Below are 141064 nucleotides of genomic sequence, written 5' to 3' on the forward strand. Positions count from 1 at the left end.
ATAGTGTCTTGCGGTCAGATGCCAAGCAGTTGCCATACCAAGCGGTGATGCAGCCAGGCAAGATGCTGTCAATGGCGCAGCTATAGAGCTTTTTCAGGATCTGAGCCCATGCCAAATCTTTTCAGCCTTATGAGGGGAAGAGGCGTGGTCGTGCCCTCTTCACAACTGTGTTGACGTGTGTGGACCATGATAGTTCCTTAGTGATGTGGACACCGAGGAACTTGAAACTCACAACCTGCTCCACAACAGCCCCATTGATGTGGATCAGGCCTTCCTGTAGTCCACGATCAGCCCAGTGTTGAGAATGAGCATGGCGGATGTTTTGTTGCCTACCCCTCACCACCTGGGGGCAGCTGGTCAGGAAGTCCAGGATCCAGTTGCAGAGGGAGGTTTTAATCCCAGGGTCCTTAGCATAGTGATGGTGGGCACAATGGTGTTGAAAGCTGAGCTATAGTCAAATTGATGTATAATCTTTGCATGACGACAACAGTCACACCATTGGAAGACATAGCTTGGACTGTAGCCTACAAAGCCTATTCCTGCTCTTTTCCCACAATCTATAAAATGCATTTGGTGAGTCATCATGGTGGTCTCTGACTTGTGGTCAGACTCGCTCAGGCGGAACCAAACTTAATTTTGCACCTTTTTTCAATGCTGATTTGAGTATCATCGAGAAAACAGAAAGGTGTCATAATGTATGTTTTCAGAGACATCGTTTCTGAATTTTAAAGTAATCCTAGAAGAAATCTTTTAGTTTTTCAAAGATATTTGTAATCTGATTACAATAATTTAGCTGATAACGTGCCAGATTACAGTTACAGTTTTTCTGTAATCTGTTACATGTAATATGTGCTTACAGTGCATTCAGAAAATATTCAGACCCTTTGACTTTTTACACATTTTGTTACATTACAGCCTTTTTCTAAAATAGATTAAATAAAAACATTTCCTCATCAATCTACACACAATAACCCATAATGACAAAAGAAAACAGGTTTTTAGAAATACCTTATTTACGTAATCATTCAGACCCTTTGCTATGAGACTTGAAATTGAGCTCAGGTGCATCCTGTTTCCATTGATCATTCTTGAGATGTTTCTACAACTTGATTGGAGTACACCTGTGGTAAAGTCAATTGATTTGACATGATTTGGAAAGGCACACTGTCTATATAAGGTCCCACAGTTGACTGTGCATGTCAGAGCAAAACACAAGCCGTGAGGCCAAAGGAATTATTCGTAGAGCTCCGAGACAGGATTGTGTCGAGATCTGGGGAAGGGTATGAAAAATGTATGCAGCATTGAAGGTCCCCAAGAAAACAGTCTCCTCCATCATTCTTAAATGGAAGAGGTTTGGAACCACCAAGACTCTTCCTAGAGCTGGACGCCCGGCCAAACTGAGCAATCGGGGAGAAGGGCCTTGGTCAGGAGATGACCAAGAACACAATGGTTACTCTGACAGAGCTCCAGAGTTCCTCTGTGGTGATGGGAGAACCTTCCAGAAGGACAACCATCTCTGCAGCATTCCACCAATCAGGCCTTAATGGTAGAGTGGCCAGACGGAAGCCACTCCTTAGTAAAAGGCAAATGTCAGCCCGCTTGAAGTTTGTCAAAAGGCACCTAAAGGACTCTAGGACCATGAGAAACAAGATTTTCTGGTCTGATAAAACCAAGATTGAACTCTTTGGCCTGAATGCCAAGCGTCACGCTTGGCAGCATCATGGTGTGGGGATGTTTTTCAGCGCCAGGGACTGGGAAAATAGTCAGGATCGAGGGAAAGATGAACGGAGCAAAGTACAGAGAGATCCTTGATGAAAACCTGCTCCAGTGCGCTCAGGACTGGGGCAAAGGTTCACCTTCCAACAAGACAATGACCCACACAGCCAAGACAAGGCAGGAGTGGCTTCGGGACAATCTCTGAATGTCCTTGAGTGGCCCTGCCAGAGCCCGGACTTGAAACCGATTGAACATCTCTGGAGAGACCTGATAATAGCTGTTCAGCTTGAGAGGATCTGCAGAGAAGAATGGGAGAAACTCGCCAAATACAGGTGTGCCAAGCTTCAGGAAGGCGTCATACTCAAGAAGACTTGAGGCTGTAATTGCTGCCAAAGGTGCTTCAACAAAGTACTGAGTAAAAGGTCTGAATACTTATGATAACGGTGATATTTACGTTTTTTAAATACATATATGTAATGTTGCAAAAATATTTTACCTGTTTTTGCTTTGTCATTATGGGGTATTGTGTGTAGATTGATGAGGGGAAACAATTTAATCAATTTTAGAATAAGGCTGTAACGTAACAAAATGTAGAAAAGTGAAGGGGTCTGAATACTTTCCTGCACTGTATGTACATATGGGATTATATGTAACAGATTACATGTAATCCATTACTCCCCAACCTTGATTATGCTGGACAGGTTCACTCAGAACACACAGGCAGCAAGGGACAGTCAGTTTTCTCTCAACCTATGACCGACCTCCTTTGTGTCCAAAGGTTCAGGCAACTCCCTTACCCATGTAAAATGCCCCAGCATAAGTCCATCCCTGCACACCAAGGGCTGCCCTGAAAAGCCTTCTATCTACATTTTTGTTCATTTGGATTATTTTACATACATTGAAAGTAGTCATTGCCATGCATATGTTGTAAATGTTTTATGGCTCAAGGATCAATTAAAACATCCAAAACACTGTGTCAACTTCCAAGACTCAATGGTATTAGATCTGAAAAACAACTGCAAAAAATGGACTTTTTGGAGATACTAGGTTTTTTCTTTGCACACCTGCCTCCCCCACACCCAATGTCCCAGACAGACAAAGAGAATTTCGGACACAAAGCTGATTTATTGGCATCAACCTGGTCCCATGGAGGTATCAGAGCTGCTGTTCACAGTGTCATGTATACATGAATCAAAGTTTCCATTGACAAGTGTGCTCAGGACCAAAGAGGAGCGAAATGACAAACCAAAGAGGAGAGAAAAGAGGAGAGAAAGGACAGACTGAAGAGGAAAGAAAGGACAGACCGAAGAGGAAAGAAAGGACAGACCAAAGAGGAGAGAAAGGACAGACCAAAGAGGAGAGAAAGGACAGACCAAAGAGGAGAGAAAGGACAGACCAAAGAGGAGAGAAAGGACAGACCAAAGAGGAGAGAAAGGACAGACCGAAGAGGAGAGAAAGGACAGACCAAAGAGGAAAGAAAGGACAGACCGGAAAGGAGAGAAAGGACAGACCAAAGAGGAGAAGGAGAGAAAGGACAGACCAAAGAGGAGAAGGAGAGAAAGGACAGACCAAAGAGGAGAAGGAGAGAAAGGACAGACCAAAGAGGAGAGAAAGGACAGACGAAGAGGAGAGAAAGGACAGACCAAAGAGGAGAGAAAGGACAGACCGAAGAGGAAAGAAAGGACAGACCGGAAAGGAGAGAAAGGACAGACCAAAGAGGAGAAGGAGAGAAAGGACAGACCAAAGAGGAGAAGGAGAGAAAGGACAGACCAAAGAGGAGAGAAAGGACAGACCAAAGAGGAGAGAAAGGACAGACCAAAGAGGAGAGAAAGGACAGATCAAAGAGGAGAGAAAGGACAGATCACAGAGGAGAGGACAGACCGAAGAGGGAGAGAAAGGACAGACCAAAGAGGAGAGAAAGGACAGACCAAAGAGGAGAGAAAGGACAGATCAAAGAGGAGAGAAAGGACAGACCAAAGAGGAGAGAAAGGACAGACCGAAGAGGAGAGAAAAGACAGACCGGAAAGGAGAGAAAGGACAGACCAAAAGAGGAAAGAGAGGCCAGAGGAAATATGGCACCACATTTAGTTTCAATTTCTTTCTTGAAATAGCCTGCAGGCAGGTCTGATTTATATGATATCATCATTTATTGGCTGCCACTGACCCTTGGTCCTTGGCTGCAGGCACAGTTGTTTGACTGTCATGTATTGTGAACTTGATCGCATTTCTAAAGAAATAGATCTGTAAAAAATGTCTTTTTTTTTCCAGCCAGACAGAAGGATTCTGTGAACATTTTCTTTGAAAAACGTTCAACTTTATTTGCACATCTGATGTCCAATTATGCACCTTGAAAGTGCGTCCATAGTTATGAGAAATGAAGTGTATCCATAAATCATAAGTCTTTAGTCCCAACTTAAGTACCTCATAGTTTTGCTAACTTTTTACTTCCTAGGACTATTACCTGCTCTTTGTCATTCGGAGTAGCCTTCTGTAGAAATTATCCACGGTAGAGTCCGGTCAGTCACATTATGCACAAACCACAAAACCTCACTTCCCCAACATTTTGCATGTAAACTAACTGTAGCGGCTCAAACACAGCAACAACAGAAAACAACTCAGTCTTTGTCGATTCAGAAGAACAACAATAGCTGACAGGAGAGCTTGCAAGCATTTCACTGAATCCTGTGCATATGACAAATCATTTTTTATTTGACAATAGACAATGCTGCAAGGACAAGCCCTTTTCTCTCTAATGACATATATTCAAAATCTATCTTCGCTCCAGACTGGTTTATACATCAAACTTAATGAAACTTTTCAGAAGTACAATGAGAGTCTGATTTTTTTATTCTCAGTCATGTGATTGAGCCAGTATTTAGCTCACGCTTCAGCTGACAGAAGTTACAACTGTGAAATCTGTCACTTCTTTTTTTATTGAGCAAAATACAGTATCACTTCTGCTATTTTCAAGTTGGTTATGTTTATCAGTAGGTCTATTGTTATTGAGTCATAAACTACAAATGGCAACACAGCCTAGCAACCCACATCAACACAACCTTTGGGTAATGATTAACATGATCACACCAGGGAGTGTAACGAATGACGTGAACCAGTAGGACTGTTGCAGATAGACAATGACAAGAACTGACATGATTCCCTTTTCTTAATGATACATTTTACACAATCTATATATATCTAAACATTTGTTTGAGTTCCACAGCCCTTGTCCCACACTCTCTGGTTCAATCATACAGTGAGCTGAGAGGGAACAAAGGTTCATGTGTGTCATTAATCATTCACACATCTCTATTGTTAGCATGTTGCAGTAGATTTTGGTTGTCAATCATTGATATACGCTATGCAAGTATTTTGTAAATTGTTTTACATTTTTGCCTAAAATGACATACCCAAATCTAACTGCCTGTAGCTCAGGACCTGAAGCAAGGATATGCATATTTGAAAGGAAACACTTTGAAGTTTGTGGTAATGTGAAATTAATTTAGGAGAATATAACACATTAGATCTGGTAAAAGATAATACAAAGAAAAAACATGAGTTTTCAATTATTATTTTTTGTCCCATCAACTTTGAAATGCAATAGAAAGGCCATCATATCACGTAGGAGTCCAGGCGCACTTTAGATTTTGGCCACTAGACAGCAGCAGTGTATGTGCAAAGTTTTATACTGATCCAATGAACCATTGCATTACTGTTCAAAATGTTGTGTCAAGTCTGCCCAAATGTGCCCCAAATGTGCCTAACTGGTTTATTGATACATTTTTAGTAGTACATAACTGTTACTAAGTACATAACTGTGCACTCAAACAATAGCATGGTATTATTTCACTGTAATAGCTACTGTAAATTGACAGTGCAGTTAGATTAACAATAATTTAAGCTTTCAGCCCATATAAGATATGTCTATGTCCTGGGAAATGTTCTTATTACTTACAATGTCATGCTAATCACATTAGCGCACGTTTACTCAACCATCCTGAGGGTGGGTCACCGATCCCATAGAGGTTAATGAAAAGCATCTAACAGAAGTAAATTAATCCACAAACACGAATATCAGTTTTTATATATCTTACATGACTGTGTTTTCATGAATTTGAGGATATAATCGTCAAGCCCATTCAAAAGCAGACAGAATGAAGTGTCTATGGATGCTTCCGAAATGGCACCCTATTCCCTATATAGTGCACTACTGGACATTTTGAATGCACCCTATGTCTGCATCTGAAAGATGGTACACTTCAATGGAGAAGGACCCCTGTCCTGTACACAAACTTTTCTCTGATTACCTCTCCCTATTCTATGGGCTTGTAAGAAAAGGTCAACATCATAATGAAAGATCAGTTCTTGAGTTGAGTCCCCTTCCAACTCCAGTCTTTTAAAAATACCTAAACCAGCAGTTCTCAATTCTCTCCTCAGAGAACCCCAGCTGTTCCAGAGCTACCACACCTGATTCAACAACACCTATGGAATTTTAACAGTATATGTCTAACCAGAATAAATATCTCTTTCTGGTTCTTCAAAGGGTACTTTGTACAACCTTTGAGATTGAGAAAGGTTCTTAGTTTAATATAACCATTCGCCATAAAGGTTCTATAAATAACCATTAAAAGGGGTCTTTATAGCACCGAAAAGGGTTTTAATGATAGCGGAACCCTTTTTGGTGCTATGTAGAACTTTTTTAAAGTTATTTTTAGAACCTTAGGAAAGGTTTCTTTATAGTACCATAATAGTTCCATTTATAACCGTGTGAACATGGTTCTTTATAGAACCTTCAAAAAGGGTTCTATATAGTACCAAAATAGGATACACTATTGTTATGAGCCAAATAACTATTAATTGGCATTATATACTGTAGAACCATTTGTTTTTAGTGTGCAGTCCACATAGCACTTCAGCAGGTAATCAACTATTTGGCAGTTAGTGAGCCAACTAGCAGTACAACAAGAGAACGTCTAACAACCAAGAAAGAAGTGGTCAACATGAATATAAGATCACAGTCCTTTGCAATTGGCAGAATATAAAGTGCTGCTAGTGCCTTTGGCCCAACGGAATTAGACATTCATATTGTATTTGCATCAGGATCCAAAGTTTTGTCGTTTTTAATTTCTATGAAATCGATACGATCAATCATTAACTCAGCTTCCTACTGCACACTTTAATAGCTACAAGTGATAAACAGTGTGTCCTTGCCTGTAGAATCCTCATCTGCAATAAGAGTTCATTTACAGTGTTATAGGAATAACTAAATATCTTCCACATGTCTGAAGCAAAAGACAACAACAAATGTCCTTTCAACGTTCTGCAAATGTTCTTCTTCCAAGCTCTCAGTCATTGATTTGAAAATAAACTCTTCATTCTCTAGAAATGAAATGGATATTTTCAACCATATGTGGAGAATCAAGATGACCAACGTGCTGGAGTGTCTTATTCAGTAAACAGTATTTTCTCCTCTGCAATATGATAGTGTGTCAGTCATTGACCGGTTCTGGAAAAGTTGGAGTGAAGGTTCCTGAGAATCTGGCCTATTCCTCATCCAATGTGAAGAAGACCACCTTTATCGAGTAGATCGTATCCAAAATATAGATGACTAGGTTGATCACGGTCATGAACGTCACCACAACCAGATTGTCCCAGGGACAGGGGGAACACGGAACGGGCCGGGGGTTGTTCTCGAAACTATACAGCGGCCAGATGACCGTGGCAGTCATGTACATCATGGTGGCCAGGATATTATAGACCGTGAGCAGTTTGTCAAACGAGAAGGGGAAGAGCGACAGCAGCTGACCGACGGTGAGGAAGATGATGACGAGTGAGAAGATGAAGCAGAGGGAATAAACCGCCACGCACCACTGCAGTCCCGGATGAAACAGAAACCTTGCCGGATCCAGCGACGTGAAGATAATACAGGCCAGCAGAGTCTCCAGGATCTTGAGGAGGCCCGGGACAGTGGACAGGAAGCCACTGATCTCACCACTGGGCCGGAGGCGGGCCAGCACCACCTCGCCGACGTACACTCCGAAACAGAGTAGGGAGCTGACGGTGGCGGCAATCTGGCGGTAGCAGGTGGGGCAGGTGAAGAAGGTGGGGTAGATGACGGAGGAGGTGAAACACATTAGTGCGGCCAGCACGGCGAAGGCCGTGGTGAAGTCATCCCAGGAGATGGGCACCTTGAGATGATGAGGAGGGGAGATGTGAGGAAAGGTTATGTCTAGGGCCAAGAGTTTTCCTGAAAAATATGTTTTCCTGAAAAACGTGCAACTGCTACTACTGCTTTACAATAGAAATAGACATTAGAAATATATAAGACAGATACACATAAGCTACGATACACGTGAGCCACAAATTCCCCTCCCACCAATCTATTCCATCAAATCCAGACAGTAAACATCCCCCACCTTGGCGCTGAAGCGGGTGAACTCCATGATGAGGATGAAGAGGGAGAAGAAGCAGCAGAAGCACCAGGTGAACATGCACCAGTCCCAGTGTGTGGAGAGCACATGGCCTGCCGAGGCCACCAGACTGAAGGTGATACAGGTGAGGACCACCTCCAACATACGGATGATGCCCACCGGCAGGGTGAGAGACCTCAGGTCCAGGTTCACCATGATGAGATACTGTTGAAGGATCTATCTAGGGACTGGGTGACTGTTCACTCACCAAGGGTTCCTTGACTTTTGTTTTCCTCTCTCTTTCTTCTGGCTAATGTTCTTCTTTCTGTCTCTCTCCTTTGCTCTCTTTTACCAAATGCACATTTTTCACAATTGAATGAATCACTGATTCAATTAACTGTGTTCATTTACTGTTGCCTCTTAAAGACTTACATTCTCCTCTTCATGGAAGCTCACCCAGTAATTTTCTGCTGTGTCACTTTCGTTTCTCCAATGTGTCACATTGACATCTCCACTCCCCCTCCCTCTCCTACCGTCTTTGTCTCTCTGTGCATTCCCCTGCCGACTAAGGACCTTCCAGTAAAGCACTACAATTCCAAGGGAGGTAAGACCTTCTCTCATTCCTGCCTTATCCAAGTCTCCTTCCCCATGCTGTGGAGACCAGAGCATGCCTGTGTCGAGCCAAACTCCTCCTGTGTTTATGATGGTGTGTAGCCCATAGAAATAGAGTGAATAGAACGGGCTTCCTCATTCATGTCAATGATTGCGGCCATTGCGAGTGTACCCATAGGCTAGGTTGAAGATAACAGAGGTTAGAATAGCTTAATAATTAAATGCAAAAGCATTCTAAAATAAACAAATTCATTGCACCAGCGCCTGAATGAAAATGACTGGGGAGAGAATGGTAGCAGTACAGAAAGTTCACCATCAAAGGAGAAAATAAATACAACGGAGGTGAATTTCAGACTATTACTCAGCAAACAAATAGATTAACTGTTTTACTGTCATTTTATTCATTTAAACGTTTTTAAAGTTGTCTACAGCCACTTTATAACATGATTTCCTGACCGCTGGTCATGTTTTCAATGCTAAACCTATAACCGAAAGGTTGGTAGATCAAATTCCCGAGGTGACAAGGTAAAAATCTGTCGTTCTGCCCCTGAACAAGGCAGTTAACCCACTGTTCCTAGGCCGTCATTGTGAATTTGTTCTTAACTGACTTGCCTGGTTAAATAAAGGTTCAATAAAAAAAACATTTCAATGAACATTCTTGGAAATAATTACCTTGGAAATAATTACCTTGGAAATAATTACCTTGGAAATAATTACCTTGGAAATAATTACATCACAATACCAGGCAGCCTTTGCGAGTGTACCCATGAGTTTAGAGGTTCCAAGCCCGTTCCGTTCATTCTATTTCTATGGTGTATCCTGCCCTCTTTTGGCTTAATTGCACGTTTTACGACCCAGACTCAAGGCACTCATTGGAAGCCGGTCCAGTCTTATCTGGCTCCCCCACGCCACACATGATGGACTCTGGTCTCTGTCAAAGGTAAACTTCAATACTGACCTAATCCCTGGAAGTGGGACCATATCAGACCTGGGTTCAAGTAAGATTTGAAATCTTTAAAATACTTTGAGCATTTGATTGAGTCTACTTGGAAAGACAGTGGGGTTTGCACCTTTGAGACTATTCTATTGGATCCATTGTGTCAGGTAAGCTCAATCAAGCACAACTACAGCATTTGAAAGATTTCTGATACTATTTGCACCCAGCTCTGGTCCAAGTGCACATCCCCCAACCAGGGAAACCCATTCTTGCGAAGTAACCTCACGTTTGTTCAGTTTAATGTTCCTAACTTGACTTAAGCTCTTTTTTGACACTTGATGGCTATTGACTAATATCCTCATCCATGTTCTTGAGAAAGGGAGAGAAAGAGATGGAGGGAAGGGGGAGGAGTGGTAGGCAAAGGATTTGTAGAGGAACTATTCTGTTTCCACTGAAAATGGAAATCGAATAATGTTCTGGTTGATAAAGATAATATGATATCAAATCAAACTTTATTTGTCACATGAGCCGAATACAACAAGTGTAGACCTTACTGTGAAATGCTTACTTACTTATATGCATACTACTGACCCAGTTCAGAGTGTACCATACCAACTTTGAATGTAACACTCTAGATTTTTGGAATCATTTACAAAATGTATTACATTTGGATTCACTGGTGCCACTAGGGCAGTTTAACACAATAATGAAAAATGACCGAGATGTACAATTGTTTTGATTAATTGACTCTACTGCCAATGTTTGTCTATGGAGATTGCATGGTTGTGTCAACAGCAGCAGCTGTCTCAGCTGAAAGACAATGATCCCTTTAAATATTGTCAGTGCATTGCCTAACTCCCTCTCACTGTTATACACCCTCATATTCTTCCTCCTTCTCCTCTCTCTATATACTTCTCCTTCTATCTCACTCTCCCTCCTCTCTCTCTCTCCCACTCTCACTTCTCCCTCTCTCTATATCTGCCTCATCCATTTTTCACTTTTACCTCCCTCTTGATCTGTGCCAAGGAGACAGCAACAACATAACTTCATTTCTCTTTTGAACAAATCAATAATCCCTGTCAAAGGTTGCAAGACAGAAGAAAAGATGTGGACATAAAAGACCTTGACTTCATTACCATAATCAGATCAGGAACCTCCATCATTCTGTTGGCTTCTGTTTTGGAACATTGATTCTTCATTCGTCACTTAACTTAATTTCTCTCATGAAGAAAGGAATAACCCCTGCCATATGTATCACAAAACAAAGTGTGGGCATGAGAGACCTTGACATCATTACCATAAACAGATCACCAACCACAATTATTCTGCTGTCTTTTTAGAAATTATAATTCGTTTAGCAGCCTCAGAATGGCCCAATATGTTCCCTATCAAATCGAATCTGTGGTAAGCCAGTCCGTGAGGGATTCAGATGCTGCCTGTGTAAGAGAGTGATGTCATCCAGGTGGGACGGAGCGGAGTGTGGTTGAGACTTATCTCGCTGTCGGCTTCCCCGCCGCACTCAGAAAGAGACATGAAAGCAAAGCCCTGGGCTGGACTTCGACATCCCATGCCATTTCATCCAATGGGCCTCTCATAGCAGACACACCCTAGCAAATAGGGAGAGGGAGGGAGCGTTGCTCAATGTCCTTTAACAGTGTTGTAGAAAGAGAATAGGTGTTAAGCAAATGTTTTCTTTATTTTATTGTTATATAACATTATTAAAACAATTTGGACACGTCAGCTAAATGTCAATAGTTGTGTTTTACTTATTTACTTATTTAACTGAATTCTGTCATATCTGTCTGGATTGCATGTTTGTCAGGATTAGAGAGAGAGAGAGAGAGAGAGAGAGAGAGAGAGAGAGAGAGAGAGAGAGAGAGAGAGAGAGAGAGAGAGAGAGAGAGAGAGAGAGAGAGAGAGAGAGAGAGAGAGAGAGATGTGATAGCCGACAACTGCATAGCAGATCTGTTTTTATTTGGGCCATGACAAAGGTGTAACATCGTTGGAGCTGTGAAATCAGTAAAACCAATGATCTGCTATGCAGTTGTGGGTTATCGGGGGTTAACGCTGAACTGATTGAATCAAGGCCAGAGAGACAGAGATGAAATGGAGAACAGAATATGAGAATAAAATGAACATATCAAGAACAGCTCTTTGATCTTTCTATTCACTTTGATTACAGCCCATGTGGACTGCGTAGGGCGCACTGCAGAGTTCCTTGTGTATTTTAAAGACGGGAAGACAAAATATACATTGAATCTACGCACGGATCCAAGCATTCAGAACATTCTTATCCACCTCATGGTTTGTGAATTGCTAGCAGTACTATAACCCCATTTTTTCAATGAAGAAGCATTATCATTCACAATGTAATCTTTCCCAGTAAAACGGTTATTATCCACCATACAGAGACGTTCTCCCAATACCAATTAGTGTTCCAAAAAAACAGCATGGTTACATTTTGCTGTATTCATACAAAAGCAAAGTTCAGTCTATTGTTTAAGATCCGGCAAGGTGTTTCGGGGACAGTTCTCAGGTTGGGTAAGGTGGGTGACCTTTGACCTTTGTCCTAAGCCGGGGTGACGAAGAACACCAGCCTGAAAGAGTAGACCGTGTCCACAATGTAAACCACAAGGTTGAAACAGGTCATGAACGCCACTACAACCTGGTTATCCCAGTAGCAGTTGCGGCCACACCCGTTGGGTCTGCTGTGGTTGTTCTGGAAGCTATAGAGAGGCCATATCACCACGCACGTCATGTACATCAGCACGGCCAGCACGTTGTAGCCCGTCAGCACCTTGTCGAACGGGAACGGGAAGAGCGACAGCAGGCGGCAGATAGTAAAGAGGATGATGATGAGGGCGAAGATGAAACATAGCGAATAGACCGCCACGCACCACTGGAGCCCTGGGAACCGCGAGTAGGAACCATGGTCCAGAGAGATGAAGATGATGCAGGCCACGAAGGCCTCGAGGACCTTGAGGAGGCCCGGGACGGTGGAGAGGAAGCCGCTGATCTCGCCGGGTTTGGCCCGGATCAGGCCCACCTCCGTGGCGTACAAGAGGAAGGCCAGACAGGAAATGACGGTGGCGGCGATCTGCTTCCCGCAGGAGACACACGTGAAGAAGGTGGGGTAGATGATGGAGGCAGCCAGCACCTGTTAAAGCCCAAGACAATAGATGATGATGGTGGATGAATAACAGCAATGGAATTGAATAAACAACATCAAAGTTTGAAGACAATAACATGGAATGTCAGTGGACTTAATTGACTCATTAAAGTTGTCAAAGTTCTATGCGTATCACCTGATACTTCTACTTAATCTACTACCAATGTAGCTCCTACTCAATAAACCATTCCAAAATATTGGCAAAGCTACAGGAACTCCAACGCACACCTTATTAATGGTTAAAGCCTTTCCTTTAATTGCATTTATCCAATTTTCTCACTGATCTGACTAGAGGTGATATATGGAGTACACTAGAGAAAAAGATAGATTAGCTGCCTTGCTGTTGTGACATACTGAAGATGAGATCATCACTTTGATCAATAACTTGTTCTAGTTCAGTGGAATTAGCAATTAGAAATGACTATTACTACATCAGTATCTGCTGGCGTCTATGTCTCAGTATAAGTTCATTCGCAATTAGTGTGAGAGTAAATGTATGCACACGACTAGCGATTGCTGCCATTGTTGGATCGACCAACAACTCTAAGTGGTACTAAAATATTGTATGTTTCATTTAACCACTTCATGTACCGTATGATAACAACAACTGTCTGATCAAGGTCCAGGGCTGATACTCACTATATAAGGGCTAAATATATTTAGAAAAAAGTAAGTAGCCTTATCTCGGCCAGAACGGCCCGTAGGTGCTGGAACCTAACTCCTGTTTCGGAAGCATGAAGCAGTGTGATGTACAAGTACACCTCCTCGAACAGAAGTCTAATCTATGGCAGGGAAGATTGATGGGTAATTTCCCAAAAATCGCCTTTTAAATTGATTTACAATTTACACAAAAGTAAACTACACACATCCATCTCTAATCTAGTTTTCAATGCTTATTTTGTCTCAAATGTAACTGTCACACATTGACACTAATATGTAGGTATGTTATCTGGATTCTACCCCTTATAGTCTAACCCAAAGACAAAAGACGCCGTGGACGTTACCCACCATGAGCGTGGACAGCATGGCAAAGGCGGTGGTGAAGTCGTCCCAGGAGATGGGCACCCGGGCATGGAGGGTGGTGAACTCCATTATGAGGATGAGGAGGGTGACTAAGCAACAGAAGACCCAGGTGAACATGCACCAGGCCCAGTAGGATGAGCCGAAGTGACCCACCGAGGCCACCAGGCTGAAGGAGATACAGGTGAGGACCACCTCCAGCATTCTCACGATGCCCACGGGCACCGTCAGGGTCCGCGTGTCCAGGGTCACCATGGCGATGCTAGTTCTGGTCAAATCCGGCTGTCGAGTACAGTACTGTACGGAGGTTGTACCTTTTAACCTACTCAAACTGATTGTAGATGTCTTGTAGATTTTTTGTTTTCTCACCAAGTTTTTTTTCACTGTTGATCTCTTGGCAGTTTGATCTCTCTTCCACTTCTTTGGACAGCTCTCTCTCTCTGAGCTCCCCCTGCCTCCTCTCCTTGACTTGACTCAAAAACAAGTTTTTCTCTACTTGTCACACCTCTCTCTGACACTCTCTGTCAGTCTCTTCAGGCTTCTGGCTTCTTCTCTTCCTCTCCTCTTCCTGTATGCGATCCTCCTGTATCTGATACTCCTGTATGTGATCCCCTGTAAAGTCTGGACTGCTCTGACAGGGCCACGGTACTGTAGGAATGCAGAGAAGGGTGTAGACTGTTTGCCACTTCCTCTGCTACCTTATCAGGCCTTCCTCAAATGGTACTCAGGTGAATGTTTGATTATAGGCTGTGTGTGTGTGTGTGTGTGTGTGTGTGTGTGTGTGTGTGTGTGTGTGTGTGTGTGTGTGTGTGTGTGTGTGTGTGTGTGTGTGTGTGTGTGTGTGTGTGCGTGCGTGCGTGCGTGCGTGCGTGCGTGCGTGCGTGCGTGCGTGCGTGCGTGTGTCAAGCCCCGGATGTCAATGCTGTGTGATTATGAAATAGGGTGTAGTTGGTCACCCTTTTCTTATCAGTAAAAGTGAATGATACCTCAGTTATTTAAGAAGTACATATACTGAGCTGATCTTGCTGTGTATTATACCATAGCATAGTGTATAATGTATACGATACGATATACTTCATTGTCCAGTTACATTCATTTCATGACGTCAGCATACAAATACACTAACACAACACAATATATTACATGCAGTACAGAAACACTGGAAAGCACACAAGTCACACATTTACGTTTTCACATATTCAGTCTCTGCAGGCTACTGTCCGACCATGTATTGTGCCGACGTCTGTCCTCTGTCTCACTGTTCAGCATCCTACATCTGTCCTATGTCCCACTGTTCAGCATCCTACGTCTGTCCTATGTCCCACTGTTCAGCATCCTACATCTGTCTTATGTCCCACTGTTCAGCAGCCTACATCTGTCCTATGTCTCACTGTTCAGCATCCCACTGATTCTATGTCCCACTGTTCAGCATCCTACATCTGTCCTATGTCTCACTGTTCAGCATCCTACATCTGACCTATGTCCCACTGTTCAGCATCCACGTCTGTCCATGTCCCACTGTTCAGCATCCTACATCTGTCCTATGTCCCACTGTTCAGCATCCTACATCTGTCCTTTGTCTCACTGTTCAGAATCCCACATCTGTCCTATGTCTCACTATTCAGCATCCTACATCTGTCCTTTGTCTACCTGTTCAGCATCCTACATCTGTCCACGTCTCACTGTTCAGCATCCTACATATTTCCTATGTCTCACTGTTCAGCATCCTACATCTGTCTTTGTCTACCTGTTGTCTCCTATGTCTCACTGTTCAGCATCCTACATATTTCTGTCTCCTGTTCAGCATCCCATCTGTCCTTTGTCTACCTGTTCAGCATCCTACATCTGTCCTATGTCTCACTGTTCAGAATCTTACATCTGTCCTATGTCCCACTGTTCAGCATCCTACATCTGTCCTATGTCTCACTATTCAGCATCCTACCTCTGTCCTATGTCCCACTGTTCAGTACCACCTGTCTCACTGTTTCCTACATCTGTCCTCTGTCTCACTGTTCAGCATCCTACCTGTCCTTGTCCCACTGTCCAGCATCCTACATCTGTCTATGTCTCACTGTTCAGTATCCTACATCTGTCCTCTGTCTCACTGTTCAGCATCCTACATCTGTCCTATGTCCCACTGCCAGCATCCTACATCTGCCCTATGTCTCACTGTTCAGCAACATCTGTCCTATGTCTCACTGTTCAGCAGATCTGTTGTCCCACTGTTCAGCAGCCTTCATCTGGGTCCATTGTCTCACTTTTCAACATCCTACATCTGATTCTATGTCCCACTGTTCAGCATCCTGCATCTGTCCTTGTACCTGTTCAGCATCATATCTGTCCTATGTCTCACTGTTCAGCATCCATATTTCCTGTCTCACTGTTCAGCATCCTACAGATCTTGGCATCCTACATCTGTCCTATGTCTCACTGTTATACAGTCCTATGTCCCCTGTTCAGCATCCTACATCTGTCCTATGTCTCACTATTCAGCATCCTACCTCTGTCCTATGTCCACTGTTCAGCATCCTACATCTGACCTATGTCTCACTGTTCAGCATCCTACATCTGTCCTCTGTCTCACTGTTCAGCATCCTAATCTGTCCTATGTCCCACTAGTCCAGCATCCTACATCTGTCCTATGTCTCACTGTTCAGACAGTCTCACTGTTCAGCATCCTACATCTGTCCTCTGTCTCACTGTTTTACATCTTCTATATTCTGGCAGCCTATATCTGTTGTCCCACTGTTAAGCCTAATCTGTCCTATGTCCCACTGTGTCCTATATCTGGGATGTCTCATGTTCAGTTCTGTCCTAGTCCCACTGTTCAGCATTCTACATCTGTCCTATGTCTCACTTTTCAACATCCTACATCTGACCTATGTCCCCTGTTCAGCAGCCTTCATATGTCCTATGTCCCACTGTTCAGCATCCTACATCTGTCCTATGTCTCACTGTTCAGCATCCTACATCTGTCCTATGTCCCACTGTTCAGCATCCTACATGTGTCCTATGTCTCACTGTTCAGCATCCTACATCTGTCCTATGTCCCACTGTTGGCCATCATCTGTCCTATGTCCCACTGTTCAGCAGCCAACTTCTGTCCTATGTCCCACTGTTCATTTTCCTACATCTGTCCTATGTCTCACTGTTCAGCAGCCTACATCTGTGGATATGGGATCTGTCCTATGTCTCACTGTTCAGCAGCCTGATGGCTGATGGAATTAAACTTGTCCTGTTCCTATTCTTGCTGAACCTATTATTCCTGCTAGGGCATCAGAACATTGGGTAGGATGGGGTCATTTATGACGTGCTTGTCCTGTCTATCATAGAGGGAGCCCATTGTGCAATACACAGAGCTTGGACCCCAGTTATACAGTCTTCCTGAGGATACCCATATTAGCCACTGACAGTCCAGCGTACCAGGCCAGAAACATAAAGTCAACACACTCTCTACATGACAGATGTTGTTGGTATTTTTATTCATGTTCTGGGTGTTGGCATTAAAATATAGTGTGCTGTGCTAGGACATTGTGGATAGAGATGGGGATGGTGTAAGTTATGCTTGGACATTGTGGATAGGGATGGGGATAGTGTAAGTTCTGCAAGGACATTGTGGATAGAGATGGTGTAAATTCTGCTAGGACATTGTGGATAGGGATGGGGATAGTGTAAGTTCTGCTAGGACATTGTGGATAGAGATGGGAGATGGTGTAAGTTCTGCTAGGACATTGTGGATAGGGATGGTGTAAGTTCTGCAAGGACATTGTGGATAGGGATGGTGTAAGTTCTGCTAGGACATTGTGGATAGGGATGGTGTAAGTTCTGCTAGGACATTGTGGATAGGGATGGTGTAAGTTCTGCTAGGACATTGTGGATAGGGATGGTGTAAGTTATGCTAGGACATTGTGGATAGAGATGGGGATGGTGTAAGTTCTGCTAGGACATTGTGGATAGGGATGGTGTAAGTTCTGCTAGGACATTGTGGATAGGGATGGTGTAAGTTCTGCTAGGACATTGTGGATAGAGATGGGGATGGTGTAAGTTCTGCTAGGACATTGTGGATAGGGATGGTGTACGTTATGCTAGGACATTGTGGATAGAGATGGGGATGGTGTAAGTTCTGCTAGGGCATTGTGGATAGGGATGGTGTAAGTTCTGCTAGGGCATTGTGGATAGGGATATGGATGGTGTAAGTTCTGCTAGGACATTGTGGATATGGATGGTGTAAGTTCTGCTAGGACATTGTGGATATGGATGGTGTAAGTTATGCTAGGACATTGTGGATAGAGATGGGGATGGTGTAAGTTCTGCTAGGACATTGTGTATAGAGATGGTGTAAGTTCTGCTAGGACATTGTGGATAGGGATGGTGTAAGTTCTGCTAGGACATTGTGGATAGGGATGGTGTAAGTTCTGCTGAGGACATTGTGGATAGGGATGTGTAAGTTCTGAGGACATTGTGGATAGGGATGGTGTAAGTTCTGCTAGGACATTTGAATGGATAGGGATGGTGTAAGTTCTGCTAGGACATTTGAATGGATAGGGATGGTGTAAGTTCTGCTAGGACATTGTGAATAGGGATAGGGATGGTGTAAGTTCTGCTAGGACATTGAATAGGGATAGGGATGGTGTAAGTTCTGCTAGGACATTTGAATGGATAGGGATGGTGTAAGTTCTGCTAGGACATTGTGGATAGAGATGGGGATGGTGTAAGTTCTGCTAGGACATTGTGGATAGGGATGGTGTAAGTTCTGCTAGGGCATTGTGGTGGATATGGATGGTGTAAGTTCTGCTAGGACATTGTGGATAGGGATAGTGTAAGTTCTGCTAGGACATTGGGATATGGATGGTGTAAGTTATGCTAGGACATTGTGGATAGAGATGGGGATGGTGTAAGTTCTGCTAGGACATTGTGGATAGAGATGGGATGACATTGTGGATAGGGATGGTGTAAGTTCTGCTAGGACATTGTGGATAGGGATGGTGTAAGTTCTGCTAGGACATTGTGGATAGAGATGGGGATGGTGTAAGTTCTGCTAGGACATTGTGGATAGAGATGGTGTAAGTTATGCTAGGACATTGTGGATAGAGATGGGGATGGTGTAAGTTCTGCTAGGACATTGTGGATAGAGATGGTGTAAGTTCTGCTAGGACATTGTGGGGGATGGTGTAAGTTCTGCTAGGACATTGTGGATAGGGATGGTGTAAGTTCTGCTAGGACATTGTGGATAGGGATGGTGTAAGTTCTGCTAGGACATTGTGGATAGGGATGGTGTAAGTTCTGCTAGGACATTTGAATGGATAGGGATGGTGTAAGTTCTGCTAGGACATTGTGGATAGAGATGGGGATGGTGTAAGTTCTGCTAGGACATTGTGGATAGGGATGGTGTAAGTTCTGCTAGGACATTGTGGATAGGGATATGGATGGTGTAAGTTATGCTAGGACATTGTGGATAGGGATGGTGTAAGTTCTGCTAGGACATTGTGGATAGGGATGGTGTAAGTTCTGCTAGGACATTGTGGATAGGGATGGTGTAAGTTCTGCTAGGACATTGTGAATAGGGAGGGATGGTGTAAGTTCTGCTAGGACATTGAATGGATAGGGATGGTGTAAGTTCTGCTAGGACATTGAATAGGGATAGGGATGGTGTAAGTTCTGCTAGGACATTGTGGATAGAGATGGGGATGGTGTAAGTTCTGCTAGGACATTGTGGATAGGGATGGTGTAAGTTCTGCTAGGGCATTGTGGATAGGGATGGGGATGGTGTAAGTTCTGCTAGGACATTGTGGATAGGGATGGTGTACGTTCTGCTAGGGCATTGTGGATAGGGGGATGGTGTAAGTTCTGCTAGGACATTGTGGATAGGGATGGTGTAAGTTCTGCTAGGACATTGTGGATAGGGATGGTGTAAGTTCTGCTAGGACATTGTGGATAGAGATGGGGATGGTGTAAGTTCTGCTAGGACATTATGAATGGATAGGGATGGTGTAAGTTCTGCTAGGACATTTGAATGGATAGGGATGGTGTAAGTTCTGCTAGGACATTGTGGATAGGGATGGTGTAAGTTCTGCTAGGACATTGTGGATAGAGAGGGATGGTGTAAGTTCTGCTAGGACATTGTGGATAGGGATGGTGTAAGTTCTGCTAGGACATTGTGGATAGAGATGGGGATGGTGTAAGTTCTGCTAGGACATTGTGGATAGGGATGGTGTAAGTTCTGCTAGGACATTGTGGATAGGGATGGTGTAAGTTCTGCTAGGACATATGTGGATAGGGATGGTGTAAGTTCTGCTAGGACATTGTGGATAGGGATGGTGTAAGTTCTGCTAGGACATTGTGGATAGGGATGGTGTAAGTTCTGCTAGGACATTGTGGATAGGGATGGTGTAAGTTCTGCTAGGACATTGTGGATAGGGAAGTTCTGCTAGGACATTATGAATAGGGATAGGGATGATGTAAGTTCTGCTAGGACATTGTGGATAGGGATGGTGTAAGTTCTGCTAGGACATTTTGGATAGGGATGATGTAAGTTATGCTAGGACATTTTGGATAGGGATGGGGATGGTGTAAGTTCTGCTAGGACATTGTGGATAGGGATGGTGTAAGTTCTGCTAGGACATTGCGGATAGGGATGATGTAAGTTATGCTAGGACATTTTGGATAGGGATGATGTAAGTTATGCTAGGACATTTTGGATAGGGATGGTGTAAGTTCTGCTAGGACATTGTGAATAGGGATAGGGATGGTGTAAGTTCTGCTAGGACATTGTGGATAGAGATGGGGATGGTGTAAGTTCTGCTAGGGCATTGTGGATAGAGATGGGGATGGTGTAAGATAGGGATGTAAGATAGGGATGATGTAACGTGACAGCCCCCTGTTCAGCAGGAAGTCCAGCATCCACAAGGTAAGGCTAGGGTCCACCAGGTGGTGGTCCACCCACCTGGGTGGTAAGGTTGGGGTCCACCAGGTGGTGAACCACCCCCCTGGGTGGCAAGGTTGGGGTCCACCTGCCTGGGTGGTAAGGCTGGGGTCCACCAGGTGGTGGTCCACCCACCTGGGTGGTAAGGCTCGGATCTTACCTTGTGGGGTCCACCTGCCTGGGCGGTAAGGCTGGGGTCCACCAGGTGGTGGTCCACCCGCCTGGGTGGTAAGGTTGGGGTCCACCAGGTGGTGGTCCACCTGCCTGGGTGGTAGGGTTGGGGTCCACCAGGTGGTGATCCACCCACCTGGGTGGTACGGTTGCGGTCCACCAGGTGGTGGTCCACCTGCCTGGGTGGTAAGGCTAGGGTCCACCAGGTGGTGGTCCACCTGCCTGGGTGGTAAGGCTGGGGTCCACCTACCTGGGTGGTAAGGTTGGGGTCCACCAGGTGGTGGTCCACCTGCCTGGGTGGTAAGGCTAGGGTCTTACCTTGTGGGGTCCACCCACCTGGGTGGTAAAGGCTAGGGTCTTACCTTGTGGGGTCCACCTGCCTGGGTGGTAAAGGCTAGGGTCTTACCTTGTGGGGTCCACCTGCCTGTTGGGAGAGTTTGTCACAGACAAGGTGAGGCTGCATGCAGTTAAAAGCAAAGGAGAAGTCCAGGAAAAGGATGTGCATATAAGAGTGAGGCCTCTCCAGGTGTGTCACGGCACTGTGCAACACCGTCAGGATTTCATTCTCCACTGGTCTGTTCTTCCTGAATGCAAACTGCATTGGGTCAAGGGCTCTGTCTTTATGAGACCTGAGACGTGTGACTATCAAATGCTCACAACGACTGATGTTAACGCCACAGGACGATAGTAATTCAGCTCCGCCTTTGGAACTGGTTGCATCTCAGATGTCTTCCAGAGTGACACACTAAGTATGACAGTAGATTGACACACTAAGTACACAGTTGGTTTCTCATTTAGTGACATTACTCAATCCTGTGTTTGCTGACATCTGGCATTCTGGTCTCTAACACTCCCGGGTGAAGTTACAGATCTAGGATCAGCTTCCCCTCCACCAAACATAACTGTAAACGAAAATCCACTCCAAATCTACATTTTGGTATTTGTTTCATTAGTCCACTTTTGATACAGTCCCAAAATGTTTTGCATGTCAGCAGTCAAGTTTAAGATGTTGGACTTTCAACATGAAAGACTGTCACCGGTCACATCATGATAATGCAAAATGGAAAATCACCATGATGATGAAAAAATAAATACCAGAAGATACTAAAGATCAGTGTCTAGGGGCAACTTGACCCTACTCTTGGTCTCGAACAGGGCCAAAACACCTGTGGATCTGTCCAAGTACAAATATTCTTCAAAGAAGCAGGTCAACGGTGTGTTACAGGTGATCCAGAGAAAGTGCTGGGGAACGGGAAACTACGGTAACATAGCAAGTAGAGAGAAAGAGAAAAAGAAAGAAGGAAATGCATAGAGAGGAGAGAAAGAAAGAAAAGAGAGAGAGAGGTAGGTAGGTAGGTAAGTAGGTAGGTAGGTAGGTAGGTAGGTAGGTAGGTGGGCAGGTAGGTGGGCAGGCAGGTAGGCAGGCAGGCAGGCAGGTGGGCAGGCAGGCAGGTGGGCAGGCAGGCAGGCAGGCAGGCAGGCAGGCAGTGGCAGGGTGGCAGGCAGGTGGGCAGGGTGGGCAGGCAGGCAGGCAGGCAGGCAGGCAGGCAGGCAGGCAGGCAGGCAGGCAGGCAGGCAGGTGGGCAGGCAGGCAGGCAGGCAGGCAGGCAGGTAGGTGGGTAGGTAGGTGGGCGGAAAGAGAGGGAGACAGAGAACATGAGTGATCAAATGCTAATCCTTTACCCACAGAGAAAAATGTATCCTTCTCTCTCTGTTTCTCTTTCCCTCTCATTACATGTATTCTCTATTCTAAGAAAATAAAGAACATTCCTTCCTTCACAAGGTTTTTCAATAGTTTTAATATGTTGAAATACCCTCTTGGTATGTTTGGACCAACCAAGCATTATAAAAACATATTGTGTCCATTAAACATGACCAGTATGGCTATGAGAAGATATACAACAACCACATTGCTCTGCGGGATGTTAATAATTTTTTTCTGTGTGTGTACACACCAAAACAGTCATAACTGATGCACAAACTGCACAACACATACACACCAAAACAGTCAATACTGATGCACAAACTGAACAACATACACACACTGAAACAGACACAACTGATGCACAAACTGCACAACATACACACACTGAAACAGTCAATACTGATGCACAAACTGCACAACATACACAACATAAACATTCACATACACACATGAAAATGTATTCGGTCACTGAAGCGCTAACACAGGCACACATAAACACCCACACCAACACACACACACGCACGCACGCACGCACGCACGCACGCACGCACGCACGCACGCACGCACGCACGCACGCACGCACGCACGCACACACACACACACACACACACACACACACACACACACACACACACACACACACACACACACACACACACACACACACGCGTGAGGCAGTACTCTCCACTTTACCCCACACTATACCCCACACTACACAGCCACCTACAGGCATACTGGCTGGGGTTGTAGACTATGTTACAGAGTCCTACAGGCATACTGGCTGGGTTTGTAGACTATGTTATAGAGTCCTGCAGGCATACTGGCTGGGGTTGTAGACTATGTTACAGAGTCCTACAGGCATACTGGCTGGGTTTGTATACTATGTTATAGAGTCCTGCAGGCATACTGGCTGGGTTTGTAGACTATGTTATAGAGTTCTACAGGCATACTGGCTGGGTTTGTAGACTATGTTATAGAGTCCTGCAGGCATACTGGCTGGGTTTGTAGACTATGTTACAGAGTCCTACAGGCATACTGGCTGGGTTTGTAGACTATGTTACAGAGTCCTGCAGGCATACTGGCTGGGTTTGTAGACTATGTTATATAGTCATGCAGGCATACTGGCTGGGTTTGTAGACTATGTTATAGAGTCCTGTAGGCATACTGGCTGGGTTTGTAGACTATGTTATAGAGTCCTGCAGGCATACTGGCTGGGTTTGTAGACTATGTTACAGAGTCCTACAGGCATACTGGCTGGGTTTGTAGACTATGTTATAGAGTCCTGTAGGCATACTGGCTGGGTTTGTATACTATGTTACAGAGTCCTGCAGGCATACTGGCTGAGTTTGTAGACTATGTTATAGAGTCCTGCAGGCATACAGGCTGAGTTTGTAGACTATGTTACAGAGTCCTGCAGGCATACTGGCTGAGTTTGTAGACTATGTTATAGAGTCCTGCAGGCATACTGGCTGAGTTTGTAGACTATGTTATAGAGTCCTACAGGCATACTGGCTGGGTTTGTAGACTATGTTATAGAGTCCTGTAGGCATACTGGCTGGGTTTGTATACTATGTTACAGAGTCCTGCAGGCATACTGGCTGGGTTTGTAGACTATGTTACAGAGTCCTGCAGGCATACTGGCTGAGTTTGTAGACTATGTTATAGAGTCCTGTAGGCATACAGGCTGAGTTTGTAGACTATGTTACAGAGTCCTGCAGGCATACAGGCTGAGTTTGTAGACTATGTTACAGAGTCCTGCAGGCATACTGGCTGGGTTTGTAGACTGTGTTATAGAGTCCTGCAGGCATACAGGCTGAGTTTGTAGACTATGTTACAGAGTCCTGCAGGCATACTGGCTGGGTTTGTAGACTATGTTATAGAGTCCTGCAGGCATACAGGCTGAGTTTGTAGACTATGTTACAGAGTCCTGCAGGCATACTGGCTGAGTTTGTAGACTATGTTATAGAGTCCTGTAGGCATACTGTCTGGGTTTGTAGACTATGTTATAGAGTCCTACAGGCATACTGGCTGGGTTTGTAGACTATGCTATAGAGTTCTGCATGCATACTGGCTGGGTTTGTAGACTATGTTATAGAGTCCTGCAGGCATACTGGCTGGGTTTGTAGACTATGTTATAGAGTCCTGTAGGCATACTGGCTGGGTTTGTAGACTATTTTACAGAGTTCTACAGGCATACTGGCTGGGTTTGTAGACTATGTTACAGAGTTCTACAGGCATACTGGCTGGGTTTGTAGACTATGTTATAGAGTCCTGCAGGCATACTGGCTAGGTTTGTAGACTATGTTACAGAGTTCTACAGGCATACTGGCTGAGTTTGTAGACTATGTTATAGAGTCCTGCAGGCATACTGGCTGGGTTTGTAGACTATGTTACAGAGTCCTACAGGCATACTGGCTGGGTTTGTAGACTATGTTATAGAGTCCTGTAGGCATACTGGCTGGGTTTGTATACTATGTTACAGAGTCCTGCAGGCATACAGGCTGAGTTTGTAGACTATGTTACAGAGTCCTGCAGGCATACTGGCTGAGTTTGTAGACTATGTTATAGAGTCCTGTAGGCATACTGTCTGGGTTTGTAGACTATGTTATAGAGTCCTACAGGCATACTGGCTGGGTTTGTAGACTATGCTATAGAGTTCTGCAGGCATACTGGCTGGGTTTGTAGACTATGTTACAGAGTTCTACAGGCATACTGGCTGGGTTTGTAGACTATGTTATAGAGTCCTGTAGGCATACTGGCTGGGTTTGTAGACTATTTTACAGAGTTCTACAGGCATACTGGCTGGGTTTGTAGACTATGTTACAGAGTTCTACAGGCATACTGGCTGGGTTTGTAGACTATGTTATAGAGTCCTGCAGGCATACTGGCTGGGTTTGTAGACTATGTTACAGAGTTCTACAGGCATACTGGCTGAGTTTGTAGGCTATGTTACAGAGTCCTGTAGGCATACTGGCTGGGTTTGTAGACTATTTTACAGAGTTCTACAGGCATACTGGCTGGGTTTGTAGACTATGTTACAGAGTTCTACAGGCATACTGGCTGGGTTTGTAGACTATGTTACAGAGTCCTGCAGGCATACAGGCTGAGTTTGTAGACTATGTTACAGAGTCCTGCAGGCATACTGGCTGAGTTTGTAGACTATGTTATAGAGTCCTGTAGGCATACTGTCTGGGTTTGTAGACTATGTTATAGAGTCCTACAGGCATACTGGCTGGGTTTGTAGACTATGCTATAGAGTTCTGCATGCATACTGGCTGGGTTTGTAGACTATGTTATAGAGTCCTGCAGGCATACTGGCTGGGTTTGTAGACTATGTTATAGAGTCCTGTAGGCATACTGGCTGGGTTTGTAGACTATTTTACAGAGTTCTACAGGCATACTGGCTGGGTTTGTAGACTATGTTACAGAGTTCTACAGGCATACTGGCTGGGTTTGTAGACTATGTTATAGAGTCCTGCAGGCATACTGGCTAGGTTTGTAGACTATGTTACAGAGTTCTACAGGCATACTGGCTGAGTTTGTAGACTATGTTATAGAGTCCTGCAGGCATACTGGCTGGGTTTGTAGACTATGTTACAGAGTCCTACAGGCATACTGGCTGGGTTTGTAGACTATGTTATAGAGTCCTGTAGGCATACTGGCTGGGTTTGTATACTATGTTACAGAGTCCTGCAGGCATACAGGCTGAGTTTGTAGACTATGTTACAGAGTCCTGCAGGCATACTGGCTGAGTTTGTAGACTATGTTATAGAGTCCTGTAGGCATACTGTCTGGGTTTGTAGACTATGTTATAGAGTCCTACAGGCATACTGGCTGGGTTTGTAGACTATGCTATAGAGTTCTGCAGGCATACTGGCTGGGTTTGTAGACTATGTTACAGAGTTCTACAGGCATACTGGCTGGGTTTGTAGACTATGTTATAGAGTCCTGTAGGCATACTGGCTGGGTTTGTAGACTATTTTACAGAGTTCTACAGGCATACTGGCTGGGTTTGTAGACTATGTTACAGAGTTCTACAGGCATACTGGCTGGGTTTGTAGACTATGTTATAGAGTCCTGCAGGCATACTGGCTGGGTTTGTAGACTATGTTACAGAGTTCTACAGGCATACTGGCTGGGTTTGTAGGCTATGTTACAGAGTCCTGCAGGCATACTGGCTGGGTTTGTAGACTATGTTATAGAGTCCTGTAGGCATACTGGCTGGGTTTGTATACTATGTTACAGAGTCCTGCAGGCATACTGGCTGAGTTTGTAGACTATGTTACAGAGTCCTGCAGGCATACTGGCTGAGTTTGTAGACTATGTTATAGAGTCCTGTAGGCATACTGTCTGGGTTTGTAGACTATGTTATAGAGTCCTGCAGGCATACTGGCTGGGTTTGTACACTATGTTATAGAGTTCTGCAGGCATACTGGCTGGGTTTGTAGACTATGTTATAGAGTCCTGCAGGCATACTGGCTGGGTTTGTATACTATGTTATAGAGTCCTGCAGGCATACTGGCTGGGTTTGTAGACTATGTTATAGAGTCCTGCAGGCATACTGGCTGGGTTTGTAGACTATGTTATAGAGTCCTGCAGGCATACTGGCTGGGTTTGTAGACTATGTTATAGAGTCCTGCAGGCATACTGGCTGGATTTGTATAATATGTTATAGAGTCCTGCAGGCATACTGGCTGGGTTTGTAGACTATGTTATAGTGTCCTGCATGCATACTGGCTGGATTTGTATAATATGTTATAGAGTCCTGCAGGCATACTGGCTGGGTTTGTAGACTATGTTATAGAGTCTTGCAGGCATACTGGCTGGGTTTGTAGACTATGTTATAGAGTCCTGCGGGCATACTGGCTGGGTTTGTAGACTATGTTATAGAGTCATGCAGGCATACTGGCTGGGTTTGTATAATATGTTATAGAGTCTTGCAGGCATACTGGCTGGGTTTGTAGGCTATGTTATAGAGTCCTGCAGGCATACTGGCTGGGTTTGTATACTATGTTATAGAGTCTTGCAGGCATACTGGCTGGGTTTGTAGACTATGTTATAGAGTCCTGCGGGCATACTGGCTGGGTTTGTAGACTATGTTATAGAGTCATGCAGGCATACTGGCTGGGTTTGTATACTATGTTATAGAGTCCTGCAGGCATACTGGCTGGGTTTGTATACTATGTTATAGAGTCCTGCATGCATACTGGCTGGGTTTGTAGGCTATGTTATAGAGTCCGGCATGCATACTGGCTGGGTTTGTATACTATGTTATAGAGTCCTGCATGCATACTGGCTGGGTTTGTAGGCTATGTTATAGAGTCATGCAGGCATACTGGCTGGGTTTGTATACTATGTTATAGAGTCCTGCATGCATACTGGCTGGGTTTGTATACTATGTTATAGAGTCCTGCAGGCATACTGGCTGGGTTTGTATACTATGTTATAGAGTCTTGCAGGCATACTGGCTGGGTTTGTATACTATGTTATAGAGTCCTGCGGGCATACTGGCTGGGTTTGTAGACTATGTTATAGAGTCCTGCAGGCATACTGGCTGGGTTTGTATACTGTGTTATAGAGTCCTGTAGGCATACTGGCTGGATTTGTATACTATGTTATAGAGTCCTGCAGGCATACTGGCTGCGTTTGTATACTATGTTATAGAGTCCTACAGGCATACTGGCTGGGTTTGTAGACTATGTTATAGAGTCCTGCAGGCATACTGGCTGGGTTTGTATACTATGTTATAGAGTCCTGCAGGCATACTGGCTGGGTTTGTATACTATGTTATAGAGTCCTGCAGGCATACTGACTGGGTTTGTATACTATGTTATAGAGTCTTGCAGGCATACTGGCTGGGTTTGTATACTATGTTATAGAGTCCTGCAGGCATACTGGCTGGGTTTGTATACTATGTTATAGAGTCTTGCAGGCATACTGGCTGGGTTTGTGTACTATGTTATAGAGTCCTGCAGGCATACTGGCTGGGTTTGTATACTATGTTATATAGTCCTGCAGGCATACTGACTGGGTTTGTATACTATGTTATAGAGTCTTGCAGGCATACTGGCTGGGTTTGTATACTATGTTATAGAGTCCTGCAGGCATACTGGCTGGGTTTGTAGACTATGTTATAGAGTCCTGCAGGCATACTGGCTGAGTTTGTAGACTATGTTATAGAGTCCTGCAGGCATACTGGCTGAGTTTGTATACTATGTTATAGAGTCCTGCAGGCATACTGGCTGAGTTTGTAGACTATGTTATAGAGTCCTGCAGGCATACTGGCTGGGTTTGTAGACTATGTTATAGAGTCCTGCAGGCATACTGGCTGAGTTTGTAGACTATGTTATAGAGTCCTGCAGGCATACTGGCTGAGTTTGTATACTATGTTATAGAGTCCTGCAGGCATACTGGCTGAGTTTGTAGACTATGTTATAGAGTCCTGCAGGCATACTGGCTGGGTTTGTAGACTATGTTACAGAGTCCTACAGGCATACTGGCTGGGTTTGTAGACTATGTTACAGAGTCCTGCAGGCATACTGGCTGGGTTTGTAGACTATGTTACAGAGTCCTGCAGGCATACTGGCTGGGTTTGTAGACTATGTTATATAGTCATGCAGGCATACTGGCTGGGTTTGTAGACTATGTTATAGAGTCCTGTAGGCATACTGGCTGGGTTTGTAGACTATGTTATAGAGTCCTGCAGGCATACTGGCTGGGTTTGTAGACTATGTTACAGAGTTCTACAGGCATACTGGCTGGGTTTGTAGACTATGTTATAGAGTCCTGTAGGCATACTGGCTGGGTTTGTAGACTATTTTACAGAGTTCTACAGGCATACTGGCTGGGTTTGTAGACTATGTTACAGAGTTCTACAGGCATACTGGCTGGGTTTGTAGACTATGTTATAGAGTCCTGCAGGCATACTGGCTGGGTTTGTAGAGTATGTTACAGAGTTCTACAGGCATACTGGCTGGGTTTGTAGGCTATGTTACAGAGTCCTGCAGGCATACTGGCTGGGTTTGTAGACTATGTTATAGAGTCCTGTAGGCATACTGGCTGGGTTTGTATACTATGTTACAGAGTCCTGCAGGCATACTGGCTGAGTTTGTAGACTATGTTACAGAGTCCTGCAGGCATACTGGCTGAGTTTGTAGACTATGTTATAGAGTCCTGTAGGCATACTGTCTGGGTTTGTAGACTATGTTATAGAGTCCTGCAGGCATACTGGCTGGGTTTGTACACTATGTTATAGAGTTCTGCAGGCATACTGGCTGGGTTTGTAGACTATGTTATAGAGTCCTGCAGGCATACTGGCTGGGTTTGTATACTATGTTATAGAGTCCTGCAGGCATACTGGCTGGGTTTGTAGACTATGTTATAGAGTCCTGCAGGCATACTGGCTGGGTTTGTAGACTATGTTATAGAGTCCTGCAGGCATACTGGCTGGGTTTGTAGACTATGTTATAGAGTCCTGCAGGCATACTGGCTGGATTTGTATAATATGTTATAGAGTCCTGCAGGCATACTGGCTGGGTTTGTAGACTATGTTATAGTGTCCTGCATGCATACTGGCTGGATTTGTATAATATGTTATAGAGTCCTGCAGGCATACTGGCTGGGTTTGTAGACTATGTTATAGAGTCTTGCAGGCATACTGGCTGGGTTTGTAGACTATGTTATAGAGTCCTGCGGGCATACTGGCTGGGTTTGTAGACTATGTTATAGAGTCCTGCAGGCATACTGGCTGGGTTTGTATAATATGTTATAGAGTCTTGCAGGCATACTGGCTGGGTTTGTAGACTATGTTATAGAGTCCTGCAGGCATACTGGCTGGGTTTGTATACTATGTTATAGAGTCTTGCAGGCATACTGGCTGGGTTTGTAGACTATGTTATAGAGTCCTGCGGGCATACTGGCTGGGTTTGTAGACTATGTTATAGAGTCATGCAGGCATACTGGCTGGGTTTGTATACTATGTTATAGAGTCCTGCAGGCATACTGGCTGGGTTTGTATACTATGTTATAGAGTTCTGCATGCATACTGGCTGGGTTTGTAGGCTATGTTATAGAGTCCGGCATGCATACTGGCTGGGTTTGTATACTATGTTATAGAGTCCTGCATGCATACTGGCTGGGTTTGTAGGCTATGTTATAGAGTCATGCAGGCATACTGGCTGGGTTTGTATACTATGTTATAGAGTCCTGCATGCATACTGGCTGGGTTTGTATACTATGTTATAGAGTCCTGCAGGCATACTGGCTGGGTTTGTATACTATGTTATAGAGTCTTGCAGGCATACTGGCTGGGTTTGTATACTATGTTATAGAGTCCTGCGGGCATACTGGCTGGGTTTGTAGACTATGTTATAGAGTCCTGCAGGCATACTGGCTGGGTTTGTATACTGTGTTATAGAGTCCTGTAGGCATACTGGCTGGGTTTGTATACTATGTTATAGAGTCCTGCAGGCATACTGGCTGCGTTTGTATACTATGTTATAGAGTCCTACAGGCATACTGGCTGGGTTTGTAGACTATGTTATAGAGTCCTGCGGGCATACTGGCTGGGTTTGTATACTATGTTATAGAGTCCTGCAGGCATACTGGCTGGGTTTGTATACTATGTTATAGAGTCCTGCAGGCATACTGGCTGGGTTTGTATACTATGTTATAGAGTCTTGCAGGCATACTGGCTGGGTTTGTATACTATGTTATAGAGTCCTGCAGGCATACTGGCTGGGTTTGTATACTATGTTATAGAGTCTTGCAGGCATACTGGCTGGGTTTGTTACTATGTTATAGAGTCCTGCAGGCATACTGGCTGGGTTTGTATACTATGTTATATAGTCCTGCAGGCATACTGACTGGGTTTGTATACTATGTTATAGAGTCTTGCAGGCATACTGGCTGGGTTTGTATACTATGTTATAGAGTCCTGCAGGCATACTGGCTGGGTTTGTAGACTATGTTATAGAGTCCTGCAGGCATACTGGCTGAGTTTGTAGACTATGTTATAGAGTCCTGCAGGCATACTGGCTGAGTTTGTATACTATGTTATAGAGTCCTGCAGGCATACTGGCTGAGTTTGTAGACTATGTTATAGAGTCCTGCAGGCATACTGGCTGGGTTTGTAGACTATGTTATAGAGTCCTGCAGGCATACTGGCTGAGTTTGTAGACTATGTTATAGAGTCCTGCAGGCATACTGGCTGAGTTTGTATACTATGTTATAGAGTCCTGCAGGCATACTGGCTGAGTTTGTAGACTATGTTATAGAGTCCTGCAGGCATACTGGCTGGGTTTGTAGACTATGTTACAGAGTCCTACAGGCATACTGGCTGGGTTTGTAGACTATGTTACAGAGTCCTGCAGGCATACTGGCTGGGTTTGTAGACTATGTTACAGAGTCCTGCAGGCATACTGGCTGGGTTTGTAGACTATGTTATATAGTCATGCAGGCATACTGGCTGGGTTTGTAGACTATGTTATAGAGTCCTGTAGGCATACTGGCTGGGTTTGTAGACTATGTTATAGAGTCCTGCAGGCATACTGGCTGGGTTTGTAGACTATGTTACAGAGTCCTACAGGCATACTGGCTGGGTTTGTAGACTATGTTATAGAGTCCTGTAGGCATACTGGCTGGGTTTGTAGACTATGTTATAGAGTCCTGCAGGCATACTGGCTGGGTTTGTAGACTATGTTACAGAGTCCTACAGGCATACTGGCTGGGTTTGTAGACTATGTTATAGAGTCCTGTAGGCATACAGGCTGAGTTTGTAGACTATGTTACAGAGTCCTGCAGGCATACTGGCTGGGTTTGTATACTATGTTATAGAGTCCTGCAGGCATACTGGCTGGGTTTGTATACTATGTTATAGAGTCCTGCAGGCATACTGGCTGGGTTTGTATACTATGTTATAGAGTCTTGCAGGCATACTGGCTGGGTTTGTATACTATGTTATAGAGTCCTGCGGGCATACTGGCTGGGTTTGTAGACTATGTTATAGAGTCCTGCAGGCATACTGGCTGGGTTTGTATACTGTGTTATAGAGTCCTGCAGGCATACTGGCTGGGTTTGTATACTATGTTATAGAGTCCTGCAGGCATACTGGCTGCGTTTGTATACTATGTTATAGAGTCCTACAGGCATACTGGCTGGGTTTGTAGACTATGTTATAGAGTCCTGCGGGCATACTGGCTGGGTTTGTATACTATGTTATAGAGTCCTGCAGGCATACTGGCTGGGTTTGTATACTATGTTATAGAGTCCTGCAGGCATACTGACTGGGTTTGTATACTATGTTATAGAGTCTTGCAGGCATACTGGCTGGGTTTGTATACTATGTTATAGAGTCCTGCAGGCATACTGGCTGGGTTTGTATACTATGTTATAGAGTCTTGCAGGCATACTGGCTGGGTTTGTATACTATGTTATAGAGTCCTGCAGGCATACTGGCTGGGTTTGTATACTATGTTATATAGTCCTGCAGGCATACTGACTGGGTTTGTATACTATGTTATAGAGTCTTGCAGGCATACTGGCTGGGTTTGTATACTATGTTATAGAGTCCTGCAGGCATACTGGCTGGGTTTGTAGACTATGTTATAGAGTCCTGCAGGCATACTGGCTGAGTTTGTAGACTATGTTATAGAGTCCTGCAGGCATACTGGCTGAGTTTGTAGACTATGTTATAGAGTCCTGCAGGCATACTGGCTGAGTTTGTAGACTATGTTATAGAGTCCTGCAGGCATACTGGCTGGGTTTGTATACTATGTTATAGAGTCTTGCAGGCATACTGGCTGGGTTTGTATACTATGTTATAGAGTCCTGCGGGCATACTGGCTGGGTTTGTAGACTATGTTATAGAGTCCTGCAGGCATACTGGCTGGGTTTGTATACTGTGTTATAGAGTCCTGTAGGCATACTGGCTGGATTTGTATACTATGTTATAGAGTCCTGCAGGCATACTGGCTGCGTTTGTATACTATGTTATAGAGTCCTACAGGCATACTGGCTGGGTTTGTAGACTATGTTATAGAGTCCTGCGGGCATACTGGCTGGGTTTGTATACTATGTTATAGAGTCCTGCAGGCATACTGGCTGGGTTTGTATACTATGTTATAGAGTCCTGCAGGCATACTGACTGGGTTTGTATACTATGTTATAGAGTCTTGCAGGCATACTGGCTGGGTTTGTATACTATGTTATAGAGTCCTGCAGGCATACTGGCTGGGTTTGTATACTATGTTATAGAGTCTTGCAGGCATACTGGCTGGGTTTGTGTACTATGTTATAGAGTCCTGCAGGCATACTGGCTGGGTTTGTATACTATGTTATATAGTCCTGCAGGCATACTGACTGGGTTTGTATACTATGTTATAGAGTCTTGCAGGCATACTGGCTGGGTTTGTATACTATGTTATAGAGTCCTGCAGGCATACTGGCTGGGTTTGTAGACTATGTTATAGAGTCCTGCAGGCATACTGGCTGAGTTTGTAGACTATGTTATAGAGTCCTGCAGGCATACTGGCTGGGTTTGTATACTATGTTATAGAGTCCTGCAGGCATACTGGCTGAGTTTGTAGACTATGTTATAGAGTCCTGCAGGCATACTGGCTGGGTTTGTAGACTATGTTATAGAGTCCTGCAGGCATACTGGCTGAGTTTGTAGACTATGTTATAGAGTCCTGCAGGCATACTGGCTGAGTTTGTATACTATGTTATAGAGTCCTGCAGGCATACTGGCTGAGTTTGTAGACTATGTTATAGAGTCCTGCAGGCATACTGGCTGGGTTTGTAGACTATGTTACAGAGTCCTACAGGCATACTGGCTGGGTTTGTAGACTATGTTACAGAGTCCTGCAGGCATACTGGCTGGGTTTGTAGACTATGTTACAGAGTCCTGCAGGCATACTGGCTGGGTTTGTAGACTATGTTATATAGTCATGCAGGCATACTGGCTGGGTTTGTAGACTATGTTATAGAGTCCTGTAGGCATACTGGCTGGGTTTGTAGACTATGTTATAGAGTCCTGCAGGCATACTGGCTGGGTTTGTAGACTATGTTACAGAGTTCTACAGGCATACTGGCTGGGTTTGTAGACTATGTTATAGAGTCCTGTAGGCATACTGGCTGGGTTTGTAGACTATTTTACAGAGTTCTACAGGCATACTGGCTGGGTTTGTAGACTATGTTACAGAGTTCTACAGGCATACTGGCTGGGTTTGTAGACTATGTTATAGAGTCCTGCAGGCATACTGGCTGGGTTTGTAGACTATGTTACAGAGTTCTACAGGCATACTGGCTGGGTTTGTAGGCTATGTTACAGAGTCCTGCAGGCATACTGGCTGGGTTTGTAGACTATGTTATAGAGTCCTGCAGGCATACTGGCTGGGTTTGTATACTATGTTACAGAGTCCTGCAGGCATACTGGCTGGGTTTGTAGACTATGTTACAGAGTCCTGCAGGCATACTGGCTGAGTTTGTAGACTATGTTATAGAGTCCTGTAGGCATACTGTCTGGGTTTGTAGACTATGTTATAGAGTCCTGCAGGCATACTGGCTGGGTTTGTACACTATGTTATAGAGTTCTGCAGGCATACTGGCTGGGTTTGTAGACTATGTTATAGAGTCCTGCAGGCATACTGGCTGGGTTTGTATACTATGTTATAGAGTCCTGCAGGCATACTGGCTGGGTTTGTAGACTATGTTATAGAGTCCTGCAGGCATACTGGCTGGGTTTGTAGACTATGTTATAGAGTCCTGCAGGCATACTGGCTGGGTTTGTAGACTATGTTATAGAGTCCTGCAGGCATACTGGCTGGATTTGTATAATATGTTATAGAGTCCTGCAGGCATACTGGCTGGGTTTGTAGACTATGTTATAGTGTCCTGCATGCATACTGGCTGGATTTGTATAATATGTTATAGAGTCCTGCAGGCATACTGGCTGGGTTTGTAGACTATGTTATAGAGTCTTGCAGGCATACTGGCTGGGTTTGTAGACTATGTTATAGAGTCCTGCAGGCATACTGGCTGGGTTTGTAGACTATGTTATAGAGTCATGCAGGCATACTGGCTGGGTTTGTATAATATGTTATAGAGTCTTGCAGGCATACTGGCTGGGTTTGTAGACTATGTTATAGAGTCCTGCAGGCATACTGGCTGGGTTTGTATACTATGTTATAGAGTCCTGCAGGCATACTGGCTGGGTTTGTAGACTATGTTATAGAGTCCTGCAGGCATACTGGCTGGGTTTGTAGACTATGTTATAGAGTCATGCAGGCATACTGGCTGGGTTTGTATACTATGTTATAGAGTCCTGCAGGCATACTGGCTGGGTTTGTATACTATGTTATAGAGTCCTGCATGCATACTGGCTGGGTTTGTAGGCTATGTTATAGAGTCCGGCATGCATACTGGCTGGGTTTGTATACTATGTTATAGAGTCCTGCAGGCATACTGGCTGGGTTTGTAGGCTATGTTATAGAGTCCTGCAGGCATACTGGCTGGGTTTGTATACTATGTTATAGAGTCCTGCATGCATACTGGCTGGGTTTGTATACTATGTTATAGAGTCCTGCAGGCATACTGGCTGGGTTTGTATACTATGTTATAGAGTCTGCAGGCATACTGGCTGGGTTTGTATACTATGTTATAGAGTCCTGCGGGCATACTGGCTGGGTTTGTAGACTATGTTATAGAGTCCTGCAGGCATACTGGCTGGGTTTGTATACTATGTTATAGAGTCCTGTAGGCATACTGGCTGGGTTTGTATACTATGTTATAGAGTCCTGCAGGCATACTGGCTGGGTTTGTATACTATGTTATAGAGTCCTACAGGCATACTGGCTGGGTTTGTAGACTATGTTATAGAGTCCTGCAGGCATACTGGCTGGGTTTGTATACTATGTTATAGAGTCCTGCAGGCATACTGGCTGGGTTTGTATACTATGTTATAGAGTCCTGCAGGCATACTGACTGGGTTTGTATACTATGTTATAGAGTCTTGCAGGCATACTGGCTGGGTTTGTATACTATGTTATAGAGTCCTGCAGGCATACTGGCTGGGTTTGTATACTATGTTATAGAGTCTTGCAGGCATACTGGCTGGGTTTGTGTACTATGTTATAGAGTCCTGCAGGCATACTGGCTGGGTTTGTATACTATGTTATATAGTCCTGCAGGCATACTGGCTGGGTTTGTATACTATGTTATAGAGTCTTGCAGGCATACTGGCTGGGTTTGTATACTATGTTATAGAGTCCTGCAGGCATACTGGCTGGGTTTGTAGACTATGTTATAGAGTCCTGCAGGCATACTGGCTGAGTTTGTAGACTATGTTATAGAGTCCTGCAGGCATACTGGCTGAGTTTGTATACTATGTTATAGAGTCCTGCAGGCATACTGGCTGAGTTTGTAGACTATGTTATAGAGTCCTGCAGGCATACTGGCTGGGTTTGTAGACTATGTTATAGAGTCCTGCAGGCATACTGGCTGAGTTTGTAGACTATGTTATAGAGTCCTGCAGGCATACTGGCTGAGTTTGTATACTATGTTATAGAGTCCTGCAGGCATACTGGCTGAGTTTGTAGACTATGTTATAGAGTCCTGCAGGCATACTGGCTGGGTTTGTAGACTATGTTACAGAGTCCTACAGGCATACTGGCTGGGTTTGTAGACTATGTTACAGAGTCCTGCAGGCATACTGGCTGGGTTTGTAGACTATGTTACAGAGTCCTGCAGGCATACTGGCTGGGTTTGTAGACTATGTTATAGAGTCATGCAGGCATACTGGCTGGGTTTGTAGACTATGTTATAGAGTCCTGTAGGCATACTGGCTGGGTTTGTAGACTATGTTATAGAGTCCTGCAGGCATACTGGCTGGGTTTGTAGACTATGTTACAGAGTCCTACAGGCATACTGGCTGGGTTTGTAGACTATGTTATAGAGTCCTGTAGGCATACTGGCTGGGTTTGTAGACTATGTTATAGAGTCCTGCAGGCATACTGGCTGGGTTTGTAGACTATGTTACAGAGTCCTACAGGCATACTGGCTGGGTTTGTAGACTATGTTATAGAGTCCTGTAGGCATACTGGCTGAGTTTGTAGACTATGTTACAGAGTCCTGCAGGCATACTGGCTGGGTTTGTATACTATGTTATAGAGTCCTGCATGCATACTGGCTGGGTTTGTATACTATGTTATAGAGTCCTGCAGGCATACTGGCTGGGTTTGTATACTATGTTATAGAGTCCTGCAGGCATACTGGCTGGGTTTGTATACTATGTTATAGAGTCCTGCAGGCATACTGGCTGGGTTTGTAGACTATGTTATAGAGTCCTGCAGGCATACTGGCTGGGTTTGTATACTGTGTTATAGAGTCCTGTAGGCATACTGGCTGGGTTTGTATACTATGTTATAGAGTCCTGCAGGCATACTGGCTGCGTTTGTATACTATGTTATAGAGTCCTACAGGCATACTGGCTGGGTTTGTAGACTATGTTATAGAGTCCTGCAGGCATACTGGCTGGGTTTGTATACTATGTTATAGAGTCCTGCAGGCATACTGGCTGGGTTTGTATACTATGTTATAGAGTCCTGCAGGCATACTGACTGGGTTTGTATACTATGTTATAGAGTCTTGCAGGCATACTGGCTGGGTTTGTATACTATGTTATAGAGTCCTGCAGGCATACTGGCTGGGTTTGTATACTATGTTATAGAGTCCTGCAGGCATACTGGCTGGGTTTGTATACTATGTTATAGAGTCCTGCAGGCATACTGGCTGGGTTTGTATACTATGTTATATAGTCCTGCAGGCATACTGACTGGGTTTGTATACTATGTTATAGAGTCTTGCAGGCATACTGGCTGGGTTTGTATACTATGTTATAGAGTCCTGCAGGCATACTGGCTGGGTTTGTAGACTATGTTATAGAGTCCTGCAGGCATACTGGCTGAGTTTGTAGACTATGTTATAGAGTCCTGCAGGCATACTGGCTGAGTTTGTAGACTATGTTATAGAGTCCTGCAGGCATACTGGCTGAGTTTGTAGACTATGTTATAGAGTCCTGCAGGCATACTGGCTGGGTTTGTAGACTATGTTATAGAGTCCTGCAGGCATACTGGCTGAGTTTGTAGACTATGTTATAGAGTCCTGCAGGCATACTGGCTGAGTTTGTATACTATGTTATAGAGTCCTGCAGGCATACTGGCTGAGTTTGTAGACTATGTTATAGAGTCCTGCAGGCATACTGGCTGGGTTTGTAGACTATGTTATAGAGTCCTGCAGGCATACTGGCTGAGTTTGTAGACTATGTTATAGAGTCCTGCAGGCATACTGGCTGAGTTTGTAGACTATGTTATAGAGTCCTGCAGGCATACTGGCTGGGTTTGTAGACTATGTTATAGAGTCATGCAGGCATACTGGCTGGGTTTGTATAATATGTTAGTGGTTATCTGTTTGAATGGGGTTTTGCATTAAACATAGCAGTTTCTCTATTTTGGACCCCTGACTCCAAGACACCTCTGTATTTGTGAAATAATTGGAGCACATTCTTCTTGTTACCAGTTCTCTCTCTCTCTCTCTGTCAGTTTCTTTTAAAATGTATATTTTTCATACTGCAGTTGGGAGATGGCACCTACATTGTCAACTTTGACAGTGCTTCTCCTACCTTCTTGACGGTCTTGGATGTCAAAGATTTTAGAAATGGACAGATTTGATAACAACTGTGAGAGGAGGGAAGGGGAGGGAAACTTGTCTCCCACAGACTGTGAGGAGGATAAGGTGAGGGATGACGCTGTGGAGGTGGAGGGAGGGAACGAGGAAGGACTCTGTGAAGGTGGAGGGAAGGAACGAGGAAGGACTCTGTGAAGGTGGAGGGAGGGAACGAGGAAGGAATCTGTGGAGGTGGAAGGAGGGAAGGAAGGATGATGCTGTGGAGGTGGAGGTAGGGAACGAGGGATGAAGCTGTGGAGGTGGAGGTAGGGAACGAGGGATGATGCTGTGGAGGTGGAGGTAGGGAACGAGGGATGAAGCTGTGGAGGTGGAGGTAGGGAACGAGGGATGATGCTGTGGAGGTGGAGGTAGGGAACGAGGGATGATGCTGTGGAGGTGGAGGTAGGGAACGAGGGATGATGCTGTGGAGGTGGAGGTAGGGAATGAGGGATGATGCTGTGGAGGTGGAGGTAGGGAACGAGGGATGAAGCTGTGGAGGTGGAGGTAGGGAACGAGGGATGATGCTGTGGAGGTGGAGGTAGGGAATGAGGGATGATGCTGTGGAGGTGGAGGTAGGGAATGAGGGATGATGCTGTGGAGGTGGAGGTAGGGAATGAGGGATGATGCTGTGGAGGTGGAGGTAGGGAACGAGGGATGATGCTGTGGAGGTGGAGGTAGGGAACGAGGGATGATGCTGTGGAGGTGGAGGTAGGGAACGAGGGATGATGCTGTGGAGGTGGAGTGGAGGTAGGGAACGAGGGATGAAGCTGTGGAGGTGGAGGTAGGGATGATGCTGTGGAGGGATGATGCTGTGGAGGTGGAGGTAGGGAATGAGGGATGATGCTGTGGAGGTGGAGGTAGGGAATGAGGGATGATGCTGTGGAGGTGGAGGTAGGGAACGAGGGATGATGCTGTGGAGGTGGAGGTAGGGAACGAGGGATGATGCTGTGGAGGTGGAGGTAGGGAACGAGGGATGATGCTGTGGAGGTGGAGGTAGGGAACGAGGGATGATGCTGTGGAGGTGGAGGTAGGGACGAGGGATGATGCTGTGGAGGTGGAGGTAGGGAACGAGGGATGATGCTGTGGAGGTGGAGGTAGGGAACGAGGGGATGCTGTGGAGGTGGAGGTAGGAACGAGGGATGAGCTGTGGAGGTGGAAGTAGGGAACGAGGGATGATGCTGTGGAGGTGGAGGTAGGGAACGAGGGATGATGCTGTGGAGGTGGAGGTAGGGAACGAGGGATGATGCTGTGGAGGTGGAGGTAGGGAACGAGGGATGATGCTGTGGAGGTGGAGGTAGGGAACGAGGGATGATGCTGTGGAGGTGGAGGTAGGGAACGAGGGATGATGCTGTGGAGGTGGAGGTAGGGACCGAGGGATGATGCTGTGGAGGTGGAGGTAGGGAATGAGGGATGATGCTGTGGAGGTGGAGGTAGGGAACGAGGGATGATGCTGTGGAGGTGGAGGTAGGGAATGAGGGATGATGCTGTGGAGGTGGAGGTAGGGAACGAGGGATGATGCTGTGGAGGTGGAGGTAGGGAATGAGGGATGATGCTGTGGAGGTGGAGGTAGGGAACGAGGGATGATGCTGTGGAGGTGGAGGTAGGGAACGAGGGATGATGCTGTGGAGGTGGAGGTAGGATGATGCTGTGGAGGTGGAGGTAGGGAACGAGGGATGATGCTGTGGAGGTGGAGGTAGGGAACGAGGGATGATGCTGTGGAGGTGGAGGTAGGGAACGAGGGATGATGCTGTGGAGGTGGAGGTAGGGAGGGATGATGCTGTGGGAGGTAGGGAACGAGGGATGATGCTGTGGAGGTGGAGGTAGGGAACGAGGGATGATGCTGTGGAGGTGGAGGTAGGGAACGAGGGATGATGCTGTGGAGGTGGAGGTAGGGAACGAGGGATGATGCTGTGGAGGTGGAGGTAGGGAACGAGGGATGATGCTGTGGAGGTGGAGGGATGATGCTGGGAGGTGGAGGTAGGGGATGATGCTGTGGAGGTGGAGGTAGGGCGAGGGATGATGCTGTGGAGGTGGAGGTAGGGAACGAGGGATGATGCTGTGGAGGTGGAGGTAGGGAATGAGGGATGATGCTGTGGAGGTGGAGGTAGGGAACGAGGGATGATGCTGTGGAGGTGGAGGTAGGGTGAGGGATGATGCTGTGGAGGTGGAGGTAGGGAATGAGGGATGATGCTGTGGAGGTGGAGGTAGGGAACGAGGGATGATGCTGTGGAGGTGGAGGTAGGGAATGAGGGATGATGCTGTGGTAGGGAACGAGGGATGATGCTGTGGAGGTGGAGGGGAACGAGGGATGATGCTGTGGAGGTGGTAGGTAGGGAATGCTGTGGAGGTGGAGGTAGGAATGAGGGATGATGCTGTGGAGGTGGAGGTAGGGAAACAGGGATGCTGTGGAGGTGGAGGTAGGGAACGAGGGATGATGCTGTGGAGGTGGAGGTAGGGAACGAGGGATGATGCTGTGGAGGTGGAGGTGGAGGTAGAGGAACAGGGATGATGCTGTGGAGGTGGAGGTAGGGAACAGGGATGATGCTGTGGAGGTGGAGGTAGGGAACGAGGGATGATGCTGTGGAGGTGGAGGTAGGGAACGAGGGATGATGCTGTGGAGGTAGGAACGAGGGATGAGGTAGGTGGGGAACAGGGATGATGCTGTGGAGGTGGAGGTAGGGAACGAGGGATGATGCTGTGGAGGTGGAGGTAGGGAACGAGGGATGATGCTGTGGAGGTGGAGGTAGGGAACGAGGGATGATGCTGTGGAGGTGGAGGTAGGGAACGAGGGATGATGCTGTGGAGGTGGAGGTAGGGAACGAGGGATGATGCTGTGGAGGTGGAGGTAGGGAACGAGGGATGATGCTGTGGAGGTGGAGGTAGGGAACGAGGGATGATGCTGTGGAGGTGGAGGTAGGGAACGAGGGATGATGCTGTGGAGGTGGAGGTAGGGAACGAGGGATGATGCTGTGGAGGTGGAGGTAGGGAACGAGGGATGATGCTGTGGATGGTGGAGGTGGAGTAGGAACGAGGGATGATGCTGTGGAGGTGGAGGTAGGGAACGAGGGATGATGCTGTGGAGGTGGAGGTAGGGATGATGCTGTGGAGGTGGAGGTAGGGAACGAGGGATGATGCTGTGGAGGTGGAGGTAGGGAACGAGGGATGATGCTGTGGAGGTGGAGGTAGGGAACGAGGGATGATGCTGTGGAGGTGGAGGTAGGGAACGAGGGATGATGCTGTGGAGGTGGAGGTAGGGAACGAGGGATGATGCTGTGGAGGTGGAGGTAGGGAACCTGAGGGATGATGCTGTGGAGGTGGAGGTAGGGAACGAGGGATGATGCTGTGGAGGTGGAGGTAGGGAACGAGGGATGATGCTGTGGAGGTGGAGGTAGGGAACGAGGGATGATGCTGTGGAGGTGGAGGTAGGGAACGAGGGATGATGCTGTGGAGGTGGAGGTAGGGAACGAGGGATGATGCTGTGGAGGTGGAGGGTGGGAACGAGGGATGATGCTATGGAGGTGAAGGACAGAGGTTGCTCTCCGGTTTTGTGATGAAACAAATGTGTGGTTGAATTTATTCTGCCACTGTGTCTTCTTATAGTCTCGGCCTGTAGATCACAGTGTCAAGGCACATGAACTAACAGGTTATAGAGCAAACAACGCAATTATCACAACACACATGTTGTAACGTGGCATGTTTTGGGGACTTGGCTTCCCCAGGGATTTTCCCCACACTGTCACATTCTTCAAAATGAGCGGACCAAGGCGCAGCATTGAGTTACACATTTTTTTAATACAGAGTGAAACTAGAAATAAAACCACAAAACTTACAAAGAACGTGAAGACGTAGTGCCCAAACACACTAACACAAACAATATCCCACAAAGCAGGTGGGAGAAAGGGCTTCCTAAATATGATCCCCAATTAGAGGCAACGATTACCAGCTGCCTCTAATTGGGAACCATACAAAACCACCAACATAGAAATACACATTTTAGAACACCCCCCTAGTCACACCCTGACCTACACCACTATAGAGAATCCAAGGGCTCTCTATGGTCAGGGCGTGACAGTACCCCCCCCTAATGGTGCGGACTCCGGACGCAAAACCTCCGGTGGGTTGGACACTGTACTGGGCACCGGTACATAGGAAAGCTCTGGGCCATGGAGCTGGGTTGGACACTGTACCCGGACTGGGCACCGGTACAGAGGAAAGCTCTGGGCCATGGAGCTGGGTTGGACACTGTACCCGGACTGGGCACCGGTACAGAGGAGACCTCCGGCCATGGAACTGAGTTGGAGGAAGCAGAGGAAGGCTCCAGCCATGGAACTGAGTTGGACACTGTACCCGGACTGGGCACCAGCGCAGTAGACGGCTCCTGCCATGGAGCGGGACTGGGGAGGCGCACTGGAGGCCTGGGCGTGGAGCCGGCACAGGTGGTACCGGACTGGTGACACGCACTTCAGGGAGAGTGAGGGGTGCAGGCACATGACGTACCGGGCTGGGGAGGTGCACTGGAGTCCAGATGTGTGGAGCCGGCACAGGTTTCACCAGACTGCTAAACGGATCCTCTGGTCGAATGTTGAGCAGAACACATTTGCACAACATCTCTCTCACCCAGGTGGGAACAATAGGCTCCATTATGGTTAATGTAGGAAGAGGGATGAGGTGGCAAATTGGGACATCCATTATGTTTAATGTAGGAAGAGGGATGAGGTGGCAAACTGGGACATCCATTATGGTTAATGTAGGAAGAGAGATGAGGTGGACAACTGGGACAGGAAGTGGTCATTTCCTGTTTAGTGAATAATTCCATTTGAGGAAAAGGTGGATAAACCAGTTAGTTAGTTAGTTAGTTAGTTAGTTAGTTAGTTAGTTAGTTAGTTAGTTCGTTAGTTCGTTAGTTCGTTAGTTAGTTCATTTGTTACTTAGTTTGTTACTTAGTTAGTTAGATATAAGTGATTTATATCAACTTTATACCAACTACAAACACAGTGTATATGGTATGTATATATACCTTCAAGTCCACATGGACTAGTGCAGTACACAGGGAAGAGGGTTTGATTTGGACCAGGCCTTTAGAATCATTATCTCTTGTGCAGCCAGTAGATCTAAAGAACACACTTGCACAACATCTCTCTCATCTCTTTCTTTCCCAACTTCTCCATTGCCTCCCTGACGGTCTCTGGCTCTTGCCTCGGCTCGACCGGCCACCCCTTGTGCCCCCCCCCCAAAAAAAAATATTGGGGTTGTCCTTGGGCTTTCTGTGGCCGCGCAGGAAGGGTTTCACATCCACCCATCACTTCTTTCCATGTCCAAAACATCTTTCCCTTTTGGGCACGCTGCTTGGTCCTGGTTTGTTGAGATATTCTGTCACGTTTGTTGAAATGAGTGGACCAAGGAGCAGCGTGTGTAGAGTTCCACATTACCTTTAATAGTGAAACTTACAACAAAACAACAAAGACTAACAATCGTGCAGTCACGGAGCACAACAAAGCACTAACCTAAACAATATCTCACAACCTAGGTGGGAACAATAGGCTTCCTAAATATGATCCCCAATTAGAGGCAACGATTACCAGCTGCCTCTAATTGGGAACCATACAAAACCACCAACATAGAAATACACATTCTAGAACACCCCCCTGGACACACCCTGACCTAAACCACTATAGAGAATCCAAGGGCTCTCTATGGTCAGGGCGTGACACACACACTGCTACTTTGCATATCCCAACTCTCTCTGAGACACCCTCGGAGAGTGGGGTCACGGCCAAGGTCTGCCATTATCTGGAGAAATTAAGGTGAAGTGCCTTTCTCAAGGGCACATCAACAGATTTTTCACCTTCTCAGCTCAGGATTCGAACTAGAGACCTTTCTACCTGGATGCATGTTTTGACATGTGTGTGTAAATACTGTAACTGAGCCACATGCAATACCTCCAGAGTTTCACTAGACTCTACAATAATATGTATTCATCTCTCTTCAACCAAAAGATTACAGGAGACAGGATGGAATAATCATTTCATAGTCCTTTCCAAAAACCCAGCATCTCACCAGTCAGAATCTTAAACCAAAAAGATAATTTCATGGATGCCCTGCTTTCAGAATTACAGGCCGCTTTCCAAAATGTCAAGCTGCCTCTCTGATTTTCCTTGGTCACGCAGAGGTGTATAGACGGTTCCTGCCAGGAATTGGTAGGGGGGGGGGGAGTCACCAGTGCTAAGCAAATGCTTCATTCTGACATGTGTTTATGGCATTTTGAATGCAGTGTTACATTTTGAAGGAGATGTGAGGAATTTTGTGTGTGCAGTTTTGGGAATTGTATGTAGAGTTTGAAAAAAGGAGAAACTGTAATAATTTTATCTTAGACAAGCTGTCTTGTTGTCTAGTGCATTAGGCATAGAACTCTCTACCTGTTACACACAATGTGCATGACCTCAGCTCAGAGGAAATGATGATACAAAATGTAAAACGGAACAGAACAGAAGGATTCTCGCCAAAGGTGTGTTTGCATTGTGAGAAGACAAAAAAAGTCATTTAATCATGAATAAGACAGAAAGGAAAACAATGGTGGAATTGCAGACGTATCTATTTACGCCCTCACCACAACGCTGGCCTGAGTGGCAATTGCCTGGAAATTGCTATTTTATTTGAAAGGTCTGCCGGAACAATTCTCTGGGTGTAATAGTTTATTGTGTTCCGATGCCCTGCTTTCAGAATTACAGGCCGCTTTCCAAAATGTCAAGCTGCCTCTCTGATTTTCCTTGGTCACGCAGAGGTGTATAGACTGTTCCTGCCGCCCCCAATGCAAATAATATGTGTTTATTTATTTCAGAATTATGTAAAAATGTATTAATAAGCATTTCTGAGTTATCTTAGACAGGCTGTCTTGTTTGTAGGTTGGTAAAAGACAACTGAGACTAAATGATAGTTATTATTGATTCTCACAAACTTTTTCTTATCATATGTTTCTAGTTTCATGTTTGAATATCACGTGCACAAGTACAATGAAATGCCTGTCTTGCAAGCTCCAAACCCAACAATGCAGTAATCAATAACAATTAACACTACAAATAACATAAGGTAGAACAAAAACACACAAGAAATGAAAATAAGAAGAACACAAGATAGTAAGAAGTTATATACAGGGTCAGTTCCAATACCATATTTACATTGTGCAGAGATACTGGAGTGAAAGAGGTAGATATGTATATATGAGTGTGTGTGCTTGTGTGTAGAGTCACTATAAATGTGTGTGTGTGTCCAACAAGCTGTTCTCACCATACAGTAGAGCTATACTAGGCCTATACTTTTCCATTTGGAGAGTGAGAAGGCAGTGTTTCCAGCATGTGAATATGCATGACGCAGGGTCTGGCTCTGAATAGCCATGTGTTCACAGAGATACAGATAATATTTTACAGATCAAACCACAGCTGTTTGTTTCTGTGGTCAGGATAAAGTCATGGCCTGAATCATGGTACAGTATATGGATATCAGCTGCTATTGGTTTTAACTCAATGGATTTGCTACATTGTGGCGAGGGGCGTAGATCCTCCACTAGCCAAGTGGCTGACTGTGATTTACAGCACATGGTAATCCCTATCCTGTCAATTCCCAGGAGCACAATTCACAGACTGCCTTACTCCCACCATCACTTCTCTTCTACCATCCCTATCGACCTGCTTGCCTCTATAAAAGTCCGCCAACGTCACTAAAAAAGACAGAGATCTTCAGGAAAACATATTTTCAATGGTGTGGTAAAACTGAAAGCTCCATTTCATATCCACTAATAATAAAGGTAAGGTTTACTGTTGCTCGCTCTCTCAATCTTTATTTTTCATGAGAGGGTTTACGGCTTTTCAGACTTGATGTAGTCTGGCCTGGGTGGCTGGAGTCTTCCTTTCACACTGCCTGGTATAGAGGTCCTTGTCGTGAGGAAGCAGAGAGAGCAGTCTGTGGCCTGGGTGGCTGGAGTCTTTCTTTCACACCGCCTGGTATAGAGGTCCTTGTCGTGAGGAAGCAGAGAGAGCAGTCTGTGGCCTGGGTGGCTGGAGTCTTCCTTTCACACCGCCTGGTATAGAGGTCCTGGATGGCAGGGAGCTCGGCCCCAGTGATGCACTGGCCTGCCCGCACCACTGTCTGTAGCGCCATGCGATCGAGGGCGGTGCTGTTGCCATAACAAGCAGTGATGTACTGGCCTGTCCGCACCACTGTCTGTAGCGCCATGCGATCGAGGGCGGTGCTGTTGCCATAACAAGCAGTGATGTACTGGCCTGTCCGCACCACTGTCTGTAGCGCCATGCGATCGAGGGCGGTGCTGTTGCCATAACAAGCAGTGATGTACTGGCCTGTCCGCACCACTGTCTGTAGCGCCATGCGATCGAGGGCGGTGCTGTTGCCATAACAAGCAGTGATGCACTGGCCTGTCCGCACCACTGTCTGTAGCGCCATGCGATCGAGGGCGGTGCTGTTGCCATAACAAGCAGTGATGCAGCCAGTCAAGATGCTCTCAAATAGTGCAGCTGAAGAACTTTTCAGCCTCCTGAGAGGGAAGAGGCGCTTTCGCACATTCTTCACAACTGTGCGTGTGTGGACCTTTTCAAGTCCTTGGTGACATTGACACAGAGGAACTTGAAGCTACAGCCCCGTCGATGTGAACGGGGACGTGCCCACCTGTTGCCACAAGAAAAGGGCAACCAGTGAAGAACAAACACCCTTGTAAATACAACCCATATTTATGTTTATTTATTTTCCCTTGTGTTCTTTAACCATGTGCACATCTTTACAACACTGTATTCAGACATAATATGACATTTGAATTGTCTTTATTCTTTTGGAACTTCTGTGAGTGTAATGTTTACTGTTCATTTGTATTGTTTATTTCACTTTTGTTTATTATCTACTTCACTTACATTGGCAATGTTAGCATATGTTTCCCATGCCAATAAAGCCCTTACATTGAAATTGAATTGAATTGAGACAGAAGCAGAAAGCGAGTGAGAGTGACAGTGAGACGGAGATTAGGAGATGAGTGGAGGGGATGTAGACAGAGAAAGCAGAAAGCAGAAAGCGAGTGAGAGTGAGAGTGACAGAGAGACAGAGATTAGGAGATGAGTGGAGGGGATGTAGACAGAGAAAGCAGAAAGCGAGAGTGAGAGTGAGAGTGACAGAGACACAGAGATTAGGAGATGAGTGGAGGGGATGTAGACAGAGAAAGCAGAAAGCGAGAGTGAGAGTGAGAGTGAGAGTGACAGAGAGACGGAGATTAGGAGATGAGTGGGGGGATGTAGACAGAGAAAGCAGAAAGCGAGAGTGAGAGTGAGAGTGAGAGTGACAGAGAGACAGAAATTAGGAGATGAGTGGAGGGGATGTAGACAGAGAAAGCAGAAAGAGAGAGTGAGAGTGACAGAGAGACAGAAATTAGGAGATGAGTGGAGGGGATGTAGACAGAGAAAGCAGAAAATCAAATCGAATCAAATCAAATCAAATGTTATTTGTCACATACACATGGTTAGCAGATGTTAATGCGAGTGTAGCGAAATGCTTGTGCTTCTAGTTCCGACAATGCAGTGATAACCAACAAGTAATCTAACTAACAATTCCAAAACTACTGTCTTATACACAGTGTAAGGGGATAAAGAATATGTACATAAGGATATATGAATGAGTGATGGTACAGAGCAGCATACAGTAGATGGTATCGAGTACAGTATATACATATGAGATGAGTATGTAGACAAAGTAAACAAAGTGGCATAGTTAAAGTGGCTAGTGATACATGTATTACATAAGGATGCAGTCGATGATGTAGAGTACAGTATATACGTATGCATATGAGATGAATAATGTAGGGTAAGTAACATTATATAAGGTAGCATTGTTTAAAGTGGCTAGTGATATATTTACATCATTTCCCATCAATTCCCATTATTAAAGTGGCTGGAGTTGGGTCAGTGTCAATGACAGTGTGTTGGCAGCAGCCACTCAATGTTAGTGGTGGCTGTTTAACAGTCTGTTGGCCTTGAGATAGAAGCTGTTTTTCAGTCTCTCGGTCCCAGCTTTGATGCACTTGTACTGACCTCGCCTTCTGGATGATAGCGGGGTGAACAGGCAGTGGTTCGGGTGGTTGATGTCCTTGATGATCTTTATGGCCTTCCTGTAACATCGGGTGGTGTAGGTGTCCTGGAGGGCAGGTAGTTTGCCCCCGGTGATGCGTTGTGCAGACCTCACTACCCTCTGGAGAGCCTTACGGTTGAGGGCGGAGCAGTTGCCGTACCAGGCGGTGATACAGCCCGCCAGGATGCTCTCGATTGTGCATCTGTAGAAGTTTGTGAGTGCTTTTGGTGACAAGCCGAATTTCTTCAGCCTCCTGAGGTTGAAGAGGCGCTGCTGCGCCTTCTTCACGACGCTGTCAGTGTGAGTGGACCAATTCAGTTTGTCTGTGATGTGTATGCCGAGGAACTTAAAACTTGCTACCCTCTCCACTACTGTTCCATCGATGTGGATAGGGGGGTGTTCCCTCTGCTGTTTCCTGAAGTCCACAATCATCTCCTTAGCGAGAGTGAGAGTGAGAGTGACAGAGAGACAGAGATTAGGAGATGAGTGGAGGGGATGTAGACAGAGAAAGCAGAAAGAGAGTGAGAGTGAGACTGACAGAGAGACAGAGATTAGGAGATGAGTGGAGGAGATGTAGACAGAGAAAGCAGAAAGCGAGAGTGAGAGTGAGAGTGACAGAGAGACAGAGATTAGGAGATGAGTGGAGGGGATGTAGACAGAGAAAGCAGAAAGAGAGAGTGAGAGTGAGAGTGAGAGTGACAGAGAGACAGAGATTAGGAGATGAGTGGAGGGGATGTAGACAGAGAAAGCAGAAAGAGAGAGTGAGAGTGACAGAGAGACAGAGATTAGGAGATGAGTGGAGGGGATATAGACAGAGAAAGCAGAAAGGAGAGTGAGAGTGAGAGTGACAGAGAGACAGAAATTAGGAGATGAGTGGAGGGGATGTAGACAGAGAAAGCAGAAAGAGAGAGTGAGAGTGAGAGTGAGAGTGAGAGTAACAGAGAGACGGAGATTAGGAGATGAGTGGAGGGGATGTAGACAGAGAAAGCAGAAAGAGAGAGTGAGAGTGAGAGTGAGAGTGACAGAGAGACGGAGATTAGGAGATGAGTGGAGGGGATGTAGACAGAGAAAGCAGAAAGTCAGACAGGAGAGTAAAAGAGAAAGGGAGAGATAAAATGTTAAGAGACAAATAAAGGGTGATTAGAGCCGACTCATCACTCCCCCTTCTCTCTTGATCTCCCTTTTTCTTTTTCCTCATTCTCTCTCACCTCTCTCATTTTTCTTTCTCCCTCCCACCTCTCTCCCTCCCTCCCTCCAGTCCTCTAAAGCTGCAGTGTCTACGGATCCTCAGTATTTCCCAGCTGAATTCATTAATGTGTTTTGGTCTTGTCTGCAGCCCTTGAGCTCTGCACTTCGTTTATAGTCATCAGCTGTCTAGTGCATTAGGCATAGAACTCTCTACCTGTTACACACAATGTGCATGACCTCAGCTCAGAGGGAATTATGATACAAAATGTAAAATGGAACAGAACAGAAGGATTCTCGCCAAAGGTGTGTTTGCATTGTGAGAAGACAAAAAAAGTAATTTAATCATGAATAAGACAGAAAGGAAAACAATGGTGGACTTGCAGACGTATCTATTGACGCCCTCACCACAACGCTGGCCTGAGTGGCAATTGCCTGGAAATTGCTATTTTATTTGAAAGGTCTGCCGGAACAATTCTCTGGGTGTAATAGTTTATTGTGTTCCGATGAAATAAAGTGGATTTGATTTGTGTGCCCTTTTTAGACTGGGACATCCATTATGGTTAATGTAGGAAGAGGGATGAGGTGGCAAACTGGGACATCCATTATGGTTAATGTAGGAAGAGGGATGAGGTGGCAAACTGGGACATCCATTATGGTTAATGTAGGAAGAGGGATGAGGTGGCAAACTGGGACACCCATTATGGTTAATGTAGGAAGAGGGATGAGGTGGCAAACTGGGACATCCATTATGGTTAATGTAGGAAGAGGGATGAGGTGGCAAACTGGGACATACATTATGGTTAATGTAGAAAGAGGGATGAGGTGGAAAACTGGGACATCCATTATGGTTAATGTAGGAAGAGGGATGAGGTGGCAAACTGGGACACCCATTATGGTTAATGTAGGAAGAGGGATGAGGTGGCAAACTGGGACATCCATTATGGTTAATGTAGGAAGAGGGATGAGGTGGCAAACTGGGACATCCATTATGGTTAATGTAGGAAGAGGGATGAGGTGGCAAACTGGGACATCCATTATGGTTAATGTAGGAAGAGGGATGAGGTGGCAAACTGGGACATCCATTATGGTTAATGTAGGAAGAGGGATGAGGTGGCAAACTGGGACATCCATTATGGTTAATGTAGGAAGAGGGATGAGGTGGCAAACTGGGACATCCATTATGGTTAATGTAGGAAGAGGGATGAGGTGGCAAACTGGGACATCCATTATGGTTAATGTAGGAAGAGGGATGAGGTGGCAAACTGGGACATCCATTATGGTTAATGTAGGAAGAGGGATGAGGTGGCAAACTGGGACATCCATTATGGTTAATGTAGGAAGAGGGATGAGGTGGCAAACTGGGACATACATTATGGTTAATGTAGAAAGAGGGATGAGGTGGAAAACTGGGACAGGAAGTGGTCATTTCCTGTTTAGTGAATAATTCCATTTGAGGAAAAGGTGGATAAACCAGTTAGTTAGTTAGTTAGTTAGTTCGTTCGTTCATTTTTACTTAGTTTGTTACTTAGTTAGCTAGATATAAGTGATTTATATCAACATTATACCAACTACAAACACAGTGTATATGGTATGTATATATACCTTCAAGTCCACATGGACTAGTGCAGTACACAGGGAAGAGGGTTTGATTTGGACCAGGCCTTTAGAATCATTATCTCTTGTGCAGCCAGTAGATCCAAAAAGAAGGCAGAAACAACCATCATTACATTTCACTTCACAACTTCCTGCTACTTACAACTTAACACTGACAGCACTCATTAAAGGTTTTGTTAGCTTAAAACTTTGATTCACCTCTTACTCCCCTCTCCTCTTTCTTCCATTCTCTCTCCCTTATCCACCCCCAGGACTGCAACTAAAGCAGAATAACTAATGACAGAGAATGATAGATGAGAGGAGGAGTGAGAAAATGAAAGAGAGAGATATACAACTCAATGCATCGCCGAAAGGCCTGTTTCTCTCCTCTCTTTCCTTTCTTTCTTACTTCCCTTTTCTCTCACTCACTATCTTTTTGGAGGAACTGAAAAATTCAGAGAAAGTACATTTAGATTTACTTAGATTTAGATTAAAATGTTAAATGATTGATGGAGAGAGAGAGAAAGACAGATAGAGAAAGAGAGAGACAGACAGATACAGAGAGAGACAGAGAGACAGACAGATACAGAGAGAGACAGACAGATACAGAGAGAGACAGACAGATACAGATAGAGAAAGAGAGAAACAGACAAATAAAGAGAGAGAAAGAGAGACAGACAGGTACAGAGAGAGAAAAAGAGACAGACAGGTACAGAGGGAGAGAAAGAGAGAAACAGACAAATAAAGAGAGAGAAAGAGAGACAGACAGGTACAGAGAGAGAAAAAGAGACAGACAGGTACAGAGGGAGAGAAAGAGAGAAACAGACAAATAACGAGAGAGAAAGAGAGAAACAGACAAATAAAGAGAGAGAAAGAGAGACAGACAGATACAGAGAACAGAGAGACAGACAGACAGACAGACAGACAGACAGACAGACAGACAGACAGACAGACAGACAGACAGACAGACAGACAGACAGACAGACAGACAGACAGACAGACAGAGAGAGAGAAAGAGAGAGAAAGAGAGAAGAGAGACAGAGACTCCTCCAAGAAGAGACACTAATATCCTGGGATGACACTAAAGACAGGACTGCTCCTCCAAGAAGAGACACTAATATCCTGGGATGACACTAAAGACAGGACTGCTCCTCCAAGAAGAGACACTAATATCCTGGGATGACACTAAAGACAGGACTGCTCCTCCAAGAAGAGACTAATATCCTGGGATGACACTAAAGACAGGACTGCTCCTCCAAGAAGAGACACTAATATCCTGGGATGACACTAAAGACAGGACAGCTTCTCCAAGAAGAGACTAATATCCTGGGATGACACTAAAGACAGGACTGCTCCTCCAAGAAGAGACTCATATCCTGGGATGACACTAAAGACAGGACTGCTCCTCCTAGAAGAGACTAATATCCTGGGATGACACTAAAGACAGGACTGCTCCTCCAAGAAGAGACACTAATATCCTGGGATGACACTAAAGACAGGACTGCTCCTCCAAGAAGAGACACTAATATCCTGGGATGACACTAAAGACAGGACTGCTCCTCCAAGAAGAGACACTAATATCCTGGGATGACACTAAAGACAGGACTGCTCCTCCAAGAAGAGACTAATATCCTGGGATGACACTAAAGACAGGACTGCTCCTCCAAGAAGAGACTAATATCCTGGGATGACACTAAAGACAGGACTGCTCCTCCAAGAAGAGACTAATATCCTGGGATGACACTAAAGACAGGACTGCTCCTCCAAGAAGAGACTAATATCCTGGGATGACACTAAAGACAGGACTGCTCCTCCAAGAAGAGACACTAATATCCTGGGATGACACTAAAGACAGGACAGCTCCTCCAAGAAGAGACTAATATCCTGGGATGACACTAAAGACAGGACTGCTCCTCCAAGAAGAGACTAATATCCTGGGATGACACTAAAGACAGGACTGCTCCTCCAAGAAGAGACTAATATCCTGGGATGACACTAAAGACAGGACAGCTCCTCCAAGAAGAGACTAATATCCTGGGATGACACTAAAGACAGGACTGCTCCTCCAAGAAGAGACACTAATATCCTGGGATGACACTAAAGACAGGACTGCTCCTCCAAGAAGAGACACTAATATCCTGGGATGACACTAAAGACAGGACTGCTCCTCCAAGAAGAGACTAATATCCTGGGATGACACTAAAGACAGGACAGCTCCTCCAAGAAGAGACTAATATCCTGGGATGACACTAAAGACAGGACTGCTCCTCCAAGAAGAGACACTAATATCCTGGGATGACACTAAAGACAGGACTGCTCCTCCAAGAAGAGACTAATATCCTGGGATGACACTAAAGACAGGACTGCTCCTCCAAGAAGAGACACTAATATCCTGGGATGACACTAAAGACAGGACTGCTCCTCCAAGAAGAGACTAATATCCTGGGATGACACTAAAGACAGGACTGCTCCTCCAAGAAGAGACACTAATATCCTGGGATGACACTAAAGACAGGACTGCTCCTCCAAGAAGAGACACTAATATCCTGGGATGACACTAAAGACAGGACTGCTCCTCCTAGAAGAGACACTAATATCCTGGGATGACACTAAAGACAGGACTGCTCCTCCAAGAAGAGACTAATATCCTGGGATGACACTAAAGACAGGACTGCTCCTCCAAGAAGAGACACTAATATCCTGGGATGACACTAAAGACAGGACTGCTCCTCCAAGAAGAGACTAATATCCTGGGATGACACTAAAGACAGGACTGCTCCTCCAAGAAGAGACTAATATCCTGGGATGACACTAAAGACAGGACTGCTCCTCCAAGAAGAGACACTAATATCCTGGGATGACACTAAAGACAGGACTGCTCCTCCAAGAAGAGACACTAATATCCTGGGATGACACTAAAGACAGGACTGCTCCTCCAAGAAGAGACACTAATATCCTGGGATGACACTAAAGACAGGACTGCTCCTCCAAGAAGAGACTAATATCCTGGGATGACACTAAAGACAGGACTGCTCCTCCAAGAAGAGACTAATATCCTGGGATGACACTAAAGACAGGACAGCTTCTCCAAGAAGAGACTAATATCCTGGGATGACACTAAAGACAGGACTGCTCCTCCAAGAAGAGACTAATATCCTGGGATGACACTAAAGACAGGACTGCTCCTCCAAGAAGAGACTAATATCCTGGGATGACACTAAAGACAGGACAGCTCCTCCAAGAAGAGACTAATATCCTGGGATGACACTAAAGACAGGACTGCTCCTCCAAGAAGAGACTAATATCCTGGGATGACACTAAAGACAGGACTGCTCCTCCAAGAAGAGACTAATATCCTGGGATGACACTAAAGACAGGACTGCTCCTCCAAGAAGAGACTAATATCCTGGGATGACACTAAAGACAGGACTGCTCCTCCTAGAAGAGACTAATATCCTGGGATGACACTAAAGACAGGACTGCTCCTCCAAGAAGAGACTAATATCCTGGGATGACACTAAAGACAGGACTGCTCCTCCTAGAAGAGACTAATATCCTGGGATGACACTAAAGACAGGACTGCTCCTCCTAGAAGAGACTAATATCCTGGGATGACACTAAAGACAGGACAGCTCCTCCAAGAAGAGACTAATATCCTGGGATGACACTAAAGACAGGACTGCTCCTCCAAGAAGAGACTAATATCCTGGGATGACACTAAAGACAGGACTGCTCCTCCTCAGTTTCTCTCTGTTGTTGTGTTTAATCCACAGTTTGAAAAGTATGAGAAATAGTGCTGTCTGCAAGTTACAAATAATAAAAAAAAATATGAGCTGGCGCACACCCAGAACAATTATTTTGTGTGGAGGTGCTGACTATCACCAACGTTTCGGCTTAAGGACACAGAGATGCCGAAACGTTGGTGATTTACCCAATAAATGACTGGGAGTTTATATGTGGAGTGTGTGACGCTCCAGAGAGACAATAACGTAAACATATACTGTAAATACAGTATGTGAATATACTGTATCAGAATGGTTAAAAAAACTAACATTTTGTGTTATTCTCGACAGTGGTTAAATGCATTGTATCCACATTTGTGGTCGTATTGTGTTTTTGAATTGTCAAATAAATCAAACACAAACAAAATAAAGTAGGCTAAATATAAATAGAATTGCTAGAACCGGCATCCCCATTCAAGTCAATGAGACATACTGGTGCACTGGACATAGAATCAGGAATTCTATTTCTACCTCTTGATCATGTATCATACCTGTATTGTAGAGTAACATACGGTCAGTACATGTACAGTCTACGTGGCCTCTGCAAATACATCCCTCTGCTACCACCTGCTGTTTCTATGTATAGACAGCAACAGCATATTATATCCATATATACAACCTCCTTGGCCTTAGAAAAGACAGAGTAGGGTATCAGCTGACCCTACCCCAATCCTAACCTTAACCATAGTGGGGAAAATGCAAAACTGACCCAAGATCAGTGTCCAGAGGAAACTTCCCACCAGAGCTGTAAAGACTCTGCTGCCCCCTCTGTGTTCATGTATTAGTGCTCCTCTCACTAGTTTCACTGTGACAATGCAGGCCAGACGGGCTCCCCCTTCTGTTGCAGTTCAGCTTGTGCTACTCAGTGTAGGATAGGGTGCGTATATGCCAATAACATCTCCCTTCTCCCTTCTCCTGAAGTGTACACTTGTACACTAGTTCCCACAAATCCCCCCCACCACCACCACACACAAAAACATTGATACTACTATCACTTTCCATACCCTTTTTACATGTATTTCGTGATTTGACCACTTAGGGGCACCATTGTAACATTAACGGTATGCGTAATTGTATGCCATGCGTAATGGTGCTAGAGGGTCATGTTACAAATACATCGTTATTTACCTGAATTTAATGACAATGAATCATTGTGTTGTCAACATTATACAATTGAGTCCTTTCCGACACAACAAAACAACCTCCTAACTATTTTTGGTTAGGTCGCCATTTTGGACACTTGAGACACCCAGCGAGCACACTGATTGGTCGATTACATGCGGAGTCCTCATACCTGGACACCCATCCCGTGCTAAACGGCAATATTTCCACAGCATGCGCTTGATTAGGATACTCAGTGAGAAAGGACCCCTTCTTAGACCACTCTTCAAGAGCCGCGCTCTTATGATGACAGCCCCAGAAAAACTCGTTGATTTCTAGCGAGGGTGGTGCTATTACGCACCAAACGAGTGTCCTATCCAATTATCTGTAAACCCGGCTTGTGTTATAATTGAATCCTTATTCCCCAACCGGTTGTTATGGATGGAGGTCGAGAGAGGGGTTAGTTAGTGCCTGTTGGTCTCTCGGGGTCTCTCGCTTTATCAGTCCTCAGGATGGGCAAATTGGAGGGATTGAGGACGCTGCGCCGCCAACAAGAATAATTCACTCGTTTTCGGAGAGACGACACGACTAGCGGATATCTTGGCTCCACTATGCAATACGTTCGCCTGGGTCGATAATTTACGCTATTTTTAGGAGCAGTTTGCATTTATTACATGTGAAGTTCAATGCTGGAATATAATTTTTAGTACGGAATGTTTTCTTGTGTTTGGAGCGTTTTTGTGTGTGAAGAACCTGCAGAGCAACTTTTGGAGCAAATTACGCATACGCAGAGGATGGTGTTTTACATGTAGAGTGAAAGTTTCGCTCTGCGCTCTGTTGGGTCATTATTGTATTACATTTTTGTATGTTTTCTGCTTTGCTAACTATATTCAAGAACAAAATAGGTTTAAAGTCCTGGACTGCAGGAGAAATGGCCAGCGAACTGAAACCACGGCTTTGTATCATGACAAAGAGTGAGAACGGGTATGGGTTTCACTTGCACGGTGAGAAGGGGAAGAACGGCCAGTTCATTCGCAAAGTTGAGCCCGCGTCGTCCGCCGAAGCTTCGGGGCTGCGCCTGGGGGACCGTGTCATTGAGGTGAACGGGGAAATGTGGAGAAAGATACGCACCATCAAGTGAGTATAGCACATCACGAACTGTCCAACTCCATCCGGTTTTCTCTGTCAGTGGTCTACATCGACATGTTTAATATGCGCCAGCAGCACACCACCCTGCATAACACTGCTGGCTTTAACCAGCAGCACACCACCCTGCATAACACTGCTGGCTTTAACCAGCAGCACACCACCCTGCATAACACTGCTGGCTTTAACCAGCAGCACACCACCCTGCATAACACTGCTGGCTTTAACCAGCAGCACACCACCCTGCATACCACTGCTGGCTGGCTTCTGAAGCTAAGTAGTGTTGGTCCTGGTCAGTCGCTGGATGGGAGACCAGATGCTGCTGGAAGTGGTGTTGGAGGGCCAGTAGGAGGCACCCTTTCCTCTGGTCTAAAAATAATGCCCCAGGGCAGTCATTGGGGACATTGCCCTGTGTAGGGTGCTGTCTTTTGGATGGGATGTTAAACGGGTGTCCTGACTCTCTGTGGTCACTAAAGATCCCATGACACTTATTGTCAGAGTAGAGGTGTTAATCCTAGTGTCCTGGCTAAATTCCCAATCTAACCCTCATACCATCATTGCCACCTAACCATCCCCAGTTTACAATTTGCTCGTTCATCCCCCCGCCTTTGCCCTGTAATTATTCCCCAGGTCGTTGCTGTAAATGAGAATGTGTTCCCAAACCCTTCCTCCCTAGTCCTTTACCCCGCGCCGCTCAGCAGTAAGTCATCACTGGCGGAGACAGACGTCTACTGGGAGGCCTGGGACAAGGGAGACCCACTTTAGACACTTCAACAAAGAGTCTGACATGATGTAGGGTCCAGCTACTGTAGAGAGTGTTGGTGTTTCTGTCTCCCATCACCCCCTATTCCCTGTGGTTCACTACTTCATTATCATGTCAATTATCATGTTATTACTCTCATTCTCTTTCTCTCCCTATCTTATGCTTTCATCCTCTCCTTTGTTCCATTCCATTCAAAGGGCTTTATTGGCATGGGAAACATATGTTTATATTGCCAAAGCAAGTGAACTAGATAATAAACAACAGAGTAATATATACAATTTAAAAATGAACAGTAACACTCACAAGTTTCAAATATACACATTTCAAATGTCATATTATGGCTATGTACAGTGTTATAATGATGTGCAATAATGATCTCCCTCTCCCCACAGGTGGTGCAGAGGATCAAGGCGGTGGAGCATGAGACCAGGCTGCTGGTGGTAGACCGGGAGACGGACGAGTACCTCCGCAGCCTGCGCCTCGTCTGCACCGAAGAGATGGCTGTCCATCTGGGGGGACCCACCTCGGTGTCCCCTGCCTCACCCCCAGCCTCACCACCCCCCTCCTCGCCCCCGGCCTCCTCGCACACAGCCAAGAGAGAGAACGGCTCTGTGTCCAAGCTGCCCACTACCCTGACCAGAGAGGTACCCAAGCCCACGCGAAGGTCTCCGTCGCGGGCCGCCAAGAAGGTGCGTACCCCCTCGGTTGAGACTCAATGGATGTTTACTTTGTGGGGGTGTTGTGGTGGTGGGTTAGTGCTGGACTGGAACAAAAGCTTCCACATGCACAAGCACACACCAGAGACCCCCAGCTGACATAGATACATGCTTTTTACACTGGAGTAGGGCTGTGTTCTTGTGTTCTTGGCTGGAACAAAATCCTGCACTCATATCTGCACATCAGAGATGGACTGAAGGCTCCAGGATCAGGGGATGGTATTTCGGGGATTATGGCTGAAGTTAGGGGATGTTTGAGAGAACATACAGTACTTACTTAGGCCTTTGAATTCCTTATGGAATTCCACACTTCATATCTCTTCCAAACCCTTCTGTCCTGCACCATTCCTTATGGAACTCCACACTTCCTATCTCTTCCAAACCCTTCTGTCCTGCACCATTCCTTATGGAACTACACACTTCATATCTCTTCCAAACCCTTCTGTCCTGCACCATTCCTTATGGAACTCCACACTTCCTATCTCTTCCAAACCCTTCTGTCCTGCACCATTCCTTATGGAACTCCACACTTCCTATCTCTTCCAAACCCTTCTGTCCTGCACCATTCCTTATGGAATTCCACACTTCCTATCTCTTCCAAACCCTTCTGTCCTGCACCATTCCTTATGGAACTACACACTTCCTATCTCTTCCAAACCCTTCTGTCCTGCACCATTCCTTATGGAATTCCACACTTCCTATCTCTTCCAAACCCTTCTGTCCTGCACCATTCCTTATGGAACTCCACACTTCCTATCTCTTCCAAACCCTTCTGTCCTGCACCATTCCTTATGGAATTCAACACTTCCTATCTCTTCCAAACCCTTCTGTCCTGCACCATTCCTTATGGAGTTCCACACTTCCTATCTCTTCCAAACCCTTCTGTCCTGCACCATTCCTTATGGAACTCCACACTTCCTATCTCTTCCAAACCCTTCTGTCCTGCACCATTCCTTATGGAATTCCACACTTCCTATCTCTTCCAAACCCTTCTGTCCTGCACCATTCCTTATGGAATTCAACACTTCCTATCTTTTCCAAACCCTTCTGTCCTGCACCATTCCTTATGGAACTCCACACTTCCTATCTCTTCCAAACCCTTCTGTCCTGCACCATTCCTTATGGAATTCAACACTTCCTATCTTTTCCAAACCCTTCTGTCCTGCACCATTCCTTATGGAACTCCACACTTCCTATCTCTTCCAAACCCTTCTGTCCTGCACCATTCCTTATGGAATTCCACACTTCCTATCTCTTCCAAACCCTTCTGTCCTGCACCATTCCTTATGGAATTCCACACTTCCTATCTCTTCCAAACCCTTCTGTCCTGCACCATTCCTTATGGAACTCCACACTTCCTATCTCTTCCAAACCCTTCTGTCCTGCACCATTCCTTATGGAACTCCACACTTCCTATCTCTTCCAAACCCTTCTGTCCTGCACCATTCCTTATGGAACTCCACACTTCCTATCTCTTCCAAACCCTTCTGTCCTGCACCATTCCTTATGGAACTCCACACTTCCTATCTCTTCCAAACCCTTCTGTCCTGCACCATTCCTTATGGAATTCCACACTTCCTATCTCTTCCAAACCCTTCTGTCCTGCACCATTCCTTATGGAACTCCACACTTCCTATCTCTTCCAAACCCTTCTGTCCTGCACCATTCCTTATGGAACTCCACACTTCCTATCTCTTCCAAACCCTTCTGTCCTGCACCATTCCTTATGGAATTCTTCCTACAAACCCTTCTGTCCTGCACCATCTCTATCTCCAAACCCTTCTGTCCTGCACCATTCCTTATGGAATTCCACACTTCCTATCTCTTCCAAACCCTTCTGTCCTGCACCATTCCTTATGGAATTCCACACTTCCTATCTCTTCCAAACCCTTCTGTCCTGCACCATTCCTTATGGAATTCCACACTTCCTATCTCTTCCAAACCCTTCTGTCCTGCACCATTCTTATGGAATTCCTTATGGAATTCCACACTTCCTATCTCTTCCAAACCCTTCTGTCCTGCACCATTCCTTATGGAATTCCACACTTCCTATCTCTTCCAAACCCTTCTGTCCTGCACCATTCCTTATGGAATTCAACACTTCCTATCTTTTCCAAACCCTTCTGTCCTGCACCATTCCTTATGGAACTCCACACTTCCTATCTCTTCCAAACCCTTCTGTCCTGCACCATTCCTTATGGAATTCCACACTTCCTATCTCTTCCAAACCCTTCTGTCCTGCACCATTCCTTATGGAATTCACACTTCCTATCTCTTCCAAACCCTTCTGTCCTGCACCATTCCTTATGGAATTCCACACTTCCTATCTCTTCCAAACCCTTCTGTCCTGCACCATTCCTTATGGAACTACACACTTCATATCTCTTCCAAACCCTTATGTCCTGCACCATTCCTTATGGAATTCCACACTTCCTATCTCTTCCAAACCCTTCTGTCCTGCACCATTCCTTATGGAACTACACACTTCATATCTCTTCCAAACCCTTCTGTCCTGCACCATTCCTTCAAGGTGTTGATACGTCACCCCCACTTTCTTCATGTCTTGTTCTGTGTCACCACTCAAGGTGTTCTTGGGTCTTCCTCTCTTGCTTTCACCCTGTGGGTTCCAGGTAAGATTGAGTTCAAGGGTAGCTAAACCCAATATGCTATCTGCTATCTGCACAGTACCATGCTGTCACCGTGTGCTGGTATTTGAATGTGGGTCAGCATTCTCTCGCTGTAGCAGCCAGAGAAGCCAATGTATAACATCTGATTGCCTTTAGTCACAGATCTAGGGTCAGTCTATCTTCCCCAAATCATAACCTACACTTTTATGGGGAGACATACAAATTGACCTTAGATCTGTGTCTAAGGGTGACTCCATCCTATACCCGCTGAGATCTGATTACCTGGGTCTTGTTTTTGAGCTGGCTGACTGAGCTCCAACCTGTACTGATGGCCTAGATTAGATTAGACCTGTCCTCTATTTGAAGGAGCCCTGTCCAAGACCTGTCAACACACAGTAGTAATTGTGTGTGTGTGTGTGTGTGTGTGTGTGTGTGTGTGTGTGTGTGTGTGTGTGTGTGTGTGTGTGTGTGTGTGTGTGTGTGTGTGTGTGTGTGTGTGTGTGTGTGTGTGTGTGTGGTGTGGATTGGTTCCAGACTTCTTGTAGTTTCAATGGTCAGAAAGGCACTCAAAGGTCAAGGGTCATTACATCACAGTGGTTAGGATTCTGACCTAATGGACAATGCAGCAATTCTCCCTGTGCTTGCCAAGTACCTCAGTGACATCCTGTGGCTGAAGAAACTACTATCCACACAGTATTACAGTAGACCTCAGTGTAGAAGTGCTGGGCTAGGATCAGTTTAGTGTTTTAGATCATAATAAATAAATAACAATAAATAAGATGGATGGACAGGGGACCTGATCCTAGATCAGCCCTCCTACTCTGTAAAGCTTTATGAATAGGGACCCTTGGGTGAACATGTTCTGGTGAATGGTTGTATGTGCAGATGTCTGAAATATGATAGCCCTGGCTTATGGGCTGCAAACTTCAATATGGTTCAAGTATTGCATGTTGATTTGTAAAACATTTCCGTTGGGTCCCTGTCTTCCTGACAATCTACTCTGCTGTTGATTTCATCTGCAAGAGGAGGCTCCTCTGCTTCTGTTTCATGCATTCAACAGAACATGTGTTTTCACTTACGCTCGTCTTGCCAATTGGTGCACGATGCAGAACTCTTATTTCTACAAAAGCACTGACAAGGCCAATCAGTGTGTGTGTGTGTGTGTGGGGGGGGGTGTATGTGTGCATGCGTGCATGCAGTGTGTGTGTGTGTGTGTTTAGCCTTTGCTCTGCTGCGATCGCTTTGTGAGCCGTGGAGAGAAATCCCAGCAGCCTGAGGGGCCAGAAGGCCTAACTAAGCTCAGGAAATGTATCCCCCCCCACACTCCTCCCTCTCTCTCTCAATCTCTCTCTGCCCAAGCTTGCCTGAAGAGAACATAAAATACACAGAGACCCCAGAAAGAAATCCTTTCCAAGTGGAGAGGAGGAAAGGAGAGGAAAGTAAAGGAGAGGAAAGGACCGAGTTTGGGAAACCCTGCACAACAGCCAGTCAGTGGGCCAGTGTAGGGTAGTGTGGATGTCTGGAGGACACGCACACTCACACTCTCATGTATGCACGGCACACATACACACACTCACACACTCACACTCTCATGTATGCACGGCACACTCACACACTGATGTATGCATGCACACATACACACACACTCATGTATGCACAACAGAACATGTGCACACTCACACTCTCATGTATGCATTGGGCACACTCACACTCTCATGTATGCACGGCACACACACACACTCTCATGTATGCACGGCACGCACACACTCACACTCTCATGTATGTGCACACTCACACACTCATGTACACACACACTCACTCATGTATGCACATGGCACGCACACACTCACACTCTCATGTATGCACGGCACACACACACACTCATGTATGCACGGCACACACACTCACACTCTCATGTATGCACGGCACGCACACACACACACACACACACACTCATGTATGCACCGAGTTTGGGCACGCACACACACACACACTCATGTATGCACGGCACGCACACACACACTCTCATGTATGCATGCACATACACACACACTCATGTATGCACGGCACACACACTCTCATGTATGCACGGCACGCACACACACACACTCTCATGTATGCATGCACATACACACACACTCATGTATGCACGGCACACACACTCTCATGTATGCACGGCACGCACACACACACACTCTCATGTATGCACGGCACACACACACACTCTCATGTATGCACGGCACACACACACACACACACTCTCATGTATGCACGGCACACACACACACACACTCATGTATGCACGGCACACACACACACACTCTCATGTATGCACGGCACACACACACACTCTTATGTGTGCACGGCACCCACACACACACACACACACTCTCATGTATGCACGGCACACACACACACACACTCTCATGTATGCACGGCACGCACACACACACACACACACACTCTTATGTGTGCACGGCACGCACACACACACATACTCTCATGTATGCACGGCACGCACACACACACTCTCACGTAGGACTAGGGTCCTGCAGCTGGACATGTCTATGGTAATGTGTAACAAGCAGTGGGTGGACGAGGAGGTGATATTTCCTGTTTCATCACAAAGGGATCAAAGTGTGTTTGTGAGATATGTGCATGCATGCTTGTGTGTCCACTCTAATCCACAGAGCTAAAATAATGTATTTATTTGTTGATATAGATTAGTTGGTGGCCAGGACTCATTATAAAATAATAAGGGGACAGTATCCGGTCTGCAGCCTTCAGCTGACCCCAATGCCTTTACTCTGTCAGTGTCCCAACTGAGAGTCCATGTTTTATAAGAGATGGATTTCAGTCTAGATATGTAATATAAAACATGGACCATGCATCTGTAACTTCCATTGTAGACTCTAGAGGCTGATGTAGAGAGTGGGGGGGTACGACTGGAACGTCCCTCCTAGGTGTCAGTACCAGCCGTCTGTTTTCCCTCCTTGGCCTCCGCTGTGGTCCATAAAACAGACATAGAAACGTCTGACCAGCTGGATGGACGGGGGAACAGGGAGGGAGGGGCTCTGTAGCAGGGCAGCAGTCTTTCACAGGATGGCTGCTTAACCACAGAGCAGTTCTGATCAGTTTTAGATGTGACTGTTTAGTCTACTCAGTTATCTAGAACTCTCTTTTTTTCTCATCTCTACTGTGTATGCAGTGAGCCCAGTTTGCTACAGTAAGTGTTGTCAGGGCAGCCAGACTCCTAGGGTTACCTTGAATTCCAGGACTTCCTGGGGGGAGGAGTCGAGGGAGGAGCTGAGGGATTAGGCTCCAGTCTGCAGCCCAGTCTGTTCTGGGGCTGGGAAGTAGTGCAGGCAGCGCCTCTACAGAGCTCCACAGACCCCCTGTCACCAACCATAATCACTAACACATTCGCCTAATGTGTGTGTGTGTATGTTCATGTGTGCACGCGTGTGTGTCTGCATATGTGCATGTGTGCATTACTGCCTGCGTACGTGGGTGTATGCATGCTTGTCTGTATGTCCACATGCCACCTTTTGCATCAGTGCATCTGTGTGTGTAGAAGTCATACGATTCTCCCTGGGGTTTCCTGGGTTTGATCTCTCTTCATCTTCTGGTTTCCTTTTCCCTGCATTCCTCTACTGTTTACACGCCTGTGGATTTGAGAGACAGCTAAGAGAGTCCAGAAGAAGAGATGAACTCAGAACCAACTGATTTCAGGCTGTACTGACTATGTGACTGTACTCTAGCTGTACTGACTGAGTGACTGTAGCTGTTCTGACTGAGTGACTGTACTGGCTGTGGGACTGTACTGTAGCTGTACTGACTATGTGACTGTACTGTAGCTGTACTGACTATGTGACTATACTGTAGCTGTACTGACTGAGTGACTGTAGCTGTACTGACTATGTGACTATACTGTAGCTGTACTGACTGAGTGACTGTAGCTGTACTGGCTGTGGTACTGGCTGTGGGACTGTAGCTGTACTGACTGTGTGACTGTACTGTAGCTGTACTGACTTAGTGACTGTAACTGTACTGGCTGTGGGACTGTAGCTGTACTGACTGTGGGACTGTACTGGCTGTGGGACTCTAGCTCTGCTGACTGTACTGGCTGTGAGACTGTATCTGTTCTGACTGTGACTGTACAGTCTGTGGGACTGTATCTGTTCTGACTGTGTGACTGTACTGGCTGTGGGAATCTAGCTGTGCTGACTGTACTGGCTGTGGGACTCTAGCTCTGCTGACTGTGTGAGACTGTATCTGTACTGACTGTGTGACTGTACTGGCTGTGGGACTGTATCTGTTCTGACTGTGTGACTGTACTGGCTGTGGGACTGTAGCTGTGCTGACTGTGACTGTACTGACTGTGTGACTGTACTGGCTGTGGGACTGTAGCTGTGCTGACTGTGGGTGACTGTACTGACTGTACTGCTGTGGGACTGTATCTGTAATGACTGTGTGACTGTACTGACTGTGACTGTACTGGCTGTTGGACTGTATCTGTACTGACTGTGTGACTGTACTGGCTGTGGGACTGTATCTGTTCTGGCTGTGGGACTGTAGCTGTACTGGCTGTGACTGTACTGACTGTGTGACTGTACTGGCTGTGGGACTGTAGCTGTACTGACTGTGTGACTGTACTGACTGTGACTGTACTGGCTGTGGGACTGTAGCTGTACTGACTGTGTGACTGTACTGGCTGTGGGACTGTATCTGTTGTGGCTGTGGGACTGTAGCTGTACTGACTGTACTGACTGTGTGACTGTACTGGCTGTGGGACTGTAGCTGTACTGACTGTGTGACTGTACTGGCTGTGGGGCTGTAGCTGTGCTGACTGTGTGACTGTATCTGTACTGACTGTGTGACTGTAGCTGTACTGACTGAGTGACTGTAGCTGTACTGACTGTGTGACTATAGCTGTACTGACTGTATGACTGTATCTGTACTGAATGTGTGACTATAGCTGTACTGACTGTGTGACTGTAGCTGTACTGACTGTGTGACTGTAGCTGTACTGACTGTGTGACTGTAGCTGTACTGACTGTGTGACTGTAGCTGTACTGACTGTGTGACTGTAGCTGTACTGACTGTGTGGCTGTAGCTGTACTGACTGTGTGATTATAGCTGTACTGACTGTGTGATTATAGCTGTACTGACTGTGTGATTATAGCTGTACTGACTGTGTGACTGTAGCTGTACTGACTGAGTGACTGTAGCTGTACTGACTGTGTGACTATAGCTGTACTGACTGTATGACTGTATCTGTACTGAATGTGTGACTATAGCTGTACTGACTGTGTGACTGTAGCTGTACTGACTGTATGACTGTATCTGTACTGAATGTGTGACTATAGCTGTACTGACTGTGTGACTGTAGCTGTACTGACTGTGACTGTAGCTGTACTGAATTTGTGACTATAGCTGTACTGACTGTGTGACTGTAGCTGTACTGACTGTGTGACTGTAGCTGTACTGACTGTGTGACTGTAGCTGTACTGACTGTGACTGTAGCTGTACTGACTGTGTGGCTGTAGCTGTACTGACTGTGTGACTGTAGCTGTACTGACTGTGTGACTGTAGCTGTACTGACTGTGACTGTAGCTGTACTGACTGTGTGACTGTAGCTGTACTGACTGTGTGACTGTAGCTGTACTGACTGTGACTGTAGCTGTACTGACTGTGTGACTGTAGCTGTACTGACTGTGTGACTGTAGCTGTACTGACTGTGTGACTGTAGCTGTACTGATTGTGACTGTAGCTGTACTGACTGTGATTATAGCTGTACTGACTGTGTGATTATAGCTGTACTGACTGTGTGACTGTAGCTGTACTGACTGTGTGACTGTAGCTGTACTGACTGTGACTGTAGCTGTACTAAATTTGTGACTATAGCTGTACTGACTGTGTGACTGTAGCTGTACTGACTGTGTGACTGTAGCTGTACTGACTGTGTGACTGTAGCTGTACTGACTGTGACTGTAGCTGTACTGACTGTGTGGCTGTAGCTGTACTGACTGTGTGACTGTAGCTGTACTGAATGTGTGACTGTAGCTGTACTGACTGTGACTGTAGCTGTACTGACTGTGTGACTGTAGCTGTACTGACTGTGTGGCTGTAGCTGTACTGACTGTGTGGCTGTAGCTGTACTGACTGTGTGATTATAGCTGTACTGACTGTGACTGTAGCTGTACTGACTGTGTGACTGTAGCTGTACTGACTGTGTGACTGTAGCTGTACTGACTGTGACTGTAGCTGTACTGACTGTGTGACTGTAGCTGTACTGACTGTGTGACTGTAGCTGTACTGACTGTGTGACTGTAGCTGTACTGATTGTGACTGTAGCTGTACTGACTGTGATTATAGCTGTACTGACTGTGTGATTATAGCTGTACTGACTGTGTGACTGTAGCTGTACTGACTGTGTGACTGTAGCTGTACTGACTGTGTGACTATAGCTGTACTGACTGTGTGACTGTAGCTGTACTGACTGTGTGACTGTAGCTGTACTGACTGTGACTGTAGCTGTACTGACTGTGTGACTGTAGCTGTACTGACTGTGTGATTATAGCTGTACTGACTGTGTGACTGTAGCTGTACTGACTGTGACTGTAGCTGTACTGACTGTGTGGCTGTAGCTGTACTGACTGTGTGATTATAGCTGTACTGACTGTGTGACTGTAGCTGTACTGACTGTGTGGCTGTAGCTGTACTGACTGTGTGATTATAGCTGTACTGACTGTGTGACTGTAGCTGTACTGACTGTGTGGCTGTAGCTGTACTGACTGTGACTGTAGCTGTACTGACTGTGTGGCTGTAGCTGTACTGACTGTGTGATTATAGCTGTACTGACTGTGTGGCTATAGCTGTACTGACTGTGTGGCTGTAGCTGTACTGACTGTGTGATTATAGCTGTACTGACTGTGTGGCTGTAGCTGTACTGACTGTGTGACTGTAGCTGTACTGACTGTGACTGTAGCTGTACTGACTGTGTGGCTGTAGCTGTACTGACTGTGTGATTATAGCTGTACTGACTGTGTGACTGTAGCTGTACTGACTGTGACTGTAGCTGTACTGACTGTGTGATTGTAGCTGTACTGACTGTGTGACTATAGCTGTACTGACTGTGTGACTGTAGCTGTACTGACTGTGACTGTAGCTGTACTGACTGTGTGATTATAGCTGTACTGACTGTGACTGTAGCTGTACTGACTGTGTGGCTGTAGCTGTACTGACTGTGTGATTATAGCTGTACTGACTGTGTGACTGTAGCTGTACTGACTGTGTGACTGTAGCTGTACTGACTGTGTGACTGTAGCTGTACTGACTGTGTGATTATAGCTGTACTGACTGTGTGACTGTAGCTGTACTGACTGTAGCACCAGGAATACAACCCCCTTATGCACAATGTACACACATGAATCCAAAAAATGATTTACCCTGTACAGTGTATGGTTGACTTGATAAGGTATAAAAAGAAGGTGAAACTGGGGAGAAAGTGAGTGCTAGAGAGGAGAGAGATAGAGAGAGACAGGCATATGGTTGTAATAGTATGTACATACTGTATGTAAATAGTGGTGGATATAAAACTCAAAACAGGAAGGGGAACATTTTCTCATTTTCATCCATAAGCACAGCAGGCGTACCTATACAGTCATGTGAGTCGTGTCCAGCTTTCTAAAAATTATTTTTTAACCACTAATAGAATCCTAATAGAATCCTACTGAGGACAATGACTGGAGCTGCAGAGGGAGTGTTATACAGTTATACAGTTAAACAGTTATATAACACATTGTGTTGCGCGTAAGAACATCCCTTAGCCGTGGTATATTGGCCATATACCACACTTACTCTGGCCTTATTGCTTAATTAACAGGGGGCGTGGGTATATCTGAAGGCTGCTCTCCACACAAACACACGCACTCACACACGCACACAAAGAGAGAGAAAGAGACACACACATGCACGCACACACTGACAGGGGTCTAGATATTACAGTAGAATCCTCTGTCTAACCCAGCCAAGACTATTCCTTCAGGTGTATATATATAGACTGATGTAAAGAGACTCACTCCAGGGCCTAACAGCAGCTAACAGCTTCCTGAGACATAATCAAAGAAACAGAACACCCCCCCCCCTCGATAGAGGAGACGAGAGAGGAGACGAGACGAGATTGTGTCATTATCAAATGAAAGAGTTTCGTATTTTGCTTGCCTCTCTCTCTCTCAATTTCAATTACATTTCAATATAAGAGCTTTAATGGTATGGGAATCATATGTTTAGATTTGCCAAAGCAAATGGGGGCTCCCGAGTGGCACAACAGTCTGTGGCACTGCATCTCAGTGCAAGAGGCATCACTACAGTCCCTGGTTCAATTCCAGGCTGTATCACATACAGCCGTGATTGGGAATCCCATAGGGTGGCACATTTTTTCTTAACCTTTTTTTTAAAGCAAGTGGAATAGATAATTAACAAAAGTGAAATAAACAATAAAAAAATCTACTCACACACTTGCCAATCAGACCTTACCATTGGATGAATGAGTGGCTTTTAACCTGCCGGTGAAATGGTGAAGGAAATGAAAACGGAACCATGTGGTCATGAGGATGTATCCCTTACCTCTCCACACAGCTTAGTCAGCAGCTATCACCTTAACACTTACCCAGTCACACAAACACACCCCCTGTCTCACCTTCTCCAGAAGAGGCGGGGCTTGGTCTTGTATTGTCACCAGCACCCGTGATAAAGTGTCAGGTGTCACTTTCTCACAGCATCACACAGAGCAGCCTCTTACACACACACTTACACACACACACACTTACACACACACACACTCACACAGCCAAACCACTACAGAGACTACTCTTCTCATGCGTCTGTGGTGCCTGCCGGTGGTTGAGACATCATTAGGACTGTGTTTGTGTGGTGCTCCTTCAGTTATATCACCTTACAAAATTATCATGTCACTTGATGTGTGGTGGTTGGCGCCACTCATTATGACATCAGTAGAGTGTGTAGGTGTTGGGGAAACAGGTAAAAACACCTTGTTGACCTCCATATCTGTGTAGCACACACACACACACACACACACACACACACACACACACACACACACACACACACACACACACACACACACACACACACAGACACACACACACACACACACACACACACACACACACACACACAAACCCACAGAGAGAGAGAGACAGAGACACACACACACACACAGAGAGAGAGAGAGACAGAGACACACACACACACACACACACACACAGAGAGAGACAGAGACACACACACACACAAACACACACACACACACACACAGAGAGAGAGAGACAGAGACACACACACTAGTGATATGTGGGTTGACTCACAACCTGATGGCCCCGATGTTATATCCACGTGGCAAACGGGTTTCGGGTCATTAAATATTGTTGTTATGTGTGATAATTCTGAGGCACTATACAAATTCGATAGTCACAAGACGGACTTCAAATAGGCCTGTGACATGTCATGAGAACTGTAGCCTACTGTTGAGATGGGTTAACTGGAAAGTGAAATCTGGACGCTGACTGTGGGTGTATATCCTCTCAAATGGCCTTGTTATTAACTCCTGCAGACTGAACCATTTCCTGCAGTAACATTATACACCAAATGTAGGCACAACTTGGACTTGGGAACAGCAGTGGAGTAATTTGATTTATTTCTTTCAGCCTCTGGAGAGAATGTGAATGTGCAGTTATATACCGTCTGTAGAGGTGCTGTCTTTATCAGCATCATAACATTTGATCGTATTTCGGCCACATAAAATATGCATCCAATCAGAACTGTATCTGATCAGAAAGTCATTGGGTCGTTTTCACAGCTTTCTGTTTCCTGACAATCGTCAAACTGGTGGCATCTGGACATCTTTTCACAGAAAATCTTTCCATTTATTTGTGTTATTGCATTTCCTCCCCAGTCACTAAATGTCTTTGCTCCGCGAATGAAGATGACAGAGAACTTTACCGACGTCAACTAGATTGAAGCATTCGTTCTATCTATCTATTACATGATTCTGTTGAGCAGCTGTTTATTTAGTCTTCTAGGGCAACACATAATGACAAGAGAGAAGCTACATGTATCTAATTATAGACAAAATGTAGAAAATTATAAGCAGAAACATAATATCTAAATTATGCAAAAAAACAGTCCTGCCCCCTTTCAAAAAGTATTGGACTGTAGCCACATGTTCTATGTTTATGGGTTAGGGTCGGGTGCTGGCCTCAGACTTCCACATATAGTCGGGCGGTTGAGGATGTTTATTAGCAATTGCAGGCGGGTGCGGGTGAACAAACAGCTGACCCGCGCACCGCTAGCACACACACACCATTGCACACACACACCGCTAACACACACACACCGCTAACACACACACACCGCTAACACACACACACCGCTAACACACACACACCGCTAACACACACACACACCGCTAACACACACACACCGCTAACACACACACACCGCTAACACACACACACCGCTAACTCACACACACCGCTAACACACACACACCGCTAACACACACACCGCTAACACACACACACACACACCGCTAACACACACACACACACACCGCTAACACACACACACACACCGCTAACACACACACACACACCGCTAACACACACACACACCGCTAACACACACACACACACCGCTAACACACACACACCGCTAACACACACACACCGCTAACACACACACACCGCTAACACACACACACACACAACACACACACACACCGCTAACACACACACACACACCGCACACACACACCGCTAACACACACACACACACCGCTAACACACACACACACTAACACACACACACACCGCTAACACACACACACACCGCTAACTCACACACACACACACACACAACTACACACACACACACACGCTAACACACACACACACCGCTAACACACACACACACAGCAGCTCTTAACATCTTCAAAGCAAATACAATTAAATAACAATAACAAGGCTATTTACAGGGGGTACCGGTACTTAGTCAATGTGCAGGGGTACAGGTTAGTCCAGGTAATTGAGGTAATATGTAGGTAGGGGTAAAGTGACTATGCATAGATAATAAACAGAGAGTAGCAGCAGCGTATGTGAGAAATGTGAATGTATGTGTGTAGCGTCAATATGCAGGTGTGTGTGTGTGTGTGTGTGTGTGTGTGTGTGTGTGTGTGTGTGTGTGTGTGTGTGTGTGTGTGTGTGTGTGTGTGTGTGTGTGTGTGTGTGTGTGTGTGTGTGTGTGTGTGTGTTGTGTGTGTGTAGTATGTTTCAGTGTAGTATGTTTCGGTGTGTGGTTAGCGTCCAGTGAGTTTACAAGCGTCCAGCCTGTGCGAGAGAGTGCAAAGAAATATGAATAAATGAAGGGGGTCAATGCAAATAGTCCAGATAGCCATTTGATGAACTGTTCAGCAGTCTTATGTCTTAGGGATAGAAGCTGATCAGAAGACCTTTCACATACGCCTGATATGGTGGAACCTGGTGAGGAAGACATGGTGGAAACTATTGAGGAAGACATGGTGGAACCTATTGAGGAAGACATGGTGGAACCTATTGAGGAAGACATGGGGGAACCTACTGAGGAAGACATGGTGGAACCTATTGAGGAAGACATGGTGGAACCTATTGAGGAAGACATGGTGGAGACCTAGTGAGGAAGACATGGTGGAACCTATTGAGGAAGACATGGTATTGAGGAAGACATGGTGGAACTATTGATGGTGGAACCTATTGAGGAAGACATGGTGGAACCTATTGAGGAAGACATGGTGGGACCTAGTGGAAGACATGGTGGAACCTGAGGAAGACATGGGGAACCTAGTGAGGAAGACATGGGGGAGGAAGACATGGTGGAACCTATTATTGGAACCATGGGGGAACATATTGAGGAAGACATGGGGGGTGAAGACATGGTGGAACCTATTGAGGAAGACATGGTGGAACCTATTGAGGAAGACATGGTGGAACCTAGTGAGGAAGACATGGTGGAACCTATTGAGGAAGACATGGTGGAACCTATTGAGGAAGACATGGTGGAACCTATTGAGGAAGACATGGTGGAACCTATTGAGGAAGACATGGTGGAACCTAGTGAGGAAGACATGGTGGAACCTATTGAGGAAGACATGGTGGAACCTATTGAGGAAGACATGGTGGAACCTATTGAGGAAGACATGGTGGAACCTATTGAGGAAGACATGGTGGAACCTATTGAGGAAGACATGGTGGAACCTATTGAGGAAGACATGGTGGAACCTATTGAGGAAGACATGGTGGAACCTATTGAGGAAGACATGGTGGAACCTATTGAGGAAGACATGGTGGAACCTGAGGAAGACACTGAGGAAGACATGGTGGAACCTGGAACCTATTGAGGAAGACATGGTGGAAACTATTGAGGAAGACATGGTGGGACCTATTGAGGAAGACATGGTGGAACCTGGAATTGAGGAAGACATGGTGGAACCTATTGAGGAAGACATGGGGAACCTATTGAGGAAGACATGAAGACATGGGGAACCTAGTGAGGAAGACATGGGGGAACCTACTGAGGAAGACATGGTGGAACCTATTGAGGAAGACATGGTGGAACCTATTGAGGAAGACATGGTGGAACCTGGTGAGGAAGACATGGGGGAACCTAGTGAGGAAGACATGGTGGAACCTATTGAGGAAGACATGGTGGAACCTATTGAGGAAGACATGGTGGAACCTATTGAGGAAGACATGGTGGAACCTATTGAGGAAGACATGGTGGAACCTATTGAGGAAGACATGGGGAGGAAGACATGGTGGAACCTATTGAGGAAGACATGGTGGAACCTATTGAGGAAGACATGGTGGAACCTATTGAGGAAGACATGGTGGAACCTATTGAGGAAGACATGGTGGAACCTATTGAGGAAGACATGGTGGAACCTATTGCGGAAGACATGGTGGAACCTATTGAGGAAGACATGGTGGAACCTATGGTGAAGGAAGACATGGTGGAACCTAGTGAGGAAGACATGGTGGAACCTGGTGAGGAAGACATGGTGGAACCTGGTGAGGAAGACATGGTGGAACCTAGTGAGGAAGACATGGTGGAACCTATTGAGGAAGACATGGTGGAACCTATTGAGGAAGACATGGTGGAACCTAGTGAGGAAGACATGGTGGAACCTATTGAGGAAGACATGGTGGAACCTAGTGAGGAAGACATGGTGGAACCTATTGAGGAAGACATGGTGGAACCTATTGAGGAAGACATGGTGGAACCTAGTGAGGAAGACATGGTGGAACCTATTGAGGAAGACATGGTGGAACCTATTGAGGAAGACATGGTGGAACCTATTGAGGAAGACATGGTGGAACCTATTGAGGAAGACATGGTGGAACCTAGTGAGGAAGACATGGGGAGGAAGACATGGTGGTGAAGACATGGTGGAACCTGGTGAGGAAGACATAGTGGAACCTGGTGAGGAAGACATAGTGTGAGGATGACATAGTGAAACCTATTGAGGTGGACACACTGACAAACTGCCCTGCCCAGTCCTTACGTCTGCTGCTGTTAGTCCAGTGATGATTATGAGGGCAGCCAGGGACTTGTTGCTGTTGATGTGGTTGAGGCCAGGGATTTTCTGTCTGAACTGTGAGTTGAGTTTATATTTCTCCTTCTGCTGGTTTTGAAGCCATATTGACCCAGAAACCCCTAGCCACAGCTGGGCATAGCGTTATCTGTCAGAACACACACTGTGAGGGTTTTGTTGCTGTTCTGTCAGACTCTGTAGTGGTGATTTTCTCTCTGAACTGTGAGTTGTTGTGAAAATTGGGCATATTTTTGTGCAACCCCTAATGCCTTTTGGAGACTCTCCCTCCCTCTCTGTTCCCTCCTCTCTGTCCCCCCCTCCTCTCTCCCCTGTCAAACTCTTTACTGGTGTGTAAGTCTTGATGTAGTTGACAGAACAGAGTAAGTTGTTCGCTGTCAAATCCTCTGAGCTTTTGGTAAATCCACTTGTTTCTGTGGGATTGAGGTCGTTGCTTATGTCTCCAGTGATTTCATTCCCCCACTGGGCTCAGACGTCAGTTCAACGTCGAGTTTTTACTTACAACTTTTTTGTTGTTGTCCACTAACGTGAATTCAATGTGAAAGCAACCAAACTAAAACTTCACCATGTCATTGGATTTGGGTTAAATGTTGGGTGAAGAAAATGCAACATCCTTATGGTGATGACTTTTTGCAAATCCAATCAGTTGATTCAACTTCATCACATTAAGAATTGTTTGTTGTTGAAATGATGTGATTCAAGCAGTCTTTGCTAAGTGGACAGTTACCATATATTCCCTACTTCCATTTTGCCAGTGTCTGTAAAGTAACATTAGTGCAACCACCTGTGTGTGTTTGTGTGCTGTACTCGTGCCCTATGTGAGTTGTATACTGGACGTTCATATGAAAATAGTTAAATAGGTGCATCTCTCCAGGTGTCACCATCCACTGTGTCAGAACACACTAACAGTCTCCAGTCTGAAGCGTGTGTCTGGACCAGCCCAGGGTTAAATAGGTGCTAGTATCTCTCCAGGTGTCACCATCCACTGTGTCAGAACACACTAACAGTCTCCAGTCTGAAGCGTGTGTCTGGACCAGCCCAGGGTTAAATAGGTGCTAGTATCTCTCCAGGTGTCACCATCCACTGTGTCAGAACACACTAACAGTCTCCAGTCTGAAGCGTGTGTCTGGACCAGCCCAGGGTTAAATAGGTGCTAGTATCTCTCCAGGTGTCACCATCCACTGTGTCAGAACACACTAACAGTCTCCAGTCTGAAGCGTGTGTCTGGACCAGCCCAGGGTTAAATAGGTGCTAGTATCTCTCCAGGTGTCACCATCCACTGTGTCAGAACACACTAACAGTCTCCAGTCTGAAGCGTGTGTCTGGACCAGCCCAGGGTTAAATAGGTGCTAGTATCTCTCCAGGTGTCACCATCCACTGTGTCAGAACACACTAACAGTCTCCAGTCTGAAGCGTGTGTCTGGACCAGCCCAGGGTTAAATAGGTGCTAGTATCTCTCCAGGTGTCACCATCCACTGTGTCAGAACACACTAACAGTCTCCAGTCTGAAGCGTGTGTCTGGACCAGCCCAGGGGGTTAAATAGGTGCATCCACTGTGTATCTCTCAGTCAGGTGTCGCTCCAGGGTTAAATAGGTGCTAGTATCCACTGTGTCAGAACACACTAACAGTCTCCAGTCTGAAGCGTGTGTCTGGACCAGCCCAGGGTTAAATAGGTGCTAGTATCTCTCCAGGTGTCACCATCCACTGTGTCAGAACACACTAACAGTCTCCAGTCTGAAGCGTGTGTCTGGACCAGCCCAGGGTTAAATAGGTGCTAGTATCTCTCCAGGTGTCACCATCCACTGTGTCAGAACACACTAACAGTCTCCAGTCTGAAGCGTGTGTCTGGACCAGCCCAGGGTTAAATAGGTGCTAGTATCTCTCCAGGTGTCACCATCCACTGTGTCAGAACACACTAACAGTCTCCAGTCTGAAGCGTGTGTCTGGACCAGCCCAGGGTTAAATAGGTGCTAGTATCTCTCCAGGTGTCACCATCCACTGTGTCAGAACACACTAACAGTCTCCAGTCTGAAGCGTGTGTCTGGACCAGCCCAGGGTTAAATAGGTGCTAGTATCTCTCCAGGTGTCACCATCCACTGTGTCAGAACACACTAACAGTCTCCAGTCTGAAGCGTGTGTCTGGACCAGCCCAGGGTTAAATAGGTGCTAGTATCTCTCCAGGTGTCACCATCCACTGTGTCAGAACACACTAACAGTCTCCAGTCTGAAGCGTGTGTCTGGACCAGCCCAGGGTTAAATAGGTGCTAGTATCTCTCCAGGTGTCGCCATCCACTGTGTCAGAACACACTAACAGTCTCCAGTCTGAAGCGTGTGTCTGGACCAGCCCAGGGTTAAATAGGTGCTAGTATCTCTCCAGGTGTCACCATCCACTGTGTCAGAACACACTAACAGTCTCCAGTCTGAAGCGTGTGTCTGGACCAGCCCAGGGTTAAATAGGTGCTAGTATCTCTCCAGGTGTCACCATCCACTGTGTCAGAACACACTAACAGTCTCCAGTCTGAAGCGTGTGTCTGGACCAGCCCAGGGTTAAATAGGTGCTAGTATCTCTCCAGGTGTCACCATCCACTGTGTCAGAACACACTAACAGTCTCCAGTCTGAAGCGTGTGTCTGGACCAGCCCAGGGTTAAATAGGTGCTAGTATCTCTCCAGGTGTCACCATCCACTGTGTCAGAACACACTAACAGTCTCCAGTCTGAAGCGTGTGTCTGGACCAGCCCAGGGTTAAATAGGTGCTGGTATCTCTCCAGGTGTCACCATCCACTGTGTCAGAACACACTAACAGTCTCCAGTCTGAAGCGTGTGTCTGGACCAGCCCAGGGTTAGACTAGTGATTGACCTACTCCCTCATAAGGATGTTCTTCTTGCAGCATAGAGACCCAGACACACACAACCCTCCTCCTGCATTACAACATCATGTTGAGGCTTTATGAAGGAAGGCCTAACTGGAAACATCTGCTCTTCTCGACCTCTCACATCTGTATATATAAACAACCCGGGGGGGTGGTCCTAATGTGTGTGTGTCGTAGTGTGTGTGTGTGTGTATATATGTACGTGTGTGTGTATATGTACGTATGTGTGTATGTATATGTATGTGTACGTATGTGTATGTGTGTATATATACGTGTGTGTGCGTGTATGTACGTGTGTGTGTGTGTGTGTGTGTGTGTGTGTGTGTGTGTGTGTGTGTGTGTGTGTGTGTGTGTGTGTGTGTGTGTGTGTGTGTGTGTGTGTGTGTGTGTGTGTGTGTGTGTGTGTGTGTGTGTGTATGTACGTGAGTGTGTATATGTACGTGAGTGTGTATATGTACGTGTGTGTGTGTGTGTGTGTGTGTGTGTGTGTATATATGTACGTGGGTGTATCAGGTGATGGTGAGGTCAAACAGAGACTGATCTGAGTCTAAACACTAACAGAGAGACTAAACATCACAAACTGAGAATAGACAACTACTAGCTACAAACTGCAGCTAGCTGTCAGTCCTTACTAGGGATGGGCTCGGTTAGTCCAATATCTGAATGGACTTCAGTATTCAATTACCTGGGAGAGTATAAAAATATATATATTAAAAAGATAGGCCTATTTTAATGAAAAGGCTTTGTCTAAAATGTCATTTAATTATTTGTGACATTGCGACATACAAGGACAGACATTTTAATAAAACACCGGTTATATGACAGTTTTTCACACGTGTAGCTTGTTATTGTCGTCAATCAAAGCAGCACCACAGTGAGGCTCCAAGTGAAGTGGGAGATTTCTAATAATGCTGAATGGAATTACAATTACAGATTGAAGTTGGCTAAATGAGAAGGAGTAGGCTACAATGACCAACCAACAGGTAGACTGTTGTTTAATAGGAATGGAGTTGACTAAATGAGAAGGAGTAGGCTACAATGACCAACCAACAGGTAGGCTGTTGTTTAATAGGAATGGAGTTGGCTAAATGAGAAGGAGTAGGCTACAATGACCAACCAACACGTAGGCTGTTGTTTAATAGGAATGAAGTTGGCTAAATGAGGAGTAGGCTACAATGATCAACCAACAGGTAGGCTGTTGTTTAATAGGAATGAAGTTGGCTAAATGAGGAGTAGGCTACAATGACCAACCAACAGGTAGGCTGTTGTTTAATAGGAATGGAGTTGGCTAAATGAGGAGTAGGCTACAATGATCAACCAACACGTAGGCTGTTGTTTAATAGGAATGGAGTTGGCTAAATGAGAAGGAGTAGGCTACAATGACCAACCAACATGTAGGCTGTTGTTTAATAGGAATGAAGTTGGCTAAATGAGGAGTAGGCTACAATGATCAACCAACAGGTAGGCTGTTGTTTAATAGGAATGGAGTTGGCTAAATGAGAAGGAGTAGGCTACAATGATCAACCAACAGGTAGACTGTTGTTTAATAGGAATGGAGTTGACTAAATGAGAAGGAGTAGGCTACAATGATCAACCAACAGGTAGGCTGTTGTTTAATAGGAATGGAGTTGACTAAATGAGAAGGAGTAGGCTACAATGACCAACCAACAGGTAGGCTGTTGTTTAATAGGAATGGAGTTGGCTAAATGAGAAGGAGTAGGCTACAATGACCAACCAACAGGTAGGCTGTTGTTTAATAGGAATGGAGTTGACTAAATGAGAAGGAGTAGGCTACAATGACCAACCAACAGGTAGGCTGTTGTTTAATAGGAATGGAGTTGGCTAAATGAGAAGGAGTAGGCTACAATGACCAAACAACAGGTAGGCTGTTGTTTAATAGGAATGGAGTTGGCTAAATGAGAAGGAGTAGGCTACAATGACCAACCAACAGGTAGGCTTTTGTTTAATAGGAATGGAGTTGGCTAAATGAGAAGGGGTAGGCTACAATGACCAACCAACAGGTAGGCTGTTGTTTAATAGGAATGGAGTTGGCTAAATGAGAAGGAGTAGGCTACAATGATCAACCAACAGGTAGGCTGTTGTTTAATAGGAATGGAGTTGGCTAAATGAGAAGGAGTAGGCTACAATGACCAACCAACAGGTAGGCTGTTGTTTAATAGGAATGGAGTTGGCTAAATGAGAAGGAGTAGGCTACAATGACCAACCAACACGTAGGCTGTTGTTTAATAGGAATGAAGTTGGCTAAATGAGGAGTAGGCTACAATGATCAACCAACACGTAGGCTGTTGTTTAATAGGAATGGAGTTGGCTAAATGAGAAGGAGTAGGCTACAATGACCAACCAACAGGTAGGCTGTTGTTTAATAGGAATGGAGTTGGCTAAATGAGAAGGAGTAGGCTACAATGATCAACCAACACGTAGGCTGTTGTTTAATAGGAATGGAGTTGGCTAAATGAGAAGGAGTAGGCTACAATGATCAACCAACACGTAGGCTGTTGTTTAATAGGAATGGAGTTGACTAAATGAGAAGGAGTAGGCTACAATGACCAACCAACAGGTAGGCTGTTGTTTAATAGGAATGGAGTTGGCTAAATGAGAAGGAGTAGGCTACAATGATCAACCAACACGTAGGCTGTTGTTTAATAGGAATGGAGTTGGCTAAATGAGAAGGAGTAGGCTACAATGACCAACCAACAGGTAGGCTGTTGTTTAATAGGAATGGAGTTGGCTAAATGAGAAGGAGTAGGCTACAATGATCAACCAACAAGGTAGGCTGTTGTTTAATAGGAATGAAGTTGGCTAAATGAGAAGGAGTAGGCTACAGTGACCAAACAACAGGTAGGCTGTTGTTTAATAGGAATGGAGTTGGCTAAATGAGAGGAGTAGGCTACAATGATCAACCAACAGGTAGGCTTTTGTTTAATAGGAATGGAGTTGGCTAAATGACAAGGAGTAGGCATCAATTGACCAACCAACAGGTAGGCTAGCTTGTTTCTTTAATCGATTTGATGAGAAGGAGAGTTGCAGTTCAAAAACAACGACCAGATAGGATGATCCAACCAACAGGTAGGCTGTTGTTTAATAGGAATGGAGTTGCTAAATGAGAAGCACAGTGGACCGCCTCTCCTGACGCAAACAACAGGTCCAGGCTGTTGTTTCAACAATCCAGTATTAAAGAAAGTGAAATAATTTCCAATGTCCCATCCCAGTTCTCAGGCTTTTGTTTAATAGGCATGGTTATCACTGCATAGACCAATCACGGGATGACACCAGGAAACATCATGGTACCATTCACTGCATAGCATAACAGGCTTGTGCACCCTATCACTGCATGGTACCATATCGATTTGCATGACACCATATCACTGCATGGTACCCTATCACTGCATGGTACCATATCGCTGCATGACACCATATCACTGCATGGTACCCTATCACTGCATGGTACCATATCGCTGCATGACACCATATCACTCTAGCATGGTACCATATCACTGCATGACCGCCTCCTAGGAAATGATGGAGCTTAAGATGGGAATCTGATCCATATTCATGTGTCCTATTGGTCCTCCTCTCCAGGGCTGCTGGTGCAGCATAGTGGAAAGAATCTGATCCATATTCATGTGTCCTCATCCCTCCTCTGCAGGGCTGCTGGTGCAGCAGAGTGGAAGAGAATGGTGATCCATATTCATGTGTCCTCATGGTCCCCTCTGCAGGGCTGCATGGTGCACCATAGTGGAAGAGAATCTGATCCATATTCATGTGCATCGGTCCCCTCTCAGGGCTGCTGGTGCAGCAGAGTGGAAGAGAATCTGATCCATATTCATGTGTCCTCCTGAGTCCTCCTCTGCAGGGCTGCTGGTGCAGCAGAGTGGAAGAGAATCTGATCCATATTCAGAGGGCTGCTGGTGCAGCAGAGTGGAATCTGATCCATATTCATGTGTCCTCCTGGTCCTCCTCTGCAGGGCTGCTGGTGCAGCAGAGTGGAAGAGAATCTGATCCATATTCATGTGTCCTCCTCAGTCCTCCTCTGCAGGGCTGCTGGTGCAGCAGAGTGGAAGAGAATCTGATCCATATTCATGTGTCCTCCTTGGTCCTCCTCTGCAGGGCTGCTGGTGCAGCAGAGTGGAAGAGAATCTGCGTGGGAATCCATATTGGATGTGTCCTGGGGTTAGAGTCAAGGCCAGAGGTTCTGCAGGGCAAATGAAGGAGAGAGCTGGTGCAGCAGAGTGGAAGAGAATAATGATGGAGAGCCATATTCATGTGTGATGGAGAGCTGGTAGAGTGTTGTGTTGAAGCAGGGAATAATGATGAGTGCAGCAGAGTGTTGTGTTGGAAGAGAATCTGATCCATATTCATGTTGTCCTACTCGAGAATAATCCTCCTCTGCAGAGGTTGTGTTGGTGCAGCAGAGTGGAAGAGAATCTGATCCATATTCATAATGTCCTAGAGTGTTGTGTTGAAGCAGGGAATAATGATGGTGCAGTAGAGTGTTGTGTTGAAGGAAGAGAATCTGATCCATAGTGTTGTGTTCATGTGTCCTCCTTGGTCCTGTGTTGAAGCAGGGCTGCTGGTGCAGCAGAGTGGAAGAGAATCTGATCCATATTCATGTGTCCTGTTGTGTTGAAGGAGAGAGAATACTCCTGATGGAGAGCTGAGTAGAGCTGTTGTGTGCAGCAGTGGAATGAGAGAATAGAGTGTTGTGTTGAAGGAGAGAGAATAATGATGGAGAGCTAGAGAACATGTTGTGTTGAAGGAGGAGAATAATGATGGAGAGCTGGGCCAGAGGTTGTGTTGTGATTGAATGAAGGAGAGAGAATAATGATGGAGAGCTGGAGTAGAGTGTTGTGTTGAAGGAGAGAGAATAATGATGGAGAGCTGGAGAGATAAGGAGAGAGAATAATGATGGAGAGCTGGAGTAGAGTGTTGTGTTGAAGGAGAGAGAATAATGATGGAGAGCTGGAGTAGAGTGTTGTGAAGGAGTTAATGATGGAGAGCTGGAGTAGTGTTGTGTTGAAGGAGAGAGAATAATGATGGAGAGCTGGAGTAGAGTGTTGTGTTGAAGGAGAGAGAATAATGATGGAGAATAAGTGTTGTGTTGAAGAGAGAGAATAATGATGGAGAGCTGGAGTAGAGTGTTGTGTTGAAGGAGAGAGAATAATGATGGAGAGCTGGAGTAGAGTGTTGTGTTGAAGGAGAGAGAATAATGATGGAGAGCTGAAGTAGAGTGTTGTGTTGAAGAGAGAGAATAATGATGGAGAGCTGTAGAGTGTTGTGTTGAAGGAGAGAGAATAATGAGAGCTGGAGTAGAGTGTTGTGTTGAAGGAGAGAGAATAATGATGGAGAGCTGGAGTAGAGTGTTTGCTGAAGGAGAGAGAATAATGATGGAGAGCTGGAGTAGAGTGTTGTGTTGAAGAAGAGAGAAAAAGACTGAAGCAGTAAGAGGATGGAGGTGAGAGAGAGGGAGAATGAGAGAGAGAAAGAAGGAGGCTTTGAGAGAGGGAAGAGATAAGAGAGAGAGAGTTGTGTGTTAGAGGATGTGTTCTGGGTGTTGGCTATAAAGCAGATAGAGGATCCATGACTTATGAATCCAGTGGACAACTGCTTTGTAAATACAGTTGTAGAGTACAATGATGACACACACACTTCTCTCTGTTATCTGTTGAAGCTGGATCATATGAACTTCATAAATCCCTTCTTTCACATCTTCTACTTCTTTTCTCCTATTCCCACATTTCTCATCTCTCCATCCGCAAAGGGATTTTGCAAATGTTGTTTTTGTCTTGCCTCATTGTTTTGATGTAATTCTGTGGGTAGTTTTCTGACAATTTGTCTCTGTGTGAGAACTTGTGAAAAGTAGCATCTGTCTCTTTGCTGTCCCACATTGTGTCTCAGTCTGTCTCACGTCAGTTCTCAGTAATGGGATAAAGATGACTGGGGTCAGCTCTGCTCGAGAGGGACACAGTACAGGAGTCTTCTGGAGTCTGGAGCCACTCAGCTGAGAAGAGAGCTGAAAGCACAAAGCAGCTGGGTTTCAACACTCTCCTGGGCCCATATTCACTAAGTGTCTCAGTATGAGTGCTGATCTGAAATCATTTTTGTTTTGCTTCTAGATCCTAATATATGTATTTATATGGAGAGTTGGGACCTGGTCCTAGATCAGCACTCTGAGACTCTTTGTGAATACAGGCCATGGTCTGTAGGCTGTCACTGAACCACTGACACTGATCTCTTGTCTTATCTTTACCTAATCGCTCAGTGACTCTCTTCCACCCAAAAAGAAGGCTATAGATATATAGTCATGTCCCATATGGAGTATTGTAGTGTTTCCTCATCTGTACTGTGGTAATGGTGAGTCATGGAAAGGCAATGTGTCCTATTTTTTTCTAAAACATGAACCCCAGTAACCCAGTGTTTATCAGTCCCAGTGCTATACACCTTCTCCCACATCTCCTCTGTTCTTCCCTCCCTCCATCTCCACTCCAGTCTCCCCTCCATCCCCCTCTTCCCCAGTCCCTGCTGAAAGCCAGCTGTGTTATGTCCAGATGTGGGCGTCTGGAGGGGCCAAGGGGGTAGGCGGGCCTGGGGCTAGGACTGAGGAATGCCTGGAGTTGGAGCTGGTATGGGGAGTCTGGTTGGGGGAGGGTTTAGGGGAGTGTGTGTTGTGCGTGTGTGTGAATACAGATTTGTCTTTCCTCTGTTATCTCTCCAGGCATGACTGCATGTCTGGCACCGGGGTCATCCCCCCCTGTCAACCCAGATGAAATGTTGAATGTTTAGGTTTTGTGTGGCCTTTGGCACACATCAGGGGAGATGGTTGTTCAACACCCCCTACCCCTCTATGCTCTGGTCTGCCCTGGTGAATCAGGAATGGATCTCACAGCACAGACACACACAGCTATGTGGTTTCGAGGTCTGTTGCTAACCACACACAGGCTCTCTCTCACACACAATAGTGATGTAACAATACAGCTCTCAGAATACTGTGTAGGTTCTTCTAACCAGGAAGGGATCGATACACTGCTGCCCACTCATCGTTACCTAACTGTGGGAACCGCAGAGAGAGAGAGAGATTTAGAGAGGGGAGAGAGAGAGAGATGAGAGAGAGATAGAGAGATTTAGAGAGGGGGAAGAGAGAGAGAGAGTGAGAGAGAATATATATATATTGTTAGAGAGTGAGAGATGGGTTGGATGGAAGGATAGGAGTGTTAGAGAGAGAGAGAGAGATGGATGGAAGGATAGGAGTGAGAGAGAGTCAGAGAGAGAGAGAGATGAGAATTTTGTAATGAGACTTAAAAGAGATCTTTTTAGTTGCCAGGTCTTTGTAATGAGATCTGATTTTAGTTTTTTTTTTTTTTTAATACAACTAAAATAAGGGTTAAATACAAACATCCACCACACTCTTTTTCACACTGTCAACCTCTTCATTTCACCATCTCCCAACCTCCATCTCTGTTAAACCCCATTCCCAATGAAATCCTCCTCGCTGCCTCACAGCTGCTTCCAGTACAGCCAAACAGGGAGAGACATTGATCCTATATGTCATCAGCTCTTGGATCAGTTTCTCTGGATCCCATTGTCTCAGCCCACAGATCAGTGATCAGTGATCAGGATCAGTGTGATTCCAGCCATCCCTTTCTTGATTTAACCTTTTACTGCAGTGGGTTAAATCAAAGTCACACAGAGTGTTTCTTGGTAGTCTTAAACCAATCTTTGAAACCAAAGTATACACCATGGTTATGGGCTTAAAGAAGACACCTGTACCATGTCAGATATAGTCTGCATCCCAATATTACACTTTATAAACGTCACAGAAAACTGAAATATAATTAAACTGTTTCACATAAACACCAGATTTTCAGATGTAAAAAACGTGTATTAATTATGAAGTTATGAAAAATATGAATAACATTCCACCCGTGGGGCCACTAGAGGGCGATTTGGTCATTTGACGGCAGGAAAGGTCTGCGGGAATGTGGAGTGGGCTGGATCAGATTGGAATCAGGCTTTGAATTCCTGTGTCGGGGTGTGGACTGGACTGGGATAAATTGGAATTATGTTTTGTACATGGACTGTGATAAATGGGAAGGGAATAATGCTCTGTATCCCTATGGATGAGTGGGAATGCTCTGTATCCCTATGGATGAGTGGGAATGCTCTGTATCCCTATGGATGAGTGGGAATGCTCTGTATCCCTATGGATGAGTGGGAATGCTTTGGAATGCTACAGGTTTGTGAGGCGTTCAGGTGACATGCATGAATTACATGGGTCCCAATGCAATCTGGATGGGAGGACATTGTGGACGCAGAGGAATTCAACCTAATTGATTCAACATGACTTTCCAGACATATTTTGGGAAATTCATGGTGTCATATTATTGTGAAAGAAAGAATGCTTTGGTTAAAATTGAACCATGCTGGTTGGATTGTCGGATTTTAATTGAAAAGGTAAATTGTGATTTGGATTAACACATTAGTGATGTAGATGGTATCTATCCTCCTCGCTATCTCTCTCTCTTTATACAGTATATACTTTCTCTCTCTTTCACCCACTCTTTCTTTTTTTCTCCCACTATCTTCCTCTTGCTGTCTCTTTCACACACACACAATCTATCTCTCTCTCTCTCTCTCTCTCTGTCTGTCTCTGTCTCTCTCTCTGTCTCTCTGTTTCTCTTTCTCTTTCTCTCTCTGTTACCATCAGTGTACATGCTGTTGGGCCTCATGTCTCTTTCTCTTTCTCCCTCTCAGTTATCATCAGTGTACATGCTGTTGGGCCTCATGTCTCTTTCTCCCTCTCAGTTATCATCAGTGTACATGCTGTTGGGCCTCATGTTTCTTGGCAGGGGGTGTTGGTGCTCTCGCCTCTTACTCACACACACAAACCAGGGTTTCTGTCCCCAACAGTCATAGGACCGATGTTGTCATCTGGGGCCCCCCCGGGGTGTGCTTGTGTCGCTTTGAGGCCACGTGTCACCCCTCCTCCGCCTGTCACCCAACACCCCTCAGAGGGCCCAGTCTGCCCCCCACCCACTCTAACACACACACACACACACACACACACACACACACACACACACACACACACACACACACACACCCTGAGCCAGCAGAGAGGTGGCTGCTCCAAACTGATAACATGGGTGTGGAGCTGCCTGTGTGACACACATCACAACACTAGAACAGAGAGAGAGTAGAGGGAATGAAAGAGGCAGGGGAGAGAAAGTAGGTAGTTGAGAGACAATTAGAGAGAGGAGTTCAAATGGACAGACATTGAAAATGAAAGTGAAAGAGTGAGATATGGAGGCCAAGAGAAAAATATGGAAAATTATAGATATTGAGACAGAGAGAAACAGACAGAAAGAGAGAGATATTGAGACAGAGAGAAACAGACAGAAAGAGAGAGATATTGAGACAGAGAGAAACAGACAGAAAGAGAGAGATATTAAGACAGAGAGAAACAGACAGAAAGAGAGAGATATTGAGACAGAGAGAAACAGACAGAAAGAGAGAGATAAGACAGAGAGAAACAGACAGAAAGTGAGAGATATTAAGACAGAGAGAAACAGACAGAAAGAGAGAGATATTAAGACAGAGAGAAACAGACAGAAAGAGAGAGATATTAAGACAGAGAGAAACAGACAGAAAGACAAATGGATGGAAATAAATCTAGGGTAAAGGTCTTAGCCAGCTGTTTGGATTCCTCACTCTGTTGGAAAACTAACAGAAAAGCAAAAACAGAAAATTAGTCAACCCAATATGTCTGTTTTCAGTTACATGATATTCATATCAAGGTCATCTCCATGCAGTCTGATGCTGAGGGATATATGATAGTTTACTAGTCTGGCACCGGTTTAGCTTGATTTACGAACAGAAATGCATGCAGTCTTTTAGCCCCCAACTGTAATCCACAATGAACTTGAAAACCCAACCAGCATGCTTCCCATAGAAAGGGTGTGTGTTCAGCCTCACACACTCCCGTGTGTGTGTGTGTGTGTGTGTGTGTGTGTGTGTGTGTGTGTGTGTGTGTGTGTGTGTGTGTGTGTGTGTGTGTGTGTGTGTGTGTGTGTGTGTGTGTGTGTGTGTGTGTGTGTGTGTGTGTGTGTGTGTGTGGAATGAATGACAGGAAGATGACAATGTGTAAGTCACTGATTACATAGTGAGACAACACCTCGTCTCTCTGTCCATACTTGGTTGTTTTGTCAGTTTGTCAGTTACTGCGTTTGGACCTCTTGTTTTCAAGATGGCCGCTGTGTCTCAGATATCTATGGTAACACTGATGACTGGTTGAGTCAGACATAGAATGCACAGAAATGGACCGATTTTCAGAAACCGTCTGGATCAATTTAGCCTTTTTGATCATAATGAATAAGATTATAGGAACAGGAGGGACCTGTTCCTAGATCATCACTCCCGAGACACTTTTTGAATACAATACATTGTTATTCCACAGGAAACTGAATGAACCCACCATTATGGTTAGCAATGGAATATTCCATCCCAGCACGCCAAGATTAGCTACTGAGCTTTGTTTTAAATGGTCAAATATGTTCAATGCTAAATCTATGGCTGTGTCTGAAAGGTTACGAGGGGCTCGATTCAATATGTAGTGCAGAAGATCAGAGTTATAGCGTGATTCACATTGAAAAGCAATGTTTCTGTGTTAGCGGAGATTGCATTCGCGGTGAAATGCTGCATATGTCGGCTCAATCGGAAATTCCCTTTAAAATTCAACTGTGCTACAATGCAGATGTTCTGCACTACGGATTGAATCAAGCCCTAGCTGTCCTCCAAATGGCTTTAAGAGACATTGAGGAAACGGGGTCATTATTAGGCAAATGGAAGAAAACAGAATGAAACGTTGATGAACTACATGTACTTTGTCCAATGAGAAACGCTAATGTTTATTTTCTGTCGCAAAAAGTTTTTAACCATTTTCAGTTGCTGGTCCTTATGAAGGCAACCCTGGTGTTATCTCCTAGCTGGGCCACAACGGCTGCTTTCTGCTCCTTTCCTCAGTCTGCTGTTCATTATCCTTTAGTTCTGTGTTGTAAAGAAGCACTGTGTAAACAACGTTTGATGGACTGATGCACTGTGGGACTCGTGGATCCTCCTGGCTGGTTGTGATTGGTCACGGTGCAGACTTCCTGTCTGTCTGTCCGTCTGTCTCAGAGGGGTTTTAGAGGGCTGTGATCAGCATGGATTAGAGATGTTAGGATAACTCAAACCAGATGAGCTGCACTTACACCTGAGGAGAGAGAGGGAACTGGGGAGTGTGTGAGTGTGGAGGAAAGACGGAATGGAAGAGAGAGGGAGTGGAGTGATGGTGAAGAGAGAAAATGAAGTAGAGGGAGAATAACGGGGAAAGATAACTGAGGAGAGAGAGGGAATGCAGCAACATGGGCCAGTATTTCAGAATGAGGTGGATCATATCTGCATGACTAACAGAGGATCTCTCTCTCTCTCATTGAGATATATTAATGAACATGTCCTAATGGAGTTGAACGTGACTCCTACCCTGTACCTAGTTGCTCCCAGTTGATCCAACCATAGAGGGGTGTCCCTGACTCCCTGCCCTGTTGTCCCAGAAAGCCACCAAGCTAGAAAGAACATGTTAATTAGCTAGCGTGTGATGCTGGGCTGGGTTTCTATAGTCGTGTGTTCTGTTGTGCTTCAGCAGCCCTGTCTCCCAGATCACTGGGGATTGGAGCCTTTCAAAGCTGAACAGGTGACATGCTTTGACAAGAATTAGATGTGCTGCCAATACAATATTGTCTGGCGGTTGCCGGTTGGCCTATCTGACCCTGTCTTGTTTTTGTGAACCTGATTGTTTTGCACAGAAATAAGATACAGTGTACTTGGAACCAGAGCTCTGTGTGTGTGTGTGTGTGTGTGTGTGTGTGTGTGTGCGTGCGTGCGTGCGTGCGTGCGTGCGTGCGTGCGTGCGTGCGTGCGTGTGGCAATAGTGGGCAATGCCATATCAGTTGTATTAGTCTCATTGAAATCATTCACCTACTGCTGAACATTACACTCAGCTAGTTCCTCTGACTCAGGCTGTTCACATGTTGACTAAAGTCAAAACCATGTGACAGTTTGGCTGAAGGTGTTTGGAGAATACATTACAACACACACACACACTGAGTCAGAGTTCAGAATGAGGTTCATTCAAGGCCAGTGCTCCATACAGAATACATCAGAGAACAGAGTACTACAGAATACATCAGAGAACAGAGTACTACAGAATACATCAGAGAACAGAGTACTACAGAATACATCAGAGAACAGAGTACTCAGAGAACATAATACATCAGAGAACAGAGTACTACAGAATACATCAGAGAACAGAGTACTACAGAATACATCAGAGAACAGAGTACTACAGAATACATCAGAGAACAGAGTACTACAGAATACATCATCAGAGAACAGAGTACTACAGAATACATCAGAGAACAGAGTACTACAGAATACATCAGAGAACAGAGTACTACAGAATACATCAGAGAACAGAGTACTAGAGAACAGAGTACTACAGAATACATCAGAGACGTACTGGTTCCAAAGAAAACGCACTGCTGAACACATCACAATAAAACACTTGTTACATTATGTGAGGAGCTTCACACAGATACACACAGATACATACGCAGATACACCACACACACACAGCCTCACAAGGACACACACAGAAACACAATACAGATGAATTATATGTGAAGGTGGCTGCAGTGTGAAAATAATAGGTTGGATCCAATCCCAAGCTTTACAGTACAGCTGACAGCTGCTGATCTCTCACTACAACTGAAGGAGGAACAGTGTGACTGTGTCCATTATGGTTAGGGACAGGAGTTTTTCCTGACAATGCAATTACGACCTGATCTATATGGTGTGCAGGCCTTTGTTTTATCCCAAGAGGTCAACACTCTTCCCGCTAGAGCAGCCTTTCCTCTCTCTTGATCTTTCTCTCTGACTCTAGCTCTCGCTTTATCCTCAGCCTCCCTGGTCTCTGTCTTATCTGTCTGCCTCACTCTCTCTCTGTCTCAATTCAAGGGGCTTTATTGGCATGGGAAGCAGGTTTACATTGCCAAAGCAAGTGAAATAGATCATTTTTAAAAGTTCATTAATTTACAGTAAACTTTACACTTACAAAAGTTCCAAAAGAATAAAGACATTTCAAATGTCATATTATGTATATATACAGTGTTGTAACGATGTGCAAATAGTTAAAGTACAAAGGAGAAAATAAATAAACATAAATATGGGTTGTATTTACAATGGTGTTTGTTCTTCACTGGATGCCCTTTTCCTGTGGCAACAGGTCACACATCTTGGTACTGTGATGGCACACTGTGGTATTTCACCCAATAGATATGGGAGTTCATCAAAATTTGTTTTCAAATTCTTTGTGGGTCTGTGTAATCTAAGGGAAATATGTGTCTCTAATATGGTCATACATTTGGCAGGAGGTTAGGAAGTGCAGCTCAGTTTCCACCTCATTTTGTGGGCATTGTGCACATAGCCTGTCTTCTCTTGAGAGCCATGTCTGCCTTCGTCAGCCTTTGTTAATAGCAAGGCAATGCTCACGGAGTTTGTACATAGTCAAAGATTTCCTTAAGTTTGGGTCAGTCACAGTGGTCAGGTATTATGCCACTGTGTACTCTCTGTTTAGGTCCAAATAGCATTCTAGTTGCTCTGTTTTTTTTGTAAATTCTTTCCAATGTGTCAAGTAATGATATTTTCGTCTTCTCGTGATTTGGTTGGGTCTAATTGTGTTGCTGTCCTGGGACTCTGTGGAGTGTGTTTGTGAACAGAGTCCCAGGACCAGCTTTCTTAGGGGACTCTTCTCCAGGTTCATCTCTCTGTAGGTGATGGTTTGAGAATCATTTTCCTTTTAGGTGGTTGTAGAATAGAAAGTCTCTTTTCTGAATTTGGATAATTAGTGGTATCGGCCTAATTCTGCTCTGCATGCATTATTTGGTGTTTTACGTTGTACACTGAGAATATATTTGCAGAATTCTTCATGGAGTCTCAATTTGGTGTTTGTCCTATATTTGTGAATTCTTGGTTGGTGAGCAAACCCCAGACCTCACAACCATGAAGGGCAATGAATCCTATAACTGATTCAAGTATTTTTTAGCCAGATCCTAATTGGTATGTCACATTTTATGTTCCTTTTGATGGCATAGAAGGCCCTTCTTTCCTTGTCTCTCAGCTCGTTCACAGCTTTGTGGAAGTTACCTGTGGCACTGATGTTTAGGCCGAGGTATGTATTGTTTTTTGTTTGCTCTAGGGCAACGGTGTCTAGATGGAATTTGTATTTGTGGTCCTGGAAACTGGACCTTTCTGGAACACCACTATGTTTTCTCTATCTGATGATAAACCAGAGGAGGCCATGAAAACAGATCCCAGCATGCTTGTCCCAGTCTGCAGAACACACACACAATTACACTCAACTCACACACACACCGCTGCCTCAGTAACACACACAGACACACACACACCGTTGCCTCAGTAACACACACACCGTTGCCTCAGTAACACACACACACTGTTGCCTCAGTAACACACACACACCGCTGCCTCAGTAACACACACATACACACCGTTGCCTCAGTAACACACACACACCGTTGCCTCAGTAACACACACCGTTGCCTCAGTAACACACACACACCGTTGCCTCAGTAACACACACACACACACACACACCGTTGCCTCAGTAACACACACACCGTTGCCTCAGTAACACAGGGGATTATTACGTAATACAGCCAGTGGGAAAACAATTAGCTGCCTGACCTCTGTCTCTCCTTTCCTTTTTTTCTTCTTCTCCCTCTCTCTCTCTCTCTCTTGCTCTCTTTCTCCCTCCCCTCAGATTGAGCAACGGGAGAACTGTGTGACAGAAACACACACACATTCTCTATTTGAGGGCAGAACTTCTAAGCACAGAGTCTCAGGGACACAGCCAATGCGTTACTTCAGACTGGCCTTACCAAACTATTTTCATTATGATGACTAGTTTTGTTTAGGCCCATGACTATAGTTACATAATGTCATGTTAATGCATAGCCTCACAGATATGAATAGACTTTGTGTTGTGGTCCTCCTGTATTTACTTTTAACACCTAATGAGATTGTGTCTGATTTTAAAACTGTTGACCTGTTGATGACCTCTTATCTGACCCTTTACCTGAGGGCCACGCCCCCAAGGTGAGACCCGGCGATGTCAGTTAAACTGGCCGTGTTGGTTACACTACTGTCACCATGACAATACCTTGTACTCATGACATCAGCAATGTGCTACTGCTGAGGGCACGTTCACTCTATGATGATTTGTTTGCCATGATGTCACTAGGGGTTGTAACGTGTTCTGTACTATTCTGTGCAGTTAGTGTCTTTACAGAAAATGTTACAACCCTTTCTCCAGTTGTACTTGAGGAGGAATACTTGCCATGGAAAGTGCACTGACAAGCTTGACTTTCAGGAATAATCTTAGGAAAACTCGTATGACATTTTTTGTATTTTTATGGCCTAAAGGTGCGTCTGTGTGATTTATTTTACAATGCGTGGTTTTGAATTATAATGACCTAAAGAGGTAGCTAAGTGTTGAGGCTTTACCATACATGGTACATTAGACCAATTCATCCACTAATGGAAACACAACATCACTATGAGATATGGACTATCCTGCTAGCATACAGCCTGTCCTTTCCACCCGCCTCACTCTGCTCAGCCCGCCCGCTTCTGGGCTGTTTTCCACTTTAGTCTAATGTTTCCATATACAGTATGTGTGTATCACAGGTGGCTACTTAGGGGAGGACGGCTCATAGTAAAACCATGTGTTTGATCTGTCGGATACCATTCCATTCATTCCGTTCCAGCCATTACTATGAGCCCAATGAAGGTGTTTATGGTTTTCAGGACACACTGCATACACTATCCTTTAGGGCTCATAAGAAATGTGATCCTCTTCTCCAGAAGTTATTGGGTTAGTATTAATCCCCTAATGGAAATCATACAGCTGAATACATCGATGACAACACACACACACATTAGGGATTCCCCTACTAGGTTACAGATAAAGCATCACCACACGCACGCATGCACACAGGCACACACACACACATACACACACATTCTTGTAAAACTAACCTTGTGGGGACACCCAATTCAGGACCATTCAATATCCTATTTTTCCTTACACCTAAACCTAACCCTAACATTAACCCGATTACCTAACCTTAACCCCAAAACTAACCCTAGCTCCTAACCCTAAACTAACCCTAGCTCCTAACCCTAAAACTAACCCTAGCTCCTAACCCAAACCCCAAAACTAACCCTAGCTCCTAACCCTAAAACTAACCCTAGCTCCTAACCCAAACCCCAAAACTAACCCTAGCTCCTAACCCTAAAACTAACCCTAACCCCAAAACTAACCCTAGCTCCTAACCCTAACACTAACCCTAGTTCCTAACCCTAAAACTAACCCTAGCTCCTAACCCTAAAACTAACCCTAGCTCCTAACCCTAAAACTAACCCTAAAACGAACCCTAGCTCCTAACCATAACCCCAAAACTAATCCTAAAACTAACCCTAGCTCCTAACCCTAACCCCAAAACTAACCCTAGCTTCTAACCCTAGCTCTTAACCGCAAACCTAATTCTAACACTAATTCTAACCTTAACCCCCTAGAAATAGCATTTGACCTTGTGGGGACCAACAAACTGTCCCCAGTTGGTCAAATTAGTTTACTATTCTTGTGGGGGACTTCTGGTTCTTCTTCTGGTCCCCACAAGTATAGTTAAACACGTCCACACACACACACTTATGATACACCACATTCACACACACATTCACTTCACACACACACTGGCTGGCACAGTCCTGAGTAGTGGTACTAGACAGAGAGTCAATGATCCTTGGTAGTGACAGGGTTAACAGTGGTCATGATCCAACTATCCCAGCAGTCTCTTAGTGAATAATTCAACAACAGCACCGATCTCATTTCATCAACCACAAACACACGTACACAGCCAGTGGTCACATTTGAGAAAACACACACACACACATTGACACATGCTCCATCATAATCTTACTCACACACACCACATACTGTACAGACACACACACACACCACATACTGTACAGACACACACACGCTGTACAGACACACACTCAGGGCAGGTTGACGTTTATTGGGATGAGTCTTGTCCTTGAAGCAGGACTGGGGGCCTCATACAGAGACACACACATCACACAGGCAGTTCTGTTTTAACAGGCTAGAAAGTTTTAATACCAGGCATAGTTCAGGAAAGCATACCAGGGCCTAGTTCTGTTCTAATACCAGGGCCTAGTTCTATTCTAATACCAGGGCCTAGTTCTGTTCTAATACCAGGGCCTAGTTCTGTTCTAATACCAGGACCTAGTTCTGTTCTAATACCAGGACCTAGTTCTGTTCTAATACCAGGGCCTAGTTCTGTTCTAATACCAGGACCTAGTTCTATTCTAATACCAGGACCTAGTTCTATTCTAATACCAGGGCCTAGTTCTGTTCTAATACCAGGACCTAGTTCTGTTCTAATACCAGGACCTAGTTCTATTCTAATACCAGGACCTAGTTCTGTTCTAATACCAGGGCCTAGTTCTGTTCTAATACCAGGACCTAGTTCTATTCTAATACCAGGACCTAGTTCTATTCTAATACCAGGACCTAGTTCTGTTCTAATACCAGGGCCTAGTTCTGTTCTAATACCAGGACCTAGTTCTATTCTAATACCAGGACCTAGTTCTGTTCTAATACCAGGACCTAGTTCTGTTCTAATACCAGGGCCTAGTTCTGTTCTAATACCAGGGCCTAGTTCTGTTCTAATACCAGGACCTAGTTCTATTCTAATACCAGGGCCTAGTTCTGTTCTAATACCAGGACCTAGTTCTATTCTAATACCAGGGCATAGTTCTGTTCTAATACCAGGGCCTAGTTCTGTTCTAATACCAGGACCTAGTTCTGTTCTAATACCAGGACCTAGTTCTGTTCTAATACCAGGACCTAGTTCTGTTCTAATACCAGGACCTAGTTCTATTCTAATACCAGGGCCTAGTTCTGTTCTAATACCAGGACCTAGTTATATTCTAATACCAGGGCATAGTTCTGTTCTAATACCAGGACCTAGTTCTGTTCTAATACCAGGACCTAGTTCTGTTCTAATACCAGGGCCTAGTTCTATTCTAATACCAGGGCCTAGTTCTGTTCTAATACCAGGACCTAGTTCTATTCTAATACCAGGGCCTAGTTCTGTTTTAATACCAGGACCTAGTTCTGTTTTAATACCAGGGCATAGTTATATTCTAATACCAGGACCTAGTTCTGTTTTAATACCAGGACCTAGTTCTGTTTTAATACCAGGACCTAGTTCTGTTTTAATACCAGGGCATAGTTATATTCTAATACCAGGACCTAGTTCTATTCTAATACCAGGGCCTAGTTCTGTTTTAATACCAGGACCTAGTTCTGTTTTAATACCAGGGCATAGTTATATTCTAATACCAGGACCTAGTTCTGTTTTAATACCAGGACCTAGTTCTGTTTTAATACCCAGTTCTGTTCTAATACCAGGGCCTAGTTCTATTCTAATACCAGGGCCTAGTTCTGTTCTAATACCAGGACCTAGTTCTAATACCAGGACCTAGTTCTGTTTTAATACCAGGGCCTAGTTCTGTTTTAATACCAGGACCTAGTTCTATTCTAATACCAGGGCCTAGTTCTGTTCTAATACCAGGGCCTAGTTCTATTCTAATACCAGGGCATAGTTCTGTTTTAATACCAGGGCCTAGTTCTGTTTTAATACCAGGACCTAGTTCTGTTTTAATACCAGGGCATAGTTCTGTTCTAATACCAGGGCCTAGTTCTGTTTTAATACCAGGACCTAGTTATGTTCTAATACCAGGGCCTAGTTCTGTTCTAATACCAGGGCCTAGTTCTGCCTTCTAATTAGGCCTAGTTCTGTTCTAATACCAGGGCCTAGTAATCTAGTTCTAATACCAGGACCTAGTTCTATTCTAATACCAGGCCTTAGTTCTAATATCAGGGCATAGTTCTGTTCTAATACCAGGACCTAGTTCTATTCTAATACCAGGGCCTAGTTCTGTTCTAATACCAGGGCCTAGTTCTTTCTAATACCAGGGCCTAGTTCTGTTCTAATACCAGGGCCTAGTTTCTATTCTAATACCAGGGCCTAGTTCTGTTACCAGGGCCTAGTTATAATACCAGGGCCTAGTTCTGTTCTAATACCAGCCTAGTTCTGTTTCTAATACCAGGGCCTAGTTCTGTTCTAATACCAGGGCCTAGTAATACCAGGACCTGTTCTTTTATAATATATACCTAGTTCTGTTCTAATACCAGGGCCTAGTTCTGTTCTAATACCAGGGCATATTATAATACCAGGGTCTAGTTATATTCTAATACCATAGTTTTGTTCTAATACCAGGGCCTAGTTCTGTTCTGTTTTAATACCAGGACCTAGTTCTGTTCTAATACCAGGACCTAGTTCTGTTCTAATACCAGGCCTAGTTCTGTTCTTTCTAATACCAGGGCCTAGTTCTATAATACCAGGACCTAGTTCTGTTCTAATACCAGGGCCTAGTTCTGTTCTAATACCAGGACCTAGTTCTGTTCTAATGCCAGGGCCTAGTTCTATTCTAATACCAGGGCCTAGTTCTGTTCTAATACCAGCCTGACAATGTGAGTTGACCAGGAAAAGCCCTGCACTCAGCCTGACTATGTGAGTTGACCAGGAAAAGCCCTGCACTCAGCCTGACTATGTGAGTTGACCAGGAAAAGCCCTGCACTCAGCCCTGACCAATCAGCCTGAGTTGACCAGGAAAAGCCCTTTATTCAGCCTGACAATGTGAGTTGACCAGGAAAAGCCCTGCACTCAGCCTGACTATGTGAGTTGACCAGGAAAAGCCCTGCACTCAGCCTGACAATGTGAGTTGACCAGGAAAAGCCCTGTACTCAGCCTGACAATGTGAGTTGACCAGGAAAAGCCCTGCACTCAGCCTGACTATGTGAGTTGACCAGGAAAAGCCCTGCACTCAGCCTGACTATGTGAGTTGACCAGGAAAAGCCCTGCACTCAGCCTGACTATGTGAGTTGACCAGGAAAAGCCCTGCACTCAGCCTGACTATGTGAGTTGACCAGGAAAAGCCCTGCACTCAGCCTGACTATGTGAGTTGACCAGGAAAAGCCCTGCACTCAGCCTGACAATGAGCAGGAAGGTGGAAATGTGAGTTGACCAGGAAAAGCCCTGCACTCAGCCTGATAATGTGAGTTGACCAGGAAAAGCCCTGCACTCAGCCTGACAATCAGCCTGACCACTCAGCCTGAGTTGACCAGGAAAAGCCCTGCACTCAGCCTGACAATGTGAGTTGACCAGGAAAAGCCCTGCACTCAGCCTGACTATGTGAGTTGACCAGGAAAAGCCCTGCACTCAGCCTGACTATGTGAGTTGACCAGGAAAAGCCCTGCACTCAGCCTGACACTCATGTGAGTTGACCAGGAAAAGCCCTGCACTCAGCCTGCACTCAGCCTGAATGTGAGTTGACCAGGAAAAGCCCTGCACTCAGCCTGACAATGTGAGTTGACCAGGAAAAGCCCTGCACTCAGCCTCAGCCTGACAATGTGAGCCCTGACCAGGAAAAGCCCTGCACTCAGCCTGACTATGTGAGTTGACCAGGAAAAGCCCTGCACTCAGCCTGACTATGTGAGTTGACCAGGAAAAGCCCTGCACTCAGCCTGACAATGTGAGTTGAGCAGGAAAAGCCCTGCACTCAGCCTGACTATGTGAGTTGACCAGGAAAAGCCCTGCACTCAGCCTGAAATGTGATGTGAGTTGACCAGGAAAAACTCAGCCTGACTGCCAGGAAAACTCAGCCTGACTATGTGAGTTGACCAGGAAAAGCCCTGCACTCAGCCCTGAAAACCAGCCTGATATGTGAGTGACCAGGAAAAGCCCTGACCAGGAAAAGCCCTGCACTCAGCCTGACTATGTGAGTTGACCAGCCTGACAATGTGAGTTGACCAGGAAAAGCCCTGCACTCAGCCTGACTATGTGAGTTGACCAGGAAAAGCCCTGCACTCAGCCTGACTATGTGAGTTGACCAGGAAAAGCCCTGCACTCAGCCTGACAGCCTGATATGTGAGTTGACCAGGAAAAGCCCTGTACTCAGCCTGACAATGTGAGTTGACCAGGAAAAGCCCTGCACTCAGCCTGACTATGTGATTTGACCAGGAAAAGCCCTGCACTCAGCCTGACTATGTGAGTTGACCAGGAAAAGCCCTGCACTCAGCCTGACTATGTGAGTTGACCAGGAAAAGCCCTGCACTCAGTCTGACTATGTGAGTTGACCAGGAAAAGCCCTGCACTCAGCCTGACTATGTGAGTTGACCAGGAAAAGCCCTGCACTCAGCCTGACTATGTGAGTTGACCAGGAAAAGCCCTGCACTCAGCCTGACTATGTGAGTTGACCAGGAAAAGCCCTGCACTCAGCCTGACAATGTGAGTTGACCAGGAAAAGCCCTGCACTCACTGATGTGAGTTGACCAGGAAAAGCCCTGCACTCAGCCTGACAATGTGAGTTGACCAGGAAAAGCCCTGCACTCAGCCTGACTATGTGAGTTGACCAGGAAAAGCCCTGCACTCAGCCTGACTATGTGAGTTGACCAGGAAAAGCCCTGCACTCAGCCTGACTATGTGAGTTGACCAGGAAAAGCCCTGCACTCAGCCTGACAATGTGAGTTGACCAGGAAAAGCCCTGCACTCAGCCTGACAATGTGAGTTGACCAGGAAAAGCCCTGTACTCAGCCTGACAATGTGAGTTGACCAGGAAAAGCCCTGCACTCAGCCTGACAATGTGAGTTGACCAGGAAAAGCCCTGCACTCAGCCTGACTCAGCCTGACTAGCCTGTGAGTTGACCAGGAAAAGCCCTGCACTCAGCCTGACTATGTGAGTTGACCAGGAAAAGCCCTGCACTCAGCCTGACAATGTGAGTTGACTATGTGAGTTAGGAAAAGCCCTGCACTCAGCCTGACTATGTGAGTTGACCAGGAAAAGCCTGACTATTATTCAGCCTGCACTCACAATGTGAGTTGACTAGGAAAAGCCCTGCACTCAGCCTGACTATGTGAGTTGACCAGGAAAAGCCCTGCACTCAGCCTGACTCAGCCTGTTGTATGGATATCATGAAGGTGGAAAACATTCTGTTTGGATTTTCCTTTAGGAATCATTAGGATTTATGCCTGTTAGTTTCCAATGGCCGTGTTCAGAACAGAAACGTAGCTCACACATATTGGAATGGGATTGGAGAATGTCATTCTGTACAAGTTCTTAAACAGAACACTTGATTTTCCAAAACAAGGTTTGAGTTCTCACCCTGAAGTGATTTCCTGATTATAGGCTTGTTTGCCGACAGAAGGAAAAAGCAAAAACTCAATTTTGTTCTGTTTCTCATCAAAATATCTAAAAGCCACTGACCCATTTTTTTTTTTTTTTTATCATTCTAACATGGATCAAGCCAAGTCTTTTCTACAGTGATAGCGATGGAATAGTCCATTTTTCCCTCATAAATAGGGGTGGAGGTTGAAAACTGCCTAACCCCACCTGAAAAAGAACTAATGAAACTATCACATGAACACTGGCTTTATATCCATCCATAATTACAGGTATCATCATTAACCTAGATAGGAAATACCTCTTATTCTTGTTCCCAGTTGGCTCCAAAACTCCCACACTGTTGCCAAGTGGAGTTGGAGGAGTGAAGCCTGGAGGGCGGCCATATTTGGCAGTGTTGTGATTTATATTCTCTGCTGGCTGTCAGCTCAACTAACCAGTCCTTCCACACCCGCCACAGGTGTGAGAGTGACTATAACTGAAAGATGTTGTAACACCAAGCTCAGTGCAGTACACCACATGTAACAACCACTTCTTTAATGTTTGTATAAGGTACATCGTCTCATAATGATCGTGTCATAACATATATCGTCTCATAATGATCGTGTCATAACATACATCGTCTCATAATGATCGTGTCATAACATACATCGTCTCGTAATGATCGTGTCATAACATACATCGTCTCGTAATGATCGTGTCATAACATACATCGTCTCGTAATGATCGTGTCATAACATACATCGTCTCGTAATGATCGTGTCATAACATACATCGTCTCGTAATGATCGTGTCATAACATATATCGTCTCGTAATGATCGTGTCATAACATACATCGTCTCGTAATGATCGTGTCATAACATACATCGTCTCGTAATGATCGTGTCATAACATACATCGTCTCGTAATGATCGTGTCATAACATACATTGTCTCATAATGATCGTGTCATAACATACATCGTCTCTCGTGTCATAATGATCGTAATGATCGTGTCATAACATACATTGTCTCGTAATGATCGTGTCATAACATACATTGTCTCGTAATGATCGTGTCATAACATACATCGTCTCGTAATGATCGTGTCATAACATACATTGTCTCATAATGATCGTGTCATAACATTGTCTCGTAATGATCGTGTCATAACATACATCGTCTCATAATGACATACATACATCGTCTCATAATGATCGTGTCATAACATACATCGTCTCATAATGATCGTGTCATAACATACATCGTCTCATAATGATCGTGTCATAACATACATCGTCTCATAATGATCGTGTCATAACATACATCGTCTCATAATGATCGTGTCATAACATACATCGTCTCATAATGATCGTGTCATAACATACATCATCTCATAATGATCGTGTCATAACATACATCGTCTCATATCGTGTCATAACATCGTCTCGTAATGATCGTGTCATAACATACATCGTCTCATAATGATCGTGTCATAACATACATCATGTCATAACATTGATTATTTTCCTTTGTTTACTTCTCTGTTTTTCCTCCTTTCCTTTAATATATGTTATCTTGCCCTTCAGAAACAGGAGAAAACAATCACATGAACGGCTGTTGGTGTACTGACATTTGATCATTGCCATCTGGCTTGCAGAAACAGAGAAATCCCATTTAGATATCCAGTATTGTCAGAGTTGTTATGACCACTTGGATTGGACAGATCCTCAGAAGGCTTCTCATATCTTCCAAGTCCCTTCTTGTTAACTGATGCATTGTGATGCACTGATGCACTGATGCATTTTCTCCAAGCCAATCACCACTCTTTAATAAGACGTCTCCCGTTTCGCTGCACCTCAGCCCAGATTGGCCCTCACAGATGGTGCTGGCTAAGGTAGAGCGAAGAGGGCCTTTGGCACAGATAGAGGAAGACACACACACGTACAGAGGGACGATGACATGGGCCACCTTCCAGGGGGTGATTAGTGCTGTGTGGACGGGCATCTAGAGGCAGTCAGAGGTTGGCTTGGCAGGGACGGCCGTCTCCCCTCGCTAATGTCTACCAGCAGGGCTGTTCACACTGTTTGTCTTACTCTCAGACCTTCCAGAACTCACTCATTCTCGCTCTCTGTTTCAACTCTCGTTTCGTCTTTCTCTTTCATACACACACAACCTCTTTCTCTTTCTTCTCAACTTTCTCTCCATCTCTCTCTATACCTCTTTCTTTATATCCTCTCTTTATATCTCTTTCTCTCAATCTCGTTTTCCCCCTCCTCCATCTCGCTCTATGTGGATCCAGGACAGATCCCTGGGTGGTAATAGCTAAGTGACCTCTCTGTATTGAGCCCCACCCCTTCCTCCTGGCATTGCGGTCACTTCCTGCTTCTCTGCCAATAAGAATTCATTTGAATGAAATCAGTCTGAATCATTCCATTGTACTCCACATCAGGCCTGGATGACTTTCTTAGGGCATCCTTCCCAGAACGCTGTTGGTTTAAGCAATTTTATGGAATACTGTCCATGAAATGGGCCATGTTTTATATTTTGGTGTTGAAGAGAGAGAGATTTAGTCAGTATTAAAACATATTTTCCCTCCCCTATTAGATCTCTACCTCGGAATACTTCTAAAAGTGACATCTGCGTACTCCTTCCATCCCACACCCATCCCTCCCTCCTTGTCTCCCTCTATGCCCAGCGAATAGCCGACCATTGCTGTCGTCCCTCCATAAGAGCCAACATAGTGCACCACACCCTGTGTGTCTGTCTGCTAAAAATACCTTGGCAGGACTGGATGTATTGTCTGATGACAGGCAATGTATAATGCAGACATTGTGTGATAGTACACACACACACACACACACACAAACGCAGATAGCGTGTGGCAGGTATGTGTTCTTCATTGGGTGTTTGAGGGATAGGGTCCCATATGGGGGTTAGACCAGACCCCCTACACCACTCCTTATCACCCCACAGTGGAGGTGAGGTTACACCATGTCATTAATAACAATTACTCTGTCACCAGTGACACGTATAGTTAGTGAATGAACCTAGATGTCAGAAGTGTACGTACTGGTAGCGAATTCAGGTGCAGGAGAGCAGGGATTTGTAAACAGGCGCACACTTTATTTAGGCAAAAGTGCAAAACGCGCAAAACCGTCACAAGAATTATGTTTAACAATAAACATCTTCATGAAAAATAACAGGGAAAAAACAAGCCAGTCTGGTGCGTCAGCAATACACACGTAACACAAACAATCTAACACAAAGACATGATGGGAAACAGGGGAATAAATACATGTAGATTGATTGGGGAATGAAAACCAGGTGTGCAGGGAACAAGACAAAACAAATGGATACATGAAAAATGGAGCGGCGATGGCTAGAAAGCCGGTAACGTCGACTGCCGAACGAACAAGGAGAGGAGCCGACTCCGGCTGAAGTCGTGACACGAGATGCTCATTGTGACGTTTTACACAGATAATCAACACAACATTTACTCCGATTCCCATGTACAGTGTAGTCTACAGTCTTAGAAAAAGGTGCTATCTAGAACCTAAAAGGGTTCTTCAGCTAGAACCGTTTTAGTTCCAGGTTCCTTTCCACTGAGGGCTCTACATCAAACACAAAAGGGTTCTACCTGGAACCAAAAAGGCTTTTCCTGGAACCAAAAGGGGTTATCCTATGGGGACAGCTGAAGAACTTGTTTGAAACCCTTTTATCTCAGATTGCATATCACTTTCCTGATAATCAGTTGTTATGTGTGGCTGTGGTTGAGGTGAGTGTTATGATGTGGTGTTGAGATGAGTTAGTTTTATACAAGGGGAAGGTCTTTGAGTTGGAGATTTTCTTTCTATACTTAAAGTCCAAATCATTGACATTACAACTATAGACTCAGTATAGAGCAGCTGCTGAGTGTTTTTCCACTGATAGGCTAGCAGTGTTAAGGAGATACAGGCCTACATACAGTGGGGCAAAAAGTATTTAGTCAGCCACTTAAAAAGATGAGAGGCCTGTAATTTTCATCATAGGTACACTTCAACTATGACAGACAAAATGAGGGAAAAAATCCAGAAAATCACATTGTAGGATTTTGAATTAATTCATTTGCAAATTATGGTGGAAAATAAGTATTTGGTCAATAACAAAAGTTTATCTCAATACTTACTTGTTATATACCCTTTGTTGGCAATGACAGAGGTCAAACGTTTTCTGTAAATCTTCACAAGGTTTTCACACACTGTTGCTGGTATTTTGGCCCATTCCTCCATGCAGATCTCGTCTAGAGCAGTGATGTTTTGGGGCTGTTGATTGGGCAACACGGACTTTCAACTCCCTACAAAGATTTTCTATGGGGTTGCGATCTGGAGACTGGCGAGGCCACTCCAGGACGTTGAAATGCTTCTTATGAAGCCACTCCTTCGTTGCCCGGGCGGTGTGTTTGGGATCATTTTCATGCTGAAAGACCCAGCCACGTTTCATCTTCAATGCCCTTGCTGATGGAAGGAGGTTTTCACTCAAAATCTCACGATACATGGCCCCATTCATTCTTTCCTTTACACGGATTGTCCTAGTCCCTTTGCAGAAAACAGCCCCAAAGCATGATGTTTCCACCCCCATGCTTCACAGTAGGTATGGTGTTCTTTGGATGCAACTCAGCATTCTTTGTCCTCCAAACACGACGAGTTGAGTTTTTACCAAAAAGTTATATTTTGGTTTCATCTGACAATATGACATTCTCCCAATCTTCTTCTGGATCATCCAAATGCTCTCTAGCAAACTTCAGATGGGCCTGGACATGTACTGGCTTACGCAGGGGGACACGTCTGGCACTGCAGGATTTGAGTCCCTGGCGGTGTAGTGTGTTACTGATGGTAGGCTTTGTTACTTTGGTCCCAGCTCTCTGCAGGTGATTCACTAGGTCCCCCCGTGTGGTTCTGGTATTTTTGCTCACCGTTCTTGTGATCATCTTGACCCCACGGGGTGAGATCTTGCGTGGAGCCCCAGATCGAGGGAGATGATCAGTGGTCTTGTATGTCTTCCATTTCCTAATAATTGCTCCCACAGTTGATTTCTTCAAACCAAGCTGCTTACCTATCTTCCCAGCCTGGTGCAGGTCTATAATTTTGTTTCTGGTGTCCTTTGACAGCTCTTTGGTCTTGGCCCATAGTGGAGTTTGGAGTGTGACTGTTTCAGGTTGTGGACAGGTGTATTTTATACTGATAACAAGTTCAAACAGGTGCCGTTAATACAGGTAACGAGTGGAGGACAGAGGAGCCTCTTAAAGAAGAAGTTACAGGTCTGTGAGAGCCAGAAATCTTGCTTGTTTGTAGGTGACCAAATACTTATTTTCCACCATAATTTGCAAATAAATTCATTAAAAATCCTATAATGTGATTTTTCTGGATTAATTTCCTCATCTTGTCTGTCATAGTTGAAGTGTACCTATGATGAAAATTACAGGCCTCTCTCATCTTTATAAGTGGAAAAACTTGCACAATTGGTGGCTGACTAAATACTTTTTTACCCCACTGTATGGACATTCCTGTGGTGTGATAACTATTTGATTTCTTTGACAGTCATCTTACTGTAACAACATCAGGATGATCTGTCACGGAGGATTTATCTCTCTGCTCATATGGCCTTAGTACATGTGCTGGTGTTGTACATACTATGTGTGGGTATCTTCAATCTGTTCTGCTTCTCTGACTCAAGTTGAACAGGATATACAGTAGATAGGTTGGGGTCAGTATCTTCAATCTGTTCTGCTTCTCTGACTGTTTGTTTGAACAGGATATACAGTAGATAGGTAGGGGTCCAATCTTCAATCTGTTCTGGATCAAGTTGAACAGGATATACAGTAGATAGGTAGGGGCTCTGGGATCACAGAAGACACATTTCATTTCCCTGTGATAATGGACATAAACACATTAGTGGTGTTTGTTTGGTAGAGAACACAAACAAGCAATAAAGACCATTGGAGGGATCCAAACTTCTTCCTTCTGCACTTACATCTGACAGGACTTCTTTGAATACTCAGTAGTGTATATGACTCAATTGTCGATGATATTGTGTATCTTTCTCTCTGTTCACTACAGGAGGCTCTGGCCCATGTTAATGCCCATGCCCAGGTGGCGCGGACACCAGTGGACCCATCGGAGCTGTTCCCCAGACTGTGCCATCTGGTGCGGGCCGAGACTGGTTACGGCTTCAACCTGCACAGTGAGAAGTCCCGGCCGGGCCAGTACATCCGCTCCCTGGACCCTGGGTCTCCAGCCGACCACGCCGGGCTCAGACCACAGGACAGACTCATAGAGGTGAGGAGAGAGGGGATGGGTGAAGGAGGGGAGAGGAGAGGGGGATGGGTGGAGGAGGGGAGGATTGGTGTCGAAAGAGGGCAAGTGGTTAGAGACTGAAGAAGACGGGTGGGGGACTGTGGAGCTCCATGAAGGGGTTTATTTTTCATGAAGGTGAGGAGGAGGCTGGGAAGAAGGGCTAGTCCAGGAGGAGGATAGAGGTGCAGGGGATTGGTGGGAGAGGGAGGAGGGAGTCTGATGTCTTAATAATCACGGAACTATGGACCAGTAGAGGCTTGGTTTGTAAACTTTAGACAAGTGGTGAGAGAGAAGGAGACAGACTCCAATCAGCTAGTTTACATTGGTCCTAATGAGACCCTAATGAGGTGTGCTTTGAGAAATGGGGTTGGAACACCCTAATTAACAGGGAGAGGGGTTTATAGAACAGAGAGAGAGGGAGTGGGGTGATTGAACATGTGTCTGAGATAAGGGATACAGAGTGAGACCCCAAGAGGCATTTTACTCCCTATGTACATGCAAATGTATGTGTGCTTGCTTGTGAATGTTTGGGTTTATCAGTGTGTGTGTACACAGGTGTGACCTCGTGTGGCAGCAGTCTCAATGCTCATCCTTCATGCGTGTGCAGGGCCACATGTGCCTGGTTTAACCCCTCTAACGATACCACTGCTATAACACGGCCTGGACCCCAGCCTCATATCGCACATGTTTTAGTTGAGATTAAGGAGGACAGGCTGATAGGGGGGAGAGGTTGTTCATCAGTCTGAAAGCAGGATACAGACAAGAGAGAAACATATGAGGGCTGAATGTGTGGGAGAAAGAAGGGATGGTGGGAAAGCAGAGGGATAGAAGGAGACACAGGAGAGAAGCAGACGTGTGAAACATACTGATCCTGCTCACCATACACACTCTCAATCAGACCCCGGACACACTCCCATGAGCCCTGACCCCAGAGCAGTACATCAGGGCCTAACAAGCCCACACAGGGCCAAAACAGGGTAAGACAGGGTCAGGCAGGGTGAAATGAATCACACGCCCAGGGTCAAATACAGGACAGGGTCAGGCAGGGCCAAATACAGGGTCAGACAGGGTCAAATACAGGGTCAGAAGGGTCAAATACAGGGTCAGGCAGGACAGTAAAATACACTGCATCAAAAACACAGGGTCAAATGAAAGTCACACAGGGTCAAACAGAATCCCTTGGTTTAACTAAACCTAACCTGGGAGACAGCGATGCCCTTCCCTGAACCTGAATACACACGCCCATGGCAGATATACCCCCTGTGGTGAAAACACACGCCCAGGGCTGGTAACAGATAACTGAACAGTGTAATATGGCAGGCAGAGCAGTTGAACCTGAATACACGCCCAGGGTAGACCCCAACAGGGTCAAAGAGAGACTCCCACACACATGCACGGTCCTATACCATTCCAGTCCTGCCTGAACCTGACCCTTCCTGAATGAATACACGCCCACAGTACGAGTCCTGAACCTACGCCCAGGAGAGAGACAGAGATACGGATAGCTGCACACGCCCACACTGGCAATACACAGCCCAGGGAGGAGTACCCTTCCCTTTCAATGCTTTGATGTGATACCCTCTGTCTGTCCAGCAACAGGAAACAGGGGAGAGTGATCTGTAGCTAGGGGGAGACAGAGATACCCTTCCCTGAACCTGTCTGTTAGATGACAATAACAGGCCAGGTCACTCCCTGTCTGAATGTGCTCCCTATGGTCCATAAATAGGTTTTATCATGTTTGAAACTGAATAGAGACTAAAGAGATCCCTTCCCCCTGCAGCCTGAAGACACACGCCCAGGGAGAGAGACAGAGATACCACACGCCCAGGGAGAGAGACAGAGATACCCTTCCGAACCTGAATTCTGCACAGATTCTGTCAGACCTGGGCCCTGAACCTGAATAACACGCCCAGGGAGAAGACAAAAATACTGGTGAATTCCAAGAGACAGGATACCCTTCCCAGTTGAATACACACGCCCTAATAAGATACCCCCCTTAAACCTGAAACGCCCAGGGAGAGAGACAGAGATACCCTTCCCTGAACCTGAATACACACGCCCAGGGAGAGAGACAGAGATACCCTTCCCTGAACCTGAATACACACGCCCAGGGAGAGAGACAGAGATACCCTGCCCTGAACCTGAATACACACGCCCAGGGAGAGAGACAGAGATACCCTTCCCTGAACCTGAATACACACGCCCAGGGAGAGAGACAGAGATACCCTGCCCTGAACCTGAATATACACGCCCAGGAAGAGAGAGACAGATGACTACAAATGACAGTGGATACAATGGGCTCCATTGGGTTAATACAGGGTATAGTTCAATGCAGTACTGTAGGACATTCCACTGACTCCCCTCCCCACTGCTTAGATACTGTAAGCACTCAGAGAGCCCAAATACTTGAGACAATACAGTACTGTCTGTCTCTACTGTGCTCTTCAATTCATAACAATAGCATCTCATTCTGCAAACTCTCCTTCCAGACTCATATCAAACATCTCCAATCGAAAATCAAATCAAGAGTCGGCTTTCTATTCCGCAACAAAGCCTCATTCACTCACGCTGCCAAGCTTACCCTAGTAAAACTGACTATCCTACCGATCCTCGACTTCGGCGATGTCATCTACAAAATTGCTTCCAACACTCTACTCAGCAAACTGGATGCAGTTTATCACAGTGCCATCCGTTTTGTCACTAAAGCACCTTATACTACCCACCACTGCGACTTGTATGCTCGGCTGGCCCTCGCTACATACTCGTCGCCAGACCCACTGGCTCCAGGTCATCTACAAGGCCATGCTAGGTAAAGCTCCGCCTTATCTCAGTTCACTGGTCACGATGGCAACACCCATCCGCAGCACGCGCTCCAGCAGGTGTATCTCACTGATCATCCCTAAAGCCAACACCTCATTCGGCCGCCTTTCGTTCCAGTACTCTGCTGCCTGTGACTGGAACGAATTGCAAAAATCTCTGAAGTTGGAGACTTTTATCTCCTTCACCAACTTCAAACATCAGCTATCTGAGCAACTAACCGATCGCTGCAGCTGTACATAGTCTATTGGTAAATAGCCCACCCATTTTCACCTACCTCATCCCCACAGTTTTTATTTATTTACTTTTCTGCTCTTTTGCACACCAATATCTCTACCTGTACATGATCATCTGATCATTTATCACTCCAGTGTTAATCTGCAATATTGTAATTATTCGCCTACCTCCTCATGCCTTTTGCACACATTGTATATACATTTACATTTACATTTAAGTCATTTAGCTGCTCTTATTGACTTGACTTAATTGTATAGACTCCCCTTTTTTTCTACTGTGTTATTGACTTGTTAATTGTTTACTCCATGTGTAACTCTGTGTTGTCTGTTCACACTGCTATGCTTTATCTTCGCAGTTGCAAATGAGAACTTGTTCTCAACTAGCCTACCTGGTTAAATAAAGGTGAAATAAAAAAATAAATAAAAAACAATTCTACGTCTATGCATTACCTTCCCCAATATGTCTGCAAAGCAGCATTCAGCAACCAGCTGTGACATTACACCACGTCATATTCAGGTATAGATCAAGAAGCTGTATTGGTGTCCTTTGAACACAACAGTTAAACGCCTTGGCCTTCTCCTTTCCTGTATGAATGGGGCTCAACAGTATCAGCTGTGTTTTGACAGGACCGAGTGAAAGGGATTTCTAATGAACACAGTCTGGGTGTACAGTTTCAGCTCAGAGTGGTTTGTCTATAGTCATTGAAACCCTGTCTGTGTTAGATTAGCGCTAAGTGATTAGCGCTACCCACTGATTCAGGGTCCCTATAATCAGTGGTGGAAAAAGTACCCAATTGTCATATATTAATCAAATTAAAGATACCTTGATAGAACATTTTTTATTTTATTTTTATTTCACCTTTATTTAACCAGGTAGGCTAGTTTAGAACAAGTTCTCATTTGCAACTGCGACCTGGCCAAGATAAAGCATAGCAGTGTGAACAGACAACACACAGTTAGTTACACATGGAGTAAACAATAAACAAGTCAATAACACAGTAGAAAAAAATAGTCTATATACATTGTGTGCAAAAGGCATGAGGAGGTAGGCAAATAATTACAATTTGGCAGATTAACACTGGAGTGATAAATGATCAGATGGTCATGTGCAGGTAGAGATATAGGTGTGCAAAAGAGCAGAAAAGTAAATAAATATAAACAGTATGGGGATGAGGTAGGTAAACATGGAAGGGCTATTTACCGATAGACTGAAAGTCACCCAGTAAAATACTCGAGTTAAAGTTTTAAAAAACGCTTTGGTTTTAAATATACTTAAGTATCAAAAGTAAATGTAATTGCTAAAATATACTTAGGTATCAAAAGTAAAAGTATAAATAATTTCACATACCTTATATTAGGCAAACCAGATAGCACAAGTTTCTTGTTTTTCAATGTACGGATAACCAGGGGCACACTCCAACACTCAGACATAATTTACAAATGAAGCACGTGTGTTTAGTGAGTCCGATGCTCTCTTGATAAGTGCGTCGACCATTTTCCTGTCCTGCTAAGCATTGAAAATGTAATGACTACTTTTGGGTGTCAGGGAAAATGTATTAAGTAAAAGGTACATCATTTTCTTTAGGACTACAGTGGAGGAAAATTTTAAGTTGTCAAAAATATCAATAGTAAAGTACAGATACACCAAAAAACTACTTAAGTAGTACTTTAAAGTATTTTTACTTAATTACACCATATATACAAAAGTATGTGGACAACTCTTCAAATGAGTGGATTTGGCTATTTTAGCCACACCGTTGCTGACAGGTGTATAAAATCCAGCTCACCGCCATGAAATCTCCCTAGACAAACATTGGCAGTAGAATGGCTTTTTGAGAGCTCAGTGACTTTCAACGTGGCAGCATCATAGGATGCCACCTTTTCAACAAGTCGGTTTGTCAAATTTCTGCCCTGCTAGAGCTACGCCGGTCAACTCTAAGTGCTGTTATTGTAAAGTGGAAACGTCTAGGAGCAACAACAGCTCAGCCACGAAGTGGTAGGCCACATAATCTCACAGAATGGGACTGCCGAGTGCTGAAGTGTGTGGTGCGTTAAAATCATCTATCATCGGTTGCAACACTCACTACTGAGTTCTAAACTGCCTCTGGAAGCAACATCTGCAGCACAACAACTGTTCGTCGGGAGCTTCATAAAAGTGGGTTTCCATGGCCGAGCAGTCGCACACAAGCCTAAGATCACCATGAGCAATACCAAGCGTCAGCTGGAATGGTATAAAGCTTGGACTCTGGAGCAGTGGAAACGCGTTCTCTGGAGTGATGAATCATGCTTCGCCACCTGGCAGTCTGACGGACGAATCTGGGTTTGGCGGATGGCAGAAAAACACTACCTGCCCCAATGCATAGTGCCAACGGTAAAGTTTGGTGGAGGGGAATAATGGTCTGGGGCTGTTTTTCATGGTTTGGGCTAGGCCCCTTATTCTAGACGATTCTGGGCTTCCAACTTTGTGGCAACAGTTTGGGGAAGGCCCTTTCCTGTTTCAGCATGGCAATGCCCCAGTGCACAAAGTGAGGTCCATACAGAAATAGTTTGTCAAGATCAGTGTGGAAGAACTTGACTGGCCTGTACAGAGCCCTGACCTCAACCCCACCGAACACCTTCGGGATGAATTGGAGTGCCGACTGGAAGCCAGGCCTAATCGCCCAACATCAGTGTGCAACCTCACTAATGCTCTTGTGGCTGAATGGAAGCAAGTCCACACAGCAATGTTCCAACATCTAGTGGAAAGCCTTCCCAGAAGAGTGGAGGCTGTTGTAGCAGCAAAGGGGGGACCAACTCCATATCAATGCGCATGATGTTGGAAGGAGATGTTCAGTGAGCAGGTGTCCACATACTTTTGTAATTTAGTGAACTTTACATCACTGCCTATAATAATCTAGGTTAGGATCAGGAGTAGGCTGATCTGGTCCTAGATCTGGGGTTAAGGACTAATTTTACCTTATGCAGTTCCCCCTATACAGGTCAGTGTCAGTAAACTGTAGTCAGTGAAGCCCTGTTTCACTCAGTCATTGGTTTGAATGCTGTGTCTGTTCGTTCTAGCTGGATTAGTGCCAAGTGGCTAGGTCACTGTACCTGCTGAAACTGCAGGCAGAGCCCCGGGGGTTTGCCTAGGTAACCCCAGGCAGGTGTATGGGCTCAGCGGTTGACTAGAGGATGATTATGTGTGTGTTATTCTCTGTGGCTAATGGAGGATGTCTCTGACCAAGCAACTGTGTGGCACGGTGCACTGCTTGGTCCATCTGTCAGCAGCTCGTTAGCAAGGTGAAGACCCATTCTTTCTCTTCACACACACACACACACAAAGGTAAACCATTGGAAACATTCCAGGGTGTACAACCTAAGCAAACACTGACGATTATGATTGTACCTTGAAAACGACTGCTCTGTAAAGCATTCAAACAGCACTGTATTCCAATGAAAAACAGCTTTGGACCACTGGCACTACACTGACTGTTGTATTGTGTGGGAGTCGCCTAACGAACAAGGGCCCTATTAATTAGCTTGAGTGGGCTGGATTGTTTTGTTGGATTGTGAAGGATTGCTGCTGCTATGAAACATGACACAACACCTGCTCCCCTATCCCAACACAAAGGGGTCTTGTTCCTCCTCATGCACTAGGGCTGGTATGATGAGACGATTCTCTACCAATTAGTGTGTGTGATGACTCCACTGAGCCTTATGTTCTGACACCTACTCTAATGGCGAGAGGGACAGAGACAGAGAGAGAGACAGAGCGAGAGGGACAGAGACAGAGAGAGACAGAGCGAGAGGGACAGAGAGACAGAGAGAGAGACAGAGCGAGAGGGATAGACAGAGAGAGAGACAGAGCGAGAGGGAGAGACAGAGAGAGAGACAGAGCGAGAGGGATAGACAGAGAGAGGAGAGCGAGAGGGATAGACAGAGAGAGAGACAGAGCGAGAGGGAGAGACAGAGAGAGAGACAGAGCGAGAGGGATAGACAGAGAGGAGAGAGCAGAGAGGGATAGACAGAGAGGAGACAGAGCGAGAGGGGACAGAGAGAGAGAGAGAGACAGAGACAGAGAGAGGGACAGAGACGAGAGGGATAGACAGAGAGAGAGACAGAGCGAGAGGGACAGAGACAGAGAGAGAGACAGAGCGAGAGGGATAGACAGAGAGAGAGAGACACAGAGCGAGAGGGACAGAGAGACAGAGAGAGAGACAGAGCGAGAGGGATAGACAGAGAGAGAGACAGAGCGAGAGGGACAGAGACAGAGAGAGAGACAGAGCGAGAGGGATAGACAGAGAGAGAGACAGAGCGAGAGGGAGAGACAGAGAGAGAGACAGAGCGAGAGGGACAGAGACAGAGAGAGAGACAGAGCGAGAGGGATAGACAGAGAGAGAGACAGAGCGAGAGGGACAGAGACAGAGAGAGAGACAGAGCGAGAGGGATAGACAGAGAGAGAGACAGAGAGGGACAGAGACAGAGAGGGAGACAGAGCGAGAGGGATAGACAGAGAGAGACAGAGCAGAGGGATAGACAGAGAGGTATTAGACAGAGCGAGAGAGGGACAAGAAGAGAGAGACAGTCAGGCACCATAGACAGATCACTGCTTAAGATCACTCTCTTTCATGCTATTTTCAGTCTTACCTCTCTTTCAGACAGAGAGAGAGACAGACTTACCTAGCCGTGCTGAGAGGGACATTATTTCCTCCAGTCTTTTCTCTCTCTCTGGTCCTAGAGCCTCCTAGTCTCTCCCTAGCCTTAACAGGCACTCAGAGACTGCGAGAGGGACATTTCCTATGTAACAGAGTTATGAGACAGTGTATTAGGTCTGGTATCTAGAGTGTATTAGACCAGTCTGGTACAGAGCCGTGCTGTTACAGAGTATTAGACCAGTCTGGTATCTAGCCTTGCTGTTACAGTGACATTAGACCAGTCTGGTACCTAGCGTGTTACAGTGTATTAGACCAGTCTGGTATCTAGCCGTGCTGTTACAGTGTATTAGACCAGTCTGGTATCTAGCCGTGCTGTTACAGTGTATTAGACCAGTCTGGTATGTAGCCGTGCTGTTACAGTGTATTAGACCAGTCTGGGGTAGCCGACTGTTACAGTGTATTAGACCAGTCTGGTATCTAGCCGTGCTGTTACAGTGTATTAGACCAGTCTGGTATCTAGAGTGCTGTTACAGTGTATTAGACCAGTCTGGTATCTAGCCGTGCTGTTACAGTGTATTAGACCAGTCTGGTATCTAGCCGTGCTGTTACAGTGTATTAGACCAGTCTGGTATCTAGCCGTGCTGTTACAGTGTATTAGACCAGTCTGGTATCTAGCCGTGCTGTTACAGTGTAATAGACCAGTCTGGTATGTAGCCGTGCTGTTACAGTGTATTAGACCAGTCTGGTATCTAGCCGTGCTGTTACAGTATTTTTAGACCAGTCTGGTATGTAGCCGTGCTGTTAGTGTATTAGACCAGTCTGGTATCTAGCCGTGCTGTTAGTGTATTAGACCAGTCTGGTATCTAGCCGTGCTGTTAGTGTATTAGACCAGTCTGGTATCTAGCCGTGCTGTTAGTGTATTAGACCAGTCTGGTATCTAGCCGTGCTGTTAGTGTATTAGACCAGTCTGGTATCTAGCCGTGCTGTTACAGTGTATTAGACCAGTCTGGTATCTAGCCGTGCTGTTACAGTGTATTAGACCAGTCTGGTATCTAGCCATGCTGTTACAATGCATTAGACCAGTCTGGTACCTAGCCGTGCTGTTACAGGGTATTAGACCAGTCTGGTACCTAGCCGTGTTACAGTGTATTAGACCAGTCTGGTATGTAGCCGTGCTGTTACAGTGTATTAGACCAGTCTGGTATCTAGCCGTGCTGTTACAGTGTATTAGACCAGTCTGGTATCTCGCCGTGCTGTTACAGTGTATTAGACCAGTCTGGTATCTAGCCGTGCTGTTACAGTGTATTAGACCAGTCTGGTATCTAGCCGTGCTGTTACAGTGTATTAGACCAGTCTGGTATGTAGCCGTGCTGTTACAGTGTATTAGACCAGTCTGGTATGTAGCCGTGCTGTTACAGTGTATTAGACCAGTCTGGTATGTAGCCGTGCTGTTACAGTGTATTAGACCAGTCTGGTATGTAGCCGTGCTGTTACAGTGTATTAGACCAGTCTGGTATCTAGCCGTGCTGTTACAGTGTATTAGACCAGTCTGGTATCTAGCCGTGCTGTTACAGTGTATTAGACCAGTCTGGTATCTAGCCGTGCTGTTACAGTGTATTAGACCAGTCTGGTATCTAGCCGTGCTGTTACAGTGTATTAGACCAGTCTGGTATCTAGCCGTGCTGTTACAGTGTATTAGACCAGTCTGGTATGTAGCCGTGCTGTTACAGTGTATTAGACCAGTCTGGTATCTAGCCGTGCTGTTACAGTGTATTAGACCAGTCTGGTATGTAGCCGTGCTGTTACAGTGTATTAGACCAGTCTGGTATCTAGCCGTGCTGTTACAGTGTATTAGACCAGTCTGGTATCTAGCCGTGCTGTTACAGTGTATTAGACCAGTCTGGTATCTAGCCGTGCTGTTACAGTGTATTAGACCAGTCTGGTATGTAGCCGTGCTGTTACAGTGTATTAGACCAGTCTGGTATCGAGCCGTGCTGTTACAATGCATTAGACCAGTCTGGTACCTAGCCGTGCTGTTAGTGTATTAGACCAGTCTGGTATCTAGCCGTGCTGTTAGTGTATTAGACCAGTCTGGTATCTAGCCGTGCTGTTAGTGTATTAGACCAGTCTGGTATCTAGCCGTGCTGTTAGTGTATTAGACCAGTCTGGTATCTAGCCGTGCTGTTAGTGTATTAGACCAGTCTGGTATCTAGCCGTGCTGTTAGTGTATTAGACCAGTCTGGTATGTAGCCGTGCTGTTACAGTCTATTAGACCAGTCTGGTATCTAGCCGTGCTGTTACAGTGTATTAGACCAGTCTGGTATCTAGCCGTGTTGTTACAGTGTATTAGACCAGTCTGGTATGTAGCCGTGCTGTTACAGTGTATTAGACCAGTCTGGTATCTAGCCGTGCTGTTACAGTGTATTAGACCAGTCTGGTATCTAGCCGTGTTGTTACAGTGTATTAGACCAGTCTGGTATGTAGCCGTGCTGTTACAGTGTATTAGACCCGTCTGGTATCTAGCCGTGCTGTTACAGTGTATTAGACCAGTCTGGTATGTAGCCGTGTTGTTACAGTGTATTAGACCAGTCTGGTATCTCGCCGTGCTGTTACAGTGTATAAGACCAGTCTGGTATCTAGCCGTGCTGTTACAGTGTATTAGACCAGTCAGGTATCTAGCCGTGTTACAGTGTATTAGACCAGTCTGGTACCTAGCCGTGTTACAGTGTATTAGACCAGTCTGGTATCTAGCCGTGTTGTTACAGTGTATTAGACCAGTCTGGTATGTAGCCGTGCTGTTACAGTGTATTAGACCAGTCTGGTATGTAGCCGTGCTGTTACAGTGTATTAGACCAGTCTGTGTCATAACCAACTCCTACTGCCCTCACTTCATAAGCAGCAGCGTTACTGAATTTTAAAACAAAATCCCCCTCAGGACACTGATACCTGAAACCCACACTATTGGTTCAGCAGAAGCTAGGCATCAATATTTGATGGTGTACCAACGTTAAGGCTGGCAGCATCGTGCAAAGCTACAGTACTCGCTGAATAGAGTTCATGGAATATACAGGAGTCTGTGGAAAGTCACAGGAGAAACTCTCCAACAGAAACTTGCTGATGTGTTAGTGACTGAGGTGGAGGTGTGAGGGCTTCTTCTTACCTTCAGACACTCTCACTCCCCTCACACACTCCCCCCTCACTCTCTCTCCCCTCACACACTCCCCCTCACTCTCGCTCCCTCACACACTCCCCCTCACTCTCGCTCCCTCACACACACTCGCCCCCTCACTCTCCCCTCCCTCCCCTCACACTCTCCCCCCTCACTCTCGCTCCCCTCACACACTCCCCCCTCACTCTTTTCCAGCTGAATTCACAAGTTGCCGAACCAATAAAAGAGGGTTTACTATGACCAAAGAGAGAGAGAAAGTGTTTGTAAAAGAAACAAATAAATGATGTTCTACTGTTAGAGCCCATTAGCTTACATGCTCGTTCCATCCTTGTTGTAATGGAGTATGGAATGTAAAGGTATTCTGTTCAGTTTGTACGTCATTGAGGAAGGAATGCAGAATATTCTCTCTATGCACCATCTTGCAAAAATGTGTGTCTGATTCCTCACAGGTTTTGTCCTCACTCTTCATTGAGTCCGGTGGAAAATGATTGTTTTGGTGCATAGTACCCTCTACTGTTTGGATCAAGTAACGGTTTGCATATTCAGTTGATCCTTGTCTGAATAAATAAGTATTTTAGTTTAGGCTATACCATGCTTTTGGACAGTTGTGAATGTGTTCTCTAAAACGCTGGGTCAGGTAAAGAGAATGTTGTTGGATTGAGACTGGTGACCTGCTGCACTGGTCCAATGTGGACGAATCAGAAGTCAACCAGTGTAAAGTCTGCACACCAGTTATGACAGACGACCGACCAACCAACATCACTAGTGTGCTTTTTTTAGAACTTGTTTTGGATACGTAGTTGTTCCTGTCTGAACCAGCAGCAGGATCTACAGTTCGCTGTTTCTTTCCTACTGTATCCATATTCACAACCAGACAGCCTTGAACATCTGTCAGACATTGAAACATTGAGACAGTGACGAGGCCAGATCACAGAGTCACAGACAACAGTATAGATGGAGACATCTAACATCACTCACCCATAACACCCTTTCTTCCCCTCTCTCTCCCTTCTCTCCTTTCAGGTGAATGGGGTGAACGTGGAGGGCATGCGTCATGCGGAGGTCGTGGCCTTCATAAAGAGAGGAGGAGATGAGACCAGGCTGCTGGTGGTGGACCCTGACACAGACCATCACTTTAAGAAGATGGGTGTCACCCCATTGGCCAGCCACGTTAAAGGTAGGCCTACACCCTTGTTTATCTGTAAAACAGAATATTTATTTAAAGTGTACTCTTATAAACCACGCCAAAGGCACAGTACAGCTCGGGACAAGTCTCTAGTCTAATTGTTCATCTACATTTTACAGTTGTATATTGAGTAATGTAATAGTCAGTAATGGTGTTGATGATCCTAATCTATAGTGAAATGTTACGGTGTTGTTCATCAAAACCAGCATCAGATTACTGACCTCCAAATCTGAGCCTGTAATTCTAGGTGTTGGGTGAAGTTGCCCGTAGGGTGGATCAGTTTTGCATTTCCCCACTAATGGTTCAGGTTAGGATTGGGGGGAGGAAAGGGTAGAGAAGCTGATCCTAGATCTGTACGTAGAGCGTAATTCTGACCCTTCTTTCCCAGACTTTGACGGTCCGTCCATATCCAACGGCTCCCCAGTCCTCAGATCAACGGCAGCTTCACCAGCAGCTCCATCCAGTCACACCACTCTGACCTGAGCAGTCCAGACAACAGCCTGCAGGTGAGACGTGTGTGTGTGTGTGTGTGTGTGTGTGTGTGTGTGTGTGTGTGTGTGTGTGTGTGTGTGTGTGTGTGTGTGTGTGTGTGTGTGTGTGTGTGTGTGTGTGTGTGTGTGTGTGTGTGTGTGTGTGTGTGTGTGTACAAACATACAATAAAGCGTGCAAGATGTGTGTATATGTGTGTCTGCATGTGTGTGTGGACTATATTGGAGTGTACAGTATATAACCTCTTGTTATTTCATATAACACATGTATCACATTAACACAGATATTATCAGAATTACACATCAGGGTTCTATTTCAATTCATTACATTCAGGAAGTAAACTGAAGTCTACCGATTTTACCATTCCCACATTTGACCAATTCCAAATCATTGAGCAAATTAGAAGAATTGGAATTCCCGTTTACTACTTGAATTGACCTCAACCCTGCCATGCGTGTGTATGTCATCCACACTATAACTACCAAGTAGTCTCTGATATTAATGTCTGTCTGTCTCTGTCTGTCTCTGTCTGTCTCTGTCTGTCTCTGTGTCTGTCTCTGTCTGTCTCTGTCTGTCTGTCTGTCTCTGTCTGTCTCTGTCTGTCTCTGTCTGTCTCTGTCTGTCTCTGTCTCTGTCTGTCTCTGTCTGTCTCTGTCTGTCTGTCTCTGTCTGTCTCTGTCTGTCTGTCTCTGTCTGTCTCTGTCTGTCTCTGTCTGTCTCTGTATCTAGCTGGGAGAGGACGAGGCGAGCCGTCTGATGGACCCGTTTGCTGAGATCGGCCTGCTCCTGAGTCCCACTGCGGCTGAGGCCAAAGAGAAGGCCCACGCCAAGAGAGCCAAGAAGAGAGCCCCTCAGATGGACTGGGACAAAAAACACCAGCTCTTCAGCAACTTCTGAACTTTTCTGCCACCCAATGAGAGAAGCAGAAAGACTGTCGAATTTGACATATCTGAAACTTACCTTCAACATTCCTACCCACCACTACCCCACCACCACCCTACCACCACCACCCCACCACCACCACTACCACCACCACCCCACCACCACCACTACCACCACCACCACCACTACCACCCAATCCAACAGAAGAGAATATGCAGATAGAATGTTGTTCTTTGAACGTTGGCCATCCAACACCGACTCCCCCCTGCTTCCAAAATGGACGGGATGGAATGATGGACATCTCATCCTTTACCCCTCCTTCAATCCTCCCTTCTTCCACCCTTCTCTATACCCTCATCCCACCCAGAGAGAGCTTGTCTGCTGGACTGGACTGGAATAAGAGACTCAAGATTACCAGCTTCTTCTGAATCCTCCCGTCATCATCAGTCTTTCCCTAAACCATCCAATGTCCCTCCTCTTCTACCACTAACTCCCACCTCCTCTGAGGACTGCTCTGGAGAGAGGAGGCACTTCTTTTTGTATTTACAAAGTAGAAAAGCACCTTGATAGGTGTTAGCCAGCCCAGCTATAACAAGTATGGGGAATATGGACTATGTGAGATGTTTGTGAACACTGTGACCTGATCTTAAACATTGGGGTTTGTTTTGACCCTGTAAGAGAAGGAACGTACGCCCAAAGATGGATAAAACTCTTCCTCCCATGATCCTCCTGTGATTTTATTGTGTGACCGATGCGCCTCAGACTTCACGGATTCACTCACCAGGAAAAGCACAAACTGGAGGCTGAACAGCACTGCTTCTGTATCATCTCTGTTTGTATTTGTATCAAAGCATCTGTTTTCTCACAATGTCATAACATTTCCACTTTGCTCTCTATGTTGGATATGAACTGGTATTCATAGACGGTGTTAACAATGCATAGACAATCAAAAGCCTTACTCCACCCATCCCTCCTTCTCAATATAATAGCATTTAAGATACATTGACTAAATGCATGCATACATGCACACACACAAGCCCCCTGTGATTCTCTAGCCTATAGGCCTGCTTCACTCATTCTAAGGCAGTTTTAGTTTATTTAAGGGACCCTTATCTTTATGACATCAATGACATCCTCTCCATTATTTCATATCCCAATGTCCCCGACATAGAAATAGAATTACTAGAATGGGAATTCCTCAAGCAAGTTAAGAGTGAATAGATCAAGCGTTGAGTTTTTTTACACTGCCTGTCTAGTACACCAGGGGGTGCTAATAAGACACACGGCAACATGAAGCCACTCCAGTACACTGCTCAGAGATGTATGAGGATTGGGACATGAAAGTACCATAGCAGGAGAAGATCGTCTGGGGATGATATGACCACTTTAAAGATGTATGAGATCTATGTAACACCTTGTAACATTATGTAAAGCCTGCAGGTATGTGTTATTACTAGTTATGAGTATCTATCATGCTTTACCTGTTATAAGAAAATATAATGCTGTATTACTTGTTATAAGCAAATATAATGCTATATTACTTGTTATAAGCAAATATAATGCCACATTACTTGTTATGAGCATCTATAATGCTGTATTACTTGTTATAAGCAAATATAATGCTACATTACTTGTTATGAGCATCTATAATGTTTTCTTACTTGCTAAAGTAAGAGCATTGATAATGCTGCATTACTTGTTATGAGCATCTATAATATACTTGTTATGCAAATATACGCTGCATTACTTGTTATGAGCATCTATAATGTTTTCTTACTTGCTAAAGTATGAGCATTGATAATGCTGCATTACTTGTTATGAGCATCTATAATGCTGTATTACTTGTTATAAGCAAATATAATGCTACATTACTTGTTATGAGCATCTATAATGTTTTCTTACTTGCTAAAGTATGAGCATTGATAATGCTGCATTACTTGTTATGAGCATCTATAATGCTGCATTACTTCTTATGAACATCTATGAGCCGAACACCTTTATATGCAAAAGTATAGATACAAATAATGTATGAAATAACTAGATGGATATTGTACGGGATTGAAAGTGAGCCCAGCGTATCAAAGAAAGCTTACATCATTCAGTGTTGATGTGATGTTGTGGTAATGTTCTGCTCATGTTGTGGTACAGTGATGACAGACTGACATAGTGCTTGTATCAGCTACTCCAGACTGGGCTGTCTTTCTGTTTCACTTCAGAAGGGAAGGACACAGTTATTTTTGTACAACATGCCTGAATGCTGTGGATTGTGGATCGGTTGTGGTATCAGGGGCTTTGGTATGTGAGTATAGCCTGGTCGCAGATCTATTTGTGCGATATTGCCAACTCCTATGGTCATTATCAAGAGGTGTCACACAACAATAGCCATAGGAGTTGGTAAGACAGCACAAACTGATCTCGGATCAGGTTATTCTGAGCTATGGGGCTAGGGGCTCTGATCAGTGGGCCTGCCCAGTGGGGGCTGTGGTGGTGGGGCAGTGGGGTGTGTGGGAGAGGCCTATCCTGGAGGTCAGACTCAGAGATGCTCTAATGAATGAGACCAGGGGAGCAACAGGACTTACAGGAGATTAGTCCTAGCATAGGATAGCATGGGGACAGCTGTCCTGCACACAGACTCAGACACACCCCAGACCAAACCACTGTCACGCCTCATAGGGGGGTGAAGGTCAAGTTTATCTTATTGTGTGTGTGTCATCCACTGTTACGGATAGTAATCTCAGGTCCCCCCGGTCGTTCATATTGTGGTAGGATCTACACAAAGAGAACACTCCCCAGACCAAACCACTGCTACATCTCATACGGGGGTGAAGGAAGATAGAAGGGAAAGTTTGTCTCTGTGTCTCTATTGTTACTATTCGCCCAGGGTCTGTATAGTGCTGATCTAGGATCAGTTTTTGCCTTTTAGATCATAATTAATAAGATTATATGGACAGGAGGGACCTGATACTAGTTCAGCACTCCTACTCTGAGACGCTTTCTGAATACAGGCCCAGGTCCCCCCTGGAGGTTCATATTGTGGTAGGGTCTGAAATGCGGGTCCCTGGTTGGGCTCGGTCTGAGGTACATGCCAGGGTCAGCTGTGCTATGCGGCGCCGACACCACACTTAGGACGGAGAGAAATGTCTGATCTGTTTTCATATATTGCACAATTTATTTTTGTTAATACGCATATTGTCATTACTATTACTCATAATAGTACAGATAAAAGAGTTTTTATTTCTCTGGTTTCCATTTGTGATCTAGCACCAATGTGTTTGCATAAGGGTTTTTACTATTGCTCCATATGATAAGCTGACCGTTAAACCCTGAGCAGAATGGTATATGACCCATGTATATTTACATTTTAGTCATTTGGCAGACGCAGTTATCCAAAGCAGCTTAAAGGAGCACTTTGGGGTTAAGTGCCTTGCTCAAAAGTTTGTTGACAGATTTTTCACCTAGTTGGTTTGGAGATTCCAACCAGTGACCTATCGGTTACTGGCCCAATGCTCTTAACCACTAGGCTACCTGCCTCCCTACAGTATATATACAGCAGGTTGTATTTTTTCAATAAAGTTTGACAATCTCCTTCTGGACTATATGACATCATCTCAGTGTCATCCCTTCTTCTTCTGTAAATCTGTTGTCTCTGATACTAGTGGGGGAGGGGGGGGTCATCTGTTCAATGAGCTAATCTTCCCACAGCTGTGATCCAGGAGTTCTCAGAGATACTCCTCCTCTTCTATCTCAAGGATTTCCCCCCTCTCTCCATCTCCCTCCCTCACTATTGTCCCAGTCCTCCCCTCTCTCTCTGTCCCCCTCGATCCCTAAGGATTATGTGAGTGTTGGCATACAGTTTCACTCTGTTTCCAGAATTCTCTCGTGCCTCCAGCTGCCCTGAGTACTCAGGCCCGTTAGAGGTCACGCAGAGGTCCAGAGTGTGTGTTTTGGAGGAGTGTGTGTGTGTGTGTGTGTGTGTGTGTGTGTGTGTGTGTGTGTGTGTGTGTGTGTGTGTGTGTGTGTGTGTGTGTGTGAGTGTGAGTGTGAGTGTGTGTGTGTGTGTGTGTGTGTGTGTGTGTGTGTGGTTCCGCCGGTTGGATTTCTTCATGTTGACATCCGTTTGGGCCAAACACGGCGAGATTGACATTTTTTTCTTCTTTTTTTTACCCCTTTTTCTCCCTAATTTCGTGGTGTCCAATTGTTAGTAGTTACTATCTCGTCTCATCGCTACAACTCCCGTACGGGCCGGGAGAGACGAAGGTCGAAAGCCATGCGTGAGATTGACATTTCTCGTTATATAGGCTACGCATCAGCCGCCTTCCAACCGGCGGCCTTACTTACTCCCCACAATGCAACACACTTGTGGTCTTCAAAGTTCCCATACAACTCCTCATCTCTAGCTTTAACCCAGCCTTGGTTGAATGAGACGATTTGACGAATCAGCAGACTTCCCTAATAACGGGCCCTTCGGTACGCTGCATATCGGTGATGGAAGGCGGGGTACACTGTACTTCAATGGGTCCCTTGACCCAGCCTGTACTCCTTGGAGCTAACCACGTTTGAGACGGTGTACGGCGGCCAGGAGCAAAAACTCCCTATTAGTCGGGCCCAATGGAGAAACCCTGGGAGGACCAGGCTCCTTGGAGTGGCCATTCCTCTGAGGCTGTACTGAGTCAAGATAAGAAGATTTCACCAGTGGAACCCAACCCACTGGCGGCACCTTTTTTTTCGGCTGTCAGGAGGTGCATCCTGTGTTACATAGCTCACGTCGCGACCTGCTTCACTTAGTTATCCGCTCAAGGTCGCACTTAATTGGGCATATATCTGTGTGCGTGTGTTCAGTCAAGTGTGAAAGAGTCTCATTATAGAATGTGTGTCCTTTATTGTCTGCTACGGTGCTTCAGCAGACTGGCAGCTTCCCAGCCTGTTTGTCCTAGATTCAGCAGTCTGGCATTCAGAGCTTCCCAGCCTGTTTGTCCTAGACTCAGCAGTCTGGCATTCAGAGCTTCCCAGCCTGTTTGTCCTAGATTCAGCAGACTGGCATTCAGAGCTTCCCAGCCTGTTTGTACTAGACTCAGCAGACTGGCATTCAGAGCTTCCCAGCCTGTTTGTCCTAGACTCAGCAGCAGTCTGGCATTCAGAGCTTCCCAGCCTGTTTGTCCTAGACTCAGCAGACTGGCATTCAGAGCTTCCCAGCCTGTTTGTCCTAGATTCAGCAGTCTGGCATTCAGAGCTTCCCAGCCTGTTTGTCCTCTCAGCAGACTGGCATTCCTTCCCAGCCTGTTTGTCTAGACTTTCAGCAGTCTGGCATTCAGAGCTTCCCAGCCTGTTTGTCCTAGACTCAGCAGCATTCTGGCATTCAGCAGCTGGCATTCAGAGCCAGCCTGTTTGTCCTAGATTCAGCAGTCTGGCATTCAGAGCTTCCCAGCCTGTTTTTGTCTGGCATTCAGAGCTGCCCACTCTAGCAGCACTGGCATTCAGAGCTTCCCAGCCTGTTTGTACTAGACTCAGCAGACTGGCATTCAGAGCTTCCCAGCCTGTTACTAGACTCAGCAGACTGGCATTCAGAGCTTCCCAGCCTGTTTGTCAGACTCAGCAGTCTGGCATTCAGAGCTTCCCAGCCTGTTTGTACTAGACTCAGCAGTCTGGCATTCAGAGCTTCCCAGCCTGTTTGTACTAGACTAGACTCAGCAACCTGTTTGTACAGTCTGGCATTCAGAGCTTCCCAGCCTGTTTGTACTAGACTCAGCAGTCTGGCATTCAGAGACTAGATTAAGCAGACTGGCATTCAGAGCTTTCCAACCTGTTTGCACTAGACTCAGCAGCGTGGCATTCAGACTTCCCAGCCTGTTTTTACTAGACTCAGCTGGCATTCAGAGCTTCCCAGCCTACTAGACCCAGCTGGCATTGCTTTTGTTTGTACTAGACTCAGCAGTCTGGCATTCAGAGCTTCCCAGCCTGTTTGTTAGACTCAGCAGTCTGGCATTCAGAGCTTCCCAGCCTGTTTGTACTAGACTCAGCAGTCTGGCATTCAGAGCTTCCCAGCCTGTTTGTACTAGACTCAGCAGCCTGCAGACTCCCAGGCATTCAGAGCTTCCCAGCCTGTTTGTACTAGACTCAGCAGACTGGCATTCTCCCAGCCTGTTTGTACTAGACTCAGCAGTCTGGCATTCAGAGCTTCCCAGCCTGTTTGTCTAGACTCAGCAGTCTGGATTCAGCTTCCCAGTACTGACTCAGCATTCTGGCATTCTTCCCAGCCTGTTTGTACTAGACTCAGCAGTCTGGCATTCAGAGCTTCCCAGCCTGTTTGTACTAGACTCAGCAGACTGGCATTCAGAGCTTCCCAGGCTGTTTGTCCTAGACTCAGCAGTCTGGCATTCAGAGCTTCCCAGCCTGTTTGTACTAGACTCAGCAGTCTGGCATTCAGAGCTTCCCAGCCTGTTTGTACTAGACTCAGCAGCTGGCATTCAGAGCTTCCCAGCCTGTTTGTACTAGACTCAGCAGTCTGGCATTCAGAGCTTCCCAGGCTGTTTGTCCTAGACTCAGCAGTCTGGCATTCAGAGCTTCCCAGCCTGTTTGTACTAGACTCAGCAGCGTGGCATTCAGAGCTGCCCAGCATTGTTTATCCTAGATTAAGCAGACTGGCATTCAGAGCTTTCCAACCTGTTTGCACTAGACTCAGCAGTCTGGCATTCAGAGCTTCCCAGCCTGTTTGTACTAGACTCAGCAGCGTGGCATTCAGAGCTTCCCAGCCTGTTTGTACTAGACTCAGCAGTCTGGCATTCAGAGCCCAGCCTGTTTTTGTCGTGGCATTCAGAGCTTCAGCCTGTTTTTACAGACTCAGCAGCCTGGCATTCAGAGCTTCCCAGCCTGTTTGTTTGCGTGGCATTCAGAGCTTCCCAGCCTGTTTGTACTAGACTCAGCAGTCTGGCATTCAGAGCTTCCCAGCCTGTTTGTACTAGACTCAGCAGTCTGGCATTCAGAGCTTCCCAGCCTGTTTGTACTAGACTCAGCAGTCTGGCATTCAGAGCTTCCCAGCCTGTTTGTACTAGACTCAGCAGTCTGGCATTCAGAGCTTCCCAGCCTGTTTGTACTAGACTCAGCAGTCTGGCATTCAGAGCTTCCCAGCCTGTTTGTACTAGACTCAGCAGTCTGGCTTTCAGAGCTTCCCAGCCTGTTTGTACTAGACTCAGCAGTCTGGCATTCAGAGCTTCCCAGCCTGTTTTGTACTAGACTCAGCAGTCTGGCATTCAGAGCTTCCCAGCCTGTTTGTACTAGACTCAGCAGTCTGGCATTCAGAGCTTCCCAGCCTGTTTGTACTAGACTCAGCAGAGACACTTCCCAGCCTGTTTGTACTGCCTAGTGTGTGTGTCCTCCTACGCTTTCCCAGAAAGCCAGTCATGCATAGGTCAGAGGTCTGCGACTGGTCAAGTTAACGGTCAGACAGTGAGAACACAGTGATGACATGGTTACATGGGTCGTATTCATTAGGGCACACAGTAGCAGAATATTTTGAAATTGTCATTTAGCAGACACGCTTATCCAGAGTGACTTACAGAAGCAATTAGAGTTAAGTGCCTTGCTCAAGGGCACATCAACTAATTTTTCACCTAGTCGTCTCTGGGATTCGAACATGTGACCTTTTGGTTAATTGCCCAGTGCTCTTAACTGCTGGGTTACCTGCTGCCCCTCCATTTGGTGCCTAGTGAATACGGCCCTGTTGTGGGAGCACAGTGATGACATGTACACATACCTATTGTGTCATTGTTGAGGCTGTGTCTGAAATGGATGTGGAGATGGTGAGGTCTTTCCAGAGTCAGGTCAACAAATAGACAAGACGTGCGCTGTGTCTAAGAGATTACTAAGATGTTATGTTGACTTTGTAAATCCTAACCTCAAGAAATAGGCAGCATTTTCAAAACATCCCTATATCAGCAGAACCATCGGAGTTACAGACATTGAAACCACCAGAAATCACTAAAAAGACATTCTCTGGCCACATACAACTGTACACTAACTGTACAACTGTAAAAAGAACTGTACAGTAACACTCAGAAAGACAACAATATACATTCAGTTAGCTAGGTGGAACAACGGCAACAGTGCAAACTAGGCTGTGTGTGTGTGTGTGTGTGTGTGTGTGTGTGTGTGTGTGTGTGTGTGTGTGTGTGTGTGTGTGTGTGTGTGTGTGTGTGTGTGTGTGTGTGTGTGTGTGTGTGTGTGTGCGTGCGTGCGTGCGTGCGTGCGTGTACACGCATGCATGCTTGCCTGTCTGCCAACATGTGTGTTTGAGTGTGTGTGTGTGGAGCCCGGTACACCCAGTGCCATACCTGGTCTTTGTGGTAATGTGATGCCACACGATGACAAATTAAACCCCCCAGAGGCGCTGGTGGAGACTGACTACGTTCTAGATGTGAAGCCAGGCAACATCAAAGGATGGACAAGTTCAAAGCAGGCAGCAATTTATCAGAGCAGTAAAAACGGATAAAGGATCCACAGGTGATCATTTCTATTCTGTCTGTCTATACAGGCATGTTTAGCCTCTCCTATTCAGTCTGTCCTTGTCTATGCAGGCATGTTTAAACTCTCATTGTTGTTGGGTTTGATGGGGTATTGTGCTCTCTTTCCCTGTGTCTGTCTGTCTTTTTCTCTCTCTCTCTGCCTCTGTGCTCTCACGCACTCGCTCTCTCTCTCTCTCTTCAAGAATATCTCTCTCCCGACTTGCTCACTCTTTGCCTCTCTCTATTTCTCGCTCTCCCCCATTCCTCCATTTATCCCTTCCTCCATCCATCCCTCCCTCCCTCCCTTCCTCTCCTGCCCTGCCCAGGTTGGAGTAGGGCCCCAGTAGGGCAGCTGTGCCCAAGAGGAGAAACCGGAGCCGAGCCACGGAAGCACACGGGTAGAGGAGGGGGAGAGTAAGGGGGGGAAGAGGAGGCGGGAGTCTCCGTAGCCATGGTGACTGTGTGTTTTTGTTAGCGGCGCGTGAGTCAGCCGAGCGATGAGTCACAGTCAGGAGGAAACACACACAGAGGCACTACAGACACACTCACATGCACTCCCACTCACTGTGGAGCCAAACAAGGACAACTACACTAACATGCACACAGAGAGAGTAGAAGGAGAGAGAGGAGAGTAGAGAAGGAGAAAGGAGCATGAATGAAGAGAAGGAGAGGGAATAAGTCAATCTGAATATGAAAAAGAAAGAGAAGCGCTGAACGATTAAAAATAGAGAGACATGCAGATAGAAATACAAAATAAGGGAGTAGAGAGAAGAGAGAAAGAGAGAGTGGAACCACAAGCAGACAAATGTGGATGGAGGGAGAGGTTGGAAGAGGGCACATACCTCTTCCCAGGGGTACACTTTATGAGGGAGTCAGGGCGGAAATGAACACACCCTGTTAGTGCACACCTTGGCTTAGCTGACTAATCCTACAGTTGACTTAAGGCAGTGATTCCCAACTCCAGTCAGCCAGTACCCCCAACAGTGCACATTTGTTTGTAGCCTCAGACAAGCACACCTGATCCATCTTGTCAACTAATCATCAAGCCCTCAACGAGTTGAATCAGGTGAGTTTGTCCGAGGCTACAACAAAAATGTGTACTGTTGGGGATACTGGAGGACTGGATTTGGGAAACGCTGCCTTAGGGGATTGTCCTATATGCGTACACATATACAGTTCCCTCCTGAATTATTGGCACCCTAGGTAAATATTAACAAAAATGGCTGTGAATTTTTATTGTTTGTCAGCTTGATCTTACACTCAAAATATAATATGCATCTAACCTTTGCTTCAAGAAAAAAATATATATATATATTTTTAAACTTTATTCAAAAACATGCACGTCACAGTTACTGACACCCCTAGAAATTATTATGAACAACATCTAATTGATGTATATTCCGATTAAGATTTTACTTTTTAAAGTTTATCTGATTCTATGGGAACTCTCAAGTGTTTCACTGGGGAATAAATATGCGGTGACACACAGAGTAAATTCCCTTAGTCATCCTTCAACATTGGAAAGGCCAGAGAACACACAAATTAAATTATACAAAAGGTTGCTGACCTTCACAAATCAGGCAATGCCTATAAAAAGATAGCTACACACCTGAAAATACCCATCTCCACTATTAGGGCAATAATTAAGAAATGTTAAACAACTGGAGCTGTGATGAACCTGCCTGGAAGAGAACACAAGTGTGTTTTGCCAACACGAACAGTGAGAAGGATGGTTCATATTTGGAGAATTGCAGATGTTGCTTACATCTTGGGGTCACCAAGTCTCCAAAACTACAATTAGACGCCACCTCCATGCCACCAAGCTATTTGGAAGGGTTGTCAGAAGAAAGCCTCTGCTGTCACCAAACCACAAGCGGAAGCGCCTTATTAAATCTCATTGGAACCAGGTTCTATGGTCTGATGAGACTAAGATAGAGCGTTTTGGCAACAAACACCAGAGGTGGGTTTGGTGTAAAGATCCATGGTCATGCAGATAAGAACCTAATCCCCACTGTGAAGTATGGTGGTGGATAAGTGATGTTGTGGGGCTGTTTTACTTCCAAAGGCCCTGGAAACCTTGTTAGGACACCTGGCATCACGGACTCTTCAAGTACCAGGAGATTTTAGGCCAAAACCTGTCTGCCTCTACCAGGAGGCTAAAACTGTGTCGTCGCTGGATCTTCCAGCAGGACAACGATCCAACACATACCTCCAAATCCACATTAAAATGGTTCACTGACCATAGAATCAAGATTTTGCAATGCCATCCCAGTCCCCTGACCTAAACCCCATTGAAAACCTGTGGGGTGAGCTGAACAGGAGAGTCCACAAGCAAGGACCAAGGACTCTGAATGATCTGGAGAGTTTCTGTATGGAGAGATGGTCTCAAATACCTTCCTATGTGTTCTCCCACCTCATCTAACGTTATAGGAGATGATTCAGAACTGTTATCTTGGCAAAGGGAGGGTGTGTTCTCCCACCTCGTCTAACATTATAGGAGATGATTCAGAACTGTTATCTTGGCAGAGGGAGGGTGTGTTCTCCCAACTCATCTAATGTTATAGGAGATGATTCAGAACTCAGAACTGTTATCTTGGCAGAGGGAGGGTGTGTTCTCCCACCTCATCTAACATTATAGGAGATGATTCAGAACTGTTATCTTGGCAAAGGGAGGGTGTGTTCTCCCACCTCATCTAACTTGAAATGACTCAGAACTGTTATCTTGGCAGAGGGAGGGTGTGTTCTCCCACCTCATCTAACATTATAGGAGATGATTCAGAACTGTTATCTTGGCAGAGGGAGGGTGTGTTCTCCCACCTCATCTAACATTATAGGAGATGATTCAGAACTGTTATCTTGGCAGAGGGAGGGTGTGTTCTCCCACCTCATCTAACGTTATAGGAAATGACTCACAGCTGTTATCTTGGCAGAGGGAGGGTTCTCCCACCTCGTCTAACATTATAGGAGACGACTCTGAGCTGTTATCTTGGCAAAGGGAGGGTGTGTTCTCCCACCTCATCTAATGTTATAGGAGATGATTCAGAACTGTTATCTTGGCAAAGGGAGGGTGTGTTCTCCCACCTCATCTAACATTATAGGAGATGATTCAGAACTGTTATCTTGGCAACGGGAGGGTGTGTTCTCCCACCTCATCTAACATTATAGGAAATGACTCAGAGCTGTTATCTTGGCAGAGGGTGGGTGTGTTCTCCCACCTCGTCTAACATTATAGGAGATGATTCAGAACTGTTATCTTGGCAGAGGGAGGGTGTGTTCTCCCACCTCATCTAACATTATAGGAGATGATTCAGAACTGTTATCTTGGCAAAGGGAGGGTGTGTTCTCCCACCTCATCTAACATTATAGGAGATGATTCAGAACTGTTATCTTGGCAAAGGGAGGGTGTGTTCTCCCACCTCATCTAACGTTATAGGAAATGACTCAGAGCTTTTATCTTGGCAGAGGGAGGGTGTGTTCTCCCACCTCATCTAACGTTATAGGAAATGACTCACAGCTGTTATCTTGGCAGAGGGAGGGTTCTCCCACCTCGTCTAACATTATAGTTCTCCCGCCTCATCTAATGTTATAGGAGACGACTCTGAGCTGTTATCTTGGCAAAGGGAGGGTGTGTTCTCCCACCTCATCTAATGTTATAGGAGATGATTCAGAACTGTTATCTTGGCAAAGGGAGGGTGTGTTCTCCCACCTCATCTAACATTATAGGAGATGATTCAGAACTGTTATCTTGGCAAAGGGAGGGTGTGTTCTCCCACCTCATCTAACGTTATAGGAGACGACTCAGAGCTGTTATCTTGGCAGAGGCTGGGTGTGTTCTCCCACCTCATCTAACGTTATAGGAGACGACTTAGAGCTGTTATCTTGGCAGAGGCTGGGTGGGTTCTCCCACCTCATCTAACGTTATAGGAGACGACTTAGAGCTGTTATCTTGGCAGAGGGAGGGTTCTCCCACCTCGTCTAACATTATAGGAGACGACTCAGAGCTGTTATCTTGGCAGAGGCTGGGTGTGTTCTCCCACCTCATCTAACGTTACAGGAGATGATTCAGAACTGTTATCTTGGCAAAGGGAGGGTGTGTTCTCCCACCTCATCGAAAATTATAGGAGATGATTCAGAACTGTTATCTTGGCAGAGGGAGGGTGTGTTCTCCTACCTCATCTAACGTTATAGGAAATGACTCAGAGCTTTTATCTTGGCAGAGGGAGGGTTCACAGTACGACATGTACTAAATGCAGGGGTGATAATCATTATGACATTTGTTTTCAAATAAAATAATGATTTTTTAAACTAAATTAAAGGTTCAATGCAAATTATATTTTGAGTTTAAGATCAACCTGATAAACTACATTTTTTTCACCGTGTTTTTTGTTCATATTTACCTATCCCAATCTCTATAATAGAGTGGTATCTGCTTTTGTAATCATATAGGCAGTGTTTCATTCTAGTTAGGGATACTCCTACACCTACACACCATCATCTCTACAACAGACAGGTTTCTGCTTTTATCCTATAGACCCATCAAACTCAACTCTGGACCTCCAAGGCAGTTTCACTCCTTATTTTCATTGTTCCCCTCTAATCAGGGACTGATTTAGACCTGGGACACCAGGTGTGTGCAATTAATTATCAGGTAGAACAGGAAACCAGACGGCTCCAGCCCTCATAGTTAAGAGTTGAATGCCCCTGCTGTATAGACAGTGCTTCATCATATAGACAGTCCCACGCCTACACACCTATACAGAGATGTACACCATAATCTATGAAATAGATCTTTTAAACATTCTACTCTATGAAGGGCTGTGTGGTAAGAGTGGTAGAGTTAAAGAGAGGCATTAGACACTGTCATTTTTATATCCTTGGTTCTTTTTGGATGTGTTTCTTTTCCCACGGTGTGTTGTTTGAGCAGAGGAGCCCGGAGCACACACACGCACGCACGCACACACACACACACACACACACACACACACACACACACACACACACACACACACACACACACACACACACACACGCACACGCACACGCACGCACATAAACATCATCATCTCTTGTGTTTATTCTGAAGGGCTTGTGTAGGCTGAGGTTTATACATAGGGCCTATGGAGAGCAGAGCTGGTCCGGCGAGACAGAGCTAAATGTGTGTTTTGGCTGCTGTACCTCTGGAAGAGTGGCTCAGTACATACATCTCAGGGGGAAAGAGAGTGTTTCGCACGTCTATGAGAGAGAGTGGAGATCGTGATGGAGGCCACACGGTACTACCATTTAATACATTTCATCTATTATACACACATGGTACATTAGCCCCTAGGCTTGGGAAGTATACCGTATATACCGTAGACAGGGGTATTTTGAATTTCAGACAGTATGATTTTAAGTACTGATTTTTATTCTTCACAAAAATGTAATTGAGCCACATGGTATGTTAGTTTACAAAGAGCACACGGTATGTTAGTTTACAAAGAGCACACGGTATGTTTTTACAAAGAGCACACGGTATGTTAGTTTACAAAGAGCACACGGTATGTTAGTTTACAAAGAGCACACGGTATGTTAGTTTACAAAGAGCACACGGTATGTTAGTTTACAAAGAGCACATGGTATTTACGGTATGTTACAAAGAGCACACGGTATGTTAGTTTACAAAGAGCACATGGTATGTTAGTTTACAAAGAGCACACGGTATGTTAGTTTACAAAGAGCGCATGGTATGTTAGTTTACAAAGAGCACACGGTATGTTAGTTTATAAAGAGCACACGGTATGTTAGTTTACAAAGAGCACACGGTATGTTAGTTTACAAAGAGCACACGGTATGTTAGTTTACAAAGAGCACACGGTATATTAGTTTACAAAGAGCACACGGTATGTTAGTTTACAAAGAGCACACGGTATGTTAGTTTACAAAGAGCACACGGTATGTTAGTTTACAAAGAGCACACGGTATGTTAGTTTACAAAGAGCACACGGTATGTTAGTTTACAAAGAGCACACGGTATGTTAGTTTACAAAGAGCACACGGTATGTTAGTTTACAAAGAGCACACGGTATGTTAGTTTACAAAAGAGCACACGGTATGTTAGTTTACAAAGAGCACACGGTATGTTAGTTTACAAAGAGCACACGGTATGTTAGTTTACAAAGACACAGTATGTTAGTTTACGGTATGTTAGTTTACAAAGAGCACACGGTATGTTAGTTTTAGTTTACAAAGAGCACACGGTATGTTAGTTTACAAAGAGCACATGGTATGTTAGTTTACAAAGAGCACACGGTATGTTAGTTTACAAAGAGCACACGGTATGTTAGTTTTACAAAGAGCACACGGTATGTTAGTTTACAAAGAGCACACGGTATGTTAGTTTACAAAGAGCACATGGTATGTTAGTTTACAAAGAGCACATGGTGTTAGTTTACAAAGAGCACATGGTATGTTAGTTTACAAAGAGCACATGGTATGTTAGTTTACAAAGAGCACATGGTATGTTAGTTTACAAAGAGTAAACCTGTAACCCCGCACATTGCTGCTACTCACTGTTTATTATCTATGCATTAGTCACCTTATCAATACCTAATACATTTTCTCCAGCTCAGGACTCCAGCTATGCATTTGGTTTGCTAACTTGTTCGTTATAGGTGGCTAGCTTGCAAGATCAAGCTTCTTGTTTACAGCAGAGACAATCAATCCCTTGCTGGATCAGGTGTGAGTATTTTGAGATACTGTAGTTGTATAACTTTATGAGCTGGGTTGTCTATCCATGTATCAAATCAAATCAAATGTATTTATATAGCCCTTCGTACAGATATCAGCTGATATCTCAAAGTGCTGTACAGAAACCCAGCCTAAAACCCCAAACAGCAAGCAATGCAGGTGTAGAAGCACGGTGGCTAGGATTCCCTAGAAAGGCCCTAGAAAGGCCAAAACCTAGGAAGAAACCTAGAGAGGAACCAGGCGATGTGGGGTGGCCAGTCCTCTTCTGGCTGTGCCGGGTGGAGATTATAACAGAACATGGCCAAGATGTTCAAATGTTCATGACCAGCATGGTCAAATAATAATAATCACAGGCAGAACAGTTGAAACTGGAGCAGCAGCACGGCCAGGTGGACTGGGGACAGCAAGGAGTCATCATGTCAGGTAGTCCTGAGGCATGGTCCTATGTATTTAGTTTATGTCTGCTTGCGCTAGTTAGCATTTAACTAGCGTCATCTATAGCAATTCACTAGTAATTTGATAGCATTTGTTAGCATTAAAAACGTTTGGAAAGAAATAGAGCCCATTTTTATGTTTGGAAAGAAATGGTGCCCCTTGTGTGCACTGCCGGTAATACCGTATACCACAGTATGGTACAGGAATGGTATGGAAATCTGGATACTGCTCAGCCCTAGTAAGCCCTGCTCTGTTCTGTCCTGTTCCCTCCAGTGACGTACATCTCCTGTTTTTACACTATCATAAAAGCAGTGATACACTCAAGTACTCAACACTGAACATCATACATTTGTTCTCAGTGTCCCCGACTCCCCCAACTGATGCTAAGATATGCTATACAACTGCTTTGCAGGACAGCCAATGAGATAGCAGGCCATGCATGGCTATAAGTCTTTACTATTTCCTGACCATGTGACCTGACCACCAAAAACTCCTATTAAGGCCCTATAAATAGTATTCCAGCTCAGTCAGTATGGCATCGACAAGATGGCATTACATGTTCTACCGTATGGTCCATTATATCAGAAGGCTAATTGAAATGTAAATATGTCATACAGAGTGTGCAACTGTTTGTTCTGTGTGGCCTGCCATCCATCTGTTGTATGTCATGGTAATGGTAAATCAGACAGTTCTATTGATATGGGGTTGTCCATGCAGGACTGACATTGTTACAACAAAGACTTCTGACTGGAGTGGGAGGTCAGAGGGCAATGAGGAATAATACATGGATTTTAACACAGAGAGAGGTGGGGGCGGAGCAAGAATGTGACAGAGATCATGAGAGAAAACATTGTGTGTGAGGGACTTAGAGAGATAAGTGCGTGTGCCTATTTACTTGCATAGATGCCTGCGTATGCGTGCGCCCGTTGTGTGGCACGCTCGTGTGTGTGTGTGTGTGATAGAGAGACCTTGCAAGAGCTATTTGATTAATGAACAAGAGGAAGTCACTGGACTTGTGTCATTACAGATGACCTCAGACAGTTGAATGGAGGAACAGAACACAGACTTCCCCCTTACCTCAACAGTTTACTCACGCCCACACAGTTTAACAATTAACTCAGTCAGTTCACTAGGATACCACTGCAATACATTCAATACAACACATTTCACTTCCTTCCTTTTCATTACCATCACTGCTGTTTCACCACGGCTTGCAACACTCCAGTTGTGGGTTTGATTCTCGTAAGGTCATGGATATGGTTTCCACAAATAATAAAATATGTGTTGTTTGAAAAAAACACAATAACTTTATATAAAGTCTTCAGCTAAATGACCATATCATCACCATCACTATCATCATCATTATAGTTGTCATTATCATCATTATCACCCTCTCTTCCCAGTGTTGTTCAGCTCTGCTGGAGTAGTCGACATAGAAATAGAATAAATAGACTAGACAGAGAATAGCTTCTCTAATCATTCCCAAAATGACCTCATCTCCAGAACATCCACACCACAGTGTCTCTATTAGTGAGCTGACATTAGTCTGTGCAGTGTTCATAACATGCAGTGTGTGTGTGTGTCTCGGGACTGGGTGGAGAAGCCCTTATCAGAGGGACAGGAGTCAATATAATTTAATTACAGATATTAACTAAGTAGAGAAGGAGACAGAGAGAAGGTGAGGGATACATGAGAGAGGAGAGGGGGAGCAGGATAGAGAGAGAAATAGAATATAAAAAGGCCAGGAGAAAGAGGGAGGAAGGACAGAGAGAGGGGAAGGGGAGGCAGAGAGAGGAGGGAGAAGAAGTAGAGGGGGAGGGGGAGGCAGAGAGAGGAGGGAGAAGAAGTAGAGGGGGGGCAGAGAGAGGAGAGGGGGGAAGAAGGAGAGAGGGGAGAGGGGAGTGGGAGGCAGAGAGAGAGGGAGAGGGGGAGGCAGAGAGAGAGGGGAGGGAGAATGGGGGGAGAAGGAGAGAGGAGAGGGGAGAGGGAGAGTCGGAGGCAGAGAATGGAGGTAGAAGAAGGAGAGAGGAGAGGGGAGAGGGAGAGTCGGAGGCAGAGAGAGGAGGGAGAGAAGAAGGAGAGAGAGAGAGGAGAGGGGAGAGAGGGGAGGCAGAGAGAGAGAGGAGGAGAAGAAGGAGAGAGAGGAGGGGAGAGGGAGAGTCGGAGGCAGAGAGTGGAGGTAGAAGAAGGGGAGAGGAGGGGGAAGAGGGAGAGAGGAGAGGGGAGAGGGAGAGTCGGAGGCAGAGAGAGGAGGTAGAATAAGGGGAGAGGAGAGGGGAAGAAGGAGAGAGGAGAGAGGGGAGAGGGAGAGTCGGAGGCAGAGAGTGGAGGTAGAAGAAGGAGAGAGGAGAGGGGAAGAAGGGAGAGAGGAGAGAGGGGAGAGGGAGAGTCGGAGGCAGAGAGAGGAGGTAGAAGAAGGAGAGAGGAGAGGGGAGAGGGAGAGTCGGAGGCAGAGAGTGGAGGTAGAAGAAGGAGAGAGGAGAGGGGAGAGGGAGAGTCGGAGGCAGAGAGTGGAGGTAGAAGAAGGAGAGAGGAGAGGGGAGAGGGAGAGTCGGAGGCAGAGAGTGGAGGTAGAAGAAGGAGAGAGGAGAGAGGGGAGAGGGAGAGTCGGAGGCAGAGAGTGGAAGAAGGGGAGTGGAGGTAGAAGAAGGAGAGAGGAGAGGGGAGAGGGAGAGTCGGAGGCAGAGAGAGGAGGGAGAAGAAGGAGAGAGGAGAGGGGGGAGGCAGAGAGAGGAGAGGGGGAAGGAGGAGAGAGGAGAGGGGGAGAGGGAAGGAGGGAGAGGGGGAAGGAGGATGGAGGGGAAGGAGGATGGAGGGGAAGAGATGAAAGGAGAGAGGGCAGAAGAATTGAGAGAGGGAGAGAAAAGAGGGACGAGGGAGAGAAAAGGGGAATGCGAGAGAGAAAAGGGGAATGAGAGAGAGAGAAAAAGGGGGATAAGGGAGAGAAAAGGGGAATGAGGGAGAGAAAATGGGAGATGAGGGAGAGAAAAGGGGAGATGAGGGAGAGAAAAGGGGAATGAGAGAGAGAAAAGGGGAATGAGGGAGAGAAAAGGGGAATGAGAGAGAGAAAAGGGGAATGAGAGAGAGAAAAGGGGAATGAGGGAGAGAAAGAGGGAATGAGAGAGAGAAAAGGGGAATGAGGGAGAGAAAAGAGGGACGAGGGGAGAGAAAAGGGGATAAGGGAGAGAAAAGGGGAATGAGAGAGAGAAAAGGGCAATGAGGGAGAGAAAAGGGGAATGAGAGAGAGAAAAGGGGAATGAGGGAGAGAAAGGGGGAATGAGAGAGAGAGAAAAGGGGAGATGAGGGAGAGAAAAGAGGTAATGAAGGAGAGAAAGGTGGTTATGGCAGGATATATTTAGCCAGTGAAGGGGTAGAGGGCGGTCTCTTCTCAAGGGGTTTTCCAGGGTATATTTAGGCTAGGCCTCCGCTAAAAGAGAAAGAAACGGAATGATGTGCTTACAGTACAGAACGACCACCAGTCTGATGTAACACTGTGCAATAAGGGACACGCCCCACTTTTCATCAGGGACACATGCTTCTGCTAACAAGTTAACAACACAAGACAGATTTTAGACTGCCAAATACCACAAGGCAACTGTGGACCCCATTTTATTTCAATATTAAAACTGCTTGAGACTTTTCAACACGTCCACCGACACTCAACTCCCAGACACCACAAACGGAGTGGACAGGGGTACCGTCAGGAGCCAGTCCACAAGTCTGTTTTCCCCACACAAATGTAGCTAACGTGGTGAAAATGAGAGTAAGACAGACACAGCTGAAAAGTCATGCTAATAATAATGAGGCCAAAACTGTGCGGTCTCAGTAGCGATAATAGCATGCGTACTGGCCGAGGAGCGGTGAGTGGAGAGCGAGCACCGAGCCGCAGTGACGTCATTGTGGTTCCACAGCACTTCCTGTCTCTGCTCTGCTGCAATGTTTGTGTGTCTTGTCTCCATGGCGACTGCCAACACATGAATACCAGAGCGAGAGAAGACAAAAGAGGGAGAGAGAAATGAGAAAGAAAGAGGGGGAAAGAGGTAAAGAAAGAAAGTATGAGCGAAAGAGGGCGAGGGAGAGAATGGAAAAGAGTGTGAAGGGAGAGAAATAAAGTGAGTGAAAGAAACAAAAAGAGACAGAAAATGAGGACAACCTCACTACCTACAAAGTCAAGTGGACCCAATCTGGCCCTCAGTGACTGGCTAACTGGACCCAAGATGGCCCTCAGTGACTGGCTAACTGGACTCAATATGGCCCTCA

The 141064-nt window shown here is 45.5% G+C and overlaps 3 protein-coding genes and 2 long non-coding RNA genes across 6 annotated transcripts; 2 read left to right on the plus strand and 3 right to left on the minus strand.

Moving 5' to 3' along the window:
* Window positions 1-6520: 6520 nt before the first annotated feature.
* LOC118379762 (myeloid-associated differentiation marker homolog) lies at window positions 6521-9610 on the minus strand. Its single transcript, XM_052513247.1, has 2 exons — window positions 8130-9610; window positions 6521-7901 (listed from the first exon to the last, which is right to left on the minus strand). Exons 1-2 carry the CDS (start codon window positions 8337-8339, stop codon window positions 7257-7259), a joined length of 855 nt encoding a protein of 284 aa, XP_052369207.1. The 5' UTR covers window positions 8340-9610; the 3' UTR covers window positions 6521-7256.
* A 1916-nt stretch (window positions 9611-11526) lies between these two features.
* LOC127927226 (myeloid-associated differentiation marker-like) lies at window positions 11527-14563 on the minus strand. The gene is made up of 2 exons (XM_052513246.1): window positions 13850-14563; window positions 11527-12829 (listed from the first exon to the last, which is right to left on the minus strand). Exons 1-2 carry the CDS (start codon window positions 14114-14116, stop codon window positions 12242-12244), a joined length of 855 nt encoding a protein of 284 aa, XP_052369206.1. The 5' UTR covers window positions 14117-14563; the 3' UTR covers window positions 11527-12241.
* Window positions 14564-50572: 36009 nt separating this feature from the next.
* On the plus strand, window positions 50573-52649 carry LOC127927229 (uncharacterized). Its single transcript, XR_008126648.1, has 3 exons — window positions 50573-51363; window positions 51412-51459; window positions 51604-52649. It is a non-coding gene; the product is annotated as an uncharacterized LOC127927229 (long non-coding RNA).
* Window positions 52650-57650: 5001 nt separating this feature from the next.
* On the plus strand, window positions 57651-121234 carry LOC127927227 (Na(+)/H(+) exchange regulatory cofactor NHE-RF2-like). Its single transcript, XM_052513248.1, has 6 exons — window positions 57651-58298; window positions 59463-59759; window positions 107496-107714; window positions 119612-119765; window positions 120163-120280; window positions 120993-121234. The coding sequence occupies exons 2-5, from the start codon at window positions 59568-59570 to the stop codon at window positions 120255-120257; spliced, it is 660 nt and encodes a 219-aa protein (XP_052369208.1). The 5' UTR covers window positions 57651-58298; window positions 59463-59567; the 3' UTR covers window positions 120258-120280; window positions 120993-121234.
* LOC127927228 (uncharacterized) lies at window positions 74440-75873 on the minus strand. Of its 2 annotated transcripts, none has more exons than XR_008126646.1 (3): window positions 75610-75873; window positions 75017-75160; window positions 74440-74607 (listed from the first exon to the last, which is right to left on the minus strand). It is a non-coding gene; the product is annotated as an uncharacterized LOC127927228 (long non-coding RNA). The 2 variants fall into 2 exon arrangements; XR_008126647.1 differs by having other exon boundaries at window positions 74449-74487.
* Window positions 121235-141064: the final 19830 nt, after the last annotated feature.

The sequence above is a fragment of the Oncorhynchus keta genome, unplaced genomic scaffold (assembly GCF_023373465.1).
Source record: "Oncorhynchus keta strain PuntledgeMale-10-30-2019 unplaced genomic scaffold, Oket_V2 Un_contig_9955_pilon_pilon, whole genome shotgun sequence".
NCBI classification, from domain to species: Eukaryota; Metazoa; Chordata; class Actinopteri; order Salmoniformes; family Salmonidae; genus Oncorhynchus; species Oncorhynchus keta.

What these genes read in the sequence shown, in the direction of transcription:
- LOC118379762 (XM_052513247.1), bottom strand. Translation starts at nt 8,339, where the DNA reads ATGGTGAACCTGGACCTGAGGTCTCTCACCCTGCCGGTGGGCATCATC. An exon ending in TCACCCGCTTCAGCGCCAAG is followed by an intron (nt 7,902 to 8,129) that starts GTGGGGGATGTT and finishes CATCATCTCAAG; the next exon opens with GTGCCCATCTCCTGGGATGA.
- LOC127927227 (XM_052513248.1), top strand. Translation starts at nt 59,568, where the DNA reads ATGGCTGTCCATCTGGGGGGACCCACCTCGGTGTCCCCTGCCTCACCC. An exon ending in CGTCGCGGGCCGCCAAGAAG is followed by an intron (nt 59,760 to 107,495) that starts GTGCGTACCCCC and finishes TGTTCACTACAG; the next exon opens with GAGGCTCTGGCCCATGTTAA. An exon ending in ATTGGCCAGCCACGTTAAAG is followed by an intron (nt 119,766 to 120,162) that starts GTAGGCCTACAC and finishes CTTCTTTCCCAG; the next exon opens with ACTTTGACGGTCCGTCCATA.
- LOC127927226 (XM_052513246.1), bottom strand. Translation starts at nt 14,116, where the DNA reads ATGGTGACCCTGGACACGCGGACCCTGACGGTGCCCGTGGGCATCGTG. An exon ending in CCATGCTGTCCACGCTCATG is followed by an intron (nt 12,830 to 13,849) that starts GTGGGTAACGTC and finishes GGGCTTTAACAG; the next exon opens with GTGCTGGCTGCCTCCATCAT.